Source organism: Melanotaenia boesemani, chromosome 17 (genome assembly GCF_017639745.1).
Source record: "Melanotaenia boesemani isolate fMelBoe1 chromosome 17, fMelBoe1.pri, whole genome shotgun sequence".
NCBI lineage: Eukaryota > Metazoa > Chordata > Actinopteri > Atheriniformes > Melanotaeniidae > Melanotaenia > Melanotaenia boesemani.
The window spans coordinates 16,174,423-16,303,900 of NC_055698.1; the positions used below are offsets into that span (position 1 = coordinate 16,174,423).

Sequence of the window (129,478 nt, forward strand, 5' to 3'; positions counted from 1 at the left end):
CTTAATTTAGGTTTTGTGTGTGTGTGTGTGTGTGTGTGTGTGTGTGTGTGTTTCTGGTACTTTATTTATCTCAGTGCATGTTTTGGTTATTTATATATTTATTTATAAGGCAGAGGGCCCGTGCCATGCTAAGGAGGACCAGGCCCACTTAGATGACCACCTGGAGCGTGCCAGTACCAACCCCAATGTTCCAGTTACGCACCCCTGGAATCAGGACACCATCGACCACTCCCCCCTTCCATCCTTCACCCACCCCAACCCCCTTAACCTTAAAAAAAATACCAGCTGCCTCTTGTGAATATCGATACTGAAAAGACAAAGAGGAAAGCTAAGAGAATCCTGGCAGATGACGATCACCCTCTGTCCTGTTAGTTTGAGCTTCTGAAGTCAAGAAGGCGATTTAGAGTTTCTCTGGCTAAAGGTCCCTTCACAAAGTTTTTTATACCAAATGCCATCGGCATTCTTAATTCAACAAAGTGACCAATTCACAAAGGTTAATTTGAACTGCTGCAGTTATACTTCTTAACGTTTAAGGTGTTAGTGTTTTAGATGTATTTTTGTTTTATTTGTATTTTTATTGCATCTATGCAGTACTATATGTTAGAGGTGTGTGTGGGTTGTGGTAGAAAGCCAAAGACAATTTTCCACTTTCTTGGACAATAGATTCAATAATAGAGAATATTCTATTCTATTCTATTCTATTCTATTCTATTCTAATAAAAAGCCTTAAGTTAATAAGAAAAAGAGGATTTAACTAAAATGAGGAAACTACCTCACACTGTGGCTGAGAAAAAAGAAAATTGAGAAGTCTTTTATGCAGATCATGTTTGTAAGAAACTAACACAAGAGTTTTAGAGAAGTTGTGTGTGGAAACATAAGCATAAGGTTTTTAGGGAAGTCTAAGGCAAAAACAATTTGAACTTTTATTTAAACAGTGGAGGGCCGGATATAAACAAAGGAACATACACATTGCTAATTAAAGCAAATTACAGTACAGGAATCACATAAATAAAATAGTAATATGTGGAATACACAGACCTCACTGGGTAACAGATGTTTTTCTGATATACAGAAAGTTTGTATTTGTGACGATTACATGTTTAAATGAATTGAAAAACTGTTGAAGTTTCATCTTCTTTTCTTTGAGGTTTGTTTTCACTTTGATTAAACAAAGAATATTTTATACTATATTATGTTCACCACACTAGTCCTTTAATGATGGCATTAAACTGGATTTTGTGCTGGTTATACAATTAGCCAAAATATTTGGGTATTTTTTTTCTACCCAAGTATCCCCCAAAGAAAAGAAAAAGGCGGTCTCTAACAGAAATATGCAAAATTTGGAACAAACAACACAGAAAAAAGAGAAAGAAAACAGGACACAATGATATATGGACAGTTGGACATTTCTTTTGAAATATTTGGTATTTCAAAAGAAATGGGAGGAGATAAAATGTGTACTTATTACCATATTTCATGACTCATATTTGAAGTATATAAAACCCACGTTTTGGATGACAGCTTTGCTCATACCTTGAGAAGCTCTTCAGATTGTAGGAACTGTGTTCTTGACGACATGAAGAACATGATGATCTTCACTCCGCTGTGTCTGACCCTGTGCTGGATGCTCTCTGTGGACTCCATGAGGGTGAGTTCAACTTCAGTCATTCCAAAACTTCACCAATAAAATCATGTTTGAGCAACTTTATGTTTTGTTGGTAGAGTCCAGGAGTGGCTGTAAATGGCAAATTAAAACAAACTGAAACCAAATTTATTTTTAGCTGGATTGTTAAACAACCGACACTTTTGAACAGATGTGTTTTTATGTCACTCTGTTGTATACAGCATACTGAATTTTTGCTTTTGCACTTGTTATAGTTAACTAGTCCAAGATTTTAATAGTTTTTAACATTTCTCTGCACTGCATTAAGCTTATTTCCACTTATAATGGAAAACATCATCACCAAGCTCTCATTCAGGAGATTGTGTCTTCTAATTGTCCACAGAAAAATTGTGTTGATGTACAATTATCAAGAGAGAAAATAAGACATGAATGATTCCTCCTTGATTCTCTGTTTGAGTCAATGACTGAGGAAGAGAAAACAGAGATATCATATGGTTGTTATTATAAAGTTAACATCCAGTAAGTGCACTAGTAAGTGGTCACCTCCATTTGCATCTACATGTGATAACTGAAATATTGTAACACAAAGTGTTTCCACAGACATTTCTTTACTAGAAAAAAAAAACATCTTAATCTTAATTAAAATTTTTCTTCAATCAGGTTTCTAAATAGACCAAACAAATGCCAGCAACAACTGTCTCTCTTCTTTTTGTCTTTTTTTTGCTTATAGATCCGCCACAGTCCTGGGTTCCCATTAAACATGGCTAACGATTCGGTTGATGACATGTACGATGGCTGCGACGACACGGCATCGATGGACTGGAGAAAAAAGCAGTACTCTAAAGAGCTGACAAGTGGAGTATATGCACGGCCTTGGAAAAATGCTACAACGTGTGCTAATGAGAAGTTTAACATAAGGAGCAGGGAGGACATGAATCTGACCAAAGATCACATGCAAGCAATCTGTGTGTACACACATTTTGATGTGTATTCAAAGTTCAATGAAGCCGTCAGAGGACAAAAGAAAAAATATACTAAGTCATTCCAGTACCATATTTTACATTTGCTGTTGACAACAGCCATTAAAATCTTGAATCCTAATCACCGCTGTCACACCACCTACAGACGATCTCGAGATGCATTTACTGGAACGGTCAACCAAACAATTCGATTTGGTTCCTTTGCATCCAGCTCTTACATGACAAACCTGACCCGATTCGGTAATAAAACCTGCTTTAAGATTAACACCTGCTATGGTGGATATTTGAAAAACTATTCATACTACAATGACGAGCAAGAAGTGCTCATCCCACCTTATGAGAAGTTCACTATCAAAGACCAAGTTAAACCAGAAGGTGAAATGAAAGGGTTGGAATACTGTAAAATTCTATATGTGTTGGAGAGTGCAGGAATTGAAAATAATCTGAACTGCAAGTTAGGTCTTGTGCAACAGGTTAAAAAAACTCTTCAGCTCGGGTTACAAAGGTTGAAATCACGTTTCACCAAAGCCAAGATAATATCTAGTGCAAACAATGAAAAAAAATAAAAGGAAAAATCTAAACAGTGGCTATGGTTTTCAACTTTATGCTTAATCTTCAGTCCTCATATGCAACTCAATCAACTTATTTGTGCTTTTTTTCTACATCATGTGTAGAAATGACTCCCAGCAGCTGTAATGTTTGTCCTTCACTTGACGGAGCTGCTGGGCTGCTTTCTGCAATGGACCATTTATTGCAAGAAATAAACGTGTAAAAAGGCATCTTTGTTGTTTCTCTGTTATTCTGGATTTACTGCAGAATGTGATTTTTTTCAGTCAAACTAAAAAAGTAGCCAGATGTCAACTTTATGGAATCTTGACAGCTGTGTCACTCCCAATCCACAAAGACCCAACTCACAACCCACAGGGTCCAAAGACCTATTACCATGTCATTAATGACAGGTTAGAGTGGTATGAGTAGGATTAAAAAGCTTGCAGGATTTACAAAGAAGGATCAAATGAATGGAGTCCTGAATAGATTGAACTAAACATGTTTTTCTATAGGTTCAACTATCCCAGTCTCATAGGAAAAATAAATATATAAAACAATGACAAAACTTTTGTTTATTGATTTGTGACCTCATTTTTACCGCTTCTTTGCTGTGCTATCTGCTTTCATGTATTTTACTAATTCAAGTAACTATATATCGCATTAATCGCATTGTTACGCGCAAAATGTCTCTTTCTTTTAAAAGAAGGCCTACAGCTATATAAACAAAATGTAGTAAATTTTGGTTTACAAACTCTACATCAGGGGTCTCCAACCTGTGACTCTAGAGCTGCAAGTGACTTTCTGGACCTTCCACAATACCTCTAAATACGTTGCTAAAATATATTTTTTTAAATCTAGCTTTCTTGTCATTAGTTTGGAAACCAGGGACTTTTTTTTTACTTTACATAATTTTCCACAAATATCTACATTACTAAGAAGAAAGCCTGTCTATCCTTTTTTTAAATAACGGTTTTATGTTTTTCTTTATTTTAAAACATAAAAATGGAAACAAAAAACGTGGTTCTTCAAAAATAACAAATATCCTATGGTGGTGCTTCATTAAAAACATATATATATTAAGTTGCCTTTTTGCAGTTTTATTTAGCTGGCTGAGGGAAAAATGGCTCTTTGGATTGGAAAGGTTGCAGACCCCTGCACTAAACACAAACAGGTTTAGCAGCAGTTTTCTCAACAACAGTTAAAATATTTCTTCATATACTGTATATTTATAAAATCAAATTTTTATGACAAAGAAGGATGAAATGTTCAGGCTTTACTAACTAAAAGGTGAAAAGTCAGCAGGATAAATTTAAAGCTGTGAAACTGCTTCCTTCTAAACACAGAAGGAACAATATGTGATGAATATCAGCATCAGGTGAACAGACAGAAAGCAGGATGAGTATCTCGCAGCTTCTAGATGGTGAGGAGAGAGAAATATTCACAATATGCACAAAAGCTTCCATCCATGCACCTTTACTGCTTCATTATGCAGATTTCTGGCCTATAAATTCTCTAACCTTTCATTCTTAGCTTAACTGTTTAGTTTCACCTCTGTACCTGCAGCCTCCGCTACCGGGAGTTAAGGGGTTACACAAAGTCCGAACACACATATGAACACAGATGATGGCGCTCCATGAACACGAAAAAACGGCTCCTCTACTGAAAGCTCACATCTCACAGATTCTACAGCTGGAAGTTTCATCTCGCTATGACCAAGATTCACCGAACCAGAGGTAGAAGAAGACCCGATTTATGCTACACGTTTGTAAAAATCAGAAAGCATGTCTTACCTTTGCTGTCTTGCATAAATAAAAACCGCATTTATTAAAAAAAAATCATAAATAAAAGTTTCCCGTCCAAAAATCACGATGTTCTGTCCATCTGCATGAGTTTTGACAGACAAAGAGACAGACAGACAGACAGACAGACAGACAGACAACTTTATTTATCCCCGAAGGGAAATTGCTTTGTTACAGTAGTCCAGTGTCATACGTGGCATAAACTATGAATAAAAAATAGAAGTAAAATATACAATATAAGTGGAATAGAAGTAGAAATAAAATAAAGATAGAAATCCAGAGTGGAATAAAATTAGAAATAAATAAAATATGAATACAGAGTGGATTGGCAGATAAAGTGCAGTGGCAGTAATAATGAAACTAGCTATCAGATATTAATATGTCAATATGACTATGTAAATAAAGGATGTGCAAAGATGATACAGAATGTTGGATGTGCAAAGGATACAAATATTGTATAATTATATGATATATAATATCAAGCGACAGTTATAGGTTGCAGTAAGTTCAGTGGTTGGCTTAGTCCAGTTGTGTGATCATGGCTTTGGCAGAGGTGGATGAGTTATGGAGTCTTATAGCAGCAGGAAGGAACGATCTCCTGTACCGTTCCTTAGAGCAGCGGGGTTGGATCAGTCTGCTGCTAAAACTGCTCTTTAACTTGTCCAGTGTGTTATGGAGGGGGTGGGAGGGGTTGTCCCTGATTGCCAGCAGTTTTGCCAGCATTCTCTCCTCCACCACCTCCTCCAGGGTGACAAGTTTAGAGCTGACAGCAGACTCTGCCTTTCTGATCAGTTTCTTCAGTCTGTTGGCGTCCTTTGCCTTGATGCCCGCACCCCAGGACACTACAGCAAAGAAGATGGCGCTCGCCACCACAGACTGATAAAACATCTGCAGCATCTTATTGCAGACGTGGAAGGACCTGAGCCTCCTTAAGAAGTAAAGCCGGCTCTGCCCCTTCTTGTAGATGGCGTCAGTGTTGGTGGACCAGTCCAGCTTATTGTTAAGTGTGACGCCTAAATATTTGTATGAGTCCACTGAGTCCACATCCGTCCCATTGATGCAGACAGGAGAGGGCAGAGGCTTGTTCCTCCTAAAGTCCACCACCATCTCTCTCGTCTTCGCCACGTTCAGCAGTAGGTGGTTCTCCCCACACCACCTCACAAAGCGGTCCACCAGGTCCCTGTACTCTGCCTCCCTCCCCCCCTCCACACATCCCACAATGGCCGTGTCATCAGAGAATTTCTGCAGATGACACGACTCAGTGCAGTACTTAAAGTCTGATGTGTATGTGGTGAAGAGGAAGGGAGACAGCACAGTTCCCTGGGGGGCCCCAATGTTACTGATCAGACGATCAGACACACAGTTCTGTAATCTCACAAACTGCGGTCTGCCCGTCAGATAGTCGTCTACCCAGGCGACGAGGGGAGCACTCACCCACATGTCCAGAAGTTTGGCCTTCAGCAGTCCAGGCTGGATGGTGTTAAAGGCGCTGGAGAAGTCGAAGAACATGATGCGGACTGATGTGTCAGGTCTATCCAGGGAGGAGTAGGCCCTCTGCAGCAAGTAGATGATTGCATCATCAACCCCAACATGGGGCTGATATGCAAACTGGAGGGGGTCTTGTGATGGGCCCACCAGTGGCCTGAGGTGCGCCAGAACCAGTCTCTCCATGACCTTCATGGTGTGAGAGGTCAGTGCTACTGGCCTGTAGTCCTCCAGTGCAGTAGGACGTCCTTTTTTGGGCACTGGGACCAGGCACGATGTTTTCCAGAGCACTGGCACTCTCTGAAGGCGTAGGCTCATGTTGAAGAGGTGCTGGAGAACTCCACAGAGCTGACCGGAACATGCTTTCAGCACATAAGGGCTGAGTCCGTCCGGTCCAGCGGCTTTCCTCTGTTTGAGTCTCTCCAGTTCTCTCTTCACCTGGCTGGATGTGATGTGGAGTCCAGACTGGGGGGTGGGGGGTATAGCAGGTTCTGAGGTGGATGTAAGCAGTGGGCTGGGGGGTGGAGGTGACAACAGAGGTGCGAAGAGGTGTCTGCAGTCGGAGGTGGGGAAGAGCTGTGGGGGCTGTGAGGAAGTCCTGGGGGCAGGAGATGAGAACGGGTCCCAGCAGGTGGTGGTGTTGGTGGGGGGAGGTGGGGAGTTGTTGTATTGAAACGTCAGTTCTTCTTCTTTCTATATATATATATATATATATATATATATATATAATATAAATTAAATTTATTGTATCTTTAGTTTAAACATGTAATAATTCAAATTGATTAATTATATTAGTAATATTTATATTATCATAACACATTATAATACATTTATATTACATTATTTTACATTATTTTTTATTCAATTCAGTGGCTGTAACATCTTGGACATACAAGTGACATTCATTTGCAATACAAAATAGGTGCAAGATTTACAAATATGCATGAAGGAATGCAGCTTGTTAATATCCCCACCCTGTACAGAGAACTAGAGTATTGTAGAGATTTACACCTGGAGAACAGAGATAAAAACAGAGAGATGCGAGTGAACCTGGAACTGAATTTACCACTGAAAAGACTCCAAGTTAAACTGATATACAATTAAATGACCCAACTTAAAATTTCACTAGTGTTAGATAATATTTTGATTTGTCTTTGAATGTATAACTTGTGTATGACCTTAGTCAAAATATTTAATTGCAGCTTTGCAAAGCAAAGCTTTGCAACAAGAATATTGTGTAATCTTGGATTAACATGCGTTGCTTTCTGTTTCTAAGTGAAGAAAAAGAGCTAACATTTAAAGGTTAAAACTAGTATTATGGGAAATGTCTGACTGGCAACATGTGGTTGCTTTTGGCCGTACTTCTGTTTTTGCAGAAACAGGAACCTCAGATGGAGTCGAAGCAGGCTGACAGCAGAAAAACAGTTGATTAGTTAGTTATAGCGTCCAATCACTGTTTAGTTTAGGCAAGGTATTATTACTGGGTTCGGGGAAAGCAGAGGGGATTTTGGCTATCAGCAGCAGAACTTCTCCCTCTGTAACTAGAAAGGGTGAGGTAGTCTCAGAATTCTGTCACATTTCCAGTTATTTGTAAAAATAAATATCTTGACTTTGAGAGAAGTTGTTTGTTCTCACTGAACAAATCAACGGACATGGGTGGAAGGAAACACTACATGTGTATCTGTCTAACACTAGACAGATACACAGTGCATAGCAGAGGGAGAGAGAACTTCAAACCGACACAAACTACACCTTAGTAATCAATGTACAAGCTCTTGTAAAACAAAACTGAAAACAAAATAAATAAAAATAAACAGCCCAAAAGACATGGCTTGGCTAAAACTCTTTGAACAAGACTGTTTTGTTGAGCTTCTGGCACATGTTGTTTCTCTGTAAGCTAAGTGTAGTCATCTTGGCAATGTGGTGCAGCTTTAGCTTAAAAAACAGGGACATAACTAATGCCAGCTGGTGGTGACTGTCTATGCCAAACTGTGTGTAGCTGTTGTGCTCCTCCAGCAAACACACATCCTCTGACCTGTGAATATAGATGTATATAGCGGTTATGTTTGCTCCATCTAGTTTGAAATCTGTATTTTCATAACATTAATACTGTTCTTTGTGGATTGATTTAATTCACCAGACGGCTATAAAAACGGATTTGCCTTGTGGTGGAAATAAAGGAACTGGTCAAATGCATGTGTGTGATTCTGATCTATCACCTGCTGCAGGTTCTATTTTTGTGATCCAGTACCTTCATCATCAGGGAAGCAACTTCTCTCCCCCACAAATATCCATAAGTCCCAGTTTTTGATAATATATAAAGTGGATGGCTTGACCTTACCAGATTCATTGTGCTTGTTGTCTCATGCTTTTCTTAAAATCTCAGAAAATCTTTCTTTAGTTTTCTGCACAAGAGCCAGAGAAATCGTCATGAAAGCATTCTTCTTGTCTAAGTACTGTACACATGAGTGTGTTATTCTTCTATGTACTGGGTTTTGGTTATCTGGAGTCTCACTCCTTCTGTGTAAATGCGAGTGTGGTTTAGGTGTAGCATTCTCTGCTTTCCAGCAGGTTCCTGGTCCTCACAACACCTGCTCATCACCTCATCACCAGAGTTGCCTGGGACACAGCAATTGGACATCACCTCATCATGCAAACTGCTTATCTACTCTGATTGGCTCTCCACTCATTGCCTTTATTTAGTTACTCTCAATGGAAGTATCTACAACTTACCTTTAATTGAAAGCCGCCCTAGAGAGACTATTCCAAGAATAATTTTGTTCATCACTCCAAACCCTTAGACCCACCAGCTGGCCTGGCTCCTGCATTTACTCTGGGGACAACAAGCATCCAGGTTTCAAGTCAGCTCATTTCCTGAGAGATCCTCAGAAAGGCTCCATAAGCACCACCTTGGGCCACTGCTTTCTGGAAACTTCACATCAGCGTTATCGCTGAAATAACTTTGCTGCCAGCCCACTCACTTCCAAACAGCTGTGGTACTGTAATCCTGTGGTATTTTGACCAATGCACAGCCATGTCATTAAAACCTCCAGAAATGGGGTGAACTTGGGGAGAAAAAGGTTTTTTTCCTTTTATAAAAGGTTTATTATTGTTGGGTTGGATGGAAGAAATTTATGTAACAAAATAATTAATTATATCTGTCGCTGTTAATGAACTGTAGCCAAGTTAAGACATAAATTTTTTTTTCCAGTTTCAGAGGGAAACTTTCACAGTGGAAATCAGTCTAATGTGCTGGCAAAGATGCACGTTTTACACAAGTTGAGAGATTTTCATCATCAAACGAGCACACAGACTCAGAATTCAGTTTCTGCATGATTCAAGAGTTTATTAACATGCAACACAAGACAGCAAAAATATTGTAAAGATTAAGTTTCTCCTTTCTATTTATACTCTGCTTCATGTCACTTCCAGACATTCCTGGTACAAAGTCCCAAAAGTTTACATGGGTTCATTCTGCTTTTTCTAGAAAGTATTCCAACTTTTGAGTTCCAGCTATGCAACATGCCTGTTTTTCCCTTTACTAAATATACTTTTTATACTAATAGTCAAAATATTTAAGAATCTCAAAAGAAATGGGAGGAGAGAGGTGGGAGGAGATAAAAAAAAAACATGTCCAATATAAAACCCAACTTCAGGAGGAGACCTTTGCTCATACCTTGAGAAGCTCTTCAGATTGTAGGAACTGTGTTGTTGATGACATGAAGAACATGATGATCTTCACTCCGCTGTGTCTGACCCTGTGCTGGATGCTCTCTGTGGACTCCAAGAGGGTTGTGAGTACATCTTCAGTCATTACAAAACTTCACCAAAGATCTTTGAGCAATTAATTTTAGTAAATAGCAAATTAAAACAAAGTGAAGTAACATTTTGTGTATACAGCATATTGTTTTACTGATGTTGCATTTGTTTAGTATTTGTTTGTAAAAACAAAGCTGGTGTGAGATTTATATTATTTTTGACACACCTCAGCACTGCCTTAGACTGTAGTCAGACGTATCTGTAAAATTTTATATCTGAAATCTCTCAACATTAGGAGTTCCTTAAGTTAACAAAGTCACCAAGTTATTTCACGTGTGCCCGAGCATGAAAATAAAATCAGGATTTCAAATGTGATATAGAAAATAATGTATAGCATAATTTCATTGCAGTTTGGAAAACATTATCACCATGTTCCCATTTGTGGGGTTTGTAGCCTCCACTTTTTATGCCAAATGGGTAAAAGAAAAATCTTTACATTTGTTAAGAAAACATTTAAGGCAGGTCCCAAATAGGGTTCACTAGGTTTTACTTAGTTTTGGCAGAGATGACTCAGATTTTGTCTGAGAGACTCTCTCATTCGGGAGACTCTGGCCTTCACTTCTCCACAGGAAGAAAAAAATCTTGTTTACGTACAATTGTCAAGAAAAAATCTAATGCATTCTATTCTACAGTCATTTAGCAGACGCTTTTATCAAAAGCGACTTACATTTGAGAGTAAGAGTAAGAAAGTAATGCATGATCCTGAATCTGTGTTTGAGCCTGTTGTTTCTGAGGAAGAGAAAATTTCATGTGGTTGTTATTTCATCATGCTTCTACATGAACATCAGCCGTACCAAACAGCAATAACTCTTTAATAGCCTCTTTTGGCATCTTTCTTTTTCTTTGTTTGTTTTTAGTTCCCATTAAACATGGCTGAGGATTCGAAAAAACATCTTAATCTGAGATAAATTTTATTTTTTCTTCAATCAGGTTTCTAAATAGACCAAACAGATGCCAGCAACTCCAAACAACAATAACTGTCTCTCTTCTTTTTGTCTTTATTTTGTTTATAGATCCCTCTCAGTGATGTGTTCCCATTAGACATGGCTGAGAAATCAGTTGATGACATGTATGATGGCTGCAACGACACGGCATCGATGGACTGGATAAAAAAGCAGTACTCTAAAGAGCTGACAAGTGGAGAAGAATATGCATGGGCATGGAAAAAAGCTGAAACGTGTGCTGATGATAGGTTTAAGAAAAGGAGCCCAGAGGACATGGCTCTGACCATGGATCACATGCAAGCAATCTGTGTGTACACAGCTAGAGGTATATATTCAGATTTTAATACAGCAGTCAGAAAACAAAGGGAAAATTATACTGAGTCATTCCAGTACCATATTTTACATTCCCTGTTGACAACAGCTGTTAGAATCTTGAATCCTAATAACCACTGTCACATCACCTACAGACGAACTCGAGCTGCTTTTAATGGAACGGTCAACCAGACTATTCGTTTTGGTTTCTTTGCATCCAGTTCTTACAGAATGGACCTGAAATTCTTTGGTAATGAGACCTGCTTTAAGATTGAGACCTGCTATGGTGGATATTTAAAAAACTATTCATTCTTAAATGATCGTGAGCAAGAAGTCCTTATCCCACCTTATGAGATGTTCACTATTAAAGACATAGTTAGACCACAAGGTAAAATGAAAGAGCTGGAAGACTGTAAAATTGTCTATGTGTTGGAGAGTGCAGGAACTGAAAGTAATCTGAACTGCAGCTTATTTAATCCGCATCCATTGGCTCGTATTTGCTGGCAGGCAATAGAAATATCACGGGCACGTCCCCCTGGAAAGAGGTCCTGGGGAAGACCTTGGATCCGGAAAGACATCTCGTGGCTGGCCCGGATATGCCGCCGGATTTCCCCAGATTGGCTGGTGGCCGAGGAGAGGGCAGTCTGGGTTTCCCAACTTAGGCACCTGCCCCTGCGACCCGACTCTGGATAAGCGGCAGAAGATGGATAGATGGCAAAAAAACCTAAAAATTTCAGATTTTGTTTCAGCTTTCAACATTGCTTGTCACCAAAACCGAGATAATATCTAGTGCAAACAATAAAACAATGGCTATGGTTTCCAGCTTTATGTTACTCTTCATTAGATTCTTTGTAATTTCATATTGTTTATAGTTGAAGCGTTTAATGGAAAATTCATATATATATCTTGTCTTTCTGCTGTGTTTCTCCTCATATGCAACTCAGTCAATCAAATTTCTTTGTGCCTTTTTGTCCATGTGTATAAATGACTCCAAGCAGCTTTAATGTTTGTCCTTCACCTGACGGAGCTGCTGGGCTGCTTTCTGTAATGGGCCATTTATTGCAAGAAATAAATGTGTAAAAAGGCATCTTTGTTGTTTGTCTGCAATTTGGGACTCACTGCAGATAATTCTATAGCAAAAGTCTGAATTGTTTAGAAAACAAGCCAGAAATCAACCTGATGGAATTTGACAGCTGTGTCAAATACGCCCAATCCACAAAACCCCACCCACAAGGTAGAAAGGGACTGATCAACATCCCATTTACCTCATCCTGACAGGTCAGAGCACTTTTGACGGCGAGAGTTAGATCTATTCAATATTATGTGGTCATAAAACTGTAGCTGGTACCAGAGGTGGACTGGGACAAAAACGTCGCCCTGGTGTTTTGGTGCAGACCAGCCCACATACAACACACCACCCATGTTTGCACTCCCTCAAATATGTTTGAACTGTGCAACTCTTCAAATCCTCTTAAGTCATGCAGTGAGTTAGTGGCAATCAGTAAGACTGGATACATGAAACACTTTCAAAAAATGTCGTTTATCCATAAAATAAAAATCTGTACTCAACGATGAATCCTAAAGCAGCATTCATCCTACTGTGTTAGACTGTGAGAAGAGAGAGAGAGAAACAATTAGTCAGATGATAGCTATCTCTATGATCTCTCACAATATGTGAAACACTTACTGCTGGTTCGGTCTTTACAAGTATTACTGAATTTCTGGCATTTTTTTTGCATGTGGTGATCCATTAAAGCTTAGTAAAATATTTTTATTTTTTTATTTATTTATTTGAGTTATTTGACAGGGACATTGCATTTGTACATAGTCACAAAATATTGTAGCTGATGCCATGCAGAGTTTTTAGCCAAAGCTAGTTCTCAACTCTTGTCCCTGGTTGGGCCTTTCTACACTACAATACATTAAAATACATTAAAATGCACGTATGTCCTAAACCTATATAAAACTAACCTAAACACACAATACACAATCTATAATTCATTTACACACACATACGGTACTATTTACAAGTGGGTAAAGTTTTGTTTTGTTTTAAGCCAAAATGTAAGCCTAGCGGTGAAGGTTTTAAACTCAGGTATTGTCTCAGTTGGTAATGTATTCCACAGCTTTGCACTTTTATAAGAAAAGGCAGACTAACCAAACGAAGTTCTGCAGTGCGGGAGCTTACAATTCTGGTTGGTGGGACCTCTGGTGACTCTACTGCTGTTCTGTCTCTGAACAAATGAACTAAGTGGCTCTGGTGATAAATTACTAATACATTTGAATATTAGTTTAAGAAAGCACAAGCGATTAAAACTTGCAAAGCTTAGCAATTTATACTTTTCTAGAATTTTGCAGTGGTGGTAGCAGATTGGCTTTCTGTCCATAAGTGTTATTGCTTGATTGTAAAATGACCCAATGGACTTTATGGCTGAGGGAGGGGCCTGGCGCCATGCTGTCATGCAATATGATATATGTGAGAATATCATATAAAGCTCACAAGCAAAATAATCACTTTTTTTCTTATTTTTATTTTTTTACCATAAAGACTCCATTAAGTACATAATAATCGGATTCTCTGGTAAAGAGACAAAAAGCTGCCTCAGCATAACTTATGAACAAAAATTTTAATTTATATATTTTTTTAAAAAAGTATATAATTTCTGTATATTGCCTTTATATTGTCCATTAACACAAACACCAAAGCTTCCTCTAACCTATTTTAGAGGCATACTATAATAAGTATACTATAAGCCAACAGCCAATAATCAATAATAAACTAAATCAGTAATCTGCTGCTGACTCGCTATAAATGTTGACAATTGATAGTTAATAAAATCATGTTCTCATGTTCAACAAGAACATTTATTACAGCACGTAAGAAATTAAAGAACTAAGTTCAAGTCTGCATGGCTCAGATTAAATTAGGTTTTAATGGGTTCCTTTACACAGAACATAACCCCTGATTCAACCCCCGTCATCATCAGTCATAGGAGCTCATGTGCCTCTTTTCCATTTTAACTCAGTGTAATTTCTGACAGAAAGCTGCATCCAGTGGCACAGGACCTAAAAAACTGTCAAGATCTGATTAGATCAGTTTAGAACAGAACCAGTGGGCTGCAGATCAACACGTTTCATGGCAAAGAAAATCCTGTGCTGACTTTTTTTTCATGAATAAATTATGCAACACAGGGAACATGTTTATATCAGGCCAGCCCACTGTCAAATCGGCCGCTATTCTATTAATTTCATGGATCAGTCAGACCAATTATTAAATAAATAAACTGTTGAACTATGGCTTACCGGGAAAATGCTCAGTGTGCCCACTGTCCAGTCTGTCTCTGGCTGTATTGCCACGAATTAAAAAGTGTGCAGAATTAAAGGCAAAAAAGAATCAGACTGATAAAAGTCTGGACAGAGTTGATGAACGAAACATGTTTTCCAGTAAGTTTAGCCAAATCTCATGGAAAAAATAGGAAATTATTAGAATTAGTCGAGTTTTATTTGTTAAGTATGTGCACACACACAAGGAATTTGATTCAGGTTTTTCTGTTTACAAAACCTCTAATTACAAAAGCTAACTAAATAATAAATACTTAAATCGGTAGACTAAAGTCTATTTTTGCTGTTCTTTTTTTCAATGAAAACTAAGTGTCAAGAAATGACAGTGGCATGACATGTGGAAAAGGGAAAAAGACCACACTGTCAGGCTGGTAGAGTCACAAATATTATTGTGAAGCTGAGGAGTCAAGTTTGATTCCCATTCAGACCACTTGTGTTTTCTACAACCTTTAAAATGTCATTATGAAATAAAGCTGTGGTTTCTTTTTGCGTTCATCTAATGTTTAATACTTGATTTATCCCAGCTGGAAATTAAGTATTTGTTTAATGTCAGTGACTAAATGCACACGGTTTAGATTAGATTGTGGATATGTGAACTAGATAGTGCACATTGCTGGTGGCACAAAAACAAACAAACAAACTAACAAACAAACAAAAAAAACAAACAATCATATATGTTGTGTTTTTGTCAACTGTTTCCATTGTCTTTAAATCTAGAGTATGATTGTATTTATTGATTAATTTTTAACCTCTTCTTGAAAATAAGGTATTCACAAAACAGGGATCTTAAATGCTGTGAAATTGCAAGAGATCAGTAGCCTGATAGAGGTAGATAAAATTTTAGGTGCCTAATCTTAATCTGTTCACTTCCATAGCTGTTTAATTAAAGTACCCCCCCCACACACACACACATACACATACGCACACGCACACATTTTTGAGATGACAAGCCAAAAAAAGATGAAGACAGTCAAAAGATCTTGTCATAGGGAAAACATTCATTTCTATTCTTGTCCTTTTGGTTCTCAGTGCTACATGTGATACATGTAGATTAAGTTTAAAATATTCCTTTTTGATAAACCTCATAATTAGAATTAGAATAATAGACTGCCTCTATACTCACACTCGTGTTTTTACTCTTGAATTTCCCATTTGCATATGACAGTACTGATATTACCAAATGAAGATAATGATATCTTTGTTGTTTGTTTTTCTTAAGGATGTCTAGTAGTAAGGAGCAGACAGGAAAATGGGCAGAGAGAGGAGAACGGCATGAAAAGAAGGACTCCAGCCCGAACTCACACCTGGTTCAACTCTCTTTTCTTTCTCAGCAGGTGTCCCCAGGTCTCAGAGTTTTTGTGCTTGTATGTTCCTCTTTCCTGTCCACTCCACCCCCAACCGGTCGAGGCAGATGGCCGCCCTTCCTGAGCCTGGTTCTGCTGGAGGTTTCTTCCTGTTAAAAGGGAGTTTTTCCTCTCCACTGTCGCCGTGTGCTTGCTCAGGAAGGGAGATTAAATCAAACTGATCTAATCTGTTGGTTTCCTTAGATAGGAAATTAGTTTTATGAATTAGCTAATAAAAAAAATGTAATTGAAATGTGTGTCTGGATTTCTTTTGTTTTTATTTGCATCAATGTACAAAAATGAATTATTTAGATACATTCAAATGCTGATACAAGCCTAATTAAAAAAATCTAAACATTAACTTTAATTTAAATATTTTAGAAATGCATTGATTTAAAAATGAACACATGTTTAAGACAAAACTTACACTTCATACGTCACAGTAGGTTTTTAACACGACACAAAAGATTTCAATCTTCAGATTTAAGTTTGTTTGTTGAACTGTGGTGTGGTGGCCAGCAACTGTTCTTTAACACACAATACAAAAACGTACAGTCTCTCTCAACCTGATGTCATAGATGCTGTCACCATACAAACTACTAAAACCAGCCTTTTCCCTAAAATCACTGCTGCTCTGCTCACACTGCTATTGTGAATGGAAAAGTCAAAAACACAAAGGATTATTCTCTTTTATTCGTCCTGTTTCACTGCATCTCTGCACAAATTTTTCTGAAAGTGCTTTTCTCTTTGCTCCTGGTACTGATGCTCTCTGACCAGACGAGCCTCCAGAATAATTTCTTTCTCCCTACGTATCTGCATTAACTGAGCAACCAAATGCTGTTCCCACTTAGCCTTACATGTCAGGTGTTGTGCCAGTTGCTGCTCTTGTTGTGCCTCCTGCAGCAGAACATGCAGATTTATTAACTGATTTAGGGCTTAAAAGAAAAGCATAAAATAACAGGTAGCATGAGGTTAAAAATCCACCCACACCTCCAGTTCTGCATGTCCTATCTTTTAGTGGAAAATGCTAAAGCATAAATCTTACGATTCTGTAATGTTTAAGGGAGGGAATTCATGAACCTTCCTTCATAATGCCTTGTTATGTGTAAAACAATTCAGTGTGTGTCATACTTGGACTGAACACATGATCCTTACAAGTAAAATTGTACACATTGAGCATAACTGTGTGTTTTCTTTTGATTGAAGGTTTATTGGTGTTAGTGCTGGGAAGAATTTCCCTAACAAAATCTTTGGAACTGCAGCTTCCTTCTTGAGTTCATGAAATCAGAAACAGGAGCAAAATGTTGGTTTAGTCTCCATCTAGTGGTGATCACAGGAAGAAACATGAGTCACACAATTACATGATGAAGATATTTTATGATTTTATTTCAGAAGTCATTTAATATCAAACTGAAAGTCTTTGAATCAAAGTTTCCTGGTTGGAAAACTTTTACAATAATCTTCACCTCTCATACACGGTGTTTGCATAATGCAGCTGCACAATAAAAAGACTCATGTTTCCAGTTCTGTGTGTCCAGACTCTTTAAACATTTCTCTGTCAACATGATTGAAGCAGGTGAACTTAGAAAACTATGAAGAATGAATATACTGCTGAAAACCTCCGATTTATTCTTTATTTTACACAGAACATTTAAAAGTAAACAAACATCCAGTGGAGGAGAAATAAAGTGAAATTTTCTCCTCATTAGGCCTGATACAGTTTTACATCTCTTTTTAAAGATGTTAAACTTTATTTCTCACATTTTCAGCTCTTCAACATCCACCAGAGCGATCTATAAATAATGATTGTTCTGAGATTTATTACTTATGGAAAAATCTAAATGAGCATGTAAATACCTGGAATTTATTGATCTGAATAAAATATTAGCGACAAAGTTCAGACATAAAATCATGAGCAGAAGTTTCCACGTTCAATAAGGTAAAATAAAATAAAGTAAAATTAAACTTTGGCTCAAATTATTTCTTTTTTTTTTTTTTTTTTTTTTTTTTTTTTTTTTAAACCTGTCTTGTCCAGCATCGTTGCAAACAGAATGATTGTCTGGCTGCCGTCTGGTGCTGGGCAATTTTACTCTATCAAGCAGGGATTTATACTACATGTATAAAGTCCCTCTTGATGACATGAAAAACTTTATTAAATCAGACTCTTAATGCTGGACTCGACCGGAGGGGACAGAGAGAGAGAGAGAGAAAAGAAAGTAGAGAGAAGAGGGAGGGGAGAGAGAGGGACAGAAAGGGTGTGGGGAGTGCGGGTGGGGACTTGAAACATTATACAGAAGACCATGTAATCCATACTACTTACAACATATATAGCTACGATCATCCTGGCCAGTAGCTCATTACACAACTAGTTGATAATAGTAACAATAATAATAATAAGAGTAAGAGTAATAATAATAATAAGAACATAAATAATAAAAGAAAAAAAAGAAAAAAAATATGATAATAGATATAAGTGAAACTGCTGTATTCAAGAACACGCGCAGAGAAACCTGTGTGGATGTGTTGGAGAACTCGGCCACACGGCGACGCAAAGACTGTGTGGAGACGTTCAGGAAGGAGTGACCATGCAGAGTGATCATGCAGATGCCACCTCACCTGAACAGAGGCCAGAGTCAGGCCAGCGGTCCCGAGACCCAGGCCACCAGCCCCCCCGCAGGCAACAGATCCCGACCGGTCCACAGAGACGACCACTCGCCCGCCCAGGAAGGCAGCAGCAGGAGCCGCCCCGCGGACACAGGGCACCGGCCCCGGCGGGCCGAGGCCAGCAGTCCCCGACCCCCCCGGGCACCGGCCGCCCGGGACAGACGGGGCAGAGGGCCCGGGCCCAGGAGCGCAGGGACACCCCCCTCCCCCACAGGCCGAGGGCCAGCACGCCACCCGGGGGGACCCGGCCCGCCCAGACGGCCACCACCTGAGGCCAGCCCCACACCCCAGCGCCCAGCCGCACACCCCGAGAACCAGTCCTCAAATTATTTCACAGGATGAAATTTTATTATCTTTCTTTTTCTGTAGTTAAAAAATTTGACGTTATTCATTGAAGTTAATTACAAACAAGAAGAAAATGAATATATTTACAAACTAATGACACAGTTGGATGAAAAACATCTGATGAAGAAGAAATAATTATAAATCAGACAGGCTGCTAACCACATTAAAAAGCTCATATTTCCAACATCAGACTTTGACCTGATGTGTTGCAGTTTTTGTATTTAGTAAACTCTTTGTTTCTTTGCGTCTCTGCTGTTTTTCTTCGTGTAATATAACAGAGTTCATGAAGAGGTGATGTTAATGATTCTGCACATAAATACACATTTGGGTGATAAGAAAATATTGATATGAAGATAATCATTTAAGAAGCTTTGAATCTGTTTTAGTATAAAGATTAAATCAGACTGCAGATTTGTTTCAGTGATTTAAAAAGTTTAAAAATGTATAAAAATCTGAAAACTATTAATGAACAATAATTTATGATGGTAAAAGTTTGAACATCTGATTCATTTTTCTGAAAATCTCAGTGAAACGAGTTTGACAGATTTTGATTTCAGAGGTTTTTGCTTCTCCAGCTGGACAAAGAAAGAAAATATGGGAAGAGTTTCTCAGTGAAAGTGTCTCTGTGAGTGCAGATGTGAGTCATGTCTTCAGGTTTGTAGAAGGACCCGTCCCCCCTGTCATAGTCCAGCTGGACTCTGATCCTCTGGTTCCCAACCTATTTTCCTTGTGGACCCCTTGATGCAAATACTAAAAAGCTATGATCCCCTACCCCACCATGTGCTGAAATCATACTTGGTTTTATGCTTTCAAAAGTGAGATTCTCACCATACACAATGTTTTCTGGCTGAGTCCTGTCCTTTGATAAAGCCAAAGTTAAATTAACAATATATAAACATACTTGTTTTCCTGTAAATAGGGACAGTGTGTGGACATTGACCACAATAGCTCCTCAGGGACCTCCTATGCTCTTTAGGGGACCCTTCTGGGAGGTCCCGGACCCCAGGTTGGGGACCTCAGCTCTGGAGATTCTTCTTCACTGTGACAGTCAACACCATTAGTGTATTTTCCATCACCATGCCATGAACACCAGATTCCATGTTTGGAGAAGCATAACTCTCCCTTCCTGTCAACAGACTTCTTAACCACACCAATATTCCAGTCCGGATGATCTCCCACCTCCTCCCAGCTGTGTTTCCATGAGCTGAAGCTTTCAGGGGTTTAGTTAGTGTTTCTCTCTGGATTATCAGGAAGTTGCTGCAATGTGTCTCCATTTCTCTCACTGGTCAGATCATTAGACAGATAGATGCATGGCTTTGCAGTGTGACGGGACTGAAGTAGACCTGCTTCTCTGTGGACAACAGCTGCTTTTTGCTGTGTTGAATCCTTGTATGTTTCCTCCAATTTTTCACATTTATTCTTCTTGCCCTGCAGACACTTTAAGTCTGATTTCAACTTCCTCTTCACTGACAGTATAATTTAGGCTCTTCTTGATGTTTGTCACAGACTTCACCTTAACTCAGGTAATCCTGAAAAAGGGTTTTGTATTTTTCTGTTGTGCTCTCCCACCGTGCAAAGATCTCAGCTTCTCATGATTTTTTTACAATCTATATTAATTTCCTTTTACTTCAAATTGGACATGAATGTCAGAAACGCTGCAAATGCATGATAGCCAAAAGCAGACTGAGGGAGGAAGGGATGTGCTCACTGATGACATCATAGGTGACTAGAAATTCAACATTAAAGTAACTAAAAGTTTCCAAAATGATCCTCAACAAAAAATGAAATAAAAGTCAATAAGATTAAACAATTTATAGAAATAAAGAATAAAGGAAAAAAATTAAAAATGAAGGACATTTGATGGATTACATACTTTTTTCTACATGTTACACATACAGTAACAAGCAGCTAATAATAAAACATGCTCCTTCAACAACTAAATACAAGAACAAAAAGACAATACAGATGAGACGTTATGTTTCCATCATGTATCTGTTCAATATAATATTTCTGAATAGCTTTTTAAATTTATTTATCATTATACATGATTTCATGGAAATTTCTCAAAATAATTCATAATGAGATTTGGTAGTGTGTGTGGCCTCCATGTGCTTGTATGCACTCCCTGCAACATCTGGGCATGCTCCTGATGAGATGATGGATGTTCTCCTGAGGGATCTCCTTCCAAACCTGGATCGGGGCATTAGTCAACACCTGGACAGTATGTAGTACGATGTGGTGGTGGTTAATGGAATGAGATATGATGTCCCAGAGGTGCTCAAGTGGATTCAGGTCTGGTGAATGGACAGGTCAGTCCATAGCATCAATGCCTTCATCATGCAGGAACTGCTGACACACTCCAGCCACACACAGGAACCCAGGTCTCACTGCAGCAGCATGTGGTCAAACAATGGATCTGAGGATCTGATCGTGGCACCTTATGACAGTCAGGGTAACTCTGGGTAGCATGTAGAGGTTTGTGGCCCTACATGGCCCTATAAGGATATCCCTGCCCAGACCATCACTGACCCACTGCCAAACTGGTCATGCTGGAGGATGTTGCAGGCAGCAGAATGTTCTCCACTGCATCTTCAAACTTTCTCATGCCTGTCACATGTTCTCAGTGTGAACCTGCTCTCATCAGTGCGACAATGGCGAATCTGACAATCCTGGTGTTCTCTGGCAAATGTAAAATCAGGCTGCACCGTGTTGGGCTGTGAGCACAGGCCTCCACTTGTGGACGTTGGGCCCTCATACCGCCCTCATAGGGTCTGTTTCTGACTCAACGTGCACATTAGTGGCTTGCTGGAGATCATCTTGTAGCTCTGGTAGTGCTCATCATGTTCCTCCTTGTACAAAGGAGCAGATAGCAGTACTGGCCTGTCTCCTGGTATCTTCTCCATGTTCTTGACACTGTGTTTAGAGACACAGCAAACCTTCTTGCCACAGCGATGTGGCCTCCTGGATGAGCTGCACTACCTGAGCATCTTATGTGGGATTCAGACAATCGTCTCATGTTACCTCTAGTGGGGAGCACACTGGCTAAATTTAAATGTGACCAAAGAGCAGCCAGAAAGAAAGAAGACAGGGAAATGGTCTCACCACCTTCAGAACCCATTATAGAGGTTGTCTTGCTGACAAATTTGCTCTGCCAAGGGGAGGTTTATGGATATAGGGCTCCTCTTGATAATCTGATTAATCTATTTACTGTTATTTATTTACTTTGAATTATGGAACCTATGTAATCTTGCCGGACCTGACCGGAGGGGACAGAAAAAGAAGGAAGACGCAAAATGCAAAGCAGAAAGAACAAAGAGGAGACAAAAACATAACAAATAGAAGGCAATGACCCTTCAATCCAAGCTTTCACCAGACAACAAATTGCTACACTTGAACAGAAACACACCAGAAAATTTCCTACTGCTTTTACAGAAAAAACAGAGCTGACAGTAATCGAGTACTTAAATAATAACCAAAAACATCACAAACATATCGAACAACAATCGAAGTACCAGATACACACTCACAGAGAAACAAAATGATCTCTTAACGTATAGACACACTGGACAACTCAGTGACTGTGTCAGCATGCAAAGTATGAGGAATGTGTCTGTTCCATTTCTACAACAGCAGGTGAAATTAATTCACAATCAGTGTTACTTTCTAACTGGACACATAGATGTCCCAGAAGAAAGATGGACTTTGACTTACACAATAATGGTTATGAGTTCTATTTATTTTATTTATTTACTTTTGTTGGGCAATGTATAAATCCTTCATTGTTTTTGTCAAAATGAGTACATGTTTATATGTTTGAAAAATAAAACGTTCGTTCATTCATTCATTCCTTCATTCTCCTCCTTCTGCAACCCATGGACATCCACTGTCCTCTACAGGTTGAAAAGTTGATTTATTTCAGTAATTCTATTCAAAAAGTGAAACTTGTATAATGTAGACATTCATTCCTCACAGACTGACATATTTCACATGTTTATTTATTTTATTTTTGATGATTATAACTGACAACTAATGAAAATCCCACATTCCATAAACCAGAAAACTAGAATATTACTTAAGACCGATACAAAAAAACGATTTCTACAAATATTGGCCAACTAAAAAGTATGAACATGCACAGCACTCAATACTTAGTTGGGGCTCCTTTAGTCTGAATTACTGCAGCAATGCAGCGTGGCATGGAGTCCATCACTGACTGTGGAAACTTTACACTCGACCTCAAGCAACGTGGATTCTGTGCCTCTCCTCTCTTCCTCCAGACTCTGGGATCTTGATTTCTAAAGGACATGCTAAATTTCACACTGGACAACTCAGTGACTGTGTCAGCATGCAAAGTATGAGGAATGTGTCTGTTCCATTTCTACAACAGCAGGTGAAATTAATTCACAATCAGTGTTACTTTCTAACTGGACACATAGATGTCCCAGAAGAATGATGGACTTTGACTTACACAATAATGGTTATGAGTTCTATTTATTTTATTTATTTACTTTTGTTGGGCAGTGTATAAATCCTTCATTGTTCTTGTCAAAATGAGTACATGTTTACATGTTTGAAAAATAAAACGTTCATTCATTCATTCATTCCTTCATTCATTCATTCATTCTCCTCCTCTTTCTGCAACCCATGGACATCCAATGTCCTCTACAGGGGCTTGTCAAGAATTAGAATATCATGAAGAAGTTGATTTATTTCAGTAATTCCATTCAAAAAGTGAAACTTGTATAATGTAGACATTCATTCCTCACAGACTGACATATTTCAAATGTTTATTTCTTTTATTTTTGATTATTATAACTGACAACTAATGAAAATCCTGAATTCAATATCCCAAAAAATTTGAATATTACCTAACACCGATACAAAAAAAAGGATTTCTAGAAATATTGGCCAGCTGAAAAGTATGAACATGAAAAGTATGAGCATGCACAGCACTCAATACTTAGTTGGACCTCCTTTAGTCTGAATTACTGCAGCAATGCAGCGTGGCATGGAGTCCATCACTGACTGTGGAAACTTTACACTCGACCTCAAGCAACGTGGATTCTGTGCCTCTCCTCTCTTCCTCCAGACTCTGGGATCTTGATTTCTAAAGGACATGCGTCCATCAGTCTGTGGCACTGCTCCGGTGTTACAGGAGCCCAGGTTCCTCCGATAGTGGGCTTCAGCTCTTCTGCATTGTTGGGTCTGGCGTATTGCATTTTCCTCTTCACAATACCCCACATATTTTTTATGGAGTTAAGGTCAGGAGAGTTTGTTGGTCAGTTAAGAACTTGGATACCATGGTCCTTAAACCAGGTACTGGTAGCTTTGGCACTGTGTGCAGGGGCCAAGTCATGTTGGAATATGAAATCTGAAAGAAAACACTGTGGACCAACACCAGCAGATGACATGGCACCCCAAACCATCACTGACTGTGGAAACTTTACACTCGACCTCAAGCAACGTGGATTCTGTGCCTCTCCTCTCTTCCTCCAGACTCTGGGATCTTGATTTCTAAAGGACATGCTAAACTTCCTTTCATCAGAGAACATAACTTTGGACCACTCAGCAGCAGTCCAGTCCTTTTTGTCTTCAGTTCAGGCAAGACGCTTCTGACGCTGTCTCTTGTTCAAGAGTGGCTTGACACAAGGGATGCGACAGCTGAAACCCATGACTTGCATATGTCTGTGTGTGGTGGTTCCTGAAGCACTGACTCCAGCTGCAGTCCACTCTTTGTGAATCTCCCCCACATTTTTAAATGGGATTTGTTTCACAATCCTCTCCAGGGTGCGGTTATCACTATTGCTTGTACACTTTGTTCTACCACATCTTTTCCTTCCCTTCGCCTCTCTGTTAATGTGCTTGGACACAAAGCTCTGAAAAGCCAGCCTCTTTGGCAATGACCTTTTGTGTCTTGCCCTCCTTGTGCAAAGTGTCAATGGTTGTCTTTTGGACAACTGTCAGGTCAGCAGTCTTCCCCATGATTGTGTAGCCAACAGAACTAGTCTGAGAGACCATTTAAAGGCCTTTGCAGGCGTTTTGAGTTCATTAGCTGATTAGAGTGTTGCACCAGGTGTCTTCAATAATGAACCTTTCCACAATATTTAAATTTTCTGAGATACTCAATGTGGGATTTTCATTAAGTTATAATAATCAAAAATAAAAGAAATAAACATTTGAAATATGTCAGTCTGGGAGGAATGAATGTCTACATTATACAAGTTTCACTTTTTGAATAGAATTACTGAAATAAATCAACTTTTTCATGATATTCTAATTTTATGACGAGCACCTTTAGTTTCCGGCCTCATGCGTCCCTCACTTGTCACATCTGACAGTATATAAACTCAGATCTTCTTCCACATCTAGATGACACATACAAAAAAATAAAAATCAGGACTGCCAAACTACAACTTAAAAGTCGAGTGCCATCTCGACATTTAATTATGTGTTTGATGTTTGTTTGTGTTGTTAGTTTGTGTGTTTTGTTTTGTTGTTTTTACAACTGCCACACACATGCATGGGACAAACATGAAAAATAAAAAAGGATCAAAATTTGAATTAAAAGTAATAAATCACAAATGTTATATTTCTAAAGCCAGACAGATTTTAATTTTGTTTGCTTGAGAATCATGTTTTTTGTTTAAAAAATTGGAGATACCTTTATAAATCTATTGTAATCTACCCTTCCCTCAGTTGTATTGCCTAAATGTTTATTTTATCTTTGACATAAAGAAAATGGCTCATTATATGAAGAGCCATGTGCAGATAAAACTGCTATGTCAATGCATAAAATCAGTAAAAGTGTTTGTTATTCACATAATTCCCCTATTAATAAAGTATCTGAAAGCTGTGATGTTTGTTTCTATGAGCCATGTTACTGATGCAGTTTAGTGGTTTCTAGGTACAACATGCATATCAGACAGTGTAGATGCTGTTATTAGCAGATATATGATAAATGCTAACTATCTAGGGCTCCTTTAACTCTTTATGGAATAGATTCATAGAGACAATTCAAAAATATGCAAATTTCAACAGAATGTGCTTTAATGTGTCACAAAGGTTCACATTCTAGAACATCAGTTTTACTACATTCTGTTCTTGGAGTTCAGTTTTAACCCAACATCCAAGCAGCGCACAGGATTTCTGAAAAGACCCCAACGAACTACAAACATGTTTCTTCTACAGTGTTTTTCCTGGAAAAAGGTTTGTTTCTCAGAATTACAGCAGGTTTATTGCAGATTACGCTTTACAGTGACTTTTTTAAACTAAAAAGAAACAAACAAATAAGATCTAAACTTTTAAAATACTTAATAGATGTTTTCTGATACTTTCTTCAATTCAATGTGATATTATATTAAATATATATGTATATATTTTATGTAGCTAACATTTTTATTTGCTCTGAGCAGAAAACAACAGACAAAACTGTTGTGGCAGATGAGAAGAAGCTTAACAACTCTCAGAAATGGTAAACAAAGAAATAACCAAATATTGTAGCTTATTGCTTAATTATATATTTGATTTTTAACTAAACTTAGACTTAACAGTTTAATTGTTTACAATTTAACTATATTACAGTATATTTATATTTATGTATGAATAAAAAACAACATTTTTCTTTGTCTAGCCAAAACAAGTCAGACACCCAACATCCAAAGGCCAAGAAGAAGACGTCAAAACCAAGATGGATTTGGCCTTTTCGTTGTTTCAGAGTATGTTTCACAGAATTTTCTGGTGTAACACATATTTACAAGTCACTGTTAAATCCGTTAAATTTCTTATTCTGTTAGTGCACAAATTAATGAAAAACTTGTCTGTTCTCCAACAGAGGAATCATCGCGTCTCTCCGGCTGAGAGCACCGATTTCTTGATTACTAACAAAGTAACAGAGATAACAAAGTAAGGACTGTTTTAATGTTTGCATTTATTACTAAAATCAGTCACAAATAAATAACTTTTGAGGACAATGATTTTTGTGTTTACATTTAAAAATACTTCTAAATGAATTGGTCATATCTGTCATTTGTCTTTCTTACTCTGGTCCAATCCAGCAATTATGAATAGAGTCGGCATGAAACTATTTAAATAAATAAATAACATTTAATATTCAAGGTGAGCTCTATATCCAAGAGGAGTCTCTTAGCAAAGTTACATTTTTTAAGTATAGTATACTATATTATATTTTATGTATCTGCCTAAAAATTGTGTATCCATAATGAAATTAGCATATCTCTGCAACCACAAGGTCTGTTTGAATATGTTTGTGTTACTGGTGAAGCATAAATAAAAATGGCACAAAGCACAAATGAAATAGGTTTTAAGCTTAAGGAAAAAGAAGTAAAGGCAGTTTGGACGAGGTCTCTAAAATGGCCATTTTGGCACAGGTTGGCACCATCTGTTCTCAAAGTCCCCAAACCGGGGACCCTCAGGTTACTTCTTTTCAACTTCATTGAGTCGACTGGTTCCAAGGTCCAAAACTAGTTTAGCGTTGTGCTGCTCTGACTAGTTGTTCTTTCTTTCTATGACAGCACCACTGAAGAGATAACAGGAGAGCAACTCGCACAAAAAATGAGTACATTATTCTCACATGATGACAAGAGGACAACAGTGGAGCAGATCCAGCAAGACAAGTCACCCTTGTCTGCTAAGAAAAACCAGGAGAAGCCAGCTGGCAAACTCTGGTTAGTTTTAGATTGTAGCCCTGAATTAGCCTCTTTGTGAGTACTCTAGTCTGTTCTACTTCTCTAATGACCTGTTTCTTCCTCCAGTAGCAGATCGCAGGTCATGGGTGTATCCTCTCGTCTATGTCCATCGTCATATTTGAAGATGAGTTTGTTGGATACAAACTGCACCAGGAACACTTTGGAGTCCCTTTCTGAACCAGAGGAAAGTTACTCCCACGTGAAAGACATATTCAGTTGGTAAGATATAAAGTTAAGATCCCGATCTCTTGTTACAACAGTTCGTTTTTATATGTCCAGTTACTACAATCATGAAGAATTAATTCTTTATCAGCCAGTCATGACAAGAAATTAAGATTTTCACTGCAAGCCTTCATACAGCATTAAGTTTGTGATTAAACTTCTCCTAATATATGATTTTTTTAAAACACCTCTCTCCAGGATAAGAACATTATCTAACAAAGACAGCTGGAGAACCACCGACCCCCTTGGGTGAGTTTATGTCCTTATGAAGCTGCAACAAAACATTCACTCCTGAAAATGCTTGAAGACAATGAGTTCCACTCTGAAGTTGTCAGTAAAGAAGTGAAAATGCTAACATGTGTTTGAACCTGTGTTGTTGTGTCAGATTTCCAAACCTCGGGAACACTTGCTATATGAACTCCAGTCTTCAGAGCCTCCTGACATTAAAAGATTTTGTGAAGAGCGTCAGTCGTACAGAGCAGATCTGGAGATCAGTTCCTGAGGCTCAACTGCTGAAGTAAAGCAGCGTCCTCACCCTCAAATGTCTCTAGAAGAAAACAATGGGCAAAACACATCTAACCACATTCATGTTCATTTTTTCCCTCTGTGCAGAAAACTGATTGAAATCAGGGACTGTCACAAATCAACTAACTCTAACATCAAGAGTCAACTCCTGCAGTCCTTTAAAGATGTTATCAGTGACCAGAACCCGCAGTTTATGGACAGTTTGCAGAATGTGAGTCAGATAACATTTTGATTATTGTTGCTTAATTCTCGCTTTAGTACACAGTCAATATTCAACTCACTTCAATCTCTATTAAAGACATAAGGTCCAAGATAAAAGAAATGATCTATTTCAATATCTAAATACTTCTGTGTGTTTGTGTGTGTTCAGGACGCCCATGAGTTCCTGATCTCGATCCTGACACACATCGAGAGTCTGTCTCCTCTGCTTCAACGGACCGCAGCAGGCCTGGGTAGAATCTATACCTGTCCAGTGGAAGACAGCTTTGGATTTAAAATGGAGTACACCAGAACATGCAAAAAGTAAGACACCGTTCAACACCATGCAATCTGTCAGAGATGCAAGTTAGATATTCTGATGTTTACCCATGTGGATCCCTAATAACAGTCTTATCTAAGTTGGGTTTTGACCAGTACAGCTGACTTTTAATGTATGTGCAGGTGTGGAGTTCAATCAGTCAGACAGGAACAATTTACTAATCTGTCTCTGGACCTGGTTCCTGGAGGGTGTATTGAAGACATGATTGAAAAATATCTTCTGGTAAGATTCACCAGTCCTCACTGAGCCGCCATCACACATCTGATGTGTCATGTTTGCTGTTTGCTGACAGTAAATTTCTGACACGTATTGTTGTCTCTGTGCTGCTCTGTAGGAGGTGGAGCTGGAATACAGCTGTGAGTGCGGAGGAAAGTCATCAGGCCAGACTTTGACCTTTGCATCCCTGCCAAAGTGAGTGGCGTCCCCCATATTTCAGAAAACTGTGGTTCACCGACCCTTTTTAGTTTTTACTAATAATGTAACAATCACTTAAATGCCTACAACATTCACCCATATGTGTTTATATCTTTTCCTACAGAACATTCATCATACATCTGAAGCGTTTTTGCTACACTCCATCCTTCAACCTGCAGAAAATCTATGACCCTGTGCAGATACAGAGGGACATAGTTGTGTCATCTAAAATGGTAAAGAAACACAGACCATAACAGGGAACAGATACATTGGGATGGTGTGAAAATGAAGAAATAAACTGTTTGTCCTGCTCTGTGTGCTGAAGGTCACTCATTAACTGTTTCTTCTCAGGGTGGTGGCTGTTTCAGTCTGGTCAGCGCCATCAGTCATTCAGGCAGTACTGGAGAAGGTAAGCAAGTCCCAACCTGACATGTAACAGATGTTTGTCAGAAACATTTGTTTCTGTTAAATCCCTTTGAAAATCTATGGTTAGGACTCTTTGCCTACTGTACTGAATAAGATTGATATGCCACTTTTTTAATGAACAGTTCTGCTGGGATGATTTCACTCCCTTACAAATGAATAAAATCTCTCCTGTTAGGACACTACATCTGTGACAGCATCGACCCAGAAGACTGTCCACTGGAGCCAACTGACCACTGGCTTACTTTCAATGACTCAACGGTCCTTAAAACATCTGGCTGGGACGTTTGCAAGAAAAGGCAGGAGCTGGCGTACATCCTTTTCTATCGGAGACATGTAAGAAAACGTGATCACGTCTTAAACTGTGAGAAAGAGAGTGAGATGGAGATAGAAGGCATGAAAATAACCAACACAATACTTCACACATTTCTAAAGGTATTTTCTCTATTTTCAGATCTAGAACTGGATGTAGAAAGGGGGTGGGGGGGCAGAAGATCCAGCCACAGCAACAAAGAACCATAAATAAAGTGTCAGGGACCAGCTGCACAAAGTAACATTTGAGGCTAAATCCCATTTTACCAGAGAAATTCACTCATAAGTGTATTTAGTAACTTTGCTCCTCAAAAATGATCACCACAAGAGGGCAGAGCTTTACCAGATGGGATATGTTCTCTCCCAATCCCATTTAATGTTTGATTCATTCATTCATTTATAAATAAATAACACCGTCTCCCTCACCAAGCTTTTAAAAGATGAGAGTGGAGTGGTATGAAAGAACTGACCTTTAGTTTCTGCTGCAGCAGTTTGCAATAGAAATGTAGAAATGATAGTGCAGACTTTGGGGATAAGCAGGTTAGTGAAAGTACTTGAGTGAGGAGTACAGTAAATTAACATTTAAGATACCATAAATGTTAAATTAACATTTAAATGTAAAATTAGCTTCTAATAGTTGAGAACATTATCAAATTCCCACTTCTTGTCAAATGACCCAAATTGAAGTATTTATTCAACTTAAGTAGAAGCTTCACTTTCATTTGAAAAAGCTTAAACAAAGTTTTATGACATGGCCATTGATCCCCAGATGGAGAATCATCTATCATAATCTATCTATATCAAAGTAAATTTAGGAGATGCTGGAGTTGTATGTATGAAAACATCTCGTTGACAAATCCATCAGAATAAGTAGATTATTTCTCTTTGGATTTTTAGAATGAAAACAAAATTCATCAGCTGACTTTAAACTTAAAGTAGTAACAAGATCATTCCTAAAAAAATGTGAAGTTAAAAGTACAACATTGTTGTATAAATGTAATAGAGGGAAAAAGACAAGTTCCTCTAAAACTAATACTCCAGCTGAGTACACATATTTAAAAATGTACCTATTACAGTAAATAAAATGTACTTCATTACCATCTACTCTGGTAGAATAAAATGATAATATACATTTAAAAAATTACATCTTAGAGTGCTTTGTACAACTGGTTCCTGGAACCCTTGTACCATATAGCAGCCATGGGAAGACAGAAGGTAAGTTTTTCATTATGGAAGATTCCCCGTGTGGCAAGGAGCAGCTAAGCCCCCCCACTATCAACCCTCCTGATGAAGAAACATCTGTGGCAACAGAAGATGAAGTCTCCCCCTCCACACACACCCACCCACCCACACACACACACACATTTTAGAGATGACAAGCCAACAAACGATGAAGACAGTCAAAAGATCTTGTCATAGAGAAAACATTCATTTCTATTCTTGTCCTTTTTGGTTCTCAGTGCTACATGTGATACCATTGATCACAATGTTGTGTTACAGAGGATTAGACAAAAATATTGGCATCAAATAAACCACATTAAGCATTAATTTGTAATTTTTGTCACGTAAAAAAATCTTCTTGCACCAGAGTAAATGACAGAGTTCTTCGGGTTTAAGTGCCTGGACTTTAACTTTTCACTTTTTACATGCTTCGAAAAGTCAATATTGGACAGCAAAGCATGAACGTCAGATACACAGACGTCCCTCTTAAGTTCTTATTAACAAAGCACCATTATATCTTAAAGATGCCATAGTTCCATATAGTCCCAACAGAGTACTTTGCTCTTAGACTGTAGGCTTGTGGTTCATAAAGTTTTTAAAAGTAGAATGGGAGGGAGAAAATTTGGATATTAATCTCATGTCTTGTCAGACTCCCTCTCAGTTTGGGTTCAAGAAGCAAATACCTTCTCTACATGTAGATTAAGTTTAAAATATTCTTTTTTGATAAACCTCATAATTAGAACAGGTTTGGTTGACCCTTGACCTTCCCTTTAGTTATGATGGTATAGGTTTTAGCTACTCTGGACATCCCATGATTCACTGACTGCCTCTATACTCATACTCATGTTTTTACTCTTGAATTTCCATTTGCATATGATAGTACTGATATTACCAAATGAAGATAATGATATCTTTGTTGTTTGTTTTTCTTAAGGATGTCTAGTAGTAAGGAGCAGACAGGAAAATAGGCAGAGAGAGGGGAACGGCATTCAAAGAAGGACTCCAGCCCGAACTCACACCTGGTTCAACTGCAATGAAGACTCAAAACCTTCGTCATCAACTTGTGTTTCTCTCTTTTCTTTCTCAGCAGGTGTCCCCAGGTCTCAGAGTTTTTGTGCTTGTATGTTCCTCTTTCCTGTCCCCTCCACCCCCAACCGGTCGAGGCAGATGGCCGCCCTTCCTGAGCCTGGTTCTGCTGGAGGTTTCTTCCTGTTAAAAGGGAGTTTTTCCTCTCCACTGTCGCCGTGTGCTTGCTCAGGAAGGGAGATTAAATCAAACTGATCTAATCTGTTGGTTTCCTTAGATAGGAAATTAGTTTTATGAATTAGCTAATAAAAAAAAATGTAATTGAAATGTGTGTCTGGATTTCTTTTGTTTTTATTTGTATCAATCAATGTACAAAAATGAATTATTTAGATACATTCAAATGCTGATACAAGCCTAATTAAAAATCTAATTAATCTAAACATTAACTTTAATTTAAATATTTTAGAAATGCATTGATTTAAAAATGAACACATTATGAAGACAAAACTGACACTTGATACGTCACAGTAGGTTTTTAACACGACACAAAAGATTTCAGTCTTCAGATTTAAGTTTGTTTGTTGAACTGTGGTGTGGTGGCCAGCAACTGTTCTTTAACACACAATACAAAAACGTACAGTCTCTCTCAACCTGATATCATAGATGCTGTCACCATACAAACTACTAAAACCAGCCTTTTCCCTAAAATCACTGCTGCTCTGCTCTGCTCACACTGCTATTGGGAATGGGAAAGTCAAAAACACAAAGGATTATTCTCTTTTATTCGTCCTGTTTCACTGCATCTCTGCACAAAGTTTTCTGAAAGTGCTTTTCTCTTTGCTCCTGGTACTGATGCTCTCTGACCAGACGAGCCTCCAGAATAATTTCTTTCTCCCTACGTATCTGCATTAACTGAGCAACCAAATGCTGTTCCCACTTAGCCTTACATGTCAGGTGTTGTGCCAGTTGCTCCTCTTGCTGCAGCAGAACATGCAGATTTATTAACTGATTTAGGGCTTAAAAGAAAAGCATAAAATAACAAGCAGCGTGAGGTTAAAAATCCATCCACACCTCCAGTTCTGCATGTCCTATCTTTTAGTGGAAAATGCTAAAGCATAAGTCTTAAGATTCTGTAATGTTTAGGGGAGGGAATTCATGAACCTTCCTTCATAATGCCTTGTTATGTGTAAAACAATTCAGTGTGTGTATCATACTTGGACCGAACACATGATCCTTTCAAGTAAAATTGTACACATTGAGAATAACTCTGTGTTTTCTTTTGATCGAAGGTTTATTGGTGTCAGTGCTGGGAAGAACTTCCCTAACAAAATCTTTGGTTGGAACTGCAGCTTCCTTCTTGAGTTCATGAAATCAGAAACAGGAGCAAAATGTTGGTTTAGTCTCCATCTAGTGGTGATCACAGGAAGAAACATGAGTCACACAATTACATGATGAAGATATTTTATGATTTTATTTCAAAAGTCATTTAATATCAAACTGAAAGTCTTTGAATCAAAGTTTCCTGGTTGGAAAACTTTTACAATAATCTTCACCTCTCATACACGGTGTTTGCATAATGCAGCTGCAAAATAAAAAGACTCATGTTTCCAGCTCGGTGTGTCCAGACTCTTTAAACATTCCTCTGTCAACATGATTGAAGCAGGTGAACTTAGAAAACTTTATGAAGAATGAATATACTGCTGAAAACCTCCGATTTATTCTTTATTTTACACAGAACATTTAAAAGTAAACAAACATCCAGTGGAGGAGAAATAAAGTGAAATTTTCTCCTCATTAGGCCTGATTTCAGTTTTACATCTCTTTATAAAGATGTAAAACTTTATTTCTCACATTTTCAGCTCTTCAACATCCACCAGAGCGATCTATAAATGATGATTGTTCTGAGATTTATTACTTATGGAAAAATCTAAATGAGCATGTAAATACCTGGAATTTATTGATCTGAATAAAATCATAGCGACAAAGTTCAGACATAAAATCATGAGCAGAGGTTTCCACGTTCAATAAGGTAAAACAAAACAAAGTAAAATTAAACTTTGGCTCAAATTATTTCACAGGATGAAATTTTATTATCTTTCTTTTTCTGTAGTTAAAAAATTTGACGTTATTCATTGAAGTTAATTACAAACAAGAAGAAAATGAATATATTTACAAACTAATGAGGCAGTTGGATGAAAAACTTCTGATGAAGAAGAAATAATTATAAATCAGACAGGCTGCTAACCACATTAAAAAGCTCATATTTCCAACATCAAATTTTTACCTGATGTGTTGCAGTTTTTGTAATTAGTAAACTCTTTGTTTCTTTGCATCTCTGCTGTTTTTCTTCGTGTAATATAACAGAGTTCATGAAGAGGTGATGTTAATGATTCTGCACATAAATACACATTTGGGTGATAAGAAAATATTGATATGAAGATAATCATTTAAGAAGCTTTGAATCTGTTTTAGTATAAAGATTAAATCAGACTGCTGATTTGTTTCAGTGATTTAAAAAGTTTAAAAACGTATAAAAATCTGAAAACTATTAATGAACAATAATTTATGATGGTAAAAGTTTGAACATCTGATTCATTTTTCTGAAAATCTCAGTGAAACGAGTTTGACAGATTTTGATTTCAGAGGTTTTTGCTTCTCCAGCTGGACAAAGAAAGAAAATATGGGAAGAGTTTCTCAGTGAAAGTGTCTCTGTGAGTGCAGATGTGAGTCATGTCTTCAGGTTTGTAGAAGGACCCGGCCCCCCTGTCGTAGTCCAGCTGGACTCTGATCCTCTGGTTCCCAACCTATTTTCCTTGTGGACCCCTTCATGCAAATACTAAAAAGCTATGATCCCCTACCCCACTGTGTGCTGAATTCATACTGGGTTTTATGCTTTCAAAAGTGAGATTCTCACCATACACAATGTATTCTGGCTGAGTCCTGTCCTTTGATAAAGCCAAAGTTAAATTAACAATATATAAACATACTTGTTTTCCTGTAAATAGGGACAGTGTGTGGACATTGACCACAAAAGCTCCTCAGGGACCTCCTATGCTCTTTAGGGGACCCTCTTGGGAGGTCCCGGACCCCAGGTTGGGGACCTCAGCTCTGGAGATTCTTCTTCGCTGTGACAGTCAACACCATTAGTGTATTTTCCATCACCATGCCATGAACACCAGATTCCATGTTTGGAGAAGCATAACTCTCCCTTCCTGTCAACAGACTTCTTAACCACACCAATATTCCAGTCCAGATGATCTCCCACCTCCTCCCAGCTGTGTTTCCATGAGCTGAAGCTTTCAGGGGTTTAGTTAGTGTTTCTCTCTGGATTATCAGCAAGTTGCTGCAATGTGTCTCCATTTCTCTCACTGGTCAGATCATCAGACAGATAGATGCATGGCTTTGCAGTGTGACGGGACTGAAGTAGACCTGCTTCTCTGTGGACAACAGCTGCTTTTTGCTGTGTTGAATCCTTGTATGTTTCCTCCAATTTTTCACATTTATTCTTCTTGCCCTGCAGACACTTTAAGTCTGATTTCAACTTCCTCTTCACTGACAGTATAATTTAGACTCTTCTTGATGTTTGTCACAGACTTCACCTTAACTCAGGTAATCCTGAAAAAAGGTTTTGTATTTTTCTGTTGTGCTCTCCCACCGTGCAAAGATCTCAGCTTCTCATGATTTTTTACAATCTATATTAATTTCCTTTTACTTCAAATTGGACATGAATGTCAGAAATGCTGCAAATGCATGATAGCCAAAAGCAGACTGAGGGAGGAAGGGATGTGTTCACTGATGACATCATAGGTGACTAGAAATTCAACATTAAAGTAACTAAAAGTTTCCAAAATGATCCTCAACAAAAAATGAAGTAAAAGTCAATAAGATTAAACAATTTAAAGAAATAAAGAATAAAGGAAAAAAATTAAAAATGAAGGACATTTGATGGATTACATACTTTTTTCTACATGTTACACATACAGTAACAAGCAGCTAATAATAAAACATGCTCCTTCAACAACTAAATACCAGAACAAAAAGACAATACAGATGAGACGTTATGTTTCCATCATGTATCTGTTCAATATAATATTTCTGAATAGCTTTTTAAATTTATTTATCATTATACATGATTTCATGGAAATTTCTCAAGGCAATTCATAATGAGATTTGGTAGTGTGTGTGGCCTCCATGTGCTTGTATGCACTCCCTGCAACATCTGGGCATGCTCCTGATGAGATGATGGATGTTCTCCTGAGGGATCTCCTTCCAAACCTGGATCGGGGCATTAGTCAACACCTGGACAGTATGTAGTACGATGTGGTGGTGGTTAATGGAATGAGATATGATGTCCCAGAGGTGCTCAAGTGGATTCAGGTCTGGTGAATGGACAGGTCAGTCCATAGCATCAATGCCTTCATCATGCAGGAACTGCTGACACACTCCAGCCACACACAGGAACCCAGGTCTCACTGCAGCAGCATGTGGTCAAACAATGGATCTGAGGATCTGATCGTGGCACCTTATGACAGTCAGGGTAACTCTGGGTAGCATGTAGAGGTTTGTGGCCCTACATGGCCCTATAAGGATATCCCTGCCCAGACCATCACTGACCCATTGCCAAACTGGTCATGCTGGAGGATGTTGCAGGCAGCAGAATGTTCTCCACTGCATCTTCAAACTTTCTCATGCCTGTCACATGTTCTCAGTGTGAACCTGCTCTCATCAGTGCGACAATGGCGAATCTGCCAATCCTGGTGTTCTCTGGCAAATGTAAAATCAGGCTGCACCGTGTTGGGCTGTGAGCACAGGCCTCCACTTGTGGACGTTGGGCCCTCATACCGCCCTCATAGAGTCTGTTTCTGACTCAACGTGCACATTAGTGGCTTGCTGGAGATCATCTTGTAGGCTCTAGTAGTGCTCATCATGTTCCTCCTTGTACAAAGGAGCAGATAGCAGTACTGGCCTGTCTCCTGGTATCTTCTCCATGTTCTTGACACTGTGTTTAGAGACACAGCAAACCTTCTTGCCACAGCGATGTGGCCTCCTGGATGAGCTGCACTACCTGAGCATCTTATGTGGGATTCAGACAATCGTCTCATGTTACCTCTAGTGGGGAGCACACTGGCTAAATTCAAACATGACCAAAGAGCATCCAGAAAGAAAGAAGACAGGGAAATGGTCTCACCACCTGCAGAACCCATTATAGAGGTTGTCTTGCTGACAAATTTGCTCTGCCAAGGGGAGGTTTATGGATATAAGGCTCCTCTTGATAATCTGATTAATCTATTTACTGTTATTTATTTACTTTGAATTATGGAACCTATGTAATCTTGCCGGACCTGACCGGAGGGGACAGAAAAAGAAGGAAGACAGCAAAATGCAAAGCAGAAGGAAGAAAGAGGAGACAAAAACACAACAAATAGAAGGCAATGACCCTTCAATCCAAGCTTTCACCAGACAACAAATTGCTACACTTGAACAGAAACACACCAGAAAATTTCCTACTGCTTTTACAGAAAAAACAGAGCTGACAGTAATCGAGTACTTAAATAATAACCAAAAACATCACAAACATATCGAACAACAATCGAAGTACCAGATACACACTCACAGAGAAACAAAATGATCTCTTAACGTATAGACACACTGGACAACTCAGTGACTGTGTCAGCATGCAAAGTATGAGGAATGTGTCTGTTCCATTTCTACAACAGCAGGTGAAATTAATTCACAATCAGTGTTACTTTCTAACTGGACACATAGATGTCCCAGAAGAAAGATGGACTTTGACTTACACAATAATGGTTATGAGTTCTATTTATTTCATTTATTTACTTTTGTTGGGCAATGTATAAATCCTTCATTGTTTTGGTCAAAATGAGTACATGTTTATATGTTTGAAAAATAAAACGTTCATTCCTTCATTCATTCCTTCATTCTCCTCCTTTTGCAACCCATGGACATCCAATGTCCTCTACAGGTTGAAAAGTTGATTTATTTCAGTAATTCTATTCAAAAAGTGAAACTTGTATAATGTAGACATTCATTCCTCACAGACTGACCTATTTCACATGTTTATTTATTTTATTTTTGATGATTATAACTGACAACTAATGAAAATCCCACATTCCATAAACCAGAAAACTAGAATATTACTTAAGACCGATACAACAAAACGATTTCTACAAATATTGGCCAACTAAAAAGTATGAACATGAAAAGTACTCAATACTTAGTTGGGGCTCCTTTAGTCTGAATTACTGCAGCAATGCAGCGTGGCATGGAGTCCATCACTGACTGTGGAAACTTTACACTCGACCTCAAGCAACGTGGATTCTGTGCCTCTCCTCTCTTCCTCCAGACTCTGGGATCTTGATTTCCAAAGGACATGCTAAATTTCACACTGGACAACTCAGTGACTGTGTCAGCATGCAAAGTATGAGGAATGTGTCTGTTCCATTTCTACAACAGCAGGTGAAATTAATTCACAATCAGTGTTACTTTCTAACTGGACACATAGATGTCCCAGAAGAATGATGGACTTTGACTTACATAATAATGGTTATGAGTTCTATTTATTTTATTTATTTACTTTTGTTGGGCAGTGTACAAATCCTTCATTGTTTTTGTCAAAATGAGTACATGTTTACATGTTTGAAAAATAAAATGTTTGTTCGTTCGTTCGTTCGTTCGTTCGTTCGTTCGTTCGTTCGTTCGTTCTCCTCCTTCTGCAACCCATGGACATCCAATGTCCTCTACAGGTTGAAAAGTTGATTTATTTCAGTAATTCCATTCAAAAAGTGAAACTTGTATAATGTAGACATTCATTCCTCACAGACTGACATATTTCACATGTTTATTTCTTTTATTTTTGATGATTATAACTGACAACTAATGAAAATCCCACATTCCATATCCCAGAAAATTAGAATATTACTTAAAGGTCCCATATTATACACTTTATTCCCAATCTGAGACCATTCATTAATATCTAAATGAAATATTTCCGCCATGGTATGGACAAATCGACCCTCAGTTTGAGTGCAGCGGCTTCTCTTCACCTCCCTCTTTTTAGCAGCTTCAGAAATGTGCCGTTTATGGTGGGCGGAACCCTGGTGGAGCAGTTCAGCTGTTGGCTCCGCCCATCGCATCGCCCGTCATGAGGTGATTGACAGGTTAGGCCTTAGCGGTTACTAGACGCTGATTACAGCGTAGTGAAGGATAAACAAACGCCGGAACACCGGAACCCATTCCTGAAGAAGTTCGAGCAAGAAGACTAACAGTACTGCTCTTACCTCTCCAGCTGTGTCACGGACAGTTGGTATTGAACCTGGCTTCAGCTTCAAACGGTTGGCGAAGCCTGCTTTCCATGCACCCATGTTGTGGAAACAGTCCTTTTTGAAATGCTGGCCACAGACATGCAAAACCTTTGGAAGTTTTCCGGGTACATTTCCTCCAAAAATAAAATTAATCCACTCAGTCCTCGTGGGTTCAGTGGATGGAAGTAAAAAAACGTTTTCGTGTTCATTTATGCAGCCACAAACAGAACAGTGCTTCTGTCGCTTAGCCATGTCCGCTAACGAGGGTTGCCGAAGAGGGAAAAACACTGGGCGCTAGGTGATTTTTAGAGGGCGGGCTTTGAGAGCCGGTAGACGGGTCCATCGCTCTGTGGGGAGTGGTTATTGTCCCTTATGACGTCATAACGTACACGCTTTCAAACAAGCTCATTTCAGCGCTTACTTCCCTAGAGGTGGAGCAGGGGGGGAGAGAGAGCGCCTGAAAGAGTTTCACACTTACGGGTCTCCTACACATGCGGGGGGACCAGTATGACTGTTCCAAAACCATTAAAAAGTGAATTTTGCATAATATGGGACCTTTAAGACCGATACAAAAAAAGGATTTCTAGAAATATTGGCCAGCTGAAAAGTATGAACATGAAAAGTATGAGCATACATAGCACTCAATACTTAGTTGGACCTCCTTTAGTCTGAATTACTGCAGCAATGCAGCGTGGCATGGAGTCCATCACTGACTGTGGAAACTTTACACTCGACCTCAAGCAACGTGGATTCTGTGCCTCTCCTCTCTTCCTCCAGACTCTGGGATCTTGATTTCTAAAGGACATGCAAAATTTCTTTCATCAGAGAACATAACTTTGGACCACTCAGCAGCAGTCCAGTCCTTTTTGTCTTTAGTTCAGGCAAGACGCTTCTGACGCTGTCTCTTGTTCAAGAGTGGCTTGACACAAGGGATGCGACAGCTGAAACCCATGACTTGCATATGTCTGTGTGTGGTGGTTCCTGAAGCACTGACTCCAGCTGCAGTCCACTCTTGTGAATCTCCCCCACATTTTTAAATGGGTTTTGCTTCACAATCCTCTCCAGGGTGCGGTTATCACTATTGCTTGTACACTTTGTGCTACCACATCTTTTCCTTCCCTTCGCCTCTCTGTTAATGTGCTTGGACACAAAGCTCTGAAAAGCCAGCCTCTTTGGCAATGACCTTTTGTGTCTTGCCCTCCTTGTGCAAGGTGTCAATGGTTGTCTTTTGGACAACTGTCAGGTCAGCAGTCTTCCCCATGATTGTGTAGCCAACAGAACTAGCCTGAGAGACCATTTAAAGGCCTTTGCAGGAGTTTTGAGTTCATTAGCTGATAGAGTGTTGCACCAGGTGTCTTCAATAATGAACCTTTCCACAATATTTTAATTTTCAGAGATACTCAATGTGGGATTTTCATTAAGTTATAATAATCAAAAATAAAAGAAATAAACATTTGAAATATGTCAGTCTGGGAGGAATGAATGTCTACATTATACAAGTTTCACTTTTTGAATAGAATTACTGAAATAAATCAACTTTTTCATGATATTCTAATTTTATGACGAGCACCTTTAGTTTCCGGCCTCATGCGTCCCTCACTTGTCACACCTGACAGTATACAAACTCAGATCTTCTTCCACATCTAGATGACTTCACATACAAAAAAATAAAATTCAGGACTGCCAAACTACAAATGAAAAATCGAGTGCCATCTCGACTTTTAATTATGTGTTTGATGTTTGTTTGTGTTGTTAGTTTGTGTGTTTTGTTTTGTTGTTTTTACAACTGCCACACACATGCATGGGACAAACATGAAAAATAAAAAAGGATCAAAATTTGAATTAAAAGTAATAAATCACAAATGTTATATTTCTAAAGCCAGACAGATTTTAATTTTGTTTGCTTGAGAATCATGTTTTTTGTTTAAAAAATTGGAGATACCTTTATAAATCTATTTTAATCTACCCTTCCCTCAGTTGTATTACTTAAATGTTTGTTTTTATTTAACATGAAGAAAATGGCTCATTATATGAAGAGCCATATGCAGATAAAACTGCTATGTCAATGCATAAAATCAGTAAAAGTGTTTGTTATTCACATGATTCCCCTATTAATAAAGTATCTGAAAGCTGTGATGTTTGTTTCTATGAGCCATGTTACTGATGCAGTTTAGTGGTTTCTAGGTACAACATGCATATCAGACAGTGTAGATGCTGTTATAAGCAGATATATGATATATGCTAACTATCTAGGGCTCCTTTAACTCTTTATGGAATAGATTCATAGAGACAATTCAAAAATATGCAAATTTCAACAGAATGTGCTTTAATGTGTCACAAAGGTTCACATTCTAGAACATCAGTTTTACTACATTCTGTTCTTGGAGTTCAGTTTTAACCCAACATCCAAGCAGCGCACAGGATTTCTGAAAAGACCCAACGAACTACAAACATGTTTCTTCTACAGTGTTTTTCCTGGAAAAAGGTTTGTTTCTCAGAATTACAGTAGGTTTATTGCAGGTTACGCTTTACAGTGACTTTTTTAAACTAAAAAGAAACGAACAAAAAAAATCTAAACTTTTAAAATACTTTAAAGATGTTTTCTGATTCTTTCCTCAATTAAATGTGATATTATATTAAATATATATGTATATATTTTATGTAGCTAACATTTTTATTTGCTCTGAGCAGAAAACAACAGACAAAACTGATGTGGCAGATGAGAAGAAGCTTAACAACTCTCAGAAATGGTAAACAAAGAAATAACCAAATATTGTAGCTTATTGCTTAATTATATATTTGATTTTTAACTAAACTTAGACTTAACAGTTTAATTGTTTACAATTTAACTATATTACAGTATATTTATATTTATGTATGAATAAAAAACAACATTTTTCTTTGTCTAGCCAAAACAAGTCAGACACCCAACATCCAAAGGCCAAGAAGAAGACGTCAAAACCAAGATGGATTTGGCCTTTTCGTTGTTTCAGAGTATGTTTCACAGAATTTTCTGGTGTAACACATATTTACAAGTCACTGTTAAATCCGTTAAATTCCTTATTCTGTTAGTGCACAAATTAATCAAAAACTTGTCTGTTCTCCAACAGAGGAATCATCGCGTCTCTCCGGCTGAGAGCACCGATTTCTTGATTACTACCAAAGTAACAGAGATAACAAAGTAAGGACTGTTTTAATGTTTGCATTTATTACTAAAATCAGTCACCAATAAACAACTTTTGAGGACAATGATTTTTGTGTTTACATTTAAAAATACTTCTAAATGAATTGGTCATATCTGTCATTTGTCTTTCTTACTCTGGTCCAATCCAGCAATTATGAATAGAGTCGGCATGAAACTATTTAAATAAATAAATAACACTTAATTTTCAAGGTGAGCTCTATATCCAAGAAGGGTCTCTTAGCAAAGTTAAGTTTTTTTTTAGGTATAGTATACTATATTATATTTTATGCATCTGCCTAAAAAATTGTGTATCCATAATGAAATTAGCATATCTCTGCAACCACAAGGTCTGTTTGAATATGTTTGTGTTACTGGTGAAGCATAAATAAAAATGGCACAAAGCACAAATGAAATAGGTTTTAAGCTTAAGGAAAAAGAAGTAAAGGCAGTTTGGACGAGGTCTCTAAAATGGCCATTTTGGCACAGTTTGGCACCATCTGTTCTCAAAGTCCCCAAACTGGGGACCCTCAGGTTACTTCTTTTCAACTTCATTGACTCGACTGGTTCCAAGGTCCAAAACTAGTTTAGCGTTGTGCTGCTCTGACTAGTTGTTCCTTCTTTCTATGACAGCTCCACTGAAGAGATAACAGGAGAGCAACTCGCTCAAAAAATGAGTACATTATTCTCACATGATGACAAGAGGACAACAGTGGAGCAGATCAAGCAAGACAAGTCACCCTTGTCTGCTAAGAAAAACCAGGAGAAGCCAGCTGGCAAACTATGGTTAGTTTTAGATTGTATCCCTGAATTAGCCTCTTTGTGAGTACTCTAGTCTGTTCTACTTCTCTAATGACCTGTTTCTTCCTCCAGTAGCAGATCGCAGGTCATGGGTGTATCCTCTCGTCTATGTCCATTGTCATACTTGAAGATGAGTTTGTTGGATACAAACTGCACCAGGAACACTTTGGAGTCCCTTTCTGAACCAGAGGAAAGTTACTCCCACGTGAAAGACATATTCAGTCGGTAAGATATAAAGTTAAGATCCCGATCTCTTGTTACAACAGTTCGTTTTTATATGTCCAGTTACTATAATCATGAAGAATTCATTCTTTATCAGCCAGTCATGACAAGAAATTAAGATTTGCACTGCAAGCCTTCATACAGCATTAAGTTTGTGATTAAACTTCTCCTAATATATGATTTATTTAAAACACCTCTCTCCAGGATAAGAACATTGTCTAACAAAGACAGCTGGAGAACCACCGACCCCCTTGGGTGAGTTTATAACCTTATGAAGCTGCAACAAAACATTCACTCCTGAAAATGCATGAAGACAATGAGTTCCACTCTGAAGTTGTCAGTAAAGAAGTGAAAATGCTAACATGTGTTTGAACCTGTGTTGTTGTGTCAGATTTCCAAACCTCGGGAACACTTGCTATATGAACTCCAGTCTTCAGAGCCTCCTGACATTAAAAGATTTTGTGACGAGCGTCAGTCGTACAGAGCAGATCTGGAGATCAGTTCCTGAGGCTCAACTGCTGAAGTAAAGCAGCGTCGTCACCCTCAAATATCTCTAGAAGAAAACAATGGGCAAAACACATCTAACCACATTCATGTTCATTTTTTCCCTCTGTGCAGAAAACTGATTGAAATCAGGGACTGTCACAAATCAACTAACTCTAACATCAAGAGTCAACTCCTGCAGTCCTTTAAAGATGTTATCAGTGACCAGAACCCGCAGTTTATGGACAGTTTGCAGAATGTGAGTCGGATAACGTTTTGATAATTGTTGCTTAATTCTCGCTTTAGTACACAGTCAATATTCAATTCACTTCAATCTCTATTAAAGACATAAGGTCGAAGATAAAAGAAATTATTTATATCAATATCTAAATACTTCTGTGTGTTTGTGTGTGTTCAGGACGCCCATGAGTTCCTGATCTCGATCCTGACACACATCGAGAGTCTGTCTCCTCTGCTTCAACGGACCGCAGCGGGTCTGGGCAGAAGCTATACCTGTCCAGTGGAAGACAGCTTTGGATTTAAAATGGAGTACACCAGAACATGCAAAAAGTAAGACACCGTTCAACACCATGCAATCTGTCAGAGATGCAAGTTAGATATTCTGATGTTTGCCCATGTGGATCCCTTATAATAGTCTTATCTAAGTTGGGTTTTGACCAGTACGGCTGACTTTTAATGTATGTGCAGGTGTGGAGTTCAATCAGTCAGACAGGAACAATTTACTAATCTGTCTCTGGACCTGGTTCCTGGAGGGTGTATTGAAGACATGATTGAAAAATATCTTCTGGTAAGATTCACCAGTCCTCACTGAGCCGCCATCACACATCTGATGTGTCATGTTTGCTGTTTGCTGACAGTAAATTTCTGACACGTATTGTTGTCTCTGTGCTGCTCTGTAGGAGGTGGAGCTGGAATACAGCTGTGAGTGCGGAGGAAAGTCATCAGGCCAGACTTTGACCTTTGCATCCCTGCCAAAGTGAGTGGCGTCCCCCATATTTCAGAAAACTGTGGTTCACCGACCCTTTTTAGTTTTTACTAATAATGTAACAATCACTTAAATGCCTACAACATTCACCCATATGTTTTTATATCTTTTCCTACAGAACATTCATCATACATCTGAAGCGTTTTTGCTACACTCCATCCTTCAACCTGCAGAAAATCTATGACCCTGTGCAGATACAGAGGGACATAGTTGTGTCATCTAAAATGGTAAAGAAACACAGACCATAACAGGGAACAGATACATTGTGATGGTGTGAAAATGAAGAAATAAACTGTTTGTCCTGCTCTGTGTGCTGAAGGTCACTCATTAACTGTTTCTTCTCAGGGTGGTGGCTGTTTCAGTCTGGTCAGCGCCATCAGTCATTCAGGCAGTACTGGAGAAGGTAAGCAAATCCCAACCTGACATGTAACAGATGTTTGTCAGAAACATTTGTTTCTGTTAAATCCCTTTGAAAATCTATGGTTAGGACTCTTTGCCTACTGTACTGAATAAGATTGATATGCCACTTTTTTAATGAACAGTTCTGCTGGGATGATTTCACTCCCTTACAAATGAATGAAATCTCTCCTGTTAGGACACTATATCTGTGACAGCATCGACCCAGAAGACTGTCCACTGGAGCCAACTGACCACTGGCTTACTTTCAATGACTCTACAGTCCTTAAAACATCTGGCTGGGACGTTTGCGAGAAAAGGCAGGAGCTGGCGTACATCCTTTTCTATCGGAGACATGTAAGAAAACGTTATCACGTCCTAAACTGTGAGAAAGAGAGTGAGATGGAGAAAGAAGGCATGAAAATAACCAACACAATACTTCACACATTTCTAAAGGTATTTTCTCTATTTTCAGATCTAGAACTGGATGTAGAAAGGGGGTGGGGGGGCAGAAGATCCAGCCACAGCAACAAAGTCCCATAAATAAAGTTTCAGGGACCAGCTGCACAAAGTAACATTTAAAGGCTAAATCCCATTTTACCAAAGAAATTCACTCCTAAGTGTATTTAGTAACTTTGCTCCTCAAAAATGATCACCACAAGAGGTCAGAGCTTTACCAGATGGGATATGTTCTCTCCCAATCCCATTTAATGTTTGATTCATTCATTCATTTATAAATAAATAACACCGTCTCCCTCACCAAGCTTTTAAAAGATGAGAGTGGAGTGGTATGAAAGAACTGACCTTTAGTTTCTGCTGCAGCAGTTTGCAATAGAAATGTAGAAATGATAGTGCAGACTTTGGGGATAAGCAGGTTAGTGAAAGTACTTGAGTGAGGAGTACAGTAAATTAATATTTAAGATAACATAAATGTTAAATTAACATTTAAATGTAAAATTAGCTTCTAATAGTTGAGAACATTATCAAATTCCCACTTCTTGTCAAATGACCCAAATTGAAGTATTTATTCAACTTAAGTAGAAGCTTCACTTTCATTTGAAGCTTAAACAAAGTTTTATGACATGGCCATTGATCCCCAGATGGAGAATCATCTATCATAATCTATCTACACCAAAGCCATAATGTTTGCACACCACCAATACATCAACTATACGACCTGAGTGATAACTCTGCACTAAATTTAGGAGATGCTGGAGTTGTATGTATGAAAACATCTCTTTGACAAATCCATCAGAATAAGTAGATTATTTCTCTTTGGATATTTGGAATGAAAAGAAAATTCATCAGCTGACTTTAAACTTAAAGTAGTAACAAGATCATTCCTATAAAAAATGTGGAGTTAAAAGTACAACATTGTTGTATAAATGTAATAGAGGGAAAAAGACAAGTTCCTCTAAAACTAATTCTCCAGCTGAGTACACATATTTAAAAATGTACCTATTACAGTAAATAAAATGTACTTCATTACTATCTACTCTGGTAGAATAAAATGATAATATACATTTAAAAAATTACATCTTAGAGTGCTTTGTACAACTGGTTCCTGGATCCCTTGTACCATGTAGCAGCCATGGGAAGACAGAAGGTAAGTTTTTCATTATGGAAGATTCCCCGTGTGGCAAGGAGCAGCTAAGCCCCCCCACTATCAACCCTCCTGATGAAGAAACATCTGTGGCAACAGAAGATGAAGTCTCCCCCTCCACACACACACACACACACACACACATTTTAGAGATGACAAGCCAAAAAACGATGAAGACAGTCAAAAGATCTTGTCATAGAGAAAACATTCATTTCTATTCTTGTCCTTTTTGGTTCTCAGTGCAACATGTGATACCATTGATCACAATGTTGTGTTACAGAGGATTAGACATATTACTGGCATCAAATAAACCACATTAAGCATTAATTTGTAATTTTTGTCACATATGACAGAGTTCTTCGGGTTTAAGTGCCTGGACTTTAACTTTTCACTTTTTACATGCTTCGAAAAGTCAATATTGGACAGCAAAGCATGAACGTCAGATACACAGACGTCCCTCTTAAGTTCTTATTAACAAAGCACCATTATATCTTAAAGATGCCATCGTTCCATATAGTCCCAACAGAGTACTTTGCTCTTAGACTGTAGGCTTGTGGTTCATAAAGTTTTTAAAAGTAGAATGGCAGGGAGAAAATTTGGATATTAATCTCATGTCTTGTCGGACTCCCTCTTAGTTTGGGTTCAAGGAGCAAATACCTTCTCTACATGTAGATTAAGTTTAAAATATTCCTTTTTGATAAACCTCATAATTAGAACAGGTTTGGTTGACCCTTGACCTTCCCTTTAGTTATGCTGGTTTAGGTTTAAGCTACTCAGGACATCCCATGATTCACTGACTGCCTCTATACTCACACTTGTGTTTGTACTCTTGAATTTCCATTTGCATATGACAGTACTGATATTACCAAATGAAGATAATGATATCTTTGTTGTTTGTTTTTCTTAAGGATGTCTAGTAGTAAGGAGCAGACAGGAAAATAGGCAGAGAGAAGGGAACGGCATTCAAAGAAGGACTCCAGCCCGAACTCACACCTGGTTCAACTGCAATGAAGACTCAAAACCTTCGTCATCAACTTGTGTTTCTCTCTTTTCTTTCTCAGCAGGTGTCCCCAGGTCTCAGAGTTTTTGTGCTTGTATGTTCCTCTTTCCTGTCCGCTCCACCCCCAACCGGTCGAGGCAGATGGCCGCCCTTCCTGAGCCTGGTTCTGCTGGAGGTTTCTTCCTGTTAAAAGGGAGTTTTTCCTCTCCACTGTCGCCGTGTGCTTGCTCAGGAAGGGAGATTAAATCAAACTGATCTAATCTGTTGGTTTCCTTAGATAGGAAATTAGTTTTATGAATTAGCTAATAAAAAAAATGTAATTGAAATGTGTGTCTGGATTTCTTTTGTTTTTATTTGTATCAATCAATGTACAAAAATGAATTATTTGGATAAATTCAAATGCTGATACAAGCCTAATTAAAAATTTAATTCATCTAAACATTAACTTTAATTTAAATATTTTAGAAATGCATTGATTTAAAAGTGAAAACATGTTTAAGACAAAACTGACACTTGATACGTCACAGTAGGTTTTTAACACGACACAAAAGATTTCAGTCTTCAGATTTAAGTTTGTTTTTTTGAACTGTGGTGTTGATTTTAAAGTGAACACATGTTTGACCTCATGGCAACACATGAGGTTAAAAATCCACCCACACCTCCAGTTCTGCATGTCCTATCTTTTAGTGGAAAATGCTAAAGCATAAATCTTAAGATTCTGTAATGTTTAAGGGAGGGAATTCATGAACCTTCCTTCATAATGCCTTGTTATGTGTAAAACAATTCAGTGTGTGTGTCATACTTGGACCGAACACATGATCCTTTAAAGTAAAATTGTACACATTGAGAATAACTCTGTGTTTTCTTTTGATTGAAGGTTTATTGGTGTTAGTGCTGGGAAGAATTTCCCTAACAAAATCTTTGGTTGGAACTGCAGCTTCTGTCTTGAGTTCATGAAATCAGAAACAGGAGCAAAATGTTGGTTTAGTCTCCATCTAGTGGTGATCACAGGAAGAAACATGAGTCACACAATTACATGATGAAGATATTTTATGATTTTATTTCAAAAGTCATTTAATATCAAACTGAAAGTCTTTGAATCAAAGTTTCCTGGTTGGAAAACTTTTACAATAATCTTCACCTCTCATACACGGTGTTTGCATAATGCAGCTGCAAAATAAAAAGACTCATGTTTCCAGCTCGGTGTGTCCAGACTCTTTAAACATTTCTCTGTCAACATGATTGAAGCAGGTGAACTTAGAAAACTTTATGAAGAATAAATATACTGCAGAAAACCTCTGATTTATTCTTTATTTTACACAGAACATTTAAAAGTAAACAAACATCCAGTGGAGGAGAAATAAAGTGAAATTTTCTCCTCATTAGGCCTGATTTCAGTTTTACATCTTTTTAAAGATGTAAAACTTTATTTCTCACATTTTCAGCTCTTCAACATCCACCAGAGCGATCTATAAATGATGATTGTTCTGAGATTTATTACTTATAGAAAAATCTAAATGAGCATGTAAATACCTGGAATTTATTGATCTGAATAAAATCATAGCGACAAAGTTCAGACATAAAATCACGAGCAGAAGTTTCCACGTTCAATAAGGTAAAACAAAATTAAACTTTGGCTCAAATAATTTCACAGGATGAAATTTTATTATCTTTCTTTTTCTGTAGTTAAAAAATTTGACGTTATTCGTTGAAGTTATTTACAAACAATAAGAAAATGAATATATTTACAAACTAATGACACAGTTGGATGAAAAACTTCTGATGAAGAAGAAATAATTATAAATCAGACAGGCTGCTAACCACATTAAAAAGCTCATATTTCCAACATCAGATTTTTACCTGATGTGTTGCAGTTTTTGTATTTAGTAAACTCTTTGTTTCTTTGCATCTCTGCTGTTTTTCTTCGTGTAATATAACAGAGTTCATGAAGAGGTGATGTTAATGATTCTGCACATAAATACACATTTGGGTGATAAGAAAATATTGATATGAAGATAATCATTTAAGAAGCTTTGAATCTGTTTTAGTATAAAGATTAAATCAGACTGCTGATTTGTTTCAGTGATTTAAAAAGTTTAAAAACGTATAAAAATCTGAAAACTATTAATGAACAATAATTTATGATGGTAAAAGTTTGAACATCTGATTCATTTTTCTGAAAATCTCAGTGAAACGAGTTTGACAGATTTTGATTTCAGAGGTTTTTGCTTCTCCAGCTGGACAAAGAAAGAAAATATGGGAAGAGTTTCTCAGTGAAAGTGTCTCTGTGAGTGCAGATGTGAGTCATGTCTTCAGGGTTGTAGAAGGACCCGTCCCCCCTGTCATAGTCCAGCTGGACTTTGATCCTCTGGTTCCCAACATATTTTCTTTGTGGACCCCTTGATGCAAATACTATAAAGCTATGATCCCCTACCCCACCATGTGCTGAAATCATACTTGGTTTTATGCTTTCAAAAGTGAGATTCTCACCATACACAATGTATTCTGGCTGAGTCCTGTCCTTTGATAAAGCCAAAGTTAAATTAACAATATATAAACATACTTGTTTTCCTGTAAATAAGGACAGTGTGTGGACATTGACCACAATAGCTCCTCAGGGACCTCCTATGCTCTTTAGGGGACCCTCTTGGGAGGTCCCGGACCCCAGGTTGGGGACCTCAGCTCTGGAGATTCTTCTTCACTGTGACAGTCAACACCATTAGTGTATTTTCCATCACCATGCCATGAACACCAGATTCCATGTTTGGAGAAGCATAACTCTCCCTTCCTGTCAGCAGACTTCTTAACCACACCAATATTCCAGTCCGGATGATCTCCCACCTCCTCCCAGCTGTGTTTCCATGAGCTGAAGCTTCCAGGGGTTTAGTTAGTGTTTCTCTCTGGATTATCAGCAAGTTGCTGCAATGTGTCTCCATTTCTCTCACTGGTCAGATCATCAGACAGATAGATGCATGGCTTTGCAGTGTGACGGGACTGAAGTAGACCTGCTTCTCTGTGGACAACAGCTGCTTTTTGCTGTGTTGAATCCTTGTATGTTTCCTCCAGTTTTTCACATTTATTCTTCTTGCCCTGCAGACACTTTAAGTCTGATTTCAACTTCCTCTTCACTGACAGTATAATTTAGGCTCTTCTTGATGTTTGTCACAGACTTCACCTTAACTCAGGTAATCCTGAAAAAAGGTTTTGTATTTTTCTGTTGTACTCTCCCACCGTGCAAAGATCTCAGCTTCTCATGATTTTTTACAATCTATATTAATTTCCTTTTACTTCAAATTGGACATGAATGTCAGAAATGCTGCAAATGCATGATAGCAAAAAGCAGACTGAGGGAGGAAGGGATGTGCTCACTGATGACATCATAGGTGACTAGAAATTCAACATTAAAGTAACTAAAAGTTTCCAAAATGATCCTCAACAAAAAATGAAGTAAAAGTCAATAAGATTAAACAATTTCAATAAATAAAGAATAAAGGAAAAAAACTAAAAATGAAGGACATTTGATGGATTACATACTTTTTTCTACATGTTACACATACAGTAACAAGCAGCTAATAATAAAACATGCTCCTTCAACAACTAAATACCAGAACAAAAAGACAATACAGATGAGACGACATGTTTCCATCATGTATCTGTTCAATATAATATTTCTGAATAGCTTTTTAAATTTATTTATCATTATACATGATTTCATGGAAATTTCTCAAGACAATTCATAATGAGATTTGGTAGTGTGTGTGGCCTCCATGTGCTTGTATACACTCCCTGCAACATCTGGGCATGCTCCTGATGAGATGATGGATGTTCTCCTGAGGGATCTCCTTCCAAACCTGGATCGGGGCATTAGTCAACACCTGGACAGTATGTAGTACGATGTGGTGGTGGTTAATGGAATGAGATATGATGTCCCAGAGGTGCTCAAGTGGATTCAGGTCTGGTGAATGGACAGGTCAGTCCATAGCATCAATGCCTTCATCATGCAGGAACTGCTGACACACTCCAGCCACACACAGGAACCCAGGTCTCACTGCAGCAGCATGTGGACAAACAATAAATTTTAGGATCTGATCGTGGCACCTTATGACAGTCAGGGTAACTCTGGGTAGCATGTAGATGTTTGTGGCCCTACATGGCCCTATAAGGATATCCCTGCCCAGACCATCACTGACCCACTGCCAAACTGGTCATGCTGGAGGATGTTGCAGGCAGCAGAATGTTCTCCACTGCATCTTCAAACTTTCTCATGCCTGTCACATGTTCTCAGTGTGAACCTGCTCTCATCAGTGCGACAATGGTGAATCTGCCAATCCTGGTGTTCTCTGGCAAATGTAAAATCAGGCTGCACCGTGTTGGGCTGTGAGCACAGGCCTCCACTTGTGGACGTTGGGCCCTCATACCGCCCTCATAGAGTCTGTTTCTGACTCAACTTGCACATTAGTGGCTTGCTGGAGATCATCTTGTAGGCTCTGGTAGTGCTTATCATTTTCCTCCTTGTACAAAGGAGCAGATAGCAGTACTGGCCTGTCTCCTGGTATCTTCTCCATGTTCTTGACACTGTGTTTAGAGACACAGCAAACCTTCTTGCCACAGCGATGTGGCCTCCTGGATGAGCTGCACTACCTGAGCATCTTATGTGGGATTCAGACAATCGTCTCATGTTACCTCTAGTGGGGACAGAAAAAGAAGGAAGACAGCAAAATGCAAAGCAGAAGGAAGAAAGAGGAGACAAAAACACAACAAAGAGAAGGCAATGACCCTTCAATCCAAGCTTTCACCAGACAACAAATTGCTACACTTGAACAGAAACACACCAGAAAATTTCCTACTGCTTTTACAGAAAAAACAGAGCTGACAGTAATCGAGTACTTAAATAATAACCAAAAACATCACAAACATATCGAACAACAATTGAAGTACCAGATACACACTCACAGAGAAACAAAATGATCTCTTAACGTATAGACACACTGGACAACTCAGTGACTGTGTCAGCATGCAAAGTATGAGGAATGTGTCTGTTCCATTTCTACAACAGCAGGTGAAATTAATTCACAATCAGTGTTACTTTCTAACTGGACACATAGATGTCCCAGAAGAATGATGGACTTTGACTTACACAATAATGGTTATGAGTTCTATTTATTTTATTTATTTACTTTTGTTGGGCAGTGTATAAATCCTTCATTGTTTTTGTCAAAATGAGTACATGTTTATATGTTTGAAAAATAAAACGTTCATTCATTCATTCATTCCTTCATTCTCCTCCTTCTGCAACCCATGGACATCCAATGTCCTCTACAGGTTGAAAAGTTGATTTATTTCAGTAATTCTATTCAAAAAGTGAAACTTGTATAATGTAGACATTCATTCCTCACAGACTGACCTATTTCACATGTTTATTTCTTTTATTTTTGATTATTATAACTGACAACTAATGAAAATCCCACATTCCATAAACCAGAAAACTAGAATATTACTTAAGACCGATAAAAAAAAAACGATTTCTACAAATATTGGCCAACTGAAAAGTATGAACATGAAAAGTACTCAATACTTAGTTGGGGCTCCTTTAGTCTGAATTACTGCAGCAATGCAGCGTGGCATGGAGTCCATCACTGACTGTGGAAACTTTACACTCGACCTCAAGCAACGTGGATTCTGTGCCTCTCCTCTCTTCCTCCAGACTCTGGGATCTTGATTTCTAAAGGACATGCTAAATTTCCTCTCATCAGAGAACATAACTTTGGACCACTCAGCAGCAGTCCAGTCCTTTTTGTCTTTAGTTCAGGCAAGACGCTTCTGACGCTGTCTCTTGTTCAAGAGTGACTTGACACAAGGGATGCGACAGCTGAAACCCATGACTTGCATATGTCTGTGTGTGGTGGTTCCTGAAGCACTGACTCCAGCTGCAGTCCACTCTTTGTGAATCTCCCCCACATTTTTAAATGGGATTTGTTTCACAATCCTCTCCAGGGTGCGGTTATCACTATTGTTTGTACACTTTGTGCTACCACATCTTTTCCTTCCCTTCGCCTCTCTGTTAATGTGCTTGGACACAAAGCTCTGAAAAGCCAGCCTCTTTGGCAATGACCTTTTGTGTCTTGCCCTCCTTGTGCAAGGTGTCAATGGTTGTCTTTTGGACAACTGTCAGGTCAGCAGTCTTCCCCATGATTGTGTAGCCAACAGAACTAGTCTGAGAGACCATTTAAAGGCCTTTGCAGGCGTTTTGAGTTCATTAGCTGATAGAGTGTTGCACCAGGTGTCTTCAATAATGAACCTTTCCACAATATTTTAATTTTCTGAGATACTCAATGTGGGATTTTCATTAAGTTACAATAATCAAAAATAAAAGAAATAAACATTTGAAATATGTCAGTCTGGGAGGAATGAATGTCTACATTATACAAGTTTCACTTTTTGAACAGAATTACTGAAATAAATCAACTTTTTCATGATATTCTAATTTTATGACGAGCACCTGTAGTTTCCGGCCTCATGCGTCCCTCACTTGTCACATCTGACAGTGTCATGGTTGCAGAGCTGCTCTGCAGAGCTGCAATCAGGATGATCTCCTACACCTGCCCTGATTGTGATTCCCCTCACCTGCTCCCTGCCCTACTTATACACTCTTCACTCTCTGCTTCCCTGCCAGATGGTCAACAGTACTTACCTTGTTGAGATCCTGCTATTTTCTTGTTCCAGACTTCCTTGTCATCGACCCTGTTACATCCGTGGATATTCTTTTGCCTGACCCCTGCCGGATCCCTTCAAGTGCCCGCCTGGATTGACCCTTGCCAGCATGACCACGGAGATTGCCTGTCCCTCTGGATAAGTACTGCACTGAGCCTCACTGTGAATGAGCATTGCCTGCCCTGACTACGTCTTTTGGATTTGTGGACTTAACTTCCTGTCTGAAGTTCATTTCACGAGTCCTCACTCACAGACCAGAGGGGTATTGCACGAAACCAGAATAAAGAAATCCAGGATGATTAAGCAAGCCCAGCTTGACCTAGCTTGCGCGGCCTATCTTGGCTTAATTGGTTGCACATTTGCTGAGCCAGGATGAGAGGGTGCGGCTAGGTTAAGCCAGGTGAAGATAGTTGGGATAAGTGCATGTGCACGGCTTACTGAAGCAGACCTCGTGATCGCTCACAGAATCACCAATGGGGAAATGGATAAAAGTCGCACGTCTTACTTCACGGCCGCTGAACAACAGCTCCTGACGGAGTTCTCTGACGAAGTTAAGGATATTATAAGGAAAAAAGGCAAAACCAATGCCATAAGTAAAGAACGCGAGAGAGCCTGGCAGACAATAGCCGACCGGCTCAATGCGTAAGTAGTCAAAAACTGTACAATTAATAAACAGTGCTCCACTGGAACTGTCAAAATTAGGCTACAATTAAAGGAGTTACTTTTCAAATCCACTAACTGTTGTATACTTTAAGAGTGACAAGCAGGTGCATGTTACTCAGGAAATGTAGAGTATGATTAGGTACAAACAATTATCCACAATGTGTCATTTAATCTATTTTTCTCATGTTACGTTTTTATCTATTTTATCTTTCTGTCCTTCATAAAGGACAAACCTGTCTGGCCATAAAAGGACCTGGCAGCAAGAAAAAATTAAATATAAGAACATTTTGCAAGCTGGTAAGTGACTCCAAAGTAGATAACCGTGAACAAATGAGGTGAATAGATGAGGTGTCTGCTGACATGTTCAATGTCTGTATGATTGTAGCAGTTAAAAAAAAGGCCTATAGAACTGGCACAGGGGGGCGGCCCACCAAGCCAGGATGTGACTCCAGCAGAAGAACTGGCCTCCATTTAAATAAAGGGAGGCCAGTGATGGAGGGGATCCAGGGAGGGACAATAACTGACTCTGTCCCAGCCACAGAAACTGTCCGCTTCATACAAGGTACACAAAGTACTGCAATTCTACTGCACATGGAACACAATCAAATATAATATAGTGTCTGACTCTGGATAACCTTGCAGTGTCTAGGAACACAATTACACTTTTGGAGCCACCAGAAGATGATCCGGTTAGTACAGTGTCTCGAAATCACAGGCTTGGTATGTTCTGTGAAATCTTAATCCAAGTCCTCTCGCTGCATGTATACGGCAGGGGGAAGGCACATCTGCAGCTGCAGAATGCACGTCTGCAGATGAGGAGACTGTGTCAGTGGAGTCCAGAAGGCTTGAGGCATGTCAGTTTTATGGGATTGGCCTGCTTATTTATTCCATGAAGGATATGAAGTCAGTGATGTGGTGCTAATAGAAAATGTGTAGCAGGACCCGGATGCTGCACAGTCTCCTAAGCGGCCTGGTAACATTGGCTAAAGTACATCTACGTTATGAACAAATCCTTCTGTGCTAATTGACATTTCCTTTACAGACTTCACAAACTGTCAGAACGCTTTATTCAGGGCACCTGGAAAGAGAGATAGAGCTGGCAGATGTTAAAAGCTGACTCAAAAAGATCAAGCTCCAAGGAATGGAGCTGGATCTTGAGGTTAAACGCCAGACACTCAGAAAACTGGACCTGGAAATCCAGTAACCAAAACTCTGTATCTCTCAATGACATAGTCATCTCCAAAGGCCAGGGGATGTGACCTGTCCCTGAAGACTCGTTCACGTCTGAAAGCTCTTCTGAGGATGCGGGCTTCCTCGTCCAGCACATCCTCCGAAAAAGGGCAAGCCATTACGAAGAGGGAACAGATGAAGGGGAGTTGGACCTGAATATTCTACATTGCCCTCATCACGGATTTCTTTGAATACACCTTTGTAACCTCATCCGCTGTGTTTTGTAATCTCAATTAATGCAATAAAACACATATTTATAAAACCTCTGACAGCAATTTGACGAGCAGTCTTCATTAGCATAGCAATATAACACTTGGCCTGAGTAATAATACTGCAACTCGAATCCATATAAAAAGGCTGTTGCGATTACGAACAGATTTCGATTAAATGTACAGTGACTGTATATGTAATATTTTAATACTGGATGATTAAAATGACGCGCCATACTTAGGAAGACCATGGACATGCTGTAAAACACATTAATTCCTCACAGAATTGACGTTGGACATGCAGGTGACTCGCTAGGATTAATCTTCCGGCAGTTAGCCTGTTCTGGAGCAGGCTAGCTGCAGCGGATAAATCACCACAGTAACTTGGCCGGGATTAGTTTGAGCTGCTTTCATGCAACCGACTTAAGGCTAAATTCAGCCAGGATAACCAACATATCCCGGCTTAATCCCTTATCTTGGTGTCGTGCAATACCCCTCTGGGATTGTCTGACTGCGCCAGCTAACCACAACTGGTTTTACTCCCTCCATCCCCTGGCCCTCAATAAACCTTATTCTTTTCAAAACTATTTGTTCTACGTGTGGCTGAATTTCCGGGTCTTCAGGAGCAAACCTGACTGACAGTATATAAACTCAGATCTTCTTCCACATCTAGATGACTTCACATTTAAAAAAATAAAAATCAGGACAGCCAAACTACAAATGAAAAATCGAGTGCCATCTCGACTTTTAATTATGTGTTTAATGTTTGTTTGTGTTGTTAGTTTGTGTGTTTTGTTTTGTTGTTTTTACAACTGCCACACACATGCATGGGACAAACATGAAAAATAAAAAAGGATCAAAATTTGAATTAAAAGTTATAAATCACAAATGTTATATTTCTAAAATCAGACAGATTTTAATTTTGTTTGCTTGAGAATCATGTTTTTTGTTTAAAAAATTGGAGATACCTTTATAAATCTATTTTAATCTACCCTTCCCTCAGTTGTATTGCTTAAATGTTTATTTTTCTTTGACATAAAGAAAATGGCTCATTATATGAAGAGCCATGTGCAGATAAAACTGCTATGTCAATGCATAAAATCAGTAAAAGTGTTTGTTATTCACATAATTCCCCTATTAATAAAGTATCTGAAAGCTGTGATGTTTGTTTCTATGAGCCATGTTACTGATGCAGTTTAGTGGTTTCTAGGTACAACATGCATATCAGACAGTGTAGATGCTGTTATAAGCAGATATATGATATATACTAACTATCTAGGGCTCTTTTAACTCTTTATGGAATAGATTCATAGAGACAATTCAAAAATATACAAATTTCAACAGAATGTGCTTTAATGTGTCACAAAGGTTCACATTCTAGAACATCAGTTTTACTACATTCTGTTCTTGGAGTTCAGTTTTAACCTGATATCCAAGCAGCGCACAGGATTTCTGAAAAGACCCAACGAACTACAAACATGTTTCTTCTACGGTGTTTTTCCTGGAAAAAGGTTTGTTACTCAGAATTACAGTAGGTTTATTGCAGGTTACGCTTTACAGTGACTTTTTTAAACTAAAAAGAAACAAACAAAAAAAATCTAAACTTTTAAAATACTTTAAAGATGTTTTCTAATTCTTTCCTCAATTAAATGTGATATTATATTAAATATATATGTATATATCTTATGTAGCTAACATTTTTATTTGCTCTGAGCAGAAAACAACAGACAAAACTGTTGTGGCAGATGAGAAGAAGCTTAACAACTCTCAGAAATGGTAAACAAAGAAATAACCAAATATTTTAGCTTATTGCTTAATTATATATTTGATTTTTAACAAAACTTAGACTTAACAGTTTAATTGTTTACAATTTAACTATATTACAGTATTTTTATATTTATGTATGAATAAAAAACAACATTTTTCTTTGTCTAGCCAAAACAAGTCAGACACCCAACATCCAAAGGCCAAGAAGAAGACGTCAAAACCAAGATGGATTTGGCCTTTTCGTTGTTTCAGAGTATGTTTCACAGAATTTTCTGGTGTAACACATATTTACAAGTCACTGTTAAATCCGTTAAATTCCTTATTCTGTTAGTACACAAATTAATCAAAAACTTGTCTGTTCTCCAACAGAGGAATCATCGCGTCTCTCCGGCTGAGAGCACCGATTTCTTGATTACTAACAAAGTAACAGAGATAACAAAGTAAGGACTGTTTTAATGTTTGCATTTATTACTAAAATCAGTCACCAATAAATAACTTTTGAGGACAAAAATTTTTTTGTTTACATTTAAAAATACTTCTAAATGAATTGGTCATATCTGTCATTTGTCTTTCTTACTCTGGTCCAATCCAGCAATTATGAATAGAGTTGGCATGAAACTATTTAAATAAATAAATAACATTTAATATTCAAGGGGAGCCCCATATCCAAGAGGGGTCTCTTAGCAAAGTTAAGTTTTTTTTTAGGTATAGTATACTATATTATATTTTATGTATCTGCTTAATAATTGTGTATCCATAATGAAATTAGCATATCTCTGCAACCACAAGGTCTGTTTGAATATGTTTGTGTTACTGGTGAAGCATAAATGAAAATGGCACAAAGCACAAATGAAATAGGTTTTAAGCTTAAGTAAAAAGAAGTAAAGGCAGTTTGGACGAGGTCTCTAAAATGGCCATTTTGGCACAGTTTGGCACCATCTGTTCTCAAAGTCCCCAAACTGGGGACCCTCAGGTTACTTCTTTTCAACTTCGTTGAGTCGACTGGTTCCAAGGTCCAAAACTAGTTTAGCGTTCTGCTGCTCTGACTAGTTGTTCCTTCTTTCTATGACAGCTCCACTGAAGAGATAACAGGAGAGCAACTCGCACAAAAAATGAGTACATTATTCTCACACCATGACAAGAGGACAACAGTGGAGCAGATCAAGCAAGACAAGTCACCCTTGTCTGCTAAGAAAAACCAGGAGAAGCCAGCTGGCAAACTCTGGTTAGTTTTAGATTGTAGCCCTGAATTAGCCTCTTTGTGAGTACTCTAGTCTGTTCTACTTCTCTAATGACCTGTTTCTTCCTCCAGTAGCAGATCGCAGGTCATGGGTGTATCCTCTCGTCTATGTCCATCGTCATATTTGAAGATGAGTTTGTTGGACACAAACTGCACCAGGAACACTTTGGAGTCCCTTTCTGAACCAGAGGAAAGTTACTCCCACGTGAAAGACATATTCAGTTGGTAAGATATAAAGTTAAGATCCCGATCTCTTGTTACAACAGTTCGTTTTTATATGTCCAGTTACTATAATCATGAAGAATTAATTCTTTATCAGCCAGTCATGACAAGAAATTAAGATTTTCACTGCAAGCCTTCATACAGCATTAAGTTTGTGATTAAACTTCTCCTAATATACGATTTATTTAAAACACCTCTCTCCAGGATAAGAACATTATCTAACAAAGACAGCTGGAGAACCACCGACCCCCTTGGGTGAGTTTATAACCTTATGAAGCTGCAACAAAACATTCACTCCTGAAAATGCATGAAGACAATGAGTTCCACTCTGAAGTTGTCAGTAAAGAAGTGAAAATGCTAACATGTGTTTGAACCTGTGTTGTTGTGTCAGATTTCCAAACCTCGGGAACACTTGCTATATGAACTCCAGTCTTCAGAGCCTCCTGACATTAAAAGATTTTGTGAAGAGCGTCAGTCGTACAGAGCAGATCTGGAGATCAGTTCCTGAGGCTCAACTGCTGAAGTAAAGCAGCGTCGTCACCCTCAAATGTCTCTAGAAGAAAACAATGGGCAAAACACATCTAACCACATTCATGTTCATTTTTTCCCTCTGTGCAGAAAACTGATTGAAATCAGGGACTGTCACAAATCAACTAACTCTAACATCAAGAGTCAACTCCTGCAGTCCTTTAAAGATGTTATCAGTGACCAGAACCCGCAGTTTATGGATAGTTTGCAGAATGTGAGTCAGATAACGTTTTGATAATTGTTGCTTAATTCTCGCTTTAGTACACAGTCAATATTCAATTCACTTCAATCTCTATTAAAGACATAAGGTCCAAGATAAAAGAAATTATCTATATCAATATCTAAATACTTCTGTGTGTTTGTGTGTGTTCAGGACGCCCATGAGTTCCTGATCTCGATCCTGACACACATCGAGAGTCTGTCTCCTCTGCTTCAACGGACCGCAGCGGGTCTGGGCAGAAGCTATACCTGTCCAGTGGAAGACAGCTTTGGATTTAAAATGGAGTACACCAGAACATGCAAAAAGTAAGACACCGTTCAACACCATGCAATCTGTCAGAGATGCAAGTTAGATATTCTGATGTTTACCCACGTAGATCTCTTATAATAGTCTTATCTAAGTTGGGTTTTGACCAGTACAGCTGACTTTTAATGTATGTGCAGGTGTGGAGTTCAATCAGTCAGACAGGAACAATTTACTAATCTGTCTCTGGACCTGGTTCCTGGAGGGTGTATTGAAGACATGATTGAAAAATATCTTCTGGTAAGATTCACCAGTCCTCACTGAGCCGCCATCACACATCTGATGTGTCATGTTTGCTGTTTGCTGACAGTAAATTTCTGACACGTATTGTTGTCTCTGTGCTGCTCTGTAGGAGGTGGAGCTGGAATACAGCTGTGAGTGCGGAGGAAAGTCATCAGGCCAGACTTTGACCTTTGCATCCCTGCCAAAGTGAGTGGCGTCCCCCATATTTCAGAAAACTGTGGTTCACCGACCCTTTTTAGTTTTTACTAATAATGTAACAATCACTTAAATGCCTACAACATTCACCCATATGTGTTTATACTGTATCTTTTCCTACAGAACATTCATCATACATCTGAAGCGTTTTTGCTACACTCCATCCTTCAACCTGCAGAAAATCTATGACCCTGTGCAGATACAGAGGGACATAGTTGTGTCATCTAAAATGGTAAAGAAACACAGACCATAACAGGGAACAGATACATTGTGATGGTGTGAAAATGAAGAAATAAACTGTTTGTCCTGCTCTGTGTGCTGAAGGTCACTCATTAACTGTTTCTTCTCAGGGTGGTGGCTGTTTCAGTCTGGTCAGCGCCATCAGTCATTCAGGCAGTACTGGAGAAGGTAAGCAAATCCCAACCTGACATGTAACAGATGTTTGTCAGAAACATTTGTTTCTGTTAAATCCCTTTGAAAATCTATGGTTAGGACTCTTTGCCTACTGTACTGAATAAGATTGATATGCCACTTTTTTAATGAACAGTACTGCTGGGATGATTTCACTCCCTTACAAATGAATAAAATCTCTCCTGTTAGGACACTATATCTCTGACAGCATCGACCCAGAAGACTGTCCACTGGAGCCAACTGACCACTGGCTTACTTTCAATGACTCAACGGTCCTTAAAACATCTGGCTGGGACGTTTGCGAGAAAAGGCAGGAGCTGGCGTACATCCTTTTCTATCGGAGACATGTAAGAAAACGTTATCACGTCCTAAACTGTGAGAAAGAGAGTGAGATGGAGAAAGAAGGCATGAAAATAACCAACACAATACTTCACACATTTCTAAAGGTATTTTCTCTATTTTCAGATCTAGAACTGGATTTAGAAAGGGGGTGGGGGGGCAGAAGATCCAGTCACAGCAACAAAGAACCACAAATAAAGTGTCAGGGACCAGCTGCACAAAGTAACATTTAAAGGCTAAATCCCATTTTACCAGAGAAATTTACTCATAAGTGTATTTAGTAACTTTGCTCCTCAAAAATGATCACCACAAGAGGGCAGAGCTTTACCAGATGGGTGTAATGGATGAGTGATAACTCTGCACTACATTTAGGAGATGCTGGAGTTGTATGTATGAAAACATCTCTTTGACAAATCCATCAGAATAAGTAGATTATTTTTCTTTGGATTTTAGGAATGAAAACAAAATTCATCAGCTGACTTTAAACTTAAAGTAGTAACAAGATCATTCCTATAAAAAATGTGGAGTTAAAAGTAAAACATTGTTGTATAAATGTAATAGAGGGAAAAAGACAAGTTCCTCTAAAACTAATACTCCAGCTGAGTACACATATTTAAAAATGTACCTATTACAGTAAATAAAATGTACTTCATTACTATCTACTCTGGTAGAATAAAATGATAATATACATTTAAAAAATTACATCTTAGAGTGCTTTGTACAACTGGTTCCTGGAACCCTTGTACCATGTAGCAGCCATGGGAAGACAGAAGGTAAGTTTTTCATTATGGAAGATTCCCCGTGTGGCAAGGAGCAGCTAAGCCCCCCCACTATCAACCCTCCTGATGAAGAAACATCTGTGGCAACAGAAGATGAAGTCTCCCCCTCCACACACACACACACACACACACACACATTTTAGAGATGACAAGCCAAAAAAACGATGAAGACAGTCAAAAGATCTTGTCATAGAGAAAACATTCATTTCTATTCTTGTCCTTTTTTGTTCTCAGTGCTACATGTGATACCATTGATCACAATGTTGTGTTACAGAGGATTAGACATATTATTGGCATCAAATAAACCACATTAAGCATTAATTTGTAATTTTTGTCACATATGACAGAGTTCTTCGGGTTTAAGTGCCTGGATTTTTAATTTTCACTTTTTACATGCTTCAAAAAGTCAATATTGGACAGCAAAGCATGAACGTCAGATACACAGACGTCCCTCGTTCTTATTAACAAAGTACCATTATATCTTAAAGATGCCATAGTTCCATATAGTCCCAACAGAGTACTTTGCTCTTAGACTGTAGGCTTGTGGTTTATAAAGTTTTTAAAAGTAGAATGGGAGGGAGAAAATTTGGATATTAATCTCATGTCTTGTCGGACTCCCTCTCAGTTTGGGTTCAAGAAGCAAATACCTTCTCTACATGTAGATTAAGTTTAAAATATTCTTTTTTGATAAACCTCATTATTAGAAGAGGTTTGGTTGACCCTTGACCTTCCCTTTAGTTATGATGGTATAGGTTTAAGCTACTCAGGACATCCCATGATTCACTGACTGCCTCTATACTCACATTCGTGTTTTTACTCTTGAATTACCATTTGCATATGACAGTACTGATATTACCAAATGAAGATAATGATATCTTTGTTGTTTGTTTTTCTTAAGGATGTCTAGTAGTAAGGAGCAGACAGGAAAATAGGCAGAGAGAGGGGAACGGCATTCAAAGAAGGACTCCAGCCCGAACTCACACCTGGTTCAACTGCAATGAAGACTCAAAACCTTCGTCATCAACTTGTGTTTCTCTCTTTTCTTTCTCAGCAGGTGTCCCCAGGTCTCAGAGTTTTTGTGCTTGTATGTTCCTCTTTCCTGTCCGCTCCACCCCCAACCGGTCGAGGCAGATGGCCGCCCTTCCTGAGCCTGGTTCTGCTGGAGGTTTCTTCCTGTTAAAAGGGAGTTTTTCCTCTCCACTGTCGCCGTGTGCTTGCTCAGGAAGGGAGATTAAATCAAACTGATCTAATCTGTTGGTTTCCTTAGATAGGAAATTAGTTTTATGAATTAGCTAATAAAAAAATGTAATTGAAATGTGTGTCTGGATTTCTTTTGTTTTCATTTGTATCAATCAATGTACAAAAATGAATTATTTAGATACATTCAAATGCTGATACAAGCCTAATTAAAAAAAATCTAAACATTAACTTTAATTTAAATATTTTAGAAATTCATTGATTTAAAAATGAACACATGTTTAAGACAAAACTGACACTTGATACGTCACAGTAGGTTTTTAACACGACACAAAAGATTTCAGTCTTCAAATTTAAGTTTGTTGAACTGTGGTGTGGTGGCCAGCAACTGTTCTTTAACCGGCAATACAAAAACGTACAGTCTCTCTCAACCTGATATCATAGATGCTGTCACCATACAAACTACTAAAACCAGCCTTTTCCCTAAAATCGTCAGTCAGGTGTTGTACCAGTTGCTCCTCTTGTTGAGCCTCCTGCAGCAGAACATGCAGATTTATTAACTGATTTAGGGCTTAAAAGAAAAGCATAAAATAACAGGCAGCATGAGGTTAAAAATCCACCCACACCTCCAGTTCTGCATGTCCTATCTTTTAGTGGAAAATGCTAAAGCATGGATCTTAAGATTCTGTAAAGTTTAGGGGAGGGAATTCATGAACCTTCCTTCATAATGCCTTGTTATGTGTAAAACAATTCAGTGTGTGTGTCATACTTGGACCGAACACATGATCCTTACAAGTAAAATTGTACACATTGAGAATAACTGTGTGTTTTCTTTTGATTGAAGGTTTATTGGTGTTAGTGCTGCAGCTGCAGCTTCCTTCTTGAGTTCATGAAATCAGAAACAGGAGCAAAATGTTGGTTTAGTCTCCATCTAGTGGTGATCACAGGAAGAAACATGAGTCACACAATTACATGATGAAGATATTTTATGATTTTATTTCAAAAGTCATTTAATATCAAACTGAAAGTCTTTGAATCAAAGTTTCCTGGTTGGAAAACTTTTACAATAATCTTCACCTCTCATACACGGTGTTTGCATAATGCAGCTGCAAAATAAAAAGACTCATGTTTCCAGCTCTGTGTGTCCAGACTCTTTAAACATTTCTCTGTCAACATGATTGAAGCAGGTGAGCTTAGAAAACTTTATGAAGAATGAACATACTGCTGAAAACCTCCGATTTATTCTTTATTTTACACAGAACATTTAAAAGTAAACAAACATCCAGTGGAGGAGAAATAAAGTGAAATTTTCTCCTCATTAGGCCTGATACAGTTTTACATCTCTTTTTAAAGATGTAAAACTTTATTTCTCACATTTTCAGCTCTTCAACATCCACCAGAGCGATCTATAAATGATGATTGTTCTGAGATTTATTACTTATGGAAAAATCTAAATGAGCATGTAAATACCTGGAATTTATTGATCTGAATAAAATATTAGCGACAAAGTTCAGACATGAGCAGAAGTTTCCACGTTCAATAAGGTAAAACAAAACAAAGTAAAATTAAACTTTGGCTCAAATTATTTCACAGGACGAAATTTTATTATCTTTCTTTTTCTGTAGTTAAAATATTTGACGGTATTCATTGAAATTCATTACAAACAAGAAGAAAATGAATATATTTACAAACTAATGAGGCAGTTGGATGAAAAACTTCTGAAGAAGAAATAATTATAAATCAGACAGGCTGCTAACCACATTAAAAAGCTCATATTTCCAACATCAGACTTTGACCTGATGTGTTGCAGTTTTTGTATTTAGTAAACTCTTTGTTTCTTTGCATCTCTGCTGTTTTTCTTCGTGTAATATAACAGAGTTCATGAAGAGGTGATGTTAATGATTCTGCACATAAACACACATTTGGGTGATAAGAAAATATTGATATGAAGAAAATCATTTAAGAAGCTTTGAATCTGTTTTAGTATAAAGAATAAATCAGACTGCTGATTTGTTTCAGTGATTTAAAAAGTTTAAAAACGTATAAAAATCTGAAAAATATTAATGAATAATAATTTATGATGGTAAAAGTTTGAACATCTGATTCATTTTCCTGAAAATCTCAGTGAAACGAGTTTGACAGATTTTGATTTCAGAGGTTTTTGCTTCTCCAGCTGGACAAAGAAAGAAAATATGAGAAGAGTTTCTCAGTGAAAGTGTCTCTGTGAGTGCAGATGTGAATCATGTCTTCAGGTTTGTAGAAGGACCCGGCCCCCCTGTCATAGTCCAGCTGGACTCTGATCCTCTGGTTCCCAACCTATTTTCCTTGTGGACCCCTTCATGCAAATGCTAAAAAGCTATGATCCCCTACCCCACCATGTGCTGAAATCATACTTGGTTTTATGCTTTCAATAGTGAGATTCTCACCATACACAATGTATTCTGGCTGAGTCCTGTCCTTTGATAAAGCCAAAGTTAAATTAACAATATATAAACATACTTGTTTTCCTGTAAATAGGGACAGTGTGTGGACATTGACCACAATAGCTCCTCAGGGACCTCCTATGCTCTTTAGGGGACCCTCTTGGGAGGTCCCGGACCCCAGGTTGGGGACCTCAGCTCTGGAGATTCTTCTTCACTGTGACAGTCAACACCATTAGTGTATTTTCCATCACCATGCCATGAACACCAGATTCCATGTTTGGAGAAGCATAACTCTCCCTTCCTGTCAACAGACTTCTTAACCACACCAATATTCCAGTCCGGATGATCTCCCACCTCCTCCCAGCTGTGTTTCCCTGAGCTGAAGCTTTCAGGGATTTAGTTAGTGTTTCTCTCTGGATTATCAGCAAGTTGCTGCAATGTGTCTCCATTTCTCTCACTGGTCAGATCATCAGACAGATAGATGCATGGCTTTGCAGTGTGACGGGACTGAAGTAGACCTGCTTCTCTATGGACAACAGCTGCTTTTTGCTGTGTTGAATCCTTGTATGTTTCCTCCAAATTTTCACATTTATTCTTCTTGCCCTGCAGACACTTTAAGTCTGATTTCAACTTCCTCTTCACTGACAGTATAATTTAGACTCTTCTTGATGTTTGTCACAGACTTCACCTTAACTCAGGTAATCCTGAGAAAAGTTTTTGTATTTTTCTGTTGTGCTCTCCCACCGTGCAAAGATCTCAGCTTCTCATGATTTTTTACAATCTATATTAATTTCCTTTTACTTCAAATTGGACATGAATGTCAGAAACGCTGCAAATGCATGATAGCCAAAAGCAGACTGAGGGAGGAAGGGATGTGCTCACTGATGACATCATAGGCGACTAGAAATTCAACATTAAAGTAACTAAAAGTTTCCAAAATGATCCTCAACAAGAAATGAAATAAAAGTCAATAAGATTAAACAATTTATAGAAATAAAGAATAAAGGAAAAAAATTAAAAATGAAGGACATTTGATGGATTACATACTTTTTTCTACATGTTACACATACAGTAACAAGCAGCTAATAATAAAACATGCTCCTTCAACAACTAAATACCAGAACAAAAAGACAATACACATGAGACGACATGTTTCCATCATGTATCTGTTCAATATAATATTTCTGAATAGCTTTTTAAATTTATTTATCATTAAACATGATTTCATGGAAATTTCTCAAAATAATTCATAATGAGATTTGGTAGTGTGTGTGGCCTCCATGTGCTTGTATGCACTCCCTGCAACATCTGGGCATGCTCCTGATGAGATGATGGATGTTCTCCTGAGGCATCTCCTTCTAAATCTGGATCGGTACTACATACTACAGTATGTAGTACGATGTGGTGGTGGTTAATGGAATGAGATATGATGTCCCAGAGGTGCTCAAGTGGATTCAGGTCTGGTGAATGGACAGGTCAGTCCATAGCATCAATGCCTTCAACTGCTGACACACTCCAGCCACACACAGGAACCCAGGTCTCACTGCAGCAGCATGTAGGCAAACAATGGATCTGAGGATCTGATCGTGGCACCTTATGACAGTCAGGGTAACTCTGGGTAGCATGTAGAGCTTTGTGGCCCTACATGGCCCTATAAGGATATCCCTGCCCAGACCATCACTGACCCATTGCCAAACTGGTTATGCTGGAGGATGTTGCAGGCAGCAGAATGTTCTCCACTGCATCTTCAAACTTTCTCATGCCTGTCACATGTTCTCAGTGTGAACCTGCTCTCATCAGTGAGACAATGGCGAATCTGACAATCCTGGTGTTCTCTGGCAAATGTAAAATCAGGCTGCACCGTGTTGGGCTGTGAGCACAGGCCTCCACTTGTGGATGTTGGGCCCTCATACCGCCCTCATAGGGTCTCTTTCTGACTCAACATGCACATTAGTGGCTTGCTGGAGATCATCTTATAGGCTCTGGTAGTGCTCATCATATTCCTCCTTGTACAAAGGAGCAGATAGCAGTACTGGCCTGTCTCCTGGTATCTTCTCCATGTTCTTGACACTGTGTTTAGAGACACAGCAAACCTTCTTGCCACAGCGATGTGGCCTCCTGGATGAGCTGCACTACCTGAGCATCTTATTTGGGATTCACACAATCGTCTCATGTTACCTCTAGTGGGGAGCACACTGGCTAAATTTAAATGTGACCAAAGAGCAGCCAGAAAGAAAGAAGACAGGGAAATGGTCTCACCACCTTCAGAACCCATTATAGAGGTTGTCTTGCTGACAAATTTGCTCTGCCAAGGGGAGGTTTATGGATATAAGGCTCCTCTTGATAATCTGATTAATCTATTTACTGTTATTTATTTACTTTGAATTATGGAACCTATGTAATCTTGCCGGACCTGACCGGAGGAGACAGAAAAAGAAGGAAGACGCAAAATGCAAAGCAGAAAGAAGAAAGAGGAGACAAAAACACAACAAATAGAAGGCAATGACCCTTCAATCCAAGCTTTCACCAGACAACAATTTGCTACACTTGAACACAAACACACCAGAAAATTTCCTACTGCTTTTACAGAAAAACAGAGCTGACAGTAATTGAGTACTTAAATAATAACCAAAAACATCACAAACATATCGAACAACAATCGAAGTACCAGATACACACTCACAGAGTAACAAAATGATCTCTTAAAGTATAGACACACTGGACAACTCAGTGACTGTGTCAGCATGCAAAGTATGAGGAATGTGTCTGTTCCATTTCTACAACAGCAGGTGAAATTAATTCACAATCAGTGTTACTTTCTAACTGGACACATAGATGTCCCAGAAGAATGATGGACTTTGACTTACACAATAATGGTTATGAGTTCTATTTATTTTATTTATTTACTTTTTTTGGCAGTGTATAAATCCTTCATTGTTTTTGTCAAAATGAGTACATGTTTACATGTTTGAAAAATAAAACGTTCGTTCGTTCGTTCCTTCGTTCGTTCGTTCGTTCGTTCGTTCGTTCGTTCGTTCGTTCGTTCGTTCGTTCGTTCGTTCATTCTCCTCCTTCTGCAACCCATGGACATCCAATGTCCTCTACAGGTTGAAAAGTTGATTTATTTCAGTAATTCCATTCAAAAAGTGAAACTTGTATAATGTAGACATTCATTGCTCACAGACTGACATATTTCACATGTTTATTTCTTTTATTTTTGATGATTATAACTGACAACTAATGAAAATCCCACATCCCATATCCCAGAAAATTAGAATATTACTTAAGACCGATACAAAAAAAAAGATTTCTAGAAATATTGGCCAACTAAAAAGTATGAGCATGCACAGCACTCAATACTTAGTTGGAGCTCCTTTAGTCTGAATTACTGCAGCAATGCAGCGTGGCATGGAGTCCATCACTGACTGTGGAAACTTTACACTCGACCTCAAGCAACGTGGATTCTGTGCCTCTCCTCTCTTCCTCCAGACTCTGGGATCTTGATTTCCAAAGGACATGCAAAATTTCCTTTCATCAGAGAACATAACTTTGGACCACTCAGCAGCAGTCCAGTCCTTTTTGTCTTTAGTTCAGGCAAGACGCTTCTGACGCTGTCTCTTGTTCAAGAGTGACTTGACACAAGGGATGCAACAGCTGAAACCCATGACTTGCATATGTCTGTGTGTGGTGGTTCCTGAAGCACTGACTCCAGCTGCAGTCCACTCTTGTGAATCTCCCCCACATTTTTAAATGGGATTTGTTTCACAATCCTCTCCAGGGTGCGGTTATCACTATTGCTTGTACACTTTGTTCTACCACATCTTTTCCTTTCCTTCGCCTCTCTGTTAATGTACTTGGACACAAAGCTCTGAAAAGCCAGCCTCTTTGGCAATGACCTTTTGTGTCTTGCCCTCCTTGTACAAAGTGTCAATGGTTGTCTTTTGGACAACTGTCAGGTCAGCAGTCTTCCCCATGATTGTGTAGCCAACAGAACTAGCCTGAGAGACCATTTAAAGGCCTTTGCAGGCGTTTTGAGTTCATTAGCTGATTAGTGTTGCACCAGGTGTCTTCAATAATGAACCTTTCCACAATATTTAAATTTTCTGAGATACTCAATGTGGGATTTTCATTAAGTTATAATAATCAAAAATAAAAGAAATAAACATTTGAAATATGTCAGTCTGGGAGGAATGAATGTCTACATTATACAAGTTTCACTTTTTGAATAGAATTACTGAAATAAATCAACTTTTTCATGATATTCTAATTTTATGACGAGCACCTGTAGTTTCCAGCCTCATGCGTCCCTCACTTGTCACATCTGACAGTATATAAACTCAGATCTTCTTCCACATCTAGATGACTTCACATACAAAAAAATAAAAATCAGGACAGCCAAACTACAAATGAAAAATCGAGTGCCATCTCGACCTTTAATTATGTGTTTGATGTTTGTTTGTGTTGTTAGTTTGTGTGTTTTGTTTTGTTGTTTTTACAACTGCCACACACATGCATGGGACAAACATGAAAAATAAAAAAGGATCAAAATTTGAATTAAAAGTAATAAATCACAAATGTTATATTTCTAAAGCCAGATAGATTTTAATTTTGTTTGCTTGAGAATCATGTTTTTTGTTTAAAAAATTGGAGATACCTTTATAAATCTATTGTAATCTACCCTTCTCTCTGTTGTATTGCTTAAATGTTTATTTTATCTTTGACATAAAGAAAATGGCTCATTATATGAAGAGCCATGTGCAGATAAAACTGCTATGTCAATGCATAAAATCAGTAAAAGTGTTTGTTATTCACATAATTCCCCTATTAATAAAGTATCTGAAAGCTGTGATGTTTGTTTCTATGAACCATGTTACTGATGCAGTTTAGTGGTTTCTAGGTACAACATGCATATCAGACAGTGTAGATGCTGTTATTAGCAGATATATGATATATGCTAACTATCTAGGGCTCCTTTAACTCTTTATGGAATAGATTCATAGAGACAATTCAAAAATATGCAAATTTCAACAGAATGTGCTTTAATGTGTCACAAAGGTTCACATTCTAGAACATCAGTTTTACTACAGTCTGTTCTTGGAGTTCAGTTTTAACCCAACATCCAAGCAGCGCACAGGATTTCTGAAAGGACCCAACGAACTACAAACATGTTTCTTCTACAGTGTTTTTACTGGAAAAAGGTTTGTTTCTCAGAATTACAGTAGGTTTATTGCAGGTTACGCTTTAAAGTGACTTTTTAAAACTAAAAAGAAACAAACAAAAAAAATCTAAACTTTTAAAATACTTTAAAGATGTTTTCTGATTCTTTCCTCAATTAAATGTGATATTATATTAAATATATATGTATATATTTTATGTAGCTAACATTTTTATTTGCTCTGAGCAGAAAACAACAGACAAAACTGTTGTGGCAGATGAGAAGAAGCTTAACAACTCTCAGAAATGGTAAACAAAGAAATAACCAAATATTTTAGCTTATTGCTTAATTATATATTTGATTTTTAACTAAACTTAGACTTAACAGTTTAATTGTTTACAATTTAACTATATTACAGTATATTTATATTTATGTATGAATAAAAAACAACATTTTTCTTTGTCCAGCCAAAACAAGTCAGACACCCAACATCCAAAGGCCAAGAAGAAGACGTCAAAACCAAGATGGATTTGGCCTTTTTGTTGTTTCAGAGTATGTTTCACAGAATTTTGTGGTGTAACACATATTTACAAGTCACTGTTAAATCCGTTAAATTCCTTATTCTGTTAGTGCACAAATGAATCAAAAACTTGTCTGTTCTCCAACAGAGGAATCATCGCGTCTCTCCGGCTGAGAGCACCTATTTCTTGATTACTAACAAAGTAACAGAGATAACAAAGTAAGGACTGTTTTAATGTTTGCATTTATTACTAAAAATCAGTCACCAATAAATAACTTTTGAGGACAATGATTTTTGTGTTTACATTTAAAAATACTTTTAAATGAATTGGTCATATCTGTCATTTGTCTTTCTTACTCTGGTCCAATCCAGCAATTATGAATAGAGTTGGCATGAAACTATTTAAATAAATAAATAACATTTAATATTCAAGGTGAGCTCTATATCCAAGAGGAGTCTCTTAGCAAAGTTAAGTTTTTTTTTAGGTATAGTATACTATATTATATTTTATGTATCTGCCTAAAAATTGTGTATCCATGATGAAATTAGCATATCTCTGCAACCACAAGGTCTGTTTGAATATGTTTGTGTTACTGGTGAAGCATAAATGAAAATGGCACAAAGCACAAATGAAATAGGTTTTAAGCTTAAGGAAAAAGAAGTAAAGGCAGTTTGGACGAGGTCTCTAAAATGGCCATTTTGGCAAAGTTTGGCACCATCTGTTCTCAAAGTCCCCAAACTGGGGACCCTCAGGTTACTTCTTTTCAACTTCATTGACTCGACTGGTTCCAAGGTCCAAAACTAGTTTAGCGTTGTGCTGCTCTGACTAGTTCTTCCTTCTTTCTATGACAGCTCCACTGAAGAGATAACAGGAGAGCAACTCGCACAAAAAATGAGTACATTATTCTCACATGATGACAAGAGGACAACAGTGGAGCAGATCAAGCAAGACAAGTCACCCTTGTCTGCTAAGAAAAGCCAGGAGAAGCCAGCTGGCAAACTCTGGTTAGTTTTAGATTGTAGCCCTGAGTTAGCCTCTTTGTGAGTACTCTAGTCTGTTCTACTTCTCTAATGACCTGTTTCTTCCTCCAGTAGCAGATCGCAGGTCATGGGTGTATCCTCTCATCTATGTCCATTGTCTTACTTGAAGATGAGTTTGTTGGATACAAACTGCACCAGGAACACTTTGGAGTCCCTTTCTGAACCAGAGGAAAGTTACTCCCACGTGAAAGACATATTCAGTTGGTAAGATATAAAGTTAAGATCCCGATCTCTTGTTACAACAGTTCGTTTTTATATGTCCAGTTACTATAATCATGAAGAATTAATTCTTTATCAGCCAGTCATGACAAGAAATTAAGATTTTCACTGCAAGCCTTCATACAGCATTAAGTTTGTGATTAAACTTCTCCTAATATATGATTTATTTAAAACACCTCTCTCCAGGATAAGAACATTATCTAACAAAGACAGCTGGAGCACCACCGACCCCCTTGGGTGAGTTTATAACCTTATGAAGCTGCAACAAAACATTCACTCCTGAAAATGCATGAAGACAATGAGTTCCACTCTGAAGTTGTCAGTAAAGAAGTGAAAATGCTAACATGTGTTTGAACCTGTGTTGTTGTGTCAGATTTCCAAACCTCGGGAACACTTGCTATATGAACTCCAGTCTTCAGAGCCTCCTGACATTAAAAGATTTTGTGAAGAGCGTCAGTCGTACAGAGCAGATCTGGAGATCAGTTCCTGAGGCTCAACTGCTGAAGTAAAGCAGCGTCGTCACCCTCAAATGTCTCTAGAAGAAAAAAATGGGCAAAACCCATCTAACCACATTCATGTTCATTTTTTCCCTCTGTGCAGAAAACTGATTGAAATCAGGGACTGTCACAACTCAACTAACTCTAACATCAAGAGTCAACTCCTGCAGTCCTTTAAAGATGTTATCAGTGACCAGAACCCGCAGTTTATGGACAGTTTGCAGAATGTGAGTCAGATAACATTTTGATAATTGTTGCTTAATTCTCGCTTTAGTACACAGTCAATATTCAATTCACTTCAATCTCTATTAAAGACATGAGGTCCAAGATAAAATAAATGATCTATATCAATAACTAAATACTTCTGTGTGTTTGTGTGTGTTCAGGACGCCCATGAGTTCCTGATCTCGATCCTGACACACATGGAGAGTCTGTCTCCTCTGCTTCAACGGACCGCAGCGGGCCTGGGCAGAAGCTATACCTGTCCAGTGGAAGACAACTTTGGATTTAAAATGGAGTACACCAGAACATGCAAAAAGTAAGACACCGTTCAACACCATGCAATCTGTCAGAGATGCAAGTTAGATATTCTGATGTTTGCCCATGTGGATCCCTTATAATAGTCTTATCTAAGTTGGGTTTTGACCAGTACAGCTGACTTTTAATGTATGTGCAGGTGTGGAGTTCAATCAGTCAGACAGGAACAATTTACTAATCTGTCTCTGGACCTGGTTCCTGGAGGGTGTATTGAAGACATGATTGAAAAATATCTTCTGGTAAGATTCACCAGTCCTCACTGAGCCGCCATCACACATCTGATGTGTCATGTTTGCTGTTTGCTGACAGTAAATTTCTGACACGTATTGTTGTCTCTGTGCTGCTCTGTAGGAGGTGGAGCTGGAATACAGCTGTGAGTGCGGAGGAAAGTCATCAGGCCAGACTTTGACCTTTGCATCCCTGCCAAAGTGAGTGGCGTCCCCCATATTTCAGAAAACTGTGGTTCACCGACCCTTTTTAGTTTTTACTAATAATGTAACAATCACTTAAATGCCTACAACATTCACCCATATGTGTTTATATCTTTTCCTACAGAACACTCATCATACATCTTAAGCGTTTTTGCTACACTCCATCCTTCAACCTGCAGAAAATCTATGACCCTGTGCAGATACAGAGGGACATAGTTGTGTCATCTAAAATGGTAAAGAAACACAGACCATAACAGGAAACAGATACATTGGGATGGTGTGAAAATGAAGAAATAAACTGTTTGTCTTGCTCTGTGTGCTCAAGGTCACTCATTAACTGTTTCTTCTCAGGGTGGTGGCTGTTTCAGTCTGGTCAGCGCCATCAGTCATTCAGGCAGTACTGGAGAAGGTAAGCAAATCCCAACCTGACATGTAACAGATGTTTGTCAGAAACATTTGTTTCTGTTAAATCCCTTTGAAAATCTATGGTTAGGACTCTTTGCCTACTGTACTGAATAAGATTGATATGCCACTTTTTTAATGAACAGTTCTGCTGGGATGATTTCACTCCCTTACAAATGAATAAAATCTCTCCTGTTAGGACACTATATCTGTGACAGCATCGACCCAGAAGACTGTCCACTGGAGCCAACTGACCACTGGCTTACTTTCAATGACTCAGCTGTGCTTAAAACATCTGGCTGGGACGTTTGCGAGAAAAGGCAGGAGCTGGCGTACATCCTTTTCTATCGGAGACATGTAAGAAAACGTTATCACGTCCTAAACTGTGAGAAAGAGAGTGAGATGGAGAAAGAAGGCATGAAAATAACCAACACAATACTTCACACATTTCTAAAGGTATTTTCTCTATTTTCAGATCTAGAACGGGATGTAGAAAGGGGGTGGGGGGGCAGAAGATCCAGCCACAGCAACAAAGAACCACAAATAAAGTTTCAGGGACCAGCTGCACAAAGTAACATTTGAGGCTAAATCCCATTTTACCAGAGAAATTCACTCATAAGTGTATTTAGTAACTTTGCTCCTCAAAAATGATCACCACAAGAGGGCAGAGCTTTACCAGATGGGATATGTTCTCTCCCAATCCCATTTAATGTTTGATTCATTCATTCATTTATAAATAAATAATACCGTCTCCCTCACCAAGCTTTTAAAAGATGAGAGTGGAGTGGTATAAAAGAACTGACCTTTAGTTTCTGCTGCAGCAGTTTGCAACAGAAATGTAGAAATGATAGTGCAGACTTTGGGGATAAGCAGGTTAGTGAAAGTACTTGAGTGAGGAGTACAGTAAATTAACATTTAAGATACCATAAATGTTAAATTAAAATTTAAATGTAAAATTAGCTTTTAATAGTTCAGAACATTATCAAATTCCCACTTCTTGTCAAATGACCCAAATTGAAGTATTTATTCAACTTAGGTAGAAGCTTCACTTTCATTTGAAGCTTAAACAAAGTTTTATGACATGGCCATTGATCCCCAGATGGAGAATCATCTATTTGACAAGGAGCGCTGTAGAAATGGCTGCTCCGTCAGTATGCCTGTTTGGATGGGTTGTACTGAAAACATGAATTTCCCTGCAAAGGGATTAATAAAGTATTTTTCATTCATTTCATTTCATTCATAATCTATCTATACCAAAGCCATGATGTTTGCACACCACCAATACATCAACTATACGACCTGAGTGATAACTCTGCACTAAATTTAGGAGATGCTGGAGTTGTATGTATGAAAACATCTCTTTGACAAATCCATCAGAATAAGTAGATTATTTCTCTTTGGATTTTTAGAATGAAAACAAAATTCATCCGCTGACTTTAAACTTTAACAAGATCATTCCTAAAAAATGTGGAGTTAAAAGTACAACATTGTTGTATAAATGTAACAGAGTGAAAAAGACAAGTTCCTCTAAAACTAATACTCCAGCTGAGTACACATATTTAAAAATGTACCTATTACAGTAAATAAAATGTACTTCATTACTATCTACTCTGGTAGAATAAAATGATAATATACATTTAAAAAATTACATCTTAGAGTGCTTTGTACAACTGGTTCCTGGATCCCTTGTACCATGTAGCAGCCATGGGAAGACAGAAGGTAAGTTTTTCAATATGGAAGATTCCCCGTGTGGCAAGGAGCAGCTAAGCCCCCCCACTATCAACCCTCCTGATGAAGAAACATCTGTGGCAACAGAAGATGAAGTCTCCCCCTCCACACACACACACACACACACACACACACACACACATTTTAGAGATGACAAGCCAAAAAACGATGAGGACAGTCAAAAGATCTTGTCATAGAGAAAACATTCATTTCTATTCTTGTCCTTTTTGGTTCTCAGTGCTTCATTTGATACCATTGATCAGAATGTTGTGTTACAGAGGATTAGACATATTATTGGCATCAAATAAACCACATTAAGCATTAATTTGTAATTTTTGTCACATAAGACAGAGTTCTTCGGGTTTAAGTGCCTGGACTTTTACTTTTCACTTTTTACATGCTTCGAAAAGTCAATATTGGACAGCAAAGCATGAACGTCAGATACACAGACGTCCCTCTTAAGTTCTTATTAACAAAGTACCATTATATCTTAAAGATGCCATAGTTCCATATAGTCCCAACAGAGTACTTTGCTCTTAGACTGTAGGCTTGTGGTTCATAAAGTTTTTAAAAGTAGAATGGGAGGGAAAAAATTTGGATATTAATCTCATGTCTTATCAGACTCCCTCTCAGTTTGGGTTCAAGAAGCAAATACCTTCTCTACATGTAGATTAAGTTTAAAATATTCCTTTTTGATAAACCTCATAATTAGAACAGGTTTGGTTGACCCTTGACCTTCCCTTTAGTTATGCTGGTATAGTTTTAAGCTGCTCAGGACATCCCATGATTCACTGACTGCCTCTATACTCACATTCGTGTTTTTACTCTTGAATTTCCATTTGCATATGACAGTACTGATATTACCAAATGAAGATAATGATATCTTTGTTGTTTGTTTTTCTTAAGGATGTCTAGTAGTAAGGAGCAGACAGGAGGCAGAGAGAGGGGAACGGCATTCAAAGAAGGACTCCAGCCCGAACTCAGACCTGGTTCAACTGCAATGAAGACTCAAAACCTTCGTCATCAACTTGTGTTTCTCTCTTTTCTTTCTCAGCAGGTGTCCCCAGGTCTCAGAGTTTTTGTGCTTGTATGTTCCTCTTTCCTGTCCGCTCCACCCCCAACCGGTCGAGGCAGATGGCCGCCCTTCCTGAGCCTGGTTCTGCTGGAGGTTTCTTCCTGTTAAAAGGGAGTTTTTCCTCTCCACTGCCGCCGTGTGCTTGCTCAGGAAGGGAGATTAAATCAAACTGATCTAATCTGTTGGTTTCCTTAGATAGGAAATTAGTTTTATGAATTAGCTAATAAAGAAAAATGTAATTGAAATGTGTGTCTGGATTTCTTTTGTTTTTATTTGTATCAATCAATGTACAAAAATGAATTATTTAGATAAATGCAAATGCTGATACAAGCCTAATTAAAAATCTAATTAATCTAAACATTAACTTTAATTTAAATATTTTAGAAATGCATTGATTTAAAAGTGAACACATTATGAAGACAAAACTGACACTTGATACGTCACAGTAGGTTTTTAACACGACACAAAAGATTTCAGTCTTCAGATTTAAGTTTGTTTGTTGAACTGTGGTGTGGTGGCCAGCAACTGTTCTTTAACACACAATACAAAAACGTACAGTCTCTCTCAACCTGATATCATAGATGCTGTCACCATACAAACTACTAAAACCAGCCTTTTCCCTAAAATCACTGCTGCTCTGCTCACACTGCTATTGGGAAAGGAAAAGTCAAAAACACAAAGGATTATTCTCTTTTTTTCGTCCTGTTTCACTGCATCTCTGCACAAAGTTTTCTGAAAGTGCTTTTCTCTTTGCTCCTGGTACTGATGCTCTCTGACCAGACGAGCCTCCAGAATAATTTCTTTCTCCCTACGTATCTGCATTAACTGAGCAACCAAATGCTGTTCCCACTTAGCCTTACATGTCAGGTGTTGTACCAGTTGCTCCTCTTGCTGCAGCAGAACATGCAGATTTATTAACTGATTTAGGGCTTAAAAGAAAAGCATAAAATAACAGGCAGCATGAGGTTAAAAATCCACCCACACCTCCAGTTCTGCATGTCCTATCTTTTAGTGGAAAATGCTAAAGCATAAGTCTTACGATTCTGTAATGTTTAGGGGAGGGAATTCATGAACCTTCCTTCATAATGCCTTGTTATGTGTAAAACAATTCAGTGTGTGTGTCATACTTGGACCGAACACATGATCCTTACAAGTAAAATTGTACACATTGAGAATAACTGTGTGTTTTCTTTTGATTGAAGGTTTATTGGTGTTAGTGCTGGGAAGAACTTCCCTAACAAAATCTTTGGTTGGAACAGCAGCTTCCTTCTTGAGTTCATGAAATCAGAAACAGGAGCAAAATGTTGGTTTAGTCTCCATCTAGTGGTGATCACAGGAAGAAACATGAGTCACACAATTACATGATGAAGATATTTTATGATTTTATTTCAAAAGTCATTTAATATCAAACTGAAAGTCTTTGAATCAAAGTTTCCTGGTTGGAAAACTTTTACAATAATCTTCACCTCTCATACACGGTGTTTGCATAATGCAGCTGCAAAATAAAAAGACTCATGTTTCCAGCTCTGTGTGTCCAGACTCTTTAAACATTCCTCTGTCAACATGATTGAAGCAGGTGAACTTAGAAAACTTTATGAAGAATGAATATACTGCTGAAAACCTCCGATTTATTCTTTATTTTACACAGAACATTTAAAAGTAAACAAACATCCAGTGGAGGAGAAATAAAGTGAAATTGTCTCCTCATTAGGCCTGATTTCAGTTTTACATCTTTTTAAAGATGTAAAACTTTATTTCTCACATTTTCAGCTCTTCAACATCCACCAGAGCGATCTATAAATGATGATTGTTCTGAGATTTATTACTTCTGAAAAAATCTAAATGAGCATGTAAATACCTGGAATTTATTGATCTGAATAAAATCATAGCGACAAAGTTCAGACATAAAATCATGAGCAGAAGTTTCCACGTTCAATAAGGTAAAATAAAACAAAGTAAAATTAAACTTTGGCTCAAATTATTTCACAGGATGAAATTTTATTATCTTTCTTTTTCTGTAGATAAAAAATTTGACGTTATTCGTTGAAGGTATTTACAAACAATAAGAAAATGAATATATTTACAAACTAATGAGGCAGTTGGATGAAAAACTTCTGATGAAGAAGAAATAATTATAAATCAGACAGGCTGCTAACCACATTAAAAAGCTCATATTTCCAACATCAGACTTTTACCTGATGTGTTGCAGTTTTTGTATTTAGTAAACTCTTTGTTTCTTTGCATCTCTGCTGTTTTTCTTCGTGTAATATAACAGAGTTCATGAAGAGGTGATGTTAATGATTCTGCACATAAACACACATTTGGGTGATAAGAAAATATTGATATGAAGATAATCATTTAAGAAGCTTTGAATCTGTTTTAGTATAAAGATTAAATCAGACTGCTGATTTGTTTCAGTGATTTAAAAAGTTTAAAAACGTATAAAAATCTGAAAACTATTAATGAACAATAATTTAAGATGGTAAAAGTTTGAACATCTGATTCATTTTTCTGAAAATCTCAGTGAAACGAGTTTGACAGATTTTGATTTCAGAGGTTTTTGCTTCTCCAGCTGGACAAAGAAAGAAAATATGGGAAGAGTTTCTCAGTGAAAGTGTCTCTGTGAGTGCAGATGTGAGTCATGTCTTCAGGGTTGTAGAAGGACCCGTCCCCCCTGTCATAGTCCAGCTGGACTCTGATCCTCTGGTTCCCAACCTATTTTCCTTGTGGACCCCTTCATGCAAATGCTCAAAAGCTATGATCCCCTACCCCACCATGTGCTGAATTCATACTTGGTTTTATGCTTTCAAAAGTGAGATTCTCACCATACACAATGTATTCTGGCTGAGTCCTGTCCTTTGATAAAGCCAAAGTTAAATTAACAATATATAAACATACTTGTTTTCCTGTAAATAGGGACAGTGTGTGGACATTGACCACAATAGCTCCTCAGGGACCTCCTATGCTCTTTAGGGGACCCTCTTGGGAGGTCCCAGACCCCAGGTTGGGGACCTCAGCTCTGGAGATTCTTCTTCACTGTGACAGTCAACACCATTAGTGTATTTTCCATCACCATGCCATGAACACCAGATTCCATGTTTGGAGAAGCATAACTCTCCCTTCCTGTCAACAGACTTCTTAACCACACCAATATTCCAGTCCGGATGATCTCCCACCTCCTCCCAGCTGTGTTTCCATGAGCTGAAGGTTTCAGGGGTTTAGTTAGTGTTTCTCTCTGGATTATCAGCAAGTTGCTGCAATGTGTCTCCATTTCTCTCACTGGTCAGATCATCAGACAGATAGATGCATGGCTTTGCAGTGTGACGGGACTGAAGTAGACCTGCTTCTCTGTGGACAACAGCTGCTTTTTGCTGTGTTGAATCCTTGTATGTTTCCTCCAATTTTTCACATTTATTCTTCTTGCCCTGCAGACACTTTAAGTCTGATTTCAACTTCCTCTTCACTGACAGTATAATTTAGACTCTTCTTGATGCTTGTCACAGACTTCACCTTAACTCAGGTAATCCTGAAAAAAGGTTTTGTTTTTTTCTGTTGTGCTCTCCCACCGTGCAAAGATCTCAGCTTCTTATAATTTTTACAATCTATATTAATTTCCTTTTACTTCAAATTGGACATGAATGTCAGAAACGCTGCAAATGCATGATAGCCAAAAGCAGACTGAGGGAGGAAGGGATCTGCTCACTGATGACATCAGAGGCGACTAGAAATTCAACATTAAAGTAACTAAAAGCTTCCAAAATGACCCTCAACAAAAAAATGAAGTAAAAGTCAATAAGATTAAACAATTTAAAGAAATAAAGAATAAAAAAAATAAAAAATTAAGGACATTTGATGGATTACATACTTTTTTCTACATGTTACACATATAGTAACAAGCAGCTAATAATAAAACATGCTCCTTCAACAACTAAATACCAGAACAAAAAGACAATACAGATGAGACGTTATGTTTCCATCATGTATCTGTTCAATATAATATTTCTGAATAGCTTTTAAAATGTATTTTATCATTATACATGATTTCATGGAAATTTCTCAAGACAATTCATAATGAGATTTGGTAGTGTGTGTGGCCTCCATGTGCTTGTATGCACTCCCTGCAACATCTGGGCATGCTCCTGATGAGATGATGGATGTTCTCCTGAGGGATCTCCTTCCAAACCTGGATCGGGGCATTAGTCAACACCTGGATAGTATGTAGTACGATGTGGTGGTGGTTAATGGAATGAGATATGATGTCCCAGAGGTGCTCAAGTGGATTCAGGTCTGGTGAATGGACAGGTCAGTCCATAGCATCAATGCCTTCATCATGCAGGAACTGCTGACACACTCCAGCCACACACAGGAACCCAGGTCTCACTGCAGCAGCATGTGGTCAAACAATGGATCTGAGGATCTGATCGTGGCACCTTATGACAGTCAGGGTAACTCTGGGTAGCATGTAGAGGTTTGTGGTCCTACATGGCCCTATAAGGATATCCCTGCCCAGACCATCACTGACCCATTGCCAAACTGGTTATGCTGGAGGATGTTGCAGGCAGCAGAATGTTCTCCACTGCATCTTCAAACTTTCTCATGCCTGTCACATGTTCTCAGTGTGAACCTGCTCTCATCAGTGCGACAATGGTGAATCTGACAATCCTGGTGTTCTCTGGCAAATGTAAAATCAGGCTGCACCGTGTTGGGCTGTGAGCACAGGCCTCCACATGTGGACGTTGGGCCCTCATACCACCCTCATAGAGTCTGTTTCTGACTCAACGTGCACATTAGTGGCTTGCTGGAGATCATCTTGTAGCCTTTGGTAGTGCTCATCATGTTCCTCCTTGTACAAAGGAGCAGATAGCAGTACTGGCCTGTCTCCTGGTATCTTCTCCATGTTCTTGACACTGTGTTTAGAGACACAGCAAACCTTCTTGCCACAGCGATGTAGTTTATTATTTACTGTGGGTTATTTATTTACTTTGAATTATGGAACCTATCTAATCTTGCCGGACCTGACCGGAGGGGACAGAAAAAGAAGGAAGACAGCAAAATTCAAAGATTGCAATGACCCTTCAATCCAAGCTTTCACCAGACAAAAAAATTGCTACACTTGAACAGAAACACACCAGAAAATTTCCTACTGCTTTTACAGAAAAAACAGAACTGACAGTAATCGAGTTCTTAAATAATAACCAAAAAGAGAGAAAAAAAAACAAAAAAAACATTACAAACGTATCACAACAACAATCGACGTACCAGATACACACTCACAGAGAAACAAAATGATCTCTTAACGTATAGACACACTGGACAACTCAGTGACTGTGTCAACATGCAAAGTATGAGGAATGTGTCTGTTCCATTTCTACAACAGCAGGTAAAATTAATTCACAATCAGTGTTACTTTCTAACTGGACACATAGATGTCCCAGAAGAATGATGGACTTTGACTTACACAATAATGTTTATGAGTTCTATTTATTTTATCTATTTACTTTTTTTGGGCAGTGTATAAAACCTTCATTGTTTTTGTCAAAATAAGTACATGTTTACATGTTTGAAAAATAAAACATTCATTCATTCATTCATTCATTCATTCATTCATTCATTCATTCATTCATTCATTCATCTCCTCCTTCTGCAACCCATGGACATCCAATGTCCTCTACAGGTTGAAAAGTTGATTTATTTCAGTAATTCCCTTCAAAAAGTGAAACTTGTATAATGTAGACATTCATTCCTCACAGACGGACGTATTTCACATATTTATTTTTGATGATTATAACTGACAACTAATGAAAATCCCACATTCCATATCCCAGAAGGTTAGAATATTACTTAAGACCGATACAAAAAAAAAAGGGATTTCTAGAAATATTGGCCAGCTGAAAAGTATGAACATGAAAAGTATGAGCATGCACAGCACTCAATACTTAGTTGGAGCTCCTTTAGTCTGAATTACTGCAGCAATGCAGCGTGGCATGGAGTCCATCACTCACTGTGGAAACTTTACACTCGACCTCAAGCAACGTGGATTCTGTGCCTCTCCTCTCTTCCTCCAGACTCTGGGATCTTGATTTCCAAAGGACATGCTAAATTTCCTTTCATCAGAGAACATAACTTTGGACCACTCAGCAGCAGTCCAGTCCTTTTTGTCTTTAGTTCAGGCAAGACGCTTCTGATGCTGTCTCTTGTTCAAGAGTGGCTTGACACAAGGGATGCTACAGCTGAAACCCATGACTTGCATATGTCTGTGTGTGGTGGTTCCTGAAGCACTGACTCCAGCTGCAGTCCACTCTTTGTGAATCTCCCCCACATTTTTAAATGGGATTAGTTTCACAATCCTCTCCAGGGTGCGGTTATCACTATTGCTTGTACACTTTGTTCTACCACATCTTTTCCTTCCCTTCGCCTCTCTGTTAATGTGCTTGGACACAAAGCTCTGAAAAGCCAGCCTCTTTGGCAATGACCTTTTGTGTCTTGCCCTCCTTGTGCAAGGTGTCAATGGTTGTCTTTTGGACAACTGTCAGGTCAACAGTCTTCCTCATGATTGTGTAGCCAACAGAACTAGCCTGAGAGACCATTTAAAGGCCTTTGCAGGCGTTTTGAGTTCATTAGCTGTTGGAGTGTTGCACCAGGTGTCTTCAATAATGAACCTTTCCACAATATTTAAATTTTCTGAGATACTCAATGTGGGATTTTCATTAGTTGTCAAATATAATTATAAAAATAAAAGAAATAAACATTTGAAATATGTCAGTCTGGGAGGAATGAATGTCTACATTATACAAGTTTCACTTTTTGAACAGAATTACTGAAATAAATCAACTTTTTCATGATATTCTAATTTTATGACGAGCACCTTTAGTTTCCGGCCTCATGCGTCCCTCACTTGTCACATCTGACAGTATATAAACTCAGATCTTCTTCCACATCTAGATGACTTCACATACAAAAAAATAAAAATCAGGACAGCCAAACTACAAATTAAACGTCGAGTGCCATCTCGACTTTTAATTATGTGTTTAATGTTTGTTTGTGTTGTTAGTTTGTGTGTTTTGTTTTGTTGTTTTTACAACTGCCACACACATGCATGGGACAAACATGAAAAATAAAAAAGGATCAAAATTTGAATTAAAAGTTATAAATCACAAATGTTATATTTCTAAAGCCAGACAGATTTTAATTTTGTTTGCTTGAGAATCATGTTTTTTGTTTAAAAAATTGGAGATACCTTTATAAATCTATTTTAATCTACCCTTCCCTCAGTTGGATTGCTTAAATGTTTATTTTTCTTTGACATAAAGAAAATGGCTCATTATATGAAGAGCCATGTGCAGATAAAACTGCTATGTCAATGCATAAAATCAGTCAAAGTGTTTGTTATTCACATAATTCCCCTATTAATAAAGTATCTGAAAGCTGTGATGTTTGTTTCTATGAGCCATGTTACTGATGCAGTTTAGTGGTTTCTAGGTACAACATGCATATCAGACAGTGTAGATGCTGTTATTAGCAGATATATGATATATGCTAACTATCTAGGGCTCCTTTAACTCTTTATGGAATAGATTCATAGAGACAATTCAAAAATATGCAAATTTCAACAGAATGTGCTTTAATGTGTCACAAAGGTTCACATTCTAGAACATCAGTTTTACTACATTCTGTTCTTGGAGTTCAGTTTTAACCTGATATCCAAGCAGCGCACAGGATTTCTGAAAAGACCCAACGAACTACAAACATGTTTCTTCTACGGTGTTTTTCCTGGAAAAAGGTTTGTTTTTCAGAATTACAGTAGGTTTATTGCAGGTTACGCTTTACAGTGACTTTTTTAAACTAAAAAGAAAGAAACAAAAAAAATCTAAACTTTTAAAATACTTTAAAGATGTTTTCTGATACTTTCTTCAATTAAATGTGATATTATATTAAATATATATGTATATATTTTATGTAGCTAACATTTTTATTTGCTCTGAGCAGAAAACAACAGACAAAACTGTTGTGGCAGATGAGAAGAAGCTTAACAACTCTCAGAAATGGTAAACAAAGAAATAACCAAATATTGTAGCTTATTGCTTAATTATATATTTGATTTTTAACTAAACTTAGACTTAACAGTTTAATTGTTTACAATTAAACTATATTACAGTATATATTTATTTATGTATGAATAAAAAACAACATTTTTCTTTGTCTAGCCAAAACAAGTCAGACACCCAACATCCAAAGGTCAAAAAGAAGACGTCAAAACCAAGATGGATTTGGCCTTTTCGTTGTTTCAGAGTATGTTTCACAGAGTTTTCTGTGTAACACATATTTACAAGTCACTGTTAAATCCGTTAAATTCCTTATTCTGTTAGTGCACAAATTAATCAAAAACTTGTCTGTTCTCCAACAGAGGAATCATCGCGTCTCTCCGGCTGAGAGCACCGATTTCTTGATTACTAACAAAGTAACAGAGATAACAAAGTAAGGACTGTTTTAATGTTTGCATTTATTACTAAAATCAGTCTCCAATAAATAACTTTTGAGGACAATGATTTTTGTGTTTACATTTAAAAATACTTCTAAATGAATTGGTCATATCTGTCATTTGTCTTTCTTACTCTGGTCCAATCCAGCAATTATGAATAGAGTTGGCATGAAACTATTTAAATAAATAAATAACATTTAATATTCAAGGTTGAATGAAATTATTATATCTCTGCAACCACAAGGTCTGTTTGAATATGTTTGTGTTACTGGTGAAGCATAAATGAAAATGGCACAAAGCACAAATGAAATAGGTTTTAAGCTTAAGGAAAAAGAAGTAAAGGCAGTTTGGACGAGGTCTCTAAAATGGCCATTTTGGCAAAGTTTGGCACCATCTGTTCTCAAAGTCCCCAAACTGAGGACCCTCAGGTTACTTCTTTTCAACTTCATTGACTCGACTGGTTCCAAGGTCCAAAACTAGTTTAGCGTTGTGCTGCTCTGACTAGTTCTTCCTTCTTTCTATGACAGCTCCACTGAAGAGATAACAGGAGAGCAACTCGCACAAAAAATGAGTACATTATTCTCACATGATGACAAGAGGACAACAGTGGAGCAGATCAAGCAAGACAAGTCACCCTTGTCTGCTAAGAAAAACCAGGAGAAGCCAGCTGGCAAACTCTGGTTAGTTTTAGATTGTAGCCCTGAGTTAGCCTCTTTGTGAGTACTCTAGTCTGTTCTACTTCTCTAATGACCTGTTTCTTCCTCCAGTAGCAGATCGCAGGTCATGGGTGTATCCTCTCATCTATGTCCATTGTCTTACTTGAAGATGAGTTTGTTGGATACAAACTGCACCAGGAACACTTTGGAGTCCCTTTCTGAACCAGAGGAAAGTTACTCCCACGTGAAAGACATATTCAGTTGGTAAGATATAAAGTTAAGATCCCGATCTCTTGTTACAACAGTTCGTTTTTATATGTCCAGTTACTATAATCATGAAGAATTAATTCTTTATCAGCCAGTCATGACAAGAAATTAAGATTTTCACTGCAAGCCTTCATACAGCATTAAGTTTGTGATTAAACTTCTCCTAATATATGATTTATTTAAAACACCTCTCTCCAGGATAAGAACATTATCTAACAAAGACAGCTGGAGAACCACCGACCCCCTTGGGTGAGTTTATAACCTTATGAAGCTGCAACAAAACATTCACTCCTGAAAATGCATGAAGACAATGAGTTCCACTCTGAAGTTGTCAGTAAAGAAGTGAAAATGCTAACATGTGTTTGAACCTGTGTTGTTGTGTCAGATTTCCAAACCTCGGGAACACTTGCTATATGAACTCCAGTCTTCAGAGCCTCCTGACATTAAAAGATTTTGTGAAGAGCGTCAGTCGTACAGAGCAGATCTGGAGATCAGTTCCTGAGGCTCAACTGCTGAAGTAAAGCAGCGTCGTCACCCTCAAATGTCTCTAGAAGAAAACAATGGGCAAAACACATCTAACCACATTCATGTTCATTTTTTCCCTCTGTGCAGAAAACTGATTGAAATCAGGGACTGTCACAAATCAACTAACTCTAACATCAAGAGTCAACTCCTGCAGTCCTTTAAAGATGTTATCAGTGACCAGAACCCGCAGTTTATGGACAGTTTGCAGAATGTGAGTCAGATAACATTTTGATTATTGTTGCTTAATTCTCGCTTTAGTACACAGTCAATATTCAACTCACTTCAATCTCAAATAAAGACATAAGGTCCAAGATAAAAGAAATGATCTATTTCAATATCTAAATACTTCTGTGTGTTTGTGTGTGTTCAGGACGCCCATGAGTTCCTGATCTCGATCCTGACACACATCGAGAGTCTGTCTCCTCTGCTTCAACGGACCGCAGCGGGCCTGGGCAGAAGCTATACCTGTCCAGTGGAAGACAGCTTTGGATTTAAAATGGAGTACACCAGAACATGCAAAAAGTAAGACACCGTTCAACACCATGCAATCTGTCAGAGATGCAAGTTAGATATTCTGATGTTTGCCCATGTGGATCCCTTATAATAGTCTTATCTAAGTTGGGTTTTGACCAGTACAGCTGACTTTTAATGTATGTGCAGGTGTGGAGTTCAATCAGTCAGACAGGAACAATTTACTAATCTGTCTCTGGACCTGGTTCCTGGAGGGTGTATTGAAGACATGATTGAAAAATATCTTCTGGTAAGATTCACCAGTCCTCACTGAGCCGCCATCACACATCTGATGTGTCATGTTTGCTGTTTGCTGACAGTAAATTTCTGACACGTATTGTTGTCTCTGTGCTGCTCTGTAGGAGGTGGAGCTGGAATACAGCTGTGAGTGCGGAGGAAAGTCATCAGGCCAGACTTTGACCTTTGCATCCCTGCCAAAGTGAGTGGCGTCCCCCATATTTCAGAAAACTGTGGTTCACCGACCCTTTTTAGTTTTTACTAATAATGTAACAATCACTTAAATGCCTACAACATTCACCCATATGTGTTTATATCTTTTCCTACAGAACACTCATCATACATCTTAAGCGTTTTTGCTACACTCCATCCTTCAACCTGCAGAAAATCTATGACCCTGTGCAGATACAGAGGGACATAGTTGTGTCATCTAAAATGGTAAAGAAACACAGACCATAACAGGAAACAGATACATTGGGATGGTGTGAAAATGAAGAAATAAACTGTTTGTCTTGCTCTGTGTGCTCAAGGTCACTCATTAACTGTTTCTTCTCAGGGTGGTGGCTGTTTCAGTCTGGTCAGCGCCATCAGTCATTCAGGCAGTACTGGAGAAGGTAAGCAAATCCCAACCTGACATGTAACAGATGTTTGTCAGAAACATTTGTTTCTGTTAAATCCCTTTGAAAATCTATGGTTAGGACTCTTTGCCTACTGTACTGAATAAGATTGATATGCCACTTTTTTAATGAACAGTTCTGCTGGGATGTTTTCACTCCCTTACAAATGAATAAAATCTCTCCTGTTAGGACACTATATCTGTGACAGCATCGACCCAGAAGACTGTCCACTGGAGCCAACTGACCACTGGCTTACTTTCAATGACTCAGCTGTGCTTAAAACATCTGGCTGGGACGTTTGCGAGAAAAGGCAGGAGCTGGCGTACATCCTTTTCTATCGGAGACATGTAAGAAAACGTTATCACGTCCTAAACTGTGAGAAAGAGAGTGAGATGGAGAAAGAAGGCATGAAAATAACCAACACAATACTTCACACATTTCTAAAGGTATTTTCTCTATTTTCAGATCTAGAACGGGATGTAGAAAGGGGGTGGGGGGGCAGAAGATCCAGCCACAGCAACAAAGAACCACAAATAAAGTTTCAGGGACCAGCTGCACAAAGTAACATTTGAGGCTAAATCCCATTTTACCAGAGAAATTCACTCATAAGTGTATTTAGTAACTTTGCTCCTCAAAAATGATCACCACAAGAGGGCAGAGCTTTACCAGATGGGTGTGATGGATGAGTGATAACTCTGCACTAAATTTAGGAGATGCTGGAGTTGTATGTATGAAAACATCTCTTTGACAAATCCATCAGAATAAGTAGATTATTTCTCTTTGGATATTTGGAATGAAAAGAAAATTCATCAGCTGACTTTAAACTTTAAGTAGTAACAAGATCATTCCTAAAAAATGTGGAGTTAAAAGAACAACATTGTTGTATAAATGTAATAGAGTGAAAAAGACAAGTTCCTCTAAAACTAATACTCAAGCTGAGTATACATATTTAAAAATGTACCTATTACAGTAAATAAAATTTACTTCATTACTATCTACTCTGGTAGAATAAAATGATAATATATTAAGAAATTACATCTTAGAGTGCTTTGTACAACTAGTTCCTGGATCCCTTGTACCATGTAGCAGCCATGGGAAGACAGAAGGTAAGTTTTTCATTATGGAAGATTCCCCGTGTGGCAAGGAGCAGCTAAGCCCCCCCACTATCAACCCTCCTGATGAAGAAACATCTGTGGCAACAGAAGATGAAGTCTCCCCCTCCACACACACACACACACACACACACGCACACACATTTTAGAGATGACAAGCCAAAAAACGATGAAGACAGTCAAAAGATCTTGTCATAGAGAAAACATTCATTTCTATTCTTGTCATTTGTGGTTCTCAGTGCTACATGTGATACCATTGATCACAATATTGTGTTACAGAGGATTAGACATATTATTGGCATCAAATAAACCACATTAAGCATTAATTTGTAATTTTTGCCACATAAAAAATCTTCTTGCACCAGAGTAAATGACAGAGTCCTTCGGGTTTAAGTGCCTGGACTTTAACTTTTCACTTTTTACATGCTTCGAAAAGTCAATATTGGACAGCAAAGCATGAACGTCAGATACACAGACGTCCCTCTTAAGTTCTTATTAACAAAGTACCATTATATCTTAAAGATGCCATAGTTCCATATAGTCCCAACAGAGTACTTTGCTCTTAGACTGTAGGCTTGTGGTTCATAAAGTTTTTAAAAGTAGAATGGGAGGGAGAAAATTTGGATATTAATCTCATGTCTTGTCAGACTCCCTCTCAGTTTGGGTTCAAGAGGCAAATACCTTCTCTACATGTAGATTAAGTTTAAAATATTCCTTTTTGATAAACCTCATAATTAGAACAGGTTTGGTTGACCCTTGACCTTCCCTTTAGTTATGCTGGTATAGGTTTAAGCTGCTCAGGACATCCCATGATTCACTGACTGCCTCTATACTCACACTCGTGTTTTTACTCTTGAATTTCCATTTGCATATGATAGTACTGATATTACCAAATGAAGATAATGATATCTTTGTTGTTTGTTTTTCTTAAGGATGTCTAGTAGTAAGGAGCAGACAGGAGGCAGAGAGAAGGGAACGGCATTCAAAGAAGGACTCCAGCCCGAACTCACACCTGGTTCAACTGCAGTGAAGACTCAAAACCTTCGTCATCAACTTGTGTTTCTCTCTTTTCTTTCTCAGCAGGTGTCCCCAGGTCTCAGAGTTTTTGTGCTTGTATGTTCCTCTTTCCTGTCCGCTCCACCCCCAACCGGTCGAGGCAGATGGCCGCCCTTCCTGAGCCTGGTTCTGCTGGAGGTTTCTTCCTGTTAAAAGGGAGTTTTTCCTCTCCACTGTCGCCGTGTGCTTGCTCAGGAAGGGAGATTAAATCAAACTGATCTAATCTGTTGGTTTCCTTAGATAGGAAATTAGTTTTATGAATTAGCTAATAAAAAAAATGTAATTGAAATGTGTGTCTGGATTTCTTTTGTTTTTATTTGTATCAATCAATGTACAAAAATGAATTATTTAGATAAATTCAAATGCTGATACAAGCCTAATTAAAAAAATCTAAACGTTAACTTTAATTTAAATATTTTAGAAATGCATTGATTTAAAAGTGAACACATGTTTAAGACAAAACTGACACTTGATACGTCACAGTAGGTTTTTAACACAACACAAAAGATTTCAGTCTTCAGATTTAAGTTTGTTTGTTGAACTGTGGTGTGGTGGCCAGCAACTGTTCTTTAACACACAATACAAAAACGTACAGTCTCTCTCAACCTGATATCATAGATGCTGTCACCATACAAACTACTAAAACCAGCCTTTTCCCTAAAATCACTGCTGCTCTGCTCACACTGCTATTGGGAAAGGAAAAGTCAAAAACACAAAGGATTATTCTCTTTTTTTCGTCCTGTTTCACTGCATCTCTGCACAAAGTTTTCTGAAAGTGCTTTTCTCTTTGCTCCTGGTACTGATGCTCTCTGACCAGACGAGCCTCCAGAATAATTTCTTTCTCCCTACGTATCTGCATTAACTGAGCAACCAAATGCTGTTCCCACTTAGCCTTACATGTCAGGTGTTGTACCAGTTGCTCCTCTTGCTGCAGCAGAACATGCAGATTTATTAACTGATTTAGGGCTTAAAAGAAAAGCATAAAATAACAGGCAGCATGAGGTTAAAAATCCACCCACACCTCCAGTTCTGCATGTCCTATCTTTTAGTGGAAAATGCTAAAGCATAAATCTTACGATTCTGTAATGTTTAGGGGAGGGAATTCATGAACCTTCCTTCATAATGCCTTGTTATGTGTAAAACAATTCAGTGTGTGTGTCATACTTGGACCGAACACATGATTCTTACAAGTAAAATTGTACACATTGAGAATAACTGTGTGTTTTCTTCTGATTGAAGGTTTATTGGTGTTAGTGCTGGGAAGAACTTCCCTAACAAAATCTTTGGTTGGAACTGCAGCTTCCTTCTTGAGTTCATGAAATCAGAAACAGGAGCAAAATGTTGGTTTAGTCTCCATCTAGTGGTGATCACAGGAAGAAACATGAGTCACACAATTACATGATGAAGATATTTTATGATTTTATTTCAAAAGTCATTTAATATCAAACTGAAAGTCTTTGAATCAAAGTTTCCTGGTTGGAAAACTTTTACAATAATCTTCACCTCTCATACACGGTGTTTGCATAATGCAGCTGCAAAATAAAAAGACTCATGTTTCCAGCTCTGTGTGTCCAGACTCTTTAAACATTTCTCTGTCAACATGATTGAAGCAGGTGAACTTAGAAAACTTTATGAAGAATGAATATACTGCTGAAAACCTCCGATTTATTCTTTATTTTACACAGAACATTTAAAAGTAAACAAACATCCAGTGGAGGAGAAATAAAGTGAAATTTTCTCCTCATTAGGCCTGATACAGTTTTACATCTCTTTTTAAAGATGTAAAACTTTATTTCTCACATTTTCAGCTCTTCAACATCCACCAGAGCGATCTATAAATGATGATTGTTCTGAGATTTATTACTTGTGAAAAAAATCTAAATGAGCATGTAAATACCTGGAATTTATTGATCTGAATAAAATCATAGCGACAAAGTTCAGACATAAAATCATGAGCAGAAGTTTCCACGTTCAATAAGGTAAAATAAAATTAAACTTTGGCTCAAATTATTTCACAGGATGAAATTCTATTATCTTTCTTTTTCTGTAGTTAAAAAATTTGACGTTATTCGTTGAAGTTAATTACAAACAAGAAGAAAATGAATATATTTACAAACTAATGAGGCAGTTGGATGAAAAACTTCTGATGAAGAAGAAATAATTATAAATCAGACAGGCTGCTAACCACATTAAAAAGCTCATATTTCCAACATCAGACTTTTACCTGATGTGTTGCAGTTTTTGTATTTAGTAAACTATTTGTTTCTTTGCATCTCTGCTGTTTTTCTTTGTGTAATATAACAGAGTTCATGAAGAGGTGATGTTAATGATTCTGCACATAAATACACATTTGGGTGATAAGAAAATATTGATATGAAGATAATCATTTAAGAAGCTTTGAATCTGTTTTATTATAAAGATTAAATCAGACTGCGGATTTGTTTCAGTGATTTAAAAAGTTTAAAAACGTAAAAATCTGAAAACTATTAATGAACAATAATTTATGATGGTAAAAGTTTTGAACATCTGATTCATTTTCCTGAAAATCTCAGTGAAACGAGTTTGACAGATTTTGATTTCAGAGGTTTTTGCTTCTCCAGCTGGACAAAGAAAGAAAATATGGGAAGAGTTTCTCAGTGAAAGTGTCTCTGTGAGTGCAGATGTGAGTCATGTCTTCAGGTTTGTAGAAGGACCCGTCCCCCCTGTCATAGTCCAACTGGACTCTGATCCTCTGGTTCCCAACCTTTTTTCCTTGTGGACCCCTTCATGCAAATACTATAAAGCTATGGATCCCCTACCCCACCATGTGCTGAAATCATATTTGATTTTATGCTTTCAAAAATTCTCACCATAAATAAGCTCTCTGCTTGTCCTCACAGAGCCATGTCAGCTCAGGAAGTTTTCAAAAAGCGTGATTTTCTCAGCCATTTTCTAATCCTGGAAACTTTAGATTGTTGGTTTAAAATCATAAAATACACAAAGTTTCCTGGTATCGACTCACTGTTGACCTCAAGTATTTTTCATAACAGATCCAACTTTTTTACGTTTTCTCCACCTGATCGACAACAAACTGAATCTTTCAGTTTCATTTCTTCCTGTGATGAGAAATAAAACGTATATTTCACAAGTCGCTGCTAGATGGAGCTGTTTCTTTATTAAAAGTGTCCAAGAGTTTGAAACATCAGTTAATATACATCTGATCAGAATCAGCTAAGTCAGGATGTTTATGTGTGGAAATTTCAGTTTTGGAACTAAGTCATTTTTACATAAAACTATAGACAAATTATTAGTGGAAAATAATCCCGATTAAATGTTATCATTGGCATCTGTGGTGTAGTCTATTCTCCCAACAAAACGTTTGTTCCCACCTAAATAGATAAATGATTAGGTAAATAATTGATTAAATGAATAAATAGAACCTTACTAATATGATTGTCCTAGCTTTCTACAGTATCTGATTTTACTCTGATGATTTAAATTCACATTTTGCATCTGTTGTTCTAAAATATAAGAACATAATGATCATGTGTAAAGAACTGAACTATAATGTTTATTTATTGGTTTATTTGACAGGGACATTGTACATTGTTAGACGTTACTGTTAAATGACAGATCTGCAGTCCCTGGACAATGTAAGAAAACAAAGACACAAACAGCAACTAAATAGCCAGACAAAGTCTTACACATTGCTGGGTGAAAAATCTCAGACTGTAATCAGGGACGACAGACCAAAGGAATTTTGGCTGAAGTTTTACTTGCAAGGAGCTCACATCAGCACAAAGACGGAAACAACGAGCTGCAAACAGGGCCAGTTGTGAACTGAGGATACACTTGTTTTGAACCAATATTAAAGCTGTGTTATTTTATTTAGCAAAGTTATTTTTAGCTTTCCCATGAGAAAAATGAGTTGTGTATCTACTGACAATATACACCCACTGATGCAGCTACAATGTCAGATTGACAGAAATGATTCACAAAATGTGTTTGTAATAGTCTTAAGAAGAAAACAATCATAATGAACTTTATTTCTTCTAGCACACATATACCAACAACAATGAAGATAAAAGTACAAACAAAATACTAATGTCAAATACAGCCAACAGTCTCAAATACAATACACAGAAGAAGCTTTATTCAACACCATGTAGGCTACTGGTTACTGTATATAGATCTGAACCATAGTTGAATATAAAACCATACATAAAGTAGAAGAACCATATTTCTAACCATCTTGAACCAAACTTCTGCAGCACACATCTCATAACGTTCAAAATATGTATGTTTAACTATTTTCTAAATCATGTTGACAGCTATACAAACCTTTTCAGAAGTAATTACAGCAGAGTCGGAGCTTTTCCTGACTGTGGCTGGTCCAAGTGTCTGAGGAAGAATATGAAAACAAAAAGATGTAGTTCGAATCACCATCATGTAATTTACTAGTTACTGTAAACCAGACATGTCCTCAACATAACTTCACATTTACTTAAAGAGGGAAGCTTTAATCACCACCACATAGGTGATTGCGACAGAAAATAGCCGTATTTGTAACATCTCTCTAGGTGTAGCTTGTATGTAATATATATATACATATATACATATATATATACACCACAATCTAATCAATCCAAAAACAATTTAAAGAAATGTAAAAATACATCTTATTCTGCTCATAAAGTGTCTACCTTGGATGAGTTTCTTTTGTTTGAAGAGTGCCATGGCATGTCGACACCTCCATAATCGTATGTTTTTTCATCACCTTCCTTTATATCCGTAATGGAAAACGAGCAGAGGTGGGCCACACAATCCACTTCAATCTTCTTCACTTTTGCGTTAGGTTTCCTGTCATCATTGACTAGTCTTCCAAGTAAGCCATCTTCACTTGAAGCATCAATGCTAAAAAAAAATGTGACAAATTGTATTTTTCAAAAATAGAATTAAATTTAAACTGAAAAAAAAGTTCAATATATTTAAAATTTTCCACAATATTTAAATATTAATATAAATTTGATTATTAACCAGAAGTCTGTTCCTTTGTGTGTGAATATATATGTGTGTTCATTTATTGTCATTCCAAATTTACTACAGATTCCTCTTTTAAAAAGCTTCCCTCTGTATTTTAGAAGGAATGTGCCTCTTCCAATGGGGCCTTTTGCAAAATCAAATTGTCATATTAACAGTTGACAACCTATTATTAAAATACAAAATATTTTTAATTCTTACCTTTTATATGATCAATAAACCTCCATGTAAGGACTTCCTTATCTATTCCCAACCGGATATCATGTTCTGCTTCTTTGATTGGATTTTGCCTCTTTAGGGCTCTCTTTGATAGGCTCACTACAAAATATACAGTTTTATTTTTAGTTTATAAAAGTAAAGCATAATTCACACAATATTCAGATCAAGTCAACACAGTAACAATGATGATCATCATGATTATAATACAGATGCCTTGGCCAAAATATAACTGGACAATTTTTCATTTAGTGGATAAAGCATGATGCTTTTTAAACTCTTTTTATAGCACTCACTAGTATATTGCAGAGAATTAGGAAAATGTTCTGTTTATTCAATGTGTCCCTTTGTTTAGCAGCACTTAGCGTGTGTATAGTTAAACGTGTCTCCATAATATTGTTTTGCAGTCAGACACAGAAAAACAAGTTTTGTACAATCTGTGTTCCATGAGCTGTCATATATCAACCTCAGATAAATATTTATTATAAACTAAAAATAACTCCTACCACTAAGGCTATTGGTCAAGCCAGAAGTAACTTGTGCATCAGTCATGCAGAGAAGTCAACCGACAGAAACGAAAAACTCAAGGCAAAGTAGCACTTTGCATTCTTCGAATTATTCTGGGCTTCGAAATTCACATTGGTGGATGCTACCAGATTTTAGCTAATAGCAGGCAAAGTTGCTTTCGTTATGGTTCATTAATCAGATTGTGGCTGTATTATCGGTATAATCTAACGAGCAACTTTGTACAACTTCACAACACTAATATTTGAGGGGACAACGTGTGGCATCCAGCTTCCCAGTGCTTAAAAAAAACACTGCATGTTGTTACCTCAAATATAATAATAATAATAATAATAATAATAATAACTTTATTTGTATAGCACTTTTCGAAACAAAGTTACAAAGTGCTTCACAGCATTTAAGAACACATACACAAAGGTAAAACAATAAAACATGAATTCAAAAGAGACAATAAAATTAATTAATAAAAACAAATTCACAATAAAAAAGCCATTCTATAAAGGTAAGTTTTTAATTTAACTTTAAAGGTGCTTACAGTGTTGGCTGCCCTGAGCTCCTCAGGCAGAGAGTTCCACAGTTTAGGAGCTCTGACTGAGAAGGCCCGGTCTCCTCTAGTGAGGAGACGGGAGGTGGGCACAGTCAGGAGGCTCTGACCTAAGGGGCGCAGGCACCGACCCAGGACATAGGGGGAGAGCATGTCACAAATATAGGTGGGCGCTACACCATGGAGGGCTTTAAAAGTAATTAATGATATTTTAAAATCAATTCTAAAATTGACCGGAAACCAGTGTAGGGAAGCTAAGATAGGGGTGATGTGTTCATGTTTTTTAGTGCCTGTTAAAAGTCTTGCTGCAGAGTTTTGGACCAGCTGGAGACGACTGAGCAACTTCAGACCTAAACCTGCATATAGCGCATTACAATAGTCCAACCAGGTGGAAACTAGTGCATGTATCACCTTTTCCAGGTCAGACTGGGAAATAAAATGTTTGATAAAAACAACATTGGACAACCTTTGTAACCTGAGGGCTAAAATCAAATTGCAAATCTAAAATAACCCCCAGGTTACGGGCAGATGGTTTTACCAGATTGGATAAACTACCAAGAGAAGTGAGATTTTGAGTGACTTGAGATGGACCAAATAGAATTATTTCTGTTTTTGATTCATTGAGTTCTAAAAAATTTGGGACATCCAGACCTTTATGTTGGAAAGACAGTTAAAAATGCACGTGAATGATTCAGGGTGGTTCATAGCCAGTGGGACGTATACTTGTGTGTCGTCTGCATATAGGTGGAAATTTATATTGTGGTTTTGAATGATTTGACCTATGGGAAGCATGTAAATGGAAAATAAAATAGGCCCAAGGATGGAACCTTGTGGAACACCGTATGATAGGGGGGGCGAGGAAGATGAAAACTCTCCAAGTACTACAGAGAATGACCGGAATGAAAGGTAAGAGGAAAACCAAGATAATGCAGAGTCAGTAATACCAATAAAATTTCTGAGACATTTAACAGAGTGGCGTGGTCAACTGTATCAAATGCTGAACTTAAATCAAGTAAAATTAAAATTGAACATAGACCAGTATCAGCGGCTGATAGCAGGTCATTGGTGACTTTTATAAGGGCAGTTTCGGTACTGTGGTACGGTACTTTTTTTTTTTTTTTTTTTTTAGCCGGAAACTTTTCAAACATGTTGTTGTTGTTGTTCATGTGCTAGGTCAGCTGGGTGGCAACAGTCTTTTCTAAAAGTTTGGCTAAAAAGGCAGATTTGATATAGGTCTGAAATTGTTCAGGTCCAGAGGATTAAGTGAGGGCTTTTTTAGAATCGGTCGACCTACAGCACTCTTGAGACCAGGGGAGACACAACCAGACGACAATGAACTGTTAATAATAGAGAGGATGTGGGGACCCATGGTGTCGAAGATGCCCCTCAAAAATCTAGTGGGCAGAATGTCTAATTTGCAGGTAGTAGGATTTGCATGCTGAATAAGATCCTTTAAGTTGGATAAAGAAATTTGTTTAAAATGTGTCAGTGAGGACCCAGGTTGGTTCAGGACATCAAAGTTGCCAGGAGCAGGTGGAATATTATTCCTAATGTTGGCAATTTTATTGACAAAATGAGTGAGAAACTGCTCACATTTTGCAGCAGAAGCATCGATAGGAGGGGTAGGAGGGCAAGTAACTAAGTTTATTGTTTTAAACAATATTCTAGAGTTGTTGCTGTTTGAGATTGACTCTGAGAAATACAATTTGCGTGTTTCTTCCACTGCCAATTGGTAGACAAGCATATGGTGTCTAAGGTTTTCTAAAGATATCACAAGTTTATCTTTTTTCCATTTGCGTTCTGCTTTTCTGCATTGTTGTTTTAACTGCCTAGTATGATGATTAAGCCAGGGTAGGAAATTCCTTTCGATTGGTTTTGTTTTATATGGGGCAATAGTATCTAGAATTTCCTGGCATGTATTATTGAAATTGTCCAGGAGCTCATTTACTGATGACACATTTGTTTGCACATTGCTAATCGGTGCAGCCAGAAACATGGTGCTAAAACTGTTTGTTGAGTTGGGTTTGAAACTGCGAGTACGGCTGCTTGATGTAAGCTTTTGTATGGTAGAATGCAAGTTAGTTTTGAATGAGACACCTTTATGGTCAGAGACACAGAAATCCAAGAGGTTTACATTATCAATTTCAACTCCCAGGGAGAGGACAAGGTCAAGAGTATGTCCTCTGCTATGGGTTGGATTTTTTACATGTTGGACTAAGTTAAAAGAATCTATAAGACAAATAAAATCAGTGGTAAAACTTGAAGAACTGGGACAACACACATGTATGTTAAAATCACCAACAATTATCACCCTATCATATTTGGCAACAGTGCACACAAGAAAATCTGAGAATTCTTCAGTGAATTCATTGGTGGCATTAGGTGGCCTATGGACAACAGAGAAGAAAGACCAGGGATTCAACTGAAGAAACCGTATCATTAGGGAGTGTTACGACCCGACTCAGGGGTATGGAAGGGCGTAACAAAGAAACACGGTGAGGACAGATGTTACTTCAAAATAAAAGCACATTTATTTACAATTCCCGTGAAAGTGAATGACAACCTGTAAAACAAAAGATGAGCTGGGGTTAGCGGCCCTGCAGAAAGAAACAAACCAAAACCTATACCAAACACTCACCGAGTGCACACACAGACACAACCGCAACTCGGTGAGGAAACTAAAACCAAACATAAGCAACAGGCCCATAACTAAAGTGACTGTCGTCACAACACAATAAAACGCTAACCAAGCCCAGCCCTAAAACAACCACAAAGTAAACTTAACTCAACTAAACACTTAAGCACCCATTGTGAAAAGGAGGTGGTCGCGACACACACACACCCGGTGCACAACATGAGGGGGAGAGCGGCCTGAGCCTTTCTGGCATCTCCCCCTCCAGACCTGCCTCGGCTGCAGCCTTTATAGCCTGAGCTTCCCCGTAGGCTGCAGCCTGACTGGTCCAGAGGGGTGCCAGTCACACAGGGGCGGGGACAAAGGCGCTGGCCTTAGCCACTCCGGACAGCGCTCTGCCGCCCCTAATCACACACAAACGGCCACAGCTTGTCTGTGACAAGCAGGGCCGTAACAGGGAGGGCAGAGCATTTGTAATCAGATCTATAGATCACCACATTTCCACCTACACGGCCAGACAATCTTGGGTGGTTAAGACTAGAGTACTCAGGTGGACAGGCTTCAGTTAAGGGGATAGTACGGCCAGGTGTGAGCCATGACTCAGTAATAAATAAAAAATCAATATTATTTGTCATGATGAACTCCTGGCAGAGAAAGGACTTGTTTGTTAGGGACCTCACATTGAGAAGACAAAAATTAGTTGTGCGTGGGGTAAGAAAAGGAGTAGTAATTTTAACCTGAATTAGGTTTTTTCTAAGGCAAAAAAGAACAAATGATTTTGATCTTGACCCAATGGCACCATGGATTCTCTCCCGTACAACTGTTCCAATGGGAAATACCTGCAGTGGCCAGCAGGAGGCGACCTCAGCGGCGGTGGAATGTGCAGTCACCGGAGAGGAACAGGCAGAGGTCTCAGTGGGAGTGTTTGATGTAAACGTAAACAGTCATGCACGTGTGCAAGTTTGAAATGAAGACACTCAGTCTTACAGAGTCGAGGAAAGTGAGAATCTCAGTGAAGTGTTTTTTAGTGATCTCCGAAGGCTCGTGTGCTGTATCATTAGTCCCCACATGAATTATGAGCCTGTGGGCTGTGACAGAAGCTGACTGCAGGATGACCGGGAGTTTACTTAAAATATCGGAGACTGAGGCACCAGGAAAACTGTGTGTAAGTGCAATGAAAAATCGGATGTGTTTTATGATCGAATCTCCAACTATCACCGTAATAGGAGAGAAGAGTGGCCTTGGTGGGGATGAATGTAGGGTGTCCTGGGGTTGTGAAGAGATTTCAACTGGATTGTAGCTTCTCATGTCCGAGACAGGCTGTGGGACAACAGACTCGAGCCCTGCGCATTGCGTTGCCAGAGGTGGTGTGGAAGAAGGAAAAACACCCCCGGAGTGCCGGCGCACAGCTTCCTTGAGGAGCCTATGGTGGCGGGAGGCCGAAGTCATAGGCCGGGCTGTGGAGCGCTGAGGGATTCGGTGGTGTCGGGGGTGTTCGGACACGGGGCCAGAAGATGGACGAGTCTCGGGCTCCACCAGAACGGGAGCAGCATCACTGTGAGCCGGACCATCACACAGCAAAGCAGCACAATCCGGGGTACTCCTCCGGAGCGCAGGGAAGTCAAGAGAGGACTTCAAGTCTGGAGGGACCTGTGCCGTTCTGCTAGTACGAAGGGGCGCCGGGGAGTATCTGTTCGACAGGCTCAGGGGCGGCGATCGGGGCGTATTTTCTGAGATCCTCGTTGGTCCGCGGACAAATACCTCTTCATCTGATATCAACCCTGGCCTGGGAGTTGAACAGAAAAAGGGCCGTGGGCAGGTAGATGGATCCCACGGAGCAGTGTCCTGAAGAGTAACGCTGAGTGAAGCAAGACACTTGGATTGTCCACAAGCCACGTCCATAAGTTTGTGGAGAAGTACTTCTTTTTTCTTCAGCTCAGCTTTGAGACACCGATTGTCCTCCTCAAGGTCAGTAATAATACTAGCAGCTTTTTTAAGAAGTTCTGTTCATCTGTTCAACAGTTCATTGGTACTGTTATTTGTAGCATTTACTTTGCATGATATGTTGAGACCGAGTGACACGTCTGAACTGGGTGATGCCATCACTTCCATCAGACTGCTGACTATTAGTATTGTGAAGTTGTACAAATCAAATATAATTAATTATTTAGTTCCCTGTAACAATTACTGACGTGGCCTATGATTATCATCCGTTTGTCATCATCTTTCTTGTCACCATAGTGAAAGGGACAGCAGAAACAAGGAAATAAGCTAATCAACTCTGGTTGACAAACCGTCTGTGCTACACTAAATGAAGTCAAATAAAGGGTGGAGCCCGGTTAAAAACTAGAAATCCGATAAGCGCCTACAAGAATGTTGGGACATTTAATTAAAGGTAAATAGTTCATTATGTCTTTTTTGTCAGTTTTACACAATTAAAAACATATAAACCTTAACAAGTGATAATGTCTATTTTTACTAGATCAAATATGTCCACGGACACTATATCATATAGTTAGACATCTATTAAAACAGAACAAAACTTACTTTTGAATTCATCGCTTGAATAGATGGTTTGAAAAAAATAATCATTGGTCCAAAATCCAAAGGAATTACAAATCCAGCCTCTAAAAATCCACAGAAAAATCAGCACAAACCCACAGTAGGACTGGTCACCAGCCAAAAATCCGTGGGAAGTGCTGGTCACGTAGGTAAAATTTCCCGCCGTTGTGTATGTCCTCCCGGGAAAATGTGTAACTTGGATTTTTCCTTGCAGTTACTTTTCCCACCTGCAGAGGCCACTCTTCAGCGTTTACACACACACACACAATGGTTTAAGGAACCATCATTTGTACAGGCCATAAAAACAATGGGATACTAATTAAAAACAAAAAAACGAAATAAATTGAAAATAATAGTTATTTAACCATGGTACACACACACATATATATATTACATACATTTATTCAAAAGTTATAAGACTTTAAAATTCTTGAATTACGAGACCATCTAATGTGGTTTCGTGAACCAAATTGGTTTTGTAATGCTGGCGTGTAACCAAAAAAATTGGTTTCGCAAACCATGTAATCAAGAGCACACATTCACACACACACACGCACACACACACACCCACACACACACACAAAGAAGAAGAAGAAAAAAAAAGAACACATCATGAAACTGAATCCACATGGAAATATCCGGCTATGTCAACTTTTGACCACTGGAGGTCGCCTCTGCTCCAAGCAAATCTCTCAGGAGGTGTCAGAGGGTGTTCTGTAGCCATGGAGACTCAACAGCGGTCTCCCGATTTTTCCTTTAGCAAAAGGCTAATAGACTATCTCCAGTGACAGGGACATTGTTTAACGGTTTATATAAAAGAGCAATGTCTTTAAATCTAAATTCCAAGAAATTAAACAATCTCCCCGAGTGTGTGTGCAGATTAACACACCTGTCAGTCCTCTTGTTGAGCAACAACTTCATCAGTGGCCTCCCCGCCGAGCTGCTCTCTTTGCAACAAGTGAGTCTTCTTCGTTTGTTTGCTCATCTGTTTATTGGAAGACTGCCAAAGTGGTCCTTGAAATGCTGAACACACCACACAGTTATGTGATTACATAGGCCTCTTTTCCATCTGCAATGCCTGCTAGCTGGTTGAGTTGAATTTGGGAAATAATGCACTAAAGGAGATTCCCGCTGTTCTGGGCCATCTGGAATTCTTGAAAAAACTGTACCTGTTCAGAAACCAAATTACTGTAGTGCCTCCTGATGTGATAGGTAGGTCCTTACAGTTTTGCATGATTAAAATAAAACTGAAATGATCCCAATGATCTTAAAATCCTTGTTTTTCAGGTTGTTTACAAAACCTTGTCCTAAATCTAAACCACAACAAGATTCAAAGACTTCCACCAGAGATTAAAAGGTACACAAATAGCACCATGATGTCTGAATTGATTCTCCACACTTGCACTTGTAATATAAATAGCTAATAATGACACAATAATCACAAGAAGCAATTTTAACTTTGTTATTCTCTGATAAATTGTTTTCACAGCTGTCCTGTGATGGTCAAATCATAAATCTGTTTATCTTTTTAGCTTAAGCAAACTTCAACATCTGAGTTTGCTGGACAATAATGTAGAGGAACTTCCTGAAGAAATCTGTCATCTCACTATGTTTTTTCTGACTTAACTTACAACAGCCCTGTTTGGCTACCTTAGCAGCTGTGCCAGTTCAGAGAGCTGACAAAGCTGTATGCAGCTAGAAACAAGCTGACCAGCCTGCCAGAGGTGGATATTTAATCATCTGACTATTATTATTATTATTATTTCTGTTATTATTTGTTGTGGGGTAAGTAGCATCACAGGTTTCATTTGCCTCCTCATTTTCCAGGAATAAGACATCTTTAAAAATGAAGACTTCAAGCAACACCTGAAATTATAAACTTCACCTATAAAATTTCCTACATTTCAATCTTGCCTGATTTCTCATCCAGGGAGTTAAGACACTGACTAAATTTAAGTTCTTGATATGGCTGGGAACAAGTTGACCATATTCCCTGTTGATGTACAGCATGTAGAATTATCAGAATGAACTCTATGTTGATGTTGTAATCTAAAATCACAGAAAAAACATGAAACGTTCTCACTTTCTGTCTATGGTAACACTGTCTAGTTCCACCTGCTGCCGCTGAAGGAACTGTACTGTGAGGGTAACAGGTTTGTGCAATGTGCATCGGTGCTATTGCTGCAGGAGTTTGAGGTGTTTACACTAAAGGTAAGTCTCTAATTTTAACAGATAAGACTTAAGATATTTACAGTAATTTTGTTCCTAGTGCTATTTTAATGGTGCATTTATGTCTTTGTGTCTCATTAGGAACTGGTGTCCAGATTTGTTTTGAGAGAGCAGAGGAACAGGTTCTCTCTGGTCGACATGATGCTTCCTCATTACCCAAGCCTGACTACCTTGTTGGCCTTTAGCAGCTGTTGTGCAGTTTGCCGGGGACCTTTCTTAACCACTTGGCTTGAGTGTGTGCATTTTATAAATCTAAAGAAGGTCAGGTGTCTACTTTTGCCTTACTCATAGTATAAGATATTTCCTTTAAAAATAGTGAAAAGAATGAGATGATGACACCTTGTAAAATATGTTTAGTTGAATTGGTGAACTGACAGGGATTTTCTGCAAACTAATTTAACTAAAGCATCTTAAGATTCTTATTTAAAGTGTTATTGGTAGATATACAAACCTTATAAAATATATCAGACAACAATTTTAAATTGCTATTTAATTGAGGAAATGTGTCTGTCTGTACCTAGCTGTTAACCTGTTAATTTCCCAGTATCAACTTTTTTCTTTTTTAATACTTCTCTGAAATGGACATGAGCTGTGGGTAGTGACCGAAAGAACAAAATCGCGAATACAAGCGGCCAAAATGAGTTTTCTCCGCAGGGTGGCCGGCTCTCCCTTAGAGATACGGTGAGAAGCTCGGTGATCTGGGAGGGGCTCAGAGTAGAGCCGCTGCTCCTCCACATCGAGAGGAGCCAGATGAGGTGGCTCGGGCATCTGGTTAGGATGCCTCCCGGACGCCTACTTGGTGAAGTGTTCCGGGCAAGTCCCACCGGGAAGAGGCCCCGGGGAGGACCTAGGACGCGCTGGACGGACTACATCTCTCGGCTGGCCTGGGAACACCTCGGGATCCCTCCGGATGAGCTGGTGAATGTGGCCGGGGAGAGGGAAGTCTGGGTTTCCCTGCTGAGGCAGCTGCCCCTGCTCCATCTCCGGATAAGCGGCAGATAATGGATGGATGGATGGATACTTCTCTGAAAGATCAGCTTGTATTGTTCAGCTAAGTGACCCACTTTCTATTAAGTTTCACCTTACAGACCAAAGCCTAGACATTTTCTTTCCTGATATCATTTAGAATTTATTGTCCCATTAATGATGGCAAGCTGCTGTTGCTCAGATGCACCAACAGTACCAATACAACCTTATTTATTGGCTGAAAGGCTCATTGATAACTTCAAACTTCATCCTGCTTTGATTTGCCGGATTTTGGATTTTCTTACCTGGTCAGTGTGTGAAGGTGAATGATGCGATTTCTGATATGCTCCCTCTTCTACGGGTTCCACACTGGGTTGTTGTCTCTCTCCACTTTTATATATGCTATACATTGATGAGTGTCACGGTAATGTTACTAACAGATATATTTTAAAATTTGCTGACAACACGGCCATCGTTAGCCTTCTTGAGGGTGGTGAGAGCACATGGGGCAGGTTATGGAAGATTTTGTTAGCTGGTGTGATAATCTTTCCTCCACGTAAATGTGTCTAAAACCAAAGGTATGGTCATTAATTTGAGAAAGTCTTCACTATACCAACCATCTACTTTTATTAAAGCAGCTGCTGTTGGGAAGGTGGACAGCTATGAATTATTGGGGTGTGGTTATTAATAATAAATAGTGTTTTGAGCCTCAGACTGACTTCACCTCTAAAAAGAGATTATTCTTTTTAAGAAAGATTAGATCTTTTAATTTGTGCACTGAAATGTTTCCTTTTTTAAAAGTGTAATTGAATCAGTTTGATGTTTTTGTGTTATTGCTTGGTTTGGGAGCTTAAATCTGGCCAACAAGAACCATTTGGGTAGTTTAATGAACGCTGCTGGCAAAGTTTCTGGGTCCCAGCAGGGGGCCTTTTTGGCCATCTTTTACAATAATGTTGTGATGAAGGCTCATTCTTTATTGAACTGCCTGAACCACCCTCTCCAGAGTAAGTTTGTCTTACTACGTTTGGGCCATCGTTCCAGGGCCTCTGTAGGGAGGACGAAGTGGGATTTTATGTTACGACGAGTCAGACAGGCAATGGTTTTTGAACCCCACGGTGCAGACACAGAGCAACCAGAAGACAGAGGATGGATCGAATAGAAAGGGTTTTAATGAAGACTTGAGCTGAATCTGGAAGCAGTTTAATCCACGTTCAGGATCCGTTGACCATGGTGGTTCGCTGCTGACAGAGAGGATGGGCAGGCAGAGTGGGGCGTGAAGTTGGTAGGAGTCAGAGATGAGGGAGTGGATTGGAGCTGGGGAAAACAATCCAGAAGGTTGGCGAGGCAGACAGGGTTAGTCTAGACACAAGACAGAAGTTGTAAAAACATGAACTGAATCAAGCTGAGAACTAGAGAGGCCACGATATACCAGATGGGTAACTGGACGATCAGGCGAGGAATGTAGAAAGGTCCCATGTTTAAGTACTGTGGTGGTTTGATTGGTAGATGAGATCCTGGTGTGGAGATCAGCCCAGGTGAGGTGATTGCTGCCTTGGTAAATCTCCTGGCCAGGAACAGACATGACACGCAAGACAGACAGAGGGAGCCAAACGCACACACTAGGGCAATCCAGGAACACACACACAGGGGAGACAGACAGGAACCCTAACATTTTATTTATCCTGTTTTGTTTATTTGATGTTACTGAATTGTGAGAAACTATTTTTTTGACACATGCCATTGGTTCTGATTTTCTTTTTTTTCTTTTTTTTTTTATGATTATCCTGTATGTCTGTTCTGGCTGCAAAACCAATTTCCCTCCGGGAACAATAAAGAAAATGATTGATTATTGATTAGTTAGATGTTTTATATTGTATGTGTAAGTGGGCCAGTGCCACCCTGACAGCAGGTTTGTGGTCTGTGGTCCCTCTGCTGAGGCAGAGCCTAAGGCATTCATAATTTTTTTTTTTTTTGCGATAATTCCACTCTAACCAGGATATGGGACTAAAGTGTAGCTCAATTTTCCAGTCAGATCCAATAATTGGATGCACCACTGGTGGCCGTCGGCTTTAACTGTATTTCAAAGATTTATGTTGAAATTACTGCTTTAATACCAAAAGACTAATTTGTGGAATCAACACATTCATTATGTTTAATGTATTAATGCATAAACAATAAAGTTTGGAGAAGCTGAATTTGGGCATGCCTTCTGATTAACATTTCCATCAGATATCAGGAAGTCCAGCTCCAACTGGCTTGAATACTAAAAATAACCAGAATGCATATTATTATGCTGGAAAAAGTTTTGCCCTCTAAAACCCCAAACACTGATAAAGCACCATCTTTATACAAGAACTAGAAGAAGCTACTTCTAGTTTTTCCATCCATGCCAAACCTGAGAAGCACAAACGGGCAATGATTGCATGGAGATCCATCACAGAGCTGTAGCCACGCTACGTTAGCTTTAATTGTGTTTGTGTTAACACAACTAAACACATTTTCTTTAATCATTAATCTAAAATTACAAGATGCTGGGACAAATACTGTTTCACTTCCTCGCTGAGATGAAGGACCGAGTGATTCACATGTTTTTATTCAAATAGTTTTGTTTTAAAAATGTAATTGAATTGCTGTTATAACATTGCCTTAATTAAACAGTACATTTTGAAATCCTTCAAGGCTCTTTGTTGTGTTATTTTCTCATGAATGTGCCTCTCCATCAGCTGGCTCCAGCCTGCCCCTGCTAATATTGGTCTGGAACTGGCACTGGTATGTGTGTCTGTGAAATTCTGAAGTTTTTATACTCAAACATAAGTGACATTTTGTTAAGTGGTCACTAGGTGGCAGCACATACTCATTGAAAATTCTACATTTGACAGGTCCCAGTCTCATTGTCCATCACAAGTATGCACAGATAATCTGTGCTGTGAACCATACAGCTTTTTTTTAGTTTATTATAAAAGAGCAGATCTCAGTGTTACAAGGTAGAGCAGGTGGATTGAGTTGTTTTTTGTAAAGCATATTGCTTTCAGAGATTTTGAACATGCCACAAATGTTTTCTTGACATTTGTTAGTGTGTGCAGATAAAAATGTTTACCATGTTTGCTCCTCATCAAGCCTTTATAAAATCCACTTGTTACATCAAGTTATTTAAAAAAGCAGAAATGAACTGTTAAGATAATCCTTGACACATGTGACAGTCTGGAGAGCCTCTTCTCTTGTCTGCCCTATCCCTACCTCCCATCTTCATCTTCTGGCATCTGTTCCAACCTGCCAGACAACAGAAAGATAGAGAGAGAGGGAGAGATAGAGAGAACTTCATTGCTAGTAAATTAATTTCTCATCCACGCCTCCAGAGCTTACCAGCTCGTTCGCTATAGCTGCCGCGGCCGCTGCTGCTGCATGTGTCTGCTGAGTCGGAGCCTCATGCATAATGCATCAGGTTTAATTGCAAACCCAGAAACTAATGACTTTGGACTGGTTAACAGCAGGGGAGCCATACATCTCGAGCAAACTGAATGAAAAATCAGCTCAGAGGAAAGAAAAAAAGGAGCCGAGCCCCTAATTGATGAATAATTGAAGCGGCGAGCTACAGGGCATAATTGTGACATTTTGTTTCAATCAATTTCCAAGTGGTGTGGGCGAAAGTGCACTTAAAGGGAAAAGCCAATGACAATGAATGAGAAAGAAAGAGAGAGATAGATAGAGTGGATGGAGATGGAAATGGATGTTGTGTCCTCAGTCACTGGAATGACATTTTCTGGGGCAAAAGACTGAATAAAATGACTTTTCTCTCCATCTACCTCTTATTTCTGCTCCTTCCATGTGAGGTCTTTTTTTTAAAAAATCCCAGTCAAAAGATTTCTATTCTTTTTAAACAAGAAAGATCAATAGATGAAGGCATTTAAGTTATCATTTTTATGCTTTTAGTGAAGCCTGTATTTCTTTTGACTCAACTCCGTTTCTGGGGATATGGTCAACTCAACCATTGTGATAGAATTAAACAGCACAGCAGTCTGTCACAGTAATGGACAGATGAAACACAGTCAGAGCTACTCGGACACAACCAGGCAGCACTGAATGGTAAATTCTTATTCCACTTGATAAAAACGCGTTACAGCTGAAGATGGAAACCCTGAAAGTAAACTGGACAAAGAATAAATTAAGTTATACTAAAAAAGCTTTATTAAGTAACCATGTCACAATTTAAAACATCATGCATTGATGCAGGTTGCATGACACATGACTTTTTTTCTTGCTGTGGTGATTCTTGAGTGAGGTCAATATGCACCATGCAAAACAACGGCAAAAAAAAAATATATATATATATATATATATATATATATATATATATATATATGTGTGTGTGTGTGTGTGTGTGCTTTTTTATGTCTGCTCCAGAATGTGAAAACATTTATATAAATAAATACATTATTTTTACACTGAAAAGAAAGGTTTCATTAAAATATTCCTAAGTAATCACATTGATGCCATACTATCCATCAAATTCAAATTTGGTTTGTTATAAACACACAGAATCCCAGGAATTATTGCCTGTTAACTTCACTAGTGATTTTGAAAAGCACCACTAACATTACTGTGACTCAGCTTCTGTACTATAACTTCACATTATAGTCACTGAGAATACAGTGCAATCTTAAGGTGGCAGTTCAGAATTTATTTTATCATTTAGTGTCTTTCCACTGAATAATAAATTAGCCATTTAATTAAACTACTCACCCTGTCCCAGTATACAAGCACAGGAGGGGAAATGCTTCTTTGATCAGCGTGCACCCATCTCCTCCAGCAGTGGCAGCATTCCTCTTTTCGGCTTGTATTTGGGCTTTTTATGGATTCATTTATTACATCATAGACTGAAATGAATAAAACAATTTGACAAGCAATTCTGTTTTCAGCTATTTTTTTTTTTAACTTTGCAACTCTTTTTATACATTTTGTAGCTGTTTTATGCCTAATTGTTTATAAATTAGATTTCTATATTGTTTATGTTTAATATCTGCTTTTACTGTCTTCTTCTTTTTTTGATATACTAGTTTCTTCCATTACTTCCAGGTCAAAGCTGAGGGTGGGAATTGTGGAAATCGTGGAGAATGAGATCAACATCTCAGCAAATCTGAGCCCCACTGAACATATACAAAAAGGAATAATTTCACCTCTATTCATTTACTTACTTTGAAAAATCTGAGCAATAAAAAATAAATTACATTTGGATTTTACAGTATTTATGTAGAAGTCAAGGTTTAGTCATATAAAAACAATAATTGTTTTTATTATGTAAAGAATTAGTATATATATGAGATGGCAAATAAATAGGTCATTCCATTCTACTGGCGCCATACTAATGGGTGAAAGGGCAACAGTATGTCCCTTCTTGCAGGCAGCAGATGTTGGGTCCTGCAGCAGTTTAGCAGCAGCAGTGGCAGCACCAGCTCAGCAGCCTCAGGACTTCCCTGTTAGTCGGTCTGGTGCCTGGTGTTGAGCCTTATGCATGTATTCACGCATGGATGCATCTCTTTATAACACTGCAGAGAAGTTAACACAGTCCCTTCACCCTGTCGTCATTGATTGCACACATCACGATAAATTTATTGCGATTGTTTTAACATTGTGTTGTTTCAATAAATACAAAGTCACATCCTGACACGTCTGCAAACATACACTTTTCATATCACCTAACAGTCCCTTATGATTCCTACACTCAGAGAGACCTTCTTTTTTTGTATAAAATCTTTCTTAAAACCACATGCAACATGACTGACGTATATGGAAATGAGGAGGTAGCATCCTCAAAGGAGGCACCATACAGATGGGAGCAGCACGCTGAGGAGAGGCATCTCCAAAAGGTGCTTGTAAATTCCTGACATGCCTAACATATGTTAATGAGCCATTCTCTCACTCTGATATAATTACTGTGAGGGGATATTGCCTTTGGTGAAAGTATCTGTCTCGCATGGCATGGCTACCTCATGGGGGGAAAAAAGTAAAGAATGATAAAGTAGCGGGTACATAAATTCTCATTTACCATGCTTGGAGGTAGAGAGTGGGGCTGGCAAATTCACTCAGGATGATATATTGAGATGGCACGTTGGGTTCATTACATTCTTCCTTTGTTGAAGTGCTTTTTGCAGTCTTGTATCGTTTGTTAGGAGGTATTTAGTTTGTCTTGTCAGTTGGGGCATTTACTTAGGGTGTCTTCAAAGGTGCCTGTTGCTGATTGAGTTGCATATATACACTGCATTTATAGGCTGGAAAGCAAAGTGGTATGTAAGCTAAGCAGACTGTTGGCTGGAAGCCTTTATTGCAATTGTTAGATCTTATCTCTATTTTTGACTGGGGTTTCTTTGATTTGATCTCCTCTGTGTATCATCATCGTCATGTCTGTGTGTTTTGGGTTGAGATTTTATTACTTAGGCCCTGAGGCGCACAAGCAAAAGCGCATTTCAGAAGACACATCCTAAAAAACATATGAAAGAAAAAGAAAAACGCAACCAATTTATTTTGCAAAAAATAGCAAGAAAAAGATGACAACAAAGCAGAAGATTTGAACATAATTGAAAAAACACGCGAATCGTGGAAAAAAGGAAACATGTTTTTTTTCATTGATGTGTTTTCTGTTTTATTTAATTTTCTGAAATGTTTTTCAGAAATGTGTTTTTCTTTGGTTTGGTTTTATGAAACAGTAGGCTTGTAAAATCTTTTATATTTGTTTAATATGTTGAGGGTTGTTTTTTATCCAGTGTCGTTGCACAGGATCCCCACACTTTAAATGTAATTTCAGTCTTTCATTCGGGACATGAAGCTACATTTTAAGCTTGATGGGATTGTGTTTAAAACAAGTAATTTCCACTGATTCCAGTGAGAAACGCCGTCAAGTGTGACATGTCTATTGCAGCAGACTCAGTCATTTTCAAACATCCATGATTGCGGTCTTCACCTTGGAAGAATGATTTGACACAGGCTCACCCTGATTCCTCCTCTTCTTTTCTCAGGTCAACAGCAGGAGCTCTATTAAAATGAGTTGCACTGATTGCAAAAGCAAGAGCAATGTGACTGGAGAGAAAAAAAAGACAGAAAGAGAAAGAGAGAGAGAGAGGTTGCCATTCAATAGCAAATAGGAGACTAGTGTCATAGCCAGTGTGCACTCCAATCAGTGGAGTCTGTTGTAGTGCCTTGCTGCTCATGACAGATCTTGGTATCGAGCCACTGGCAGAGTACCAAGGCATTGTCTGGCTGACAGCTGCAAAATCTATTTTGTTGTGTTATTAATGATGGTGGACAGTAGGGGGCAGTGTGATTCTCTGCTGGCTCTTCAGCAGATGGGAATGAAATGCACTGATGCACAGCACACTGTGATATGCCTGATGTATCTAAGAGATAGAGCAGTTAATAAAAGCAAGAACAATGAGCTGTTATTGGAATCAGACTTTAATTGAAATCAAAGCTTCAGATCAAAGGGTTCTGAGATACAAAATAAAGCCAATAAATGCAAGCAAAGATTTGCTGTTTAAGACGAGGGGCAAATTTTCCTTGCACTCATTGTTACTTATCAACAGAAAATAAGAGAGCAAAGACACCAGATGTACAAGACAATAACTGCAGAATCTCTATGTCTAAACCAACACAACAAAACAAAGGAGCTTCCTTTATATTGATTAAAAAAGAAAGAAGAAATAATCTAGACAAGCTTGACCGGAGATGTGCCAGACTATGAAAAGATCCTTCAAAACAAAGCCATCCAGAGGTAATAACCTACCTCCTCACAGTATTTCCTTGCTGTTTATTACACAACAGTTATATAAAAAAAGGCTGTATGAGAACACACAAGTAAACTGCCTTTCCTTTGGGGTTTCAAGGAAATGATGCCATTACCACAACATTCCTCATTAGGGGAGTTCTGAGACAAGAGCCCAACCGTCAGGCCAGATCCCTCTCCCTGGCAGTTCTGGGTCACCACCAACCACACTGCAAAAATACCGTAACCAGCCTGCATTTGTCGCAGAAATATGATGAAAACACTGCTGCAGCTTCAAAAGAACAAATAAATCTTTAATCTTGGGTGTCTTTGAATCTCTTGGAAAGTTTCCTCGGGTTTGGTAATAACAGGGACCTTGGAGAGGGACAAGAACTCCGTGAGTTTGTGTGTTTGTGAGGGAGAAGCTGTTTATTTATTTGGGGGAAAAAAAAACTGGAGGGAAAATGAAGCTGAAAGATGTTGATGCTGCATTCTATCTTTTGATGTTACTTCAGATAGTTCATTTAAGTATGGTCCTATGAGGTATTTTGCTGTTTTGATGTTGTTTCATGCTTTCTTATATATTCTCCTTGTTTGATTCATTTTTCAAAACAGTCTGGCAAATGAATTCAGCCTGTCAGAGACACCGTGACGGACGTGCTGATTCAACCCCAGGATGTTTTTCAGTTCCACTCCATTCTACTGCATCATCTATATAACTGGCAGCTCACAATCCCGAAACCTAGTTTTGAGGTCATGTGATGGCCACTGGATCATGCCCACTGTAGCTGAACGGCAGGCGGGTGGGACACCAGGTAGCAGCATCTGGTCTGGGTTTTTCGAGAACACACACTGCCTGTGGCGCTGCAGAACATCTGTCTGCCGTGTGCAGGCCGGCTGGATGAGCAGACCCACAACCCAGCCAACCAGCCAATGAACATCCTGCGCACATGGATGTCCTTCAGGAATATATGGGTTAATGTCTCTGTTATTTCAGTCGGACTTTACTCATTTCTCTGTGATACAGTTTTCTCCAAAGCTGCTGTCATTGCTAACTTTCTTGTCCAGTAATCCCTGAAGATAAAGAAACATCTTCGAGAATCATGTCTGTTATTGATTCTTGTCTTGTGATACAAATAAATTCTTCCAGAATCCCAATTTCCACAAAGTAAATATTGCTTGTGGTAATTAGATGCGATGTATATTTTTAAAATGAAATAATTTGGTAGCAGTGAAAACGTCAAACTGACTCAGCATGTTTCTTTTTAATTACGCTCAGTGTTGTAAACAGCCATTGTACAAACTTCTTTAATGCAGTGGATGTCAATGTTGATTCTACACGTACACATGGCAATTTGGAAATATTTAATGCAATAAATTTGAAGAGACTATGCTGTCAAAATCCATAAAAAACTGCAAAAGGTAATTCCTTATGACTGTTCCTGCACATTTAGAGTTGATGTCATTCTGCAGGAAAAATTAGAGACTAGTCAGATGCCTACAACTTAATTTCCCCACACTGCAAGTGGAAAGTGCTTATAATGTTAATATTTCAATATAGTAACAAAAAGGAACAAATGATACTATAGTTGTGGCGGATTTGGGATGGATTTATTATTTTTTTAAAACTGCAACATACAGTTCATATTGTATTGTATATAATGTGGCTAAATGATAAGTTACAGTAGGAGAATTATTTGTGCCTGTGGGTCTTATCTTATCTTATCTTATCTGATTATATTTAAACAAACTTTAAATACTGTAGCTTTCAGAAGCTGAGTGTCAAGACAAAGTTTGGTTTACTTGTGTTCAGAAGGACAAGAACCTGCTGTATAACAAGAGCTAGTCCTTTTAACCTTGCCAGGATAATTGGAAAAAAAATTGCTGTCTCCATCGTGTCCTTCAGCCATTTGTGTGCTGTCTCTTCGTGAAGAAGGTTCAATGCTGTCCAGATAATTAGGAAAGAGTTCTGTCTCATAAAACAGAACAATTTAAGTAGAGTTTTTGTGGGCTTAAAACTTTCTTTTTAGGATATTGCTTCTATGTATTAGCTCAACAAGTTATAAAACTAAAATAAAGGTAAAGACCCTTTGACAGTAATGAGCCCAAGAATGGCTGCAGTTACTTCAAATACTGTGGGAACAAGATTGCAGTTGATACTCATTCAAAATGTAACTAATCTTTTTGCTTTCGTTAGTATTTTAACACTAATGTGAGAACAATAACACTATAACAGCACAACTCCTCACAGACATCAGACCAACAGAAAAGAGCAGCATGATGCATCGCGCCCGCTTGCCCCCTTCTAATCCACCCTTGCCGACAACAGATGGCCGTCTCTCCCACAATGCCATGCGGTCGCAGATGTCAACAGAAGAGGTGACAAACACTCTGCAGGTGTCTGTCCCTCTGTGTCCACAGTGTGTGTGTGTTTGTTTGTGTGTGTACAATAGGGGACAAAGATCATCTTTCTTGCAGGAAGAGGAAGGTGTAATTGATAGCAGAGGACAACCTGCAGGAAGGAAATGCCATCATATGCTAAATTGATGGGTTGGCACAGTCTGGCACCAAGTGTTGGAACAGATGCAGAAAGAGTCAACTTTACTCATTATGGAGTATGTTGCTGACATATTTTCCTGAGATCCTATAAATGAAGCTATATTTACAAAAGCACTGTGGTCACTAATATCTAAAACCAGCAGAGATCTCTGACAAAGAGATAACGACATATTTTCAGTAAGTCTCGTTAATTAGATATCTAGAGCACTATACAACAAGATGCAAGTATCGCAGCATTATTTCTCACTTCGACGCTGGACCACTTTTCACTGCTCGATGCAATCTGTTTCCTTACTGTGTGCTGGCTAGGCCAGGTGTAGTAGTTGGCAGGAACTAGCAGAGCCAGGTGAGCAAGCTGCTGGCCAGGTGCCCTCCAGAGGATCGCTAGACTGACCAGATACCAGATGGCTCTGCCTCACCAGCAGGGAGGCAAGTACACTAACACACACACATGAGAACACACAGTTACTCATGCAACTGGACCTTCAAGCCCATATTTTATACATGCACACTTACACAGACAATGATGTGTGTGATAAAAAAAGAGAGCATTAGGAAATGTTGCAGCCCTCCAGTGAGTTTGTAAGTGAAATGCTTAAAGTGTTTTTACAGGGCTCCTCTCCCAGTGGCCAAGGTAGAAGTCATGCAAAACACAGCGATATACAACATTCTCCACCTCAGAGCTCATATAAATGTCGCTCACTAAGTCTGGAATTGGACTAAATCAGCATGAATTTTCAAGTTTATGGGTCTCCAGTTTAGTTGCTTAAAACATATATGGCATGTGAGGGAAGCTGCTAATGGAAACTTTTGCTACAGTTTGAACACAGTTGAACACAAGTAGGTCGCACTTGTCTAAATAAGGCTTTGTTAACATGAGATTGTAGCTGCAGCGCTATAAGCATGATTGAATGTGGATCAAGGCAAGCTTGGTTTTTGATTAGCTAAACCTACACATTTAGATACAAAGAAGCATTTCCAAGCTGCTTCACTATTATTATCCACAAACTTGTGTCTATGAACTTAAATTTTTTATGCATGCATTACTAAAAAGAGTGGAATTATTATTTTCACATACAATATTTTACTTCTAAGGACATGTAAAATTAGATTTTTAAATACACTGTTTAACAACTGCTTTGGATTAAAGGGGCTGTTAATGTGTCTGTTATGCTGTGGTGGTTAGCACCATCATGTAACAGAATGAGGGCTCCTGGTTTGGGCCTTTCTTTGTGGCGTTTGCATGTTCTCTCCGTGCATGAAAAGGTTCTCTCTTCTTGTTCTATCCACAGTCCAAATACATGAATGTCTGATTAATTGGTTTCTCAAAATCCCTCCAAGGAATGATTGGAAGCATGACTGATTGCAGCCCCCCTGCCTCCTCTTGTGACCCTGCATTGGAATAAGCAGACAATGGTTGGATGGGCTGCACATTTAGACATCTGAATTTCAACCCAAACCTGATTGGCATGGCTTGGCTTAATCCTGAATCTAACCCAGATAAGATAAGGTATAATTTTAGTCATTGTACTCCTCCTGAGCTGAAACACTACTGTTTTGTTTGATGTAATTTTTGAAATAGATAGTTTTAAAGACACTACAGCCCTCCATAACTGATGTTATATTGTATCTTAAAGAATGTTGCTAAAGTCCAGCTGTTTCCTGTAATCAGCCTGTTAAGTAGAGGCATCAAATTTACACTTTAAACACTTTTACTTCATTGGAAAATATAATTTTACACTTGCAAGTACTTTGGGTTAAAGTGACGTATGAAAGTCAATAAAAGTTCAAACTGACCCGACAATAAGTTGATCAGGTCAATATTAGAGTTTTAAAAACTTTAACAAATTCTTCTTCTTACTGCATATTTGACCATGCCAAGCCGCATTTAAAGCTAATAACATGGCAATACCTCTGTAGGTCAATGCATGAACAGGAACCATATTAATGTAAGAACAAATCCACCGAACAGCTGAAAGCTCCTTGCATGCAGACCTGAGCAGTTATAATACATGAAGCTTACACTATTCAGCCTCCATACTGGAACTATGACAGCCGGTTTTTCTGCATTAACTGATGGTTCATAAATCAAACTTGTAGACTTGGCCTGAAGAAGACGGATCGGCCATCTGTAAATATTTATTCTGCATCTCTATAATTAAACAGAGCCAATGCATCATGTCAGGCGTACATCTTTGTCACTGATACCAGCTCACACACAGCCCTAAATAATACAACTGGGAACTGCTTGGTCAAACATTTGTTGTAGAGTGAAGAGATGAAGGATACACGAGTCCAGCAATTTAATCTAGTGAATGCTGAATTGATAAATGCAAGAGGCTGTTTGATAGAATGATAGTTGTAAAGGAATCAGCAGAAGAAGTGATGCATACAAAATGTCACAGAGGAGAGAAGTAGAGCTGAGAAAAATAAATAGCAAATAAAATATAAATCCAAGATGTCAAAGCAAAGGAGGAGAGAGCCAAGGGAGTCTGTTGAAGGAAACAGCTCTATGATAGTCTATCAGTAGCTGTTTGACCTAATGCAGTTTCACGCTGGTGGAGTTTTATCTCTGTGTGTCCCGGTTTTACCACTTGGAGCAAAGTTAAAGTGGTGCACTGATTTGATCTTAAATTATGATAAAACTACAAGAGCGGTGTGCTGTGCTGTGTGTTGGAGAGAGTAGAGGAAACGTTGTTTGACTTGGCTGATTTATTTTACAGATGTGTTTCAGATGTCCTTGTCTTTAATTACTACATAAGATGTCGAACACCAACAGTACAGTCTTCTGGATATATGTACTGTAAGCTCAGGGAAGACATGCAGGAAACATCTAATTGTGTCACTCCTGATATTTACAATTCAGATGTATTTTTAAGTGTTTGTACAGTTTGACTCAGTTTGACCAGCTAACAGTAGCAGCATGATTGACTGTTTGGGTTTAAAAGTGGATTGTCATGTGATTCGTGCAACAAACACATCTTTGCAGCTACACAGAAAAAGTGCATTGTGGTTAATTGCTGTAAATATACAATGGACTTACAACAGTATTCTTCTACATTTATAGTTGTTTTATAATGAAAAAAAACAAAACAAAACATATAATAACACGCTAAAAGCAAAGATTAAATGGTTCCATATACCAACTGTGTCCCATATGTAATTTATTTAAAGGGCTTCAATTTCAGCAAGATGAGACTTAACTCTTTACTATCACTGGATTCATTTATGTGAGGCATGAAACTAACTTTAAAAAGGCTTTAATGATCTATTTATATTGAACATATTATTAGTAAAAACTTGGGCTGCACGGTGGTGTGGTGCACCACAGCCTCACAGCAAGAAGGTTGCTGGTTCGAGCCTTTCTGTGTGGAGTTTGCATGTTTTCTTCCCATGTATGTGTGGGTTCTTTCCGGGTTCTGCGGCTTCCTCCCACCGTCCAAAGACATGCATGTTAGGTTAACTGGTTACTCTAAATTCTCCCTAGGAGTGAGTGTGAGCGTGAATGGTCGTTTGTCTCTTTCTGTGTTGGCCCTGTGAAGGACTGGTGACCTGTCCACGGTGTACCATGCCTCTCACCTGTTAAATGCTGGGATAGGCTTCAGCGACCCTTTATGGACAAAGCGTACAGAGAATGAATGAATGAATAAGTAAAAACTCTAGGTTTACAGCAACTGCACCTTCCAGCAAAGAGACTTAATTCCTCCTCTGTGTAGCAGAGGAAGAACCAAGTAATGTAACATTAATTGATTCACGAATTTGTTAGCCTCCATGGAGAATCCTCAAGAAAGCTTTTTATTCTATACTCAGATGGATATGGAAAATAACAAAGAATATAACTCATATAAACACATCTAAGTGGCTGTATAACTGTTGCCCACTTTGACTTGCTTTACTATTGAGACTAAAAAACATATAGTTGTTTTTCCCTTACATGCACACTCTGCATCACTGGCAGTATTGTGTTGTGTGGACTGGGAAAGCTGGGAATTGAACTGCTAACAGCTCTCTATTCTGAGCTACAAGTACACTTTATGAATAATGTATGATGATGCTTCAAGCATGAATTCTCTGAACAACTTTTCTTGACTCCTTTCAACCCTCTAACACGCATAACAACATCAATTTGTCACAAAAAGCAAAACTAGATTTAATTGCTTTGATATTTTTCTCGGGTTAAAAAGGAAATAGAGGTGATCCTGATAATTGTGAAGGTATTTCTTCAAAGTCATGCAGTACTTGAAAAATGGGGTCTAAATTTAAACTATCTTAGATCCATTTTCATAAATAAGGTAATATAATGTAAAGAATATGGAGTGTGAGCAATTTCATTAAGCTTTTACAATAAAATTCTAACTGCACACAAATATGGGCTCACTGTGAACGTTTAATCTACATAATCAAATAGTTAATGACAAAGCTTTCACTTCTAAAACTGATTATAATTTCAGCTGACAATGCTGAGCAGGGTAATTTGTCCTAATATAAATTCAAACTGTCAAAACCCATATTGATCCAAGCTCCATCAAACACTGAACACAGTCGCTGCAATAACGCATGCATCGTTGTTAGAAAGTTTACAGTTTGTTGCTGCTTTACAAGTTTGTTCCCTCTATGAAAGTCTCTCCCTGTGCTGTGTTTGTTTATTAGTATGCTGCTTGTGTCTGGATTCAAATCCATATGGGAGCTGCCATTTCTGATCTGAGACATTTCATGCAGCTTTAGAACAACGTTAAAGCCTCTCCTGGTCCCCTGAGAACAAAGCTATGGAAAATATTCATCCATCCTCCTTCACTCTCAAACCAATCATATTTATGTGCCATGGGAGAGCAAATTCCCATGTATATTTCAAACAACGTATCTCAGCTTATCTGCATTGCAAAACTTAGTGGAATGTGACATTTAGGATGAAAAATTGATCTTGCAAACAAGCCATTCATGAATAAATTGTTTTTAATTAAGATGCTGGTCTTAAGTGCCTGCAACACTTTTCACTTTTTAATGGTTTTATTAATGCATAGAATGGGAAGATAACATATTTATATTTTCTACTATTTATAGTTTAATTACACTATCATGCTTTTTCTTTTTTTTTTTACTTTTGGCAACTTTTGTTTGACAAACAGGATTTGAACTAAATTGTGTTTTTGTTGTTAATTTTTTTTTTTAAGAAGCAAATGTCTACAAAAGTAAAAAAAAAAATCTCATTGTGATATTCATGTTGACTATACATACTGATAGTTTTGCTTTTCTACATGGAACACACATTAAAAATGAACCAAGTCAGCATGAATATTTTAAGAATAAATAATGCCTCCAGTTTTTACCAGTGCGGACAAAACAAGGAGGATCTATTTAGTTTAACAGGCTTAACAAATATAAAAATCACTAATGAAGGAATCTGAATGATAGAAAAAAATCAGAGTGCTCTTATGTTACATTTTAGTATTTGAATTACACAGTTGTTCACATGGGAATCAGAAGACAAGGAATACCTAAAAATCCCAACTAAAGAAATTAGATAATAAATTTAGATTTTAATGTGAAAAAATAATTTCTGCAGCATCATGCTTTAGTATGTTCTTTTAAAGATGGGATGATAATGAGTTGTAGCCTGTGGGCTGATATTGATTTTCAGACTTGCCCTTTTAATACTGAGGTTTCTTTTTTCATGTAAAAAACTGCTGTATATGATGAACTCTGGTGCACGGAGGTGAAAAACTGTCCTGTGACCTCACAAATCCAAATAGGATTCTTTTTTTCTTTTTAAATCATGGTTATCTCATGTATGTATTACAGACCTGATGCTTTGATCCTTAAAAAAGTGCTTCAGAGCTTTTAGCATCTGAACTTCTTTAAAGCAAGAATGGGAACATATTGAACTTCTAATATTATGAGTCAAGCGAATCTATGGAAACACTTAAAGTGTTGTTAAAAGAAGATGATGAAACAGTGGGAAATATGCCCCGCCCCCATCTTTTAAGCAATTAAAAAATTGCTTGACATGTTTTAAAAATATAATGAGCAAATTAAAAAACTGTGTATAATTTCTCAGTGTCAACATTTGGCATGAATTTACAATTGAATGTTGGCTTTAAATTATTTGTAAATCTTTGCATTCTGTTTATTTTTATTTGACTTTTTTTAAGCATATGTAATGTCCTGTGAGATAATCACGAAGCTAACATTCTGTTGCTAATGAACCTCCAAATGCTCTAAATATCTATTAAATTTTGAAATCCAGCTTTATTGAACAGTAACTTTATACATACTTTGTAAGCAACACAACTGTTTAATCTAAGACTTACATTTGGGACTATGTATGACTATATCCCAGTTTAAGTCAATGATAAATGGACAGTATCTGTATGCAATGCATCAACAAAGGTAACATGAATGGTTTGCTTTTTTACCACATCTCACTCAAACGGTGGTTTGCCTCAGCCCTCCCACATTTTCTGACTTGAGGTGAATACTGATCCTTTTCATACTTTGGCATTTTTTTGCAGCTTCCTTGTAAAATTCAGACTAAAATCCCAATATCATGACATATATTTTGTACTAAGGAATATGATTACATTAATAGATGATGCAGCAGCACCAAGCTAAAGTCCTGTCTCTTATTTTTGTCTACAGCCCAGCTTCCACCATGGTTTTCTGCTTTACTGAAACTCCAGCTTCCTCCAACGCATTTTCACACACCACACATGCCTTCTCAGAAAGATGGATGGCATGTGTCCCCCTTTCTTCCCTTGGCCAGATTCTAGGTGTTTTATAGGGGAGACCAGGCAAAGGGGGTTTGGGTAAGAGTGGATGGTGGGACAGAGGATCAGGGATGGGTTGATGTTAGTGGGCTTAGTGATGTAAGGATGTTCAGGAACAAGATATAAGTTTCCTCTTGAGTGCTTGTGGCTTTTTCTGGTCAGTAAAAAAACATTTTTTTTTTGTTCATGTGCAAAAGGCCAGTATTTTATATCATCTTTTCATTAACACTGCTCTTTGATAACAATTGTTCTTGCCAATGACCATAAGCTGAAAAGGCATAACTGGAATGAACAACAAATATAAAAGAGAAGGCAAACCTTTAAGAAAATAATTTACTTTGTGAAGGGGAAAAAAGTTTAACCCAGGGAGCTCAAACTCTTTCTTCAAGGGTCCTTCAGGTTTAAGGTGCTTTCCTGTCCCAACACAACTGATTCTTATGAAACTGTACAAACAGTTTGTTTGTCTAGTTCTGCAGAATGGCTGATTTATTTGTGTCAGATGGAAAACGTATGGAATCATTTTAACAGTTGAGGAAAACATTGCATGATTTTACAGATGAGAAAAATCTTCACTGCTCAAATTATCTAGTAAGGGGTTTTGAAAACCATTTGAGAATCTGAAGAAGACAAAGATGTTGTTAATGTTAAATCATATTTTTTTTCTGGTTGGAATCAACCTAATTTCATGACAGAGTGAAATAACTGTGTTGCGTTTTTTATTACTGTGTTCACCATAGCTGGAGGTTAGGTTTTAGTCTGCATGCCCCACATCTAAATATGTATTCCTTAATTTTCTCTGTCCATCTCTCACTGTTGTTCTTTTGGACAAGATGCTCAAAAGAAAGTTAGAGGAGATGGCCGAAGAGATTTATTAACAAATCTTCATTTGAGACTGTCCTGCTTTTTAGTTCACTTTTCTTCTTCCCTCTCACGTGTTTGCCATCACTTTATCCTTCACTGGGCTCTTGCCTGTAATTCAATAGGGTTGGAAGTAAGAAATTAGGATTAAAATGAATTTTCTCAATTTGGTTTTTAATGTAAATAATAATAAAACAAAGCTAAAAGTTAAAAAAAAAAAAACTACAGAGCACAACAGCCTATAAGGAAATGTTGCACTAATACATTTCAAAGTTTATTGTCATATGAAGAATAAGGAGATAGGTTTCTCTGTACAAAAGGTTCCTTTCCTCTCATTATGGGAATGCCAAAGTGTAAAGACACACACTTATACAATCAACATAAACTATTGTAAAAAAACAAAAGACCTAAAATTTATACATATATATCTGTGACTAAGAGTAAGTATCCACAGAATAAAGCAGAGTATGTTCATTTTTTCAGCAGCAGGGATATGGTAGCAGTGATTGCAGAGCTTTATGCTTCACCATTTATGTGTATAATTTTGCTGAAAATAATTGTGAATATTTTACTTTCATTCAACTTTCTCCTGTCAATCCTGCAAAATTTTATAGTGATAATGATTCTTACTTATAAGGAAAGTACATCTTATAAAATAAGCATGTGATCTCTCGAACAGTGTTATTAAAATCCTTTTGATCAGTCTGAATAATTATTTGCCAGTTTCACTGCAGTTGCTATTGATTTTTTTTTCTTACTGAATACATTACAAACATTTACTCAAGACACTGATGTATGCTTTCTTGAATGCCCAAGGACCTCATTCAAGGTTATTAAGCTCCATATAGACCATTTAATGACTGATCAAATTAACCTGAACGATAAAAGCAGGATTTCCCAGCCATCCATATGTTACTGGATTTATACGAGACTTCATGCTGCGTCTGTAGGCAAAGTCTGTGTGATATTTGAACGGTGTGGGATGGATTCACTGAGGAAGATATTAGGGTTCAAGGTGACTGATGGATTGTGATGCCCCACTGTGTATCTTAGTAAGCTATTCACAGAAAGTGATTTGGCTTAAATCAGTATGAATGACTTACAGCAACACGTTCAGTCAGACCACACAAGCAAGCAAATCCGCACACACTTTCAACTGTACAGTATGTGTGGGTTCTGTAGCTCAGCATGCCATCCATCATGTGGTAAAGCCACAGTAGGAAGTATACTGTGTGTTTGGCCTCGGCTCCTCATTCAGCCCTCATTAGCCATCAATCACCTCCTCTTCAGTGGCTGCCTGCATGGGAAGAGACCTCCTGACTTAAGATCAAAGCAAGATGTTCACTTTGGCACTTAAGCAACCGCCAACACAGAAATGCACAAATGCTCTTGCATATGTATGAGTTTGATTAATAATATGAACTTGGTCACACCATGAAGTCAATGTCAAAAATTAAGCTTCAGAAAAATGCCAACATTGTGATGTTAGGTGCTGTGAAAAGTTTAAAAAATGAAAAAAGGTTTCTCAGTTCTTCAAGGTAGATAACTTTTTTTTTTATCCTGCACAGATCAAGGAAGAGTTGGAAATGTCAAGTGGAGCCCTTAGTCAACACTAAAAGCATTGCAAAAAGGGCACTATTTCCCATTTAAAAAGGCTTATTGAGCTACTTTTGATAAGGCTAGTAATCTATTTTGTGCAAGAATAATGCAAGATTACTAGTTTGCCATTTGAGATTTGAACATGTGTCATGGTTCACAGTGTGGTTCCTGGTGTGTTCTTTGGTTTGTTGTTTGGTTTTGATCATGGTTTGGGTTTCTGGTTTTTAGTTCAATTTGTAGTTTTCCCTTATGTGCTCTGTTTTCTGTTCCTGGCTCGTTATATCACCTGGTTTCTTGTCATCTATATGTCAGAGCTGAATACACTGTACTGGTGATGAGAAAGAAGGTCAGGGTGATCCCTCTCATGGTTACATAATGCAGCTCAATCATCAGAATATTATATTTGTCATGGCGGTATCATGACGATGTGTGACATGTTGCAATTTTATGTTTCTCAGACAAAACTCCAACAACATATGGAAGTTTATGCTCATTAACCAGCAAAACAAGTCCAAGTTTAGAGGTTGGAATGGTGGTGGTGGTATAGGTTGCCAGAACCTTAGCTCTCACCCATTGTTTGGTTTGGTTAGAGCAGGGGTCTCCAACTCCAGTCCTTGTGAGCTACTGTCCTGCAGGTTTTAGATGTCCCCTACTACAACACACCTCTGCACAAGTCTGTCAATGATCCAGTGATTTGAGTCAGGTGTGTTGCATCGGGGTAGAATCCAAAACCTGCACGACAGTAGCTCACGAGGACCGGAGTTGGAGATCCCTTGATTAGAGTATTACACTATAGTTATTGGTAACTCATTTATCAAATCAAATCAAATCAAACTTTATTTATAAAGCACTTTTCATTGATTTCACACAGTGCCTTACATGATAAAAAAAACAATTCATGCATATTAAAATTAAACAAGTCTTCACACACCAAAATAGATAACAGCAATTTAAAACACAGTCATTATAGTCTCTTTCACACGCCGTTGCCATAGAGCACCATAGAGCAGGGTGTTACAGTAGTCTAATCAACTAGAAATAAAAGCATGCATCAGCACCTCCATCCTGACAAGAAAGAGAAATGGGCGGACTCTGACGATATTTTTAAGATGATAAAATCCAGTTATCTGATGTGTGGAGCAAAATCCAGCTCAGTTAAAAGAACATTCACATTTCTCACACACTGAGAAGCACTGAAATGTTGTATTTTTGATAAAATGATCTCTATCTTGCCATCTGGACGGATAAATAAAACTTCAGTTTTTTCACAGTTTTGTATGGCTTTCAGAAATCTCCATATTCTTCATTATGTTGACAGGTCAGGGGGTTATAATGTAACTGGCAAGTGTTCAGATTGTAAACATTTTCGATTTCTATAATAAGTAATGGTTTACTGCACTTCTTCACACACTCAAAAAATAAATCCACAAAGGCACATGTTTTATTGACTAAATACAGATGCTTAATACAAATGCATGTGACTTTGTTCTGTTAAACTATTTATTCTTTTAGGTTGTACATCAATCAATCACTAAAAAAATTGAATGAACATTAAAGAAGGACCAAATGTTTACTCAATAACATGCCTTTCTCTTCAAAACCCATCATTTTAAACAGCTGCCAATGTGCAACAATAATGTGCTGATTTTTGAAGAACAATGTAAAGATTTGCTGGGTGACATTGCACACAGGCAGGGATGAAAAACTTTGTTTAGTTTAGGCAATGTGATGGATACTTCCTCAGCTACCAAAATATATGAAGAAAAATGGAGATATGATTATACTAGTTGGAATTTCATTAATTATATGACAGGTTTGGATTCGTATTGAAAAATGAAGTTCTGTCTTGGAAATTGGTTAGGCAGGCTGAGAGGTTAACAGCCTATAAGTAGTGTAATACAATTTCTAAAGTCCCACCAGAACTTTCTTTGGAACTCAGCATGTTTGCTGCCCTCAAGACTTCACTGAACAATAAGCTCAACCCAGAGGAGAGTACTGCGCAAGCTATTTGGTGAGTTAAAGACTCTTTACACCAGTCAGTGGAACAGCTAAAGAGTGTTTGAGCTGTAAATGAAAGCATTTTAGGACCTTTTTCTTTGTGACTGAAAGGACTCTGTCTATTGCACTCTGCTGGACTCACTATTTCTATTGCAGCTCTGGTGCAGGTCTTTTCTTAACCAAAAGGAAATCAAAATGGTTTCTGGGTCACAATTCACAGTGTACAGGTGTTCAGTTATTTGCTCTCAGTGATTCATAAATCATTTTGAACTTTGATATTTGTGGGGCTTTTTTCTTTAGAATAAATGTCACTGATAAAAGAGGGCATTTCAGCCTCATATCCTTCACCTCTTGACTTCTGTATGCTTGCACTCGTTCATTGGCGCCTCAATCTTATCTCCTCTGCCAGTTTAGTTCATTCATCTCTTCCTCCTTTTCTAATTTGCTATATTTTTCCTCTGTCGTGCTTCAGAGAGAGGCAGACAGAGATGGGCCTGACACATGGGCCCAGTTCCTTAATAATGTCATTATTTGTGAACACTATTAGCAGATTACCCCTGGCCCAGGGCAGCCTAACCATGTGCAGGAACTAGATAACCTTGTGTTCCATAATTTAATATCAACACTTGCCCTCTTTTCTTATGATGCTTTACAGCATACAAACACTCAGCTTGTCCCCTTCAGCCTTATTTCTTAAAAAATGAGGGAGGGGGAGAGTATAGACTATAAGTGTGTGCAGGATTACAAGATAGTGGCTTCTTGAAGATTCCTTTCCTCTGCAGAAAAGTGTGGCAAATTGTCCCTTGTCCATGAATGTGAGAAAATACATAAATAGGCTTAAAGTGAAAATGCCATCAGTGGATTTAGCTCCGCGCAACATCAAAGGAGCCATCCATCTCTCCTT

At 38.2% G+C, this 129,478-nt stretch overlaps 8 protein-coding genes and 6 long non-coding RNA genes across 16 annotated transcripts; all 14 read left to right on the forward strand.

Moving 5' to 3' along the window:
• Positions 1–1,523: 1,523 nt before the first annotated feature.
• Positions 1,524–3,629, forward strand: LOC121628364 (erythroblast NAD(P)(+)--arginine ADP-ribosyltransferase-like). The gene is made up of 2 exons (XM_041967403.1): positions 1,524–1,648; positions 2,355–3,629. The coding sequence occupies exons 1-2, from the start codon at positions 1,577–1,579 to the stop codon at positions 3,168–3,170; spliced, it is 888 nt and encodes a 295-aa protein (XP_041823337.1). The 5' UTR covers positions 1,524–1,576; the 3' UTR covers positions 3,171–3,629.
• Positions 3,630–28,035: 24,406 nt separating this feature from the next.
• LOC121628079 (ubiquitin carboxyl-terminal hydrolase 37-like) lies at positions 28,036–29,153 on the forward strand. Its single transcript, XM_041966981.1, has 6 exons — positions 28,036–28,130; positions 28,332–28,382; positions 28,519–28,650; positions 28,746–28,869; positions 29,029–29,100; positions 29,142–29,153. The coding sequence occupies exons 1-6, from the start codon at positions 28,036–28,038 to the stop codon at positions 29,151–29,153; spliced, it is 486 nt and encodes a 161-aa protein (XP_041822915.1).
• On the forward strand, positions 29,124–32,726 carry LOC121628323 (ubiquitin carboxyl-terminal hydrolase 37-like). Of its 3 annotated transcripts, none has more exons than XM_041967346.1 (7): positions 29,124–29,180; positions 29,319–29,418; positions 29,531–29,607; positions 29,735–29,843; positions 29,962–30,019; positions 30,212–30,369; positions 32,501–32,726. In XM_041967346.1, exons 1-7 carry the CDS (start codon positions 29,155–29,157, stop codon positions 32,507–32,509), a joined length of 537 nt encoding a protein of 178 aa, XP_041823280.1. In that variant the 5' UTR covers positions 29,124–29,154; the 3' UTR covers positions 32,510–32,726. The 3 variants fall into 3 exon arrangements, with proteins under 3 accessions (XP_041823280.1, XP_041823281.1, XP_041823282.1); XM_041967347.1 differs by lacking the exon at positions 32,501–32,726 and adding an exon at positions 30,488–31,145; XM_041967348.1 differs by lacking the exon at positions 29,319–29,418 and having other exon boundaries at positions 29,135–29,180.
• A 9,901-nt stretch (positions 32,727–42,627) lies between these two features.
• LOC121628330 lies at positions 42,628–43,786 on the forward strand. The gene is made up of 4 exons (XR_006008148.1): positions 42,628–42,664; positions 42,824–42,908; positions 43,025–43,095; positions 43,729–43,786. It is a non-coding gene; the product is annotated as an uncharacterized LOC121628330 (long non-coding RNA).
• A 1,056-nt stretch (positions 43,787–44,842) lies between these two features.
• LOC121628080 (ubiquitin carboxyl-terminal hydrolase 37-like) lies at positions 44,843–46,120 on the forward strand. Its single transcript, XM_041966982.1, has 7 exons — positions 44,843–44,860; positions 45,020–45,171; positions 45,310–45,409; positions 45,522–45,598; positions 45,726–45,834; positions 45,953–46,010; positions 46,095–46,120. Exons 1-7 carry the CDS (start codon positions 44,843–44,845, stop codon positions 46,118–46,120), a joined length of 540 nt encoding a protein of 179 aa, XP_041822916.1.
• Positions 46,121–58,855: 12,735 nt separating this feature from the next.
• Positions 58,856–59,427, forward strand: LOC121628325. The gene is made up of 3 exons (XR_006008144.1): positions 58,856–58,930; positions 59,137–59,195; positions 59,355–59,427. It is a non-coding gene; the product is annotated as an uncharacterized LOC121628325 (long non-coding RNA).
• Positions 59,428–59,559: 132 nt separating this feature from the next.
• LOC121628326 lies at positions 59,560–60,541 on the forward strand. The gene is made up of 3 exons (XR_006008145.1): positions 59,560–59,626; positions 60,259–60,411; positions 60,499–60,541. It is a non-coding gene; the product is annotated as an uncharacterized LOC121628326 (long non-coding RNA).
• A 15-nt stretch (positions 60,542–60,556) lies between these two features.
• LOC121628081 (ubiquitin carboxyl-terminal hydrolase 37-like) lies at positions 60,557–62,655 on the forward strand. The gene is made up of 10 exons (XM_041966983.1): positions 60,557–60,651; positions 60,853–60,903; positions 61,040–61,171; positions 61,267–61,390; positions 61,550–61,701; positions 61,840–61,939; positions 62,052–62,128; positions 62,261–62,369; positions 62,488–62,545; positions 62,630–62,655. Exons 1-10 carry the CDS (start codon positions 60,557–60,559, stop codon positions 62,653–62,655), a joined length of 924 nt encoding a protein of 307 aa, XP_041822917.1.
• A 10,039-nt stretch (positions 62,656–72,694) lies between these two features.
• LOC121628322 (ubiquitin carboxyl-terminal hydrolase 37-like) lies at positions 72,695–90,180 on the forward strand. Its single transcript, XM_041967345.1, has 13 exons — positions 72,695–72,749; positions 72,909–72,993; positions 87,296–87,366; positions 87,898–88,050; positions 88,141–88,290; positions 88,492–88,542; positions 88,679–88,810; positions 88,906–89,029; positions 89,189–89,340; positions 89,479–89,578; positions 89,691–89,767; positions 89,950–90,003; positions 90,122–90,180. The coding sequence occupies exons 4-12, from the start codon at positions 87,938–87,940 to the stop codon at positions 89,984–89,986; spliced, it is 936 nt and encodes a 311-aa protein (XP_041823279.1). The 5' UTR covers positions 72,695–72,749; positions 72,909–72,993; positions 87,296–87,366; positions 87,898–87,937; the 3' UTR covers positions 89,987–90,003; positions 90,122–90,180.
• Positions 73,880–74,440, forward strand: LOC121628327. The gene is made up of 3 exons (XR_006008146.1): positions 73,880–73,966; positions 74,054–74,206; positions 74,408–74,440. It is a non-coding gene; the product is annotated as an uncharacterized LOC121628327 (long non-coding RNA).
• LOC121628331 lies at positions 74,442–74,850 on the forward strand. Its single transcript, XR_006008149.1, has 3 exons — positions 74,442–74,458; positions 74,595–74,726; positions 74,822–74,850. It is a non-coding gene; the product is annotated as an uncharacterized LOC121628331 (long non-coding RNA).
• Positions 75,225–76,096, forward strand: LOC121628324 (ubiquitin carboxyl-terminal hydrolase 37-like). Its single transcript, XM_041967349.1, has 5 exons — positions 75,225–75,256; positions 75,395–75,494; positions 75,607–75,683; positions 75,866–75,919; positions 76,038–76,096. The coding sequence occupies exons 1-4, from the start codon at positions 75,231–75,233 to the stop codon at positions 75,900–75,902; spliced, it is 240 nt and encodes a 79-aa protein (XP_041823283.1). The 5' UTR covers positions 75,225–75,230; the 3' UTR covers positions 75,903–75,919; positions 76,038–76,096.
• LOC121628329 lies at positions 86,597–87,125 on the forward strand. Its single transcript, XR_006008147.1, has 3 exons — positions 86,597–86,671; positions 86,878–86,936; positions 87,096–87,125. It is a non-coding gene; the product is annotated as an uncharacterized LOC121628329 (long non-coding RNA).
• Positions 90,181–104,428: 14,248 nt separating the features above from the next.
• lrrc69 (leucine rich repeat containing 69) lies at positions 104,429–112,543 on the forward strand. The gene is given in 10 exon segments (XM_041966984.1): positions 104,429–104,806; positions 104,934–105,060; positions 105,136–105,205; positions 105,381–105,460; positions 105,463–105,572; positions 105,779–105,803; positions 105,806–105,849; positions 105,958–106,059; positions 106,159–106,338; positions 112,442–112,543. Coding segments are annotated over 10 exon segments (975 nt in total). The 5' UTR covers positions 104,429–104,671.
• Positions 112,544–129,478: the final 16,935 nt, after the last annotated feature.

Coding starts and splice junctions, on each gene's coding strand:
- LOC121628364 (XM_041967403.1), top strand. CDS start 1,577: ATGAAGAACATGATGATCTTCACTCCGCTGTGTCTGACCCTGTGCTGG. Junction 1,649..2,354: donor TCTCTGTGGACTCCATGAGG/GTGAGTTCAACT, acceptor TTTTGCTTATAG/ATCCGCCACAGTCCTGGGTT.
- LOC121628079 (XM_041966981.1), top strand. CDS start 28,036: ATGAGTTTGTTGGATACAAACTGCACCAGGAACACTTTGGAGTCCCTT. Junction 28,131..28,331: donor GTGAAAGACATATTCAGTTG/GTAAGATATAAA, acceptor ACCTCTCTCCAG/GATAAGAACATTATCTAACA. Junction 28,651..28,745: donor CCTGAGGCTCAACTGCTGAA/GTAAAGCAGCGT, acceptor CCCTCTGTGCAG/AAAACTGATTGAAATCAGGG.
- LOC121628323 (XM_041967346.1), top strand. CDS start 29,155: ATGGAGTACACCAGAACATGCAAAAA. Junction 29,181..29,318: donor TACACCAGAACATGCAAAAA/GTAAGACACCGT, acceptor ATGTATGTGCAG/GTGTGGAGTTCAATCAGTCA. Junction 29,419..29,530: donor TGATTGAAAAATATCTTCTG/GTAAGATTCACC, acceptor GCTGCTCTGTAG/GAGGTGGAGCTGGAATACAG.
- LOC121628080 (XM_041966982.1), top strand. Junction 45,172..45,309: donor TACACCAGAACATGCAAAAA/GTAAGACACCGT, acceptor ATGTATGTGCAG/GTGTGGAGTTCAATCAGTCA. Junction 45,835..45,952: donor TAGTTGTGTCATCTAAAATG/GTAAAGAAACAC, acceptor GTTTCTTCTCAG/GGTGGTGGCTGTTTCAGTCT.
- LOC121628081 (XM_041966983.1), top strand. CDS start 60,557: ATGAGTTTGTTGGACACAAACTGCACCAGGAACACTTTGGAGTCCCTT. Junction 62,129..62,260: donor ACCTTTGCATCCCTGCCAAA/GTGAGTGGCGTC, acceptor CTTTTCCTACAG/AACATTCATCATACATCTGA. Junction 62,370..62,487: donor TAGTTGTGTCATCTAAAATG/GTAAAGAAACAC, acceptor GTTTCTTCTCAG/GGTGGTGGCTGTTTCAGTCT.
- LOC121628324 (XM_041967349.1), top strand. CDS start 75,231: ATGGAGTACACCAGAACATGCAAAAA. Junction 75,495..75,606: donor TGATTGAAAAATATCTTCTG/GTAAGATTCACC, acceptor GCTGCTCTGTAG/GAGGTGGAGCTGGAATACAG. Junction 75,684..75,865: donor ACCTTTGCATCCCTGCCAAA/GTGAGTGGCGTC, acceptor TTCAACCTGCAG/AAAATCTATGACCCTGTGCA.
- LOC121628322 (XM_041967345.1), top strand. CDS start 87,938: ATGAGTACATTATTCTCACATGATGACAAGAGGACAACAGTGGAGCAG. Junction 88,811..88,905: donor CCTGAGGCTCAACTGCTGAA/GTAAAGCAGCGT, acceptor CCCTCTGTGCAG/AAAACTGATTGAAATCAGGG. Junction 89,768..89,949: donor ACCTTTGCATCCCTGCCAAA/GTGAGTGGCGTC, acceptor TTCAACCTGCAG/AAAATCTATGACCCTGTGCA.